Source organism: Aquarana catesbeiana, linkage group LG13 (assembly GCF_042186555.1).
Source record: "Aquarana catesbeiana isolate 2022-GZ linkage group LG13, ASM4218655v1, whole genome shotgun sequence".
NCBI classification, from domain to species: Eukaryota; Metazoa; Chordata; class Amphibia; order Anura; family Ranidae; genus Aquarana; species Aquarana catesbeiana.
Window position 1 is genome coordinate 96,688,134 of NC_133336.1, and position 137,298 is coordinate 96,825,431.

General features: G+C 44.2%; 2 protein-coding genes and 1 long non-coding RNA gene across 3 annotated transcripts; 1 reads left to right on the forward strand and 2 right to left on the reverse strand.

The window, feature by feature from the left end:
- Positions 1-24,969: 24,969 nt before the first annotated feature.
- PSMA6 (proteasome 20S subunit alpha 6) lies at positions 24,970-54,591 on the forward strand. The gene is made up of 7 exons (XM_073610207.1): positions 24,970-25,143; positions 36,351-36,445; positions 46,684-46,765; positions 49,637-49,792; positions 49,879-50,057; positions 51,564-51,658; positions 54,427-54,591. Exons 1-7 carry the CDS (start codon positions 25,068-25,070, stop codon positions 54,482-54,484), a joined length of 741 nt encoding a protein of 246 aa, XP_073466308.1. The 5' UTR covers positions 24,970-25,067; the 3' UTR covers positions 54,485-54,591.
- A 12,294-nt stretch (positions 54,592-66,885) lies between these two features.
- Positions 66,886-71,004, reverse strand: NFKBIA (NFKB inhibitor alpha). Its single transcript, XM_073610078.1, has 6 exons — positions 70,618-71,004; positions 69,267-69,375; positions 68,476-68,683; positions 68,266-68,354; positions 67,884-68,144; positions 66,886-67,450 (listed from the first exon to the last, which is right to left on the reverse strand). The coding sequence occupies exons 1-6, from the start codon at positions 70,860-70,862 to the stop codon at positions 67,406-67,408; spliced, it is 957 nt and encodes a 318-aa protein (XP_073466179.1). The 5' UTR covers positions 70,863-71,004; the 3' UTR covers positions 66,886-67,405.
- A 7,097-nt stretch (positions 71,005-78,101) lies between these two features.
- On the reverse strand, positions 78,102-121,180 carry LOC141116824 (uncharacterized). Its single transcript, XR_012237059.1, has 3 exons — positions 121,107-121,180; positions 78,416-78,597; positions 78,102-78,322 (listed from the first exon to the last, which is right to left on the reverse strand). It is a non-coding gene; the product is annotated as an uncharacterized lncRNA (long non-coding RNA).
- Positions 121,181-137,298: the final 16,118 nt, after the last annotated feature.

Genomic DNA, 137,298 nt, shown 5'->3' on the forward strand with positions numbered 1-137,298 from the left:
AGACATGCCTCTCAGCAAATAGCTTGGGGTGTCTACTTTCCAAAATGGGGTCATTTGGGGGGGTTTTGAACTGTCCTGGCATTTTATGCACAACATTTAGAAGCTTATGTCACACACTCTTCTAACCACTTGAAGACAAAGCCCTTTCTGACACTTTTTGTTTACATGAAAAAATTATTTTTTTTTGCAAGAAAATTACTTTGAACCCACAAACATTATATATATTTTTTAAAGCAAATGCCCTACAGATTAAAATGGTGGGTGTTTCATTTTTTTTTCACACAGTATTTGCGCAGCGATTTTTCAAACACATTTTTTGGGGAAAAAACACACTTTTTTAAATTTTAATGCACTAAAACACACTATATTGCCCAAATGTTTGATGAAATAAAAAAGATGATCTTAGGCCGAGTACATGGATACCAAACATGACATGCTTTAAAATTGCGCACAAACGTGCAGTGGCGACAAACTAAATACATTTTTAAAAGCCTTTAAAAGCCATTACAGGTTACCACTTTAGATTTACAGAGGAGGTCTACAGCAAAAATTACTGCCCTCGATCTGACCTTCGCAGTGATACCTCACATGCATGGTGCAATTGCTGTTTACATTTGACGCCAGACCGACGCTTGCGTTCGCCTTTGCGCGAGAGCAGGGGGGGACAGGGGTGCTTTTTTTTTCTTTATTTTTTTTCAATTTTTTATCATATTTTTAAACTGTTCCTTTCATTTTTATTTTTTTTAAATCATTTTTATTGTTATCTCAGGGAATGTAAATATCCCCTATGATAGCAATAGGTAGTGACAGGTACTCTTTCTTGAAAAAATTGGGGTCTATTAGACCCTAGATCTCTCCTCTGCCCTCAAAGCATCTGACCACACCAAGATCGGTGTGATAAAATGCTTTCCCAATTTCCCAATGGCGCTGTTTACATCCGGCGAAATCTAAGTCATGAAATGCACGTAGCTTCCGGCTTCTTAGGCCATAGAGATGTTTGGAGCCATTCTGGTCTCTGATCAGCTCTATGGTCAGCTGGCCGAAACACCGGCTGCATTCTCAGGTTCCCTGTTGGGACAGGAGAGCCAGAGAAAAACATGGAAGACGGTGGGGGGAGGGGGGCATTCCCTCGCACTGCTTGTAAAAGCAGTCTAGAGGCTAATTAGCTGCTAGGATTGCTTTTACATGAAAGCAGACTGCTGGCTGAAAAGAATGATACCAAGATGATACCTAAACCTGCAGGCATCATTCTGGTATAACCACTCAAAGTCCAGCAACATACCAGTACGTTGCTGGTCATTGTTGGGCATATATTGTAAACTTTTTTTTCATGCAGCCTGTGGGCTGAACGAAAAAAAGATATTGATCGTTGGGTATGCCCACCATTAGAATACCTCCCTTCATCCACCCACTTCTAATGATGGGCATACATGCACCGTATATATATGCCGAAGCATGGGGGCATCCTCCCGCAAAAGTTAGGAGCAAATCGCTCCTCCGCCCTCTGCTGCCCCCACGCTTCAGCATATATGCTGAAGTATGTAACTGTGGTGGTGAAATCACCTCCGACAGCGCTGGAGTCACGGCTTTATGTATCGTGGGAGCAAACGCTGTTGCTGTCAAGATAAATAAATCCGCGCTGCAACTGAATGGCGTACCTGCTAAGCAAATGATGGTTAACAAAAAAACAAAGTAGCATTACAGTATAACAGTAATACTTACCATACCTGCAAAGCAAATACAAAAAAAAACATAGTAAAAAATAAAAAATTTAACGCAACCTGTGCCTACCTAAAATATATATATATGCCGAAGCATGGGGGCATCCTCCCGCAAAAGGCAGGAGCAAATCGCTCCTCCACCCACTACTGCCCCCGCGCTTCGGCATATATGCTGAAGTATGTAACTGTGGTGGTGAAATCACCTCCGACAGCACTGGAGTCACGGCTTTATGTATCGTGGGAGCAAACGCTGTTGCTGTCAAGATAAATAAATCCGCGCTGCAGCTAAATGGCGTACCTGAAAACAAAAAAGTGGTTAAGTATAAAAAAATTGCATACCTATAAAGCAAACATGATAAAAACATAACAATAAAACATTGCAGTATAGAATGCAGAACAATAGAGAGAGAACAATAAAACAACAACTATTTTTGTTTTTTTTATTTTATATATTTTTGTGTTTTTTTCTTTTTTTTTTACTTTTTTTTGTTTTTTGTTTTTTTTTACACTTTTTTTTGTAACTTTAACTTTTTTAACTGGTACCAGGTTTGGGTCTCTCAAAATGCGATGGCATCTTGGGAGACCCTGTGAAAGTGTGTCCTAGTCTGTGCAGTGCTGTACCCTACGCTAATACTCAACTAGTGTATGGTAGCATTCAAAACATTCACCAATGCAAAGACCAGGATTGTCAGGACAGAAGGGACAATAATACCGGGTGTCACGCCTAAATCCACGCTTGCTGCAGACACGACATCTTTTTTGGGGGGCTCGTTGGGTAGGGGTACTCGGGAGGACATATTGAAAATGCCTCTCATGCAGCCAGCTTACTGCATTTGGTTGGGGAAGGTGAGGTGGAGCACCGTCTGGATACAGAAGGGCTCTGACGATCTCTTCCTGGAATTTAAGGAAGGATCCAGTCCGTCCTGAAGCTCTGTATAGCACATAAGCATTCAGCAAAGCCAATTGAAATAAATAAACAGACACTTTTTTGTACCAGCGTCTGGCCTTACGGGCAACTAGGTACGGCGCCAACAACTGGTTATATTCGTGGACACAGAGGGGTTTCTCCACAACACCAGTCGCCTTAGTAATTTGGACCGTCGTGTCTGCATGAAGGGAGGTAAGAACAAAAACATTCTTATTGTCCCTCCACTTCATAGCGAGCAAGTTATTACACTGCAAGCAGGCTCTCTCCCCCAGCCTAAGACGGGAGTCTACAAGCCGCTGGGGAAAGCCCCGGCGATTAGGTCGCACGGTGCCACATGCTCCAATCTGATGATCAAAAAGGTGGCTAAAAAGTGGCACGCTCGTGTAATAATTGTCCACGTACAAGTGGTACCCCTTTCCGAATAAGGGTGACACCAAGTCCAACACTATCTTGCCAGCGCTTCCTATGTAGTCAGGGCAGTTTGTCGGCTCTATGTGACTATCTTTGCCCTCGTAAACCAAAAAACTACATGTATAGCCTGTGGCCCTGTCACAGAGCTTGTACATCTTGACCCTGTATCTGGCACGCTTGCTGGGAAGGTACTGTTTGAATGACAAGCGGACAGAAAATTTAATCAGGGACTCATCAACACAGACAACTTGATGGGGAGTAAACAAGTCTGCAAAACGTTGGTTGAAGTGGTTTAGGAGGGGCCGAATTTTGTAGAGCCGATCGTATCCAGGGTCTCCACGAGAACGACAGAGTTCATTGTCGTTGAAGTGCATGAACAGCAAAATCTGCTCGTATCGTGCCCTGGCCATGGTGGCAGAGAACACGGGTATATGGTAAATTGGGTCAGTGGACCAATATGACCGCAACTCACTCTTTTTATTTATGCCCATGTTGAGGGAAAGGCCCAGAAAGAGCTTAAACTCGGAAACGGTAATTGGTTTCCAATATCTGGCAAGGGAGGACTGGGGAATAGTGGCGATGTGTTGACCAGCGTACAAATTGCTTCAGTCCACAATAGATCTATAGAGATCTTCGGTGAAAAACAGCGAATAAAAATCCAGTGGCGTAAAATCAACTGTTTCCACCTGAATTCCGGTTTGGCCAGTGAATGGGGGAAGTACGGGTGCTGCAGAAGTGGTGAGTACCCAATTCGGATTGGCGAATGCAGCAGAAGGGCACTATGGGCACGACAGGCCTGTGTTCGTCTTCTTGATGGCAGCGGGACACTACTTGTGCTTGCCACCTCGCCAGCTTGAACTGCACTTATGGGACTCGCCACATCACCAAGTGTTACTGCAGTGCTGGATGTACGACCAGGGTGTACTAGGCCGCTGGTGCTTGCCAGTTCACCAGAAGGAATAGCGGCGCTAGTACTTCTCTGCTCCATACGAGGGACCTGCGTTTCTTGCACTTCAAGGACAGAAGAAGAAGATTGGGGTCTGGTACGCCTGACCTTAGCAGGGACCACAACTCCGTCGTCAGAGCTATCTGTCATGGAGCCGCTGTCCTCTACAGGATCGTATTCTGAGCCTGAATCTGACAGATGAGTGACTTCCTCTTCACTATCTGTCATGCTCAGAAACGTGTAGGCCTCTTCACTAGTGTACCTTCGATTTGCCATTTTGGGCTCTAAATTTAGGGGTACACTAGTGAGACTCACAGGCAAAAAAAGCTCCTGACTGTTAGCGACTGATTCAAAACGCTACCAAAAAACTGTTAGCGATCGCAGGGATCAGGCCTGACTCTGCGAACGCTGCAGTTATGTGTGCTTAGTGTTTTGTAAGTGTCAGTGATCGATCGATACTGCACTTGGGTGGGCTGGGCTGGGCTGGGCCGGGCCAAGGGGCAAAACGCAGGTGCTATCAGGTATCTGGGCTGATCCCGCTAACACTGCGTTTTTTTGGGGGACCCTAAACTGCTGGGGAGTATAGATCTGATCGGATCAGATATCGATCCGTTCAGATACTATAGCACTAAGGGAGGTGTATGCTGCGTGCGTGGGTTTTAGCGGTACTGGCGCTAACCTGACGCTTCCTGGGGCGACGTAGACCTTATCTGATCCTAAAAACGTAACTTATATCACTGCCGGGCAATTAGGGGGTTAAACCTTTATAAGGTAATAAACGGCGGGTGCCCTAAAACTATAATAAACTATAATAAACAAACCAACTAACCAGCGTCACCCGTAACAATTATATGGTGATCACTGGTGAAAGGGTTAACTAAGGGGCAATCAGGGGGTTAAAAATTTTAGTAGGTAGTATATGGGGGTCCCTGTCGCTATAAAACACTGACAGCGAACCTATATACTTACCTCCCTAACTAGCGTCACCTGTGTCACTAATACAGCGATCAGAGAAACGATCGCTTAGCGACACTGGCGACGGGGGGTGATCAAGGGTTTAACCTTTATAAGGGGGGTTAGGGGGGTACTCTAGACCTAAAGGGGGCTACCCCAGACCTAAAGGGGGCTAACCTAACTGCCCTAACACTTATAACTGACACCAATGCAAAAAAAAAAAAAAACTGCTATTGGTGTCAGTGTGTCAGGGGGTACAGGGGGGTGAAAAGTGTGCCTGGCGTGTTCTACTGAACGTGTAGTGTTGGTGAACGAAAAAGACCGGCTCGAGGAGGGATGACATCACTTCCTCTCCCTCTGTTTACATTACAGTGGGAGAGGAAGCATTTTCATTCGCCGGGAGCGATCGGGAGGGGGTGGCCACGAATGGATGGCCTCCCCCTCACCTCACATCGCCTGCGAACTAAAGCCGACCGCCTCTGGCACCGGGGGGGGTCCTATCGGCCCCCCCGCCCGCGGAAAGGCAATCACGTACCAGGTACGTGATTTTGCCTGCCCGTGCCATTCTGCCGACGTATATCGCCGTTAGGCGGTCGGCAAGTGGTTAAAAAAAACAAAGAAAAAACGATCAAGTTTTGAGGGTCGTGGCTCGGCGACCTGGGGTCCTACCCCACCACTGGTCAAAATTTGGGGCTGTTGCCACCTATAGTTTCGGAGATACAGGCTTCTTGTGCAGCCTGTCACAAGCTACATACAAAGCGGCCAGTTTAAATACAATCTGGCACACTCTGTTTGCAGCAGACTGAGAGGATGAGCCTCTCACTTCTTGTCAGAAGCACTGAGCTTAATGAACAGCTTGGAGCCTTGGACCAATGGTAAAACACCAATGGAACAAACTGTACAATAAAAATGCTGCAGTGAAGGCTCTTCTCTCACTGCAGTGTCATAGAAGGGGGAATCTGTCTAATAGACACATGCTCCCTACTAGACCAGCCCTCTTAAAGCGGGGGTTCACCCACACCGCCAAAAAAAAAAATATTAAAAGCCAGCAGCTACAAATACTGCAGCTGCTGACTTTTAATACATGGCCACTTACCTGCCCCAGGGTCCAGCGATGTCGGCAGGGGACGCTGAGAACCCGCTCGGTTCTCGGCAGCTGCCACCGCCATCCTAGGTGAGGGAATCAGGAAGTGAAGCGTTGCGGCTTCACTTCCCGGTTCCCTACTGCGCATGCGCAAGTCGCGTTGCGCGTCCCAAGTGGTCCCCTCTGGGAGCTGTGTGTTCCCAGCAGACAGCGCGGTGGGGACGGGAAGAGGCATAGACTCCCATGGGAGTCTATGCCGGAAGTGGGTGCAAATACCTGTCTTAGACAGATATCTGCACCCCCCTCCCCTCTGAAAGGTGCCAAATGTGACACCGGAGGGGGGGAGGGTTCCGAAAAGCGGAAGTTCCATTTTTGTGTGGAACTCCACTTTAACTAGAAGGAAAAAGCATGTGTTTATGTGTATAAGATTTACCCATAATCCCATGTTTTTCTCACACAGTTAAGAGGGAGAATGATAATCTGCTGCCTGCTAAAAAGGTACTCTTTTAATCAAGCTAAATCATATATTATTATGCTATATGTCATAACATAATAATTTATTATTTATCTATTTACTTTGAAATTACTGGTTTGAAGTTATAACTTCAAACTTCAGTAATATGTCTGTTAAGCCACCTGCTTGAGTACAATTTTTAAAAATATAATAAATTACCTTAAAAAACAATATATAATAATTATTTGTATATTACCTGCTGATTCTAAATCCATACACACAAAAAATCTCCAGGACCCTGGGGCATGTCCCTTCATATAAATCTCACTCCCATATTGCCACCCTCACCCTCCTACTTCACCTCTGGAGATATATCCCCAAACCCTGGGCCTCCATGATTTAACTATACCCCACGCACCCATCACCCTGCACCCTCTGGCAGCAGCCGCAATCAACACAATTTAGTTCCCATTTCTATTCTTACCATGACCAGACTCCCTTTCTCTTGTGCCCTTTGGAATTCCCGCTCTGTCTGCAACAAACTCACCTCTCTCCATTACCTCTTTAAAGTTAACTCATTTAAACTACTCGCCATTACCGAAACCTGGCTTCATGAATCAGACACTGTGTCTTCTGCTGCCCTATCCCAAGGTGGTCTTCCCTGGACTCACTCCCCCAGGTCCAGTGGGCGTAAGGGAGGAGGTGTCGGAATCCTAGCGCCATATAGCACCTTTCAGGTACTTCAACCACCTCCCTCTCTGTCACTCTTCTCTTTCATAGCACACTGCATTAGTCTTTTCACTCCAATTTCTCTAAGGCTTGCTGTGATCTGCAGGCCCCCTGGACCAATATCAACCTTTCTTGATGACTTATCTGCTTGGCTACCCTACTTTCTTTCTTCTGAAATCTCCACAATCATTCTGGGTGACTTCAATATATCTATTATTTAATAACACTCCTGCCACTTCCAAACTTCTCAGCCTAACCTCCTCTTTTGACCTGAAGCAGTGGATACACGCTCCTACTTACTCTGAAGGCAATACCCTTGACCTCGTTTTCTCTCACCTTTGCACTCCATGCAACCTCTCTAACTATCCATTCCCTCTCTCTGATCACTACCTTATTAGTTTCACTCTCTCCCTCTCCTCCACCTCCTCTCCCTCCAATCGCCTAAAAGTTACCCGCAGAAACCTACCTCATCTCAACCCTTCTCTTCTCTACTCTGCTACTGACAACCTCTACGACAAAATCTCGCCCCTATCCTGCACCAACCTAGCCACTTCTGTCTACAACGCTTCACTTCTAGCCTCACTGGACTCACTGGGCCTCGTCACTACACACAGAATCAGGCCCCGCCCCCTTCAACCTTGGCAAACAGATGATGCTAGAAGTCTGAAAAAACATAGTCGTGCTCATGAGCGCCTGTGGCGTAAGACTAAGTCTCAGAAAGATTTCAACCAATATAAATCTGACCTCCAAAAATACACTTCCAGCCTCCTCATTGCCAAGCAGACCTATTTTATCACTCTCATTAGCAACTTATCATCGTGTCCCCATCAACTCTTCTCTACCTTCAACTCTTTACTCCGTCCTCCACTGCCTCCACCTGCCAACTCACTCACTGCCCAGGAGATCGCCAATCACTTCAAACAGAAGTTTGATACAATTCATGAGGAGATCTCTACTGTTCAGATACCCTCTACGCTTTACACTTCATGCCTAAAAGTACAATCATTACTTCCCTCTTTCAACCCCACCACTATAGACGAGGTTGCTAAACTACTTGCTAACGTCCACCTGCCCTCTGGATCCTGTTCCCCCGCAAATGCTACATTCACCCTCTGGCTCTATGCTACACTGTCTAACCCACATCTTCAATTTCTCCCTCTGTTCTGGCACCTTCCCCAACTCTCTAAATCACGCACTTGTCAGACCCATACTTAAAAAGCCCTCACTGGACCCATCCAATCTTAACAACCTACGCCCCATCTCCTTGCTCCCCTTCTTATCCAAACTCCTTGAACGTCTGGTCTACAACCAACTGAGCATCCACCTTGCTGATAATAGCCTTCTTGATCCCCTTCAGTCTGGATTTCGTTCTCAACACTCCGCGGAAATTGCTCTCCTAAAACTAACAATCTACTAACAGCCAAAACCAATCGACACTATTCTTTACTCCTACTCCTGGACCTCTCTGCTGCCTTTGATATGGTTGACCATCCCCTCCTCCTCAAAAAACTCCACGCCTTTGGTCTCCGTGACTGTACTCTTCGCTGGTTCTCTTCCTACTTATCCAACCGCACCTTTAACGTTTCTTACAACTCTACTTCCTCCTCTCCTCTTCCTTTCTCTGTTGGGGTCCCCCAAGGTTCTGTTCTTGGACCTCTCCTAGTTTCAATTTACACCTCCTCCCTGGATCAGCTGATAGCCTCCCATGGCTTCCAATACCACCTCTACGCTGACGAGACCCAAATCTATTTCTCTACCCCTCAGCTCACTCCCTCTGTCTCCTCGTGTATCACTAATTTACTATCAGATATATCAGTCTGGATGTCACACCACTTCCTCAAACTCACTCTATCCAAAACCGAACTTATAATTTTTCCTCCCACATATGCTCCTTTCCCTTCCCCTGATCTCTCTGTCAAAATCAATGGCACAACTATAAACCAATCTCCGCATGCCCTCCTGTATTGATTTGTATTGTAAGTGTACTGTCTGCCCTCCTGTTGTAAAGCGCTGCGCAAACTGTTGGCGCTATATAAATCCTGTATAATAATAATACTTATGGTAATTAACCACTTGCCACCCAGGCCAATTCTGACACTTCTGTCCTACATGTAAAAATCATATTCTTTTGCCAGAAAATTACACAGAACCCCCAAACATTATATATTTTTGTTTAGCAGACACTCTAAGGAATAAAATGGTGGTCGTTACAACTTTTTATTTCATAAGGTAGTTGCGCAGCACTTTTTCAAACGCTTTTTTTGGGAAAAATGAATATAAAAAATGAATATAAAAAAAAAACACCACGCCAAGTAAATAGATACCGGATATGTCACGCTTTAAAATTGCGCACACTCGTATAATGGCGCCAAACTTCCGTACGTAAAAAATCTTCATAGGCAATGCTTTAAAAATTCTTACAGCTTACATGTTTAGAGTTACAGAGAAGGTCTAGTGCTAGAATTATTGCTCTTGCTTTAACATTTGTGGCATATTTAACCTGTGTGTATCTGGCTCTAATGCTAGCCAGTGCCTCACCAGCCACTGACCTCACTGCACGTCCATGATGTGTGGGTGGGAAGTATGAAGCACTGCCAGCCCTGCAGCCTGATCCATCCATCCATGCAGTCCCTCCTGCCTCCCAGTGAGTACTGTGATGTAAGGGGCATCCTTCCTTCCGCCCTTCTGCTCCCCCCCTGTACTGTGCCCACTTACCCTTTCCCTGTGCAGTGCCCTCCTGCTCCCCTTGTACTGTGCCCGCTGTACTGTGTCCACTTACCCTCCCCCTGTGATATACCCCCCTGCCCCCTGTACTGTGCCCACTTACCCTCCTCCTGTGCTGTGCCTGCCTGCTCTCCCCTGTACCGTGCCCTCCTGCTCCCCCCCTCTACTGTATCCCCCTGTCCTCTGTACTGTGCCCACTTACCCTCCCTCTGTGTTGTGCCCTCCTGCTCCCCATGCCCCCTGTACTGTGCCCACTTACCCTCCCCCTGTACTGTGTCCACTTACCCACCCCCTGTGCTGTACCTTCCTGCCCCCTGTACTGTGCCCACTTACCCTCCCCCTGTGCTTTGCCCTCCTGTCCTTAACCCTCCTACCCCCTGTACTGAGTCCACTTACCCACCCCCTGTGCTGTGTCCTGCTCCCCCCTGTACTGTACCCTCCTGCCCCCTGTACTGTGCCCACTTACCCTCCCCTTTGCTCTGCCCTCCTGCTCCTCCCTGTGCTGTACCCCTCTACCCCCTGTACTGTGCCCACTTACTCTCCCCCTGTGCTGTACCCCCCTGCTTCCTCCTTTACTGTACCCTCCTGCCTCCTGTGCTGTGCCTTCTGTGACGGGAGTTACTTTTGGCAGGGGGCTTGTGGAACCCATCTTACGATGGAAAGCTCTGGAATCTCCTTGTCCAGCTCCCCTACCCCCCCCCCCCCCCCACGTGTAACTCACCCTGTGTTCATTAGGGGCACAGGGTGACCGAGAACCCCAGTCTGATCTGCACTAGTCAGACTCACCGTCCAACTGTACAACCACACTGGAATATATATATATATATATATATATATATATATACAGTATATCACAAAAGTGAGTACATCCCTCACATTTTTGTAAATATTTTATTATATCTTTTCATGTGACAACACTGAAGAAATTACACTTTGCTACAATGTAAAATAGTGAGTGTACATTTGCTGTCCCCCCAAAATAACTCATCACACAGCCATTAAAGTGGATGTAAACCCAAAAATTTTTTTTTATGTCATAATGTAGAATATAAGTTTTCCTATAATTTGAGCCCAGTCTTGCCACAAAGAGTTAATCCAGCTCTGAGCAATCCTCTTTTATTGTTCAGTGAGATAAAACTTGACAAACAGAGAAAAACTTTGTCAAATCCCCCCCCCCTGCTGTGAGTGACAGGTGATTTACATATCTCGTGCACTAGCCTAAGACATGCATTATTTTTTAATTCCCGCCCCCACTCCTTTCTTCAGCAGCTCTGCAAGGATTGGCTGTTCCACACCTCAGCATGATTTGGCATGCTGAAGTCATGTGGTTACTTTCCTGTCTTTTCACTGGATGTTAGAGATCATAGCAGAAGTTCAGTGTTAGAAATACACAGGAGAAAATGCATATTGACAAGGGGAGTGTAGAGGTGGGCGGGGAGTCTACTGACATCACGACTCCACCCACCGAGCTCCAGACAACAGACCCACCCACAGAATCTGCAGTTTTTCGGGTCTCATAACAGACAGAGGGGAGACATTTGACAGGTAAAGATACATGCAGGAGGCATGTATATCCTTATAGATAACCCCTATGACAGTAGTTTAGAAAGGATGACATTGGGTTTACATCCACTTTAATGTCTAAACCGCTGGCAACAAAAGTGAGTACACACCTAAGTGAAAATGTCCAAACTGGGACCAATTAGCCATTTTCCCTCCCCAGTGTCATGTGACTCGTTAGTGATACAAGGTCTTAGGTGTGAATGGGGAGCAGGTGTGTTAAATTTGGTGTTATCGCTCTCACTCTCTCATACTGATCACTGGAAGTTCAACATGGCAAAGAATCTCTGAGGATCTGAAAAAAAGAATTGTTGCACTACATAAAGATGGTCTAGGCCAGTGATGGCTAACCTTGGCACCCCAGATGTTTTGGAACTACATTTCCCATGATGCTCTGTAGTGTAGTTGAGCATCATGGGAAATGTAGTTCCAAAACATCTGGAGTGCCAAGGTTCGCCATCACTGGCCTAAGCTATAAGAAGATTGCCAAGATCCTGAAACTGAGCTGCAGCATGGTGGCCAAGACCATACAGCGGTTTAACAGGAGAGGTTCCACTCAGAACAGGCCTCACCATGGTTGATCAAAGAAGTTGGGTGCACGTGCGTAGCGTCATATCTAGAGGTTGTCTTTGGGAAATAGACGTATGAGTGCTGCCAGCATTGCTACAGAGGTTGAAGAGATGGGGGGTCAACCTGTCAGTGCTCAGACCATACGCCACACACTTTCAATTTGGTCTGCATTGCTGTCGTCCCAGAAGGAAGTCTCTTCTAAAGATGATGCACAAGAAAGCCAGCAAACAGTTTGCTAAAGACAAGCAGACTAAGGACATGGATTACTGGAACTATGTCCTGTGGTCTGATGAGACCAAGATAAACTTATTTGGTTCAGATGGTGACCAGGTGAGGAGTACAAAGACAAGTGTGTCTTGCCTACAGTGAAGCATGGTGGTGGGAGTGTCATGGTCTGGGGCTGCTTGAGTGCTGCCGACACTGGGGAGCTACAGTTCATTGAGTGAACCAGGAATGAATGAAAAATTTATAAAGCGCTGCAAATGCGAACTGAATCGCCACAAGGCGCTAAATGCGTTTGGTGTTGTCAGCTTCTAGAAGAGGAAGGTCTTGAGTTTTTTCCTGAAAGCCAGGTGGTTTTCTTCCACGCGGATGTGGGGCGGAAGTGCGTTCCATAGCCGAGGTCCTTGGACTGCGAATCTTCGTTCTCCCTCTGCTTTGTAGCAGTATTTGGGAATGAGAAGGAGGTTTTGGTTATATGATCGAAGATTGCGATAGGGTGTGTAGTGTTTTATTTTCTCTCGAAGGTATTGAGGCGCGTTTCCTTGTATGCATTTGTGGGTGAGGCAGAGGGTCTTGAATGTGATCCGATTCTTTACGGTTAGCCAATGTAGGTTCCTGAGGGATGGGGAAATTGACTCCCAGGGTTTTCTTCCTGTTAACAGTCTTGCCGCCGCGTTTTGGATGACCTGTAGGCGCGAAAGCTGATATTGGGGTAATCTTATGTAGAGCGAGTTAGCATAATCGAGTCGGGAATTGATGATTGTTCCAACTACTGCTGCTTTGTCCTCTTCTGGGATGAAGGGGATAAGTCTACGTAACAGGCGGAGGAGATGGTGGGATCCGCTAACTACCGATCCTATTAGTGCATCCATTGTCATTTCAGAGTCAAAGATAACTCCGAGGCTTTTGGCTTTGGTGCTCGGAGAGATGGTTTGTCCTAAGATGGTGGGAGGTGTCCACGGAGTCTTGTTTTTGGCATTCTGGTTAGCATGTAGGAGAAGAAGTTCTGTTTTTGAACCGTTGAGTTTGAGGGAGCTAATGGTCATTCAGTCATCTATCAGAGTGAGGCATTTCTCTAATTGTTGATAGTGGTCTTTTTGTCCGGTGATGCGAAGGTACAGTTGGGTGTCATCAGCTTATGAGTGGAAGCAGAGGTCCGATTTTCTGATTATTTTGAGGAGTGATGTGGGAATGATGTGGGAATGATGTCATTTAGTGATGTGCTGTCTCGAAGGCTTCTCATAATGTTTCTAGTCATGTCAGTGGAGATTGGGGTCAAAGAGAAATCTGGTGGTTTTGTGGTGTTCGTGTCGATATCCTCTTCTTGCTTTGGGTGAGTTGTTTTTTTCTCATGAATTGATTTCCGAATATTGTCAATTTTGTCGATGAAGAGATTTGATAACTCATTGCAGAATTCTTGAGTATCATTTGCTGGGGGCTCTAAGCAGGTAGGGTTCATCGATTGGGTGACTATTTTGAAAAGTTCCCGCGGTCGGTTCAAAGCAGTTGAGATGGTGTTCGAAAAATGTTCTTTTTTGGCTTTGAAGATTGCTTTGTGGTATTTCACAGAGAGTACTTTGAATGCCAACATGTACTGAAGCAGAGCATGATACCCTTCTTTCAGAGATTGGGCCGCAGGGCAGTATTCCAACATAACGACCCCAACACACACCCCCAAGACGACCACTGCCTTGCTAAAGAAGCTGAGGGTAAAGGCTGGCCAAGCATGTCTATAGACCTAAACCCTATTGAGCATCTGTGGGGCATCCTCAAACGAAAGGTGGAGGAGCGCAAGGTCTCTAACATCCACCAGCTCCGTGGTGTCGTCATGGAGGAGTGGAAGAGGACTCCAGTGGCAACCTGTGAAGCTCTGGTGAACTCCATACCCAAGAGGAAGGCAGTGCTGGAAAATAATGGTGGCCACACAAAATATTGACACTTTGGGCCCAATTTGGACATTTTTATTTAGGGGTGTCCTTACTTTTGCTGCCAGCGGTTTAGCTAATAATGGCTGTATGTTAAGTTATTTTGAGGGAACAGCGAATTTACACTGTTATAGAAGCTGTGCACTCACTACTTTACATTGTAGCAAAGTGTAATTTCTTCAGTGTTGTCACAGGAAAAGATATAATAAAATATTTACGAAAATGTGAGGGGTGTACTCACTTTTGTGAGACACTGTATATATTGTATATGGTCTCATATACTGTTGTAGACTCTTTACTAGAACGTTTGAGGTGTGGCTGTATCCCATTGTTCTGTTGTTTGTGTCTGCCTTGGGAGCACCCTATTATGGGATGTATTTGTCTCTGTAGATTAGCTGTGAGAGGGGAGGGGGGCGGGGGATTTCTCCAGCAGCCCCTCCCAAAGATAGTCCACTGATGAGAAGTTTGAATACACCTGTGTCATGCCACTGGTAGTGGTAAAGTCTACCGCGCCCTGTTTCATTATGCAAAGAAGCCAGGGTTGTCCTCTAAGTGTATTTCTCTGTGTGCCTCTGTTCAAGTAAACATTTCATGTTCCAGTTCAGCAGCCAAAACGAGTCCTGCCTAGTTCTTGGTTGTAATATGCAGCTATAATATTTAATATCTACAGTTGTGTGAAAAAGTATTTGCCTCCTTTCTGATTTTTAATTTTTTTTATTTTTAACATATTTGTCACACTTAAATTACTCAGATCATCAAACAAATTTTATTATTACACAAAGATAACCCGAGTAAATACAAAATGCAGTTTTTAAATTATGGTTTCATTTATTAAGGCAAAAAAGCTGTTCAAAGCTGTTCAAACCTGCCTGGCTTTATGTGAAAAAGTAATTGCCCCCTAAACCTAAAAACCGGTTGTGCCACCCTTGGCGGCAACAACTGCAATCAAGTGTTTGCGATAACTAGCAATGAGTCTTTTACATTGCTGTGGAGCAATTTTGGCCCACTCTTCCTTGCAGAATTGTTTTAATTCAGCCACATTGGAGGTTTTTCAGCATGAACGGCCTGTGTAATGTCATGATACAGCATCTCAATTGGATTTAAGACCGGCTTTGACTAGGTAGGCCACTCCAAAACCTAAATTTTGCTTTGTTTGAACCATTTGGAGGTGGACTTGCTGTTGTGTTTCGGATCATTGTCCTGCTGCATAACCCAAGTGCACTTGAGCTTGAAGTCACGAACTGATGGCTGGACATTCTTCTTTAGGATTTTCTGATAGAGGTCAGAATTCATGGTTCCATCAAGTATGGTAAGTCGTCCAGGTCCTAAAGCTGCACAGCAGCCCCAGACCATCACACTGCCACCACCATGTCTGACTGTTGGTATGATGTTCTTGTTATGAAATGCTGTATTTGTTTTATGCCAGATGTAACGGGACACACACCTTCCAAAACGTTACATTTTTGTCTCATCAGTCCACAGAATATTTGCCTAAAAGTCTTGGGGATGATCAAGATGTTTTTTGGTAAATGTGAGAAGAGCCTTTGTGCTCTTTTTGGTCAGCAGTGCCTTTGGCCTTAGAACTCTCCCATGGATGCCATTTTTGTCTCTTTCTTATTGTTGAATCATGAACATTGATCTTACCTGAGGCAAGTTAGGCCTGCAGTTCTTTAGATTATGTTCTGGGTTCTTTTATGACCTTCTGGTTGTCGTCATGCTCTTGGAGTAATTTTTGTAGGCCAGCCACTCCTGGGAAGGTTCACTACTGTTCCAAGTTATCTCCATTTGTGGATAATGGCTCTCCCCGTGGTTTACTGGAGTTCCAAAGCCTTAGAAATGGCTTTGAAACCCTTTGTAGGCCAATACATGTACATTACTTTGTTTCTAATCTGTTGTTAATTTTTTTTAGATTGTGGCATGATGTGTGGCTGTTTGTGATCTGTTAGCGTGCTTCACTTTGTCAGGCAGCTTCTATTTATGTGATTTATTGATTCAACAGGTCTGGCAGTAATCAGGCCTGGGTGTGGCAAGTGAAATTTAACTCTGCTTTCCAAAAAATTGTAGTTAATTACAGTTCATTTATGATTCAGCATGGGAGGGGGCAATTACTTTTTCACATAGGGCCAGGCAGGTTTGAACAGCTTTTTTCCCTTAATAAATGAAATAATAATTTAAAAACTACATCTTGGATTTACTTGGGTTATCTTTGTGTAATATTAAAATTTGTTTGTTGATCTGAATCATTTAAGTGTGAGAAATATGCAAAGAAATAAAAAATCAGGAAGGGGGCAAACACTTTTTCACACAACTGTATATTCAGACTGGAGGAAGCGGTATATGACGGAAGCACTCAAGCGGAGTGTGGGAGGTTCCGTTACACCTTCCTGCTCCCCTTGTACTGTACCGTCCTGCCCCCTGTACTGTGTCAACTTTCCCACCTCCTGTGGGGTACCCTCCTGCTCCCCCATGTACTGTACCCTCCGGCCCCCTGTACTGTGCCCACTTACCCTCCCCCTGTGCTGTACCCTCCTGTACTGTCCTGTCCTCTGTACTGTGCCCACTTACCCTTCCCCTGTGTTGTGCCCTCCTGCTCCCCTTGTACTGTACCCCCTTGCCCCCTGTACTGTGTCCACTTACCCCCCCATGTGATATACCTCCCTGCACTGTGTCCACTTACCCTCCCACTGTGCTGTGCCTGCCTGCTCCCCCCTGTACTGTGCCCTCCTGCTCCCCCTCTACTGTATCCCCCTGTCCCCTGTACTGTGCCCACTTACCCTCCCTCTGTGCTGTGCCCTCCTGCTCCCCCTGCCCACTGTACTGTACCCACTTACCCACCCCCTGTACTGTGTCCACTTACCCACCCCCTGTGCTGTACCCTCCTGCCCCCTGTACTGTGCCCACTTACTCTCCCCCTGTGCTTTGCCCTCCTGTCCTTAACCCTCCTGCCCCCTGTACTGTGTCCACTTACTCACTCTTTGTGCTGTGTCCTCCTGCTCCCCCTGTACTGTACCCTCCTGCCCCCTGTACTGTGTCCACTTACCCTCCCCCTGTGCTGTACCCTCCTGCCCACTGTGCTGTGCCCACTTCCCCTTCCCCTGTGCTGTACCCTCCTGCCCTCTGTACTGTGTCCACTTACCCTCCCCCTGTGCTGTACCCTCCTGCCCCCTGTGCTGTGCCCACGTACCCTACCCCTGTGCTGGGCCCTCCTGCTTCCCCCCTGTACTGTACCCTCCTGCCCCCTGTACTGTGTCCACTTACCCTCCCCATGTGCATGTGCTGTAACCTTCTTATACAGTTAATTGTTATCGCTTGAATTATTATTCCCATTATGGGTTTAAGTGGGGCCTCGTGCCTAAGTTTTGCCTAAGGCCTCACAAAACCTAGAGTGGCCTCTGACAAGGAGTGTCTCATAATATATCACATACCCCAGTAGTCCAGTGACAATATGATATAGATCATACATCAATATCCCTAGATACAGGAGAGATCCAGCCAGACCAGATTTTCAAAAAAATTTGGGACAACCTCTAGAAGTATAGGTTCATTTATACAAAGGTAGTGATTTATTACATCCACTACATGGTTAGCTAAATATTCATAATCATAAAAACAACGCAGAACATCTTTTAGTGATTTTGTTACAGGTACTGTAGTACATCAAAAAAAGGAAAAAAACCGTGCTATAAAATGATATAAACAATAGTCCAATTGTAAAGTCTCAAAAAAATTTAATAAATGGTCCCAGTTACAGTCCAGACAAAAAGGATAAGTATGTGATGTAAAATTCTTCCAAGGGAAACAGTAATGGCGGACACAGTTAGCAGAACACACCAATATATAATGCGCTTACCAGAAGTAAGCCGTAAAAGGGCGAGTGGCTTAAACCCAGCCTGGGCCTTTATACATACGCTCCAGATGAAACAGGAAGGGCGCCCTCGTCCCGTAGATCCACAAATTATGGTCCGAAAAAATAACAAAAATATATAGCGTAATATTGTTTACATAAAAACCACGCCAAACCAAAAAAGAAGTGACACTCAATTGACCTTAAATCATGTGTAATCATATAAAATCCTATGCTGGATAGCTAGGACAATGTGGTGAGTATCATGCAAACATGCAAAAATAGAATCAAAGAGTCAAATATGGGTTACAAATTATAAGTGGGTAAAAGATGCAACGACTCCCAAAATCTGCTTACCAGATATAATTGGGCAGTCGGCGTGTATAAATCACCTCAAAATTTTATGAAAGATTGTGAGGAAAGAAACTCTCACCAGGTGCTGAGAAAACTAATAGTACGAGCTGCTTACCAGAAGACAGACCCTCATATGCAGATCTAGTGAAATCAGGAACCCAACACCAAAAGAAGCAGACACTAAACGGACCTTAGGGAATGTCCCCTTACCAGACAAGTAAAGCAGACAGGCAGATATATTGCGGTCTCAGCCAGACTCCCGAGCGGAACGGTGTAACCACGTCTTGCCCTCTCAGTCCGGACTCAGCAGCACATATGTAATGAAGAGCCAATAGTATAATACTGCGTATAGTAGGTTTATTATAAAAAATAACAACACTTACATAAATACGAGATTTAAAAGCGAAAGTAAAATCGAAGCCGGCCGGCCTCCGGACACACTCCCGTCCTCAATCGAACAACGTGGTGACGTCAGCACGCCCCTCCCAGACGCGTTTCGTCATACGTTTGACGTTCTCATATCTTACCACTTGGATGCTACTGTTATCAAAGCAGTAAGCTTGCATGATGGATTGAAGATTGTATAAATGGGAACTCATTTATCTCAATACTGTAGAAATAAGAACCATAAGCGCTGCTCAAACTGTTGGCGCGTTAAATCCTGTATAATAATAATAATAATTTGGTGAATAATAGGTTACCACAAACAATTTATTAAAGCATTGTTCAAAGAATGTGCATTCAGCTGTCCACATCCTTTCTATATACACTTGCGTATTAAACAATAATGTATGCCAATATCTCTCAGGCTATCATTACCATGGCCACACATTAATCATTTATTTTCGTTCAACCAGCAAGTTAAAAAAAAAAAATGAGCAAATTCCCCTCATCCATACATTCGATGTGGAAATCCTCCTAGCTAAGCTTTTGTATTCTGACGGCAGGGAGACTTCCCTGCTGTCAGAACACACTGATTAGTGCTGCCGGCTATAGCCAGCAGCACTGATCAGTTCAGAAAAACTCAATAGGGTGGTTGCACAGAAGTCGATCAGTAGATTTCTGTGCAACCATCCTGCCTATACATGGATCAAAGTTCAGCTGATTTCCTACTGCTCCCGGCCAAATTGTGATTCATGCATGGTCACTGTTATGGGAACAGTCTTTGCTGGCTTGTTTTTGTAGATGCAAGTCCCAGTGCTGTCATCCTTCCTTTACATCTTGGTGAATCTCAGGACAAGCATATTTATACTAGGTGTCTGACATGCATATACAGTGGGTATAGAAGAGAATCACCCCCTTTATAATAATAACATTTTTGTTGCTTTGCAGCCTGAAATGAAGACATAGACACAGTTTTTGTTTTATCCAGCTGTATTTACTAGTTTATAAAGTTTGGAGACCCCTGTACAAAGTTGTATCGCCCTCTCATCTCCCTGGTCTCCCTTAAGTCTTATGCCCTGTACACACGATCGGACATTGATCGGATATTCCGATAACAAAATCCATGGATTTTTTCCAACGGATGTTGGCTCAAACTTGTTTTGCATACACACGGTCGCACAAAATTGTCGGAAAATCCGATTGTTCTAAACGCGGTGACGTAAAACACGTACATCGGGACTATAAACGAGGCAGTAGCCAATAGCTTTCGTCTCTTAATTTACTCTGAGCATGCGTGGCACTTTGTGCGTCGGAATTGTCCACACACAGTCGGAATTTACGCGAACAGATTTTGTTGTTGGAAAATTTTATAGCCTGCTCTCAAACTTTGTGTGTCAGAAATTCCGATGTAAAAAGTCCGATGGAGCCCACACACGGTCGGAATTTCTGACAACAAGCTCCGATCGCACATATTCCGTCGGAAAGTCCGACCATGTGTACAGGGCATTATACTTAACATGGGTCACAATTGTCAATATTAGAAAGCCTGACCAGAGAAATGCCATGCAGCCATCGCTGGACTGCATGAAGAGATAAAGTGGCTGCAAATAGGCAGCAGGAGATGAGCAGCTCTGAGACGCAACAGTAGATGAAAACAATATTTCATTAAACAAATTTTCACGCGCTTGATCTCTGAAGAACATTTGAATCGCTCTTCAGAGAGCATTTTACATGCTGTGAGGAGGATTTTTTTGCCTCTTCACTATTTGTTTTAACCCTTTGAACTCCATACTAGCAAGGCACAACCATGTGCATTGCAGAGTGGCCCCATTCGCTTAAAAGCAACAGGGGCAATAATTCCTGCTGTGGCCATGAAGCAAAGCATTGCAGCATGTGTACACCCCCCACCACTGCCTCTGCAGCTGAAGAGGGGTGGTTGAGGGGCAATATAACCCCCTCCCCAGTTGGCCCCTCAACCGCTCCCCTTTAGCTGGAAGAATGGGCCTGCCTTGCAAGCAAGCGCCCTGCGACTGCATAGCTGTGGTGCAGTGTTTAAAGGGTTAAAGCAGGCGCTGAGGATGAAATACAACACCTCCTTACTGCCTGTCAAATGCTCCCTGAAGAGCAATTCAAATGTGAAATGCTCTTCAGAGATCAAAGCACATTTGAATGAGCCTTTAGGTGTAAATTCACACCTAATAATCACTAAATGAAATGTGTTTGGTTGTTCTGGACACCCTTCAGACATCTTTTAACCGCTTGCCGACCATCCGCCACAGTTGTACTGCGGCAGAATGGCACAGGCAGGCGAATCGCTGTTATGCTCCGTTATACGTCGGGCACGCGGCCGGCAGAGGGGCGCGCGTGCCCCCCCCCCCGCCGGCCGCGACGATAGGATTCGATCAGGAACCGATCAATTCCCAAGCCCAGGCCAATGAAATTTGGCCTGGACCTGGTGATCGCTCCGGACGAATGATATCCTTCCCCTGTCTGTGTAACTGTAAACACTGACAGGGGAAGTGATGTCATTTCTACTCCTTTCGGTCTTTTTGTTCCAGACCAAGAGGAGAGAGCATCAAACAGTGAGTTGCACAACACTACACTGACACCAGGTCACGTAGGCACACAATTCACCCCCCGATCAGTTAACAATTCACCCCCCCCCTGTTAACCCCTTCACCACCTGTCACTGTGTCACCCAGTACAGCAATCAGACTTTTTTTGATCGCTGTACTAGTGTCATTAGTGACAAAAATCAGTGTTAGGGTAATTAGTCTAGGTTTAACCCCCTGATCACCCGGCGGGTGAAGAGGCCTACACGTTAGAGGCCCATAGTGCCCTTCCTGCTGCATTCGGAATTCCCAATTGGGAACCCACCACTTCTGCAGCACCCGTACTTCCCCAATTCACTGGCCAACCCGGAATTCAGGTGGAAACAGTTGATTTTACGTCACTTGATTTTTATTCGCTGTTTTTTACCGAAGATCTCTATAGATCTATTGTGGACCAAAGCAATTTATACACTGGTCAGTTCATTGTCGCTAATCCCCAGCTGACCCTTGCCAGAGATTGGAGATAAATTACGGTCTCTGAATTTAAGACCTTCCTGGGCCTATCCCTCCTCATTGGCATAACTAAAAAGAGTGAGTTGCGGTCATGTTGGTCCACTGACCCAATTCACCATACGCCCTTGTTCTCTGCCTCCATGACAAGGACACGATACGAGCAGATCTTGTGGTTGATGCATTTCAACGATAATGAACTCTGTCATCCTTGGGGTGACCGTGAATTTGATCGGCTCTACAAAATTCGGCCCTTCGTAAACCACTTCAACCAACGTTTTGCAGACTTGTTTACTCCCCATCAAGTTGTCTGTGTTGATGAGTCCCTGATTAGGTTTTCTGGCCGCTTGTCATTCAAACAGTACCTTCCCAGCAAGCGTGCCAGATACGGGGTCAAGATGTATAAGCTCTGTGACAGGGCAACAGGCTATACATGTAGTTTTATGGTTTACGAGGGAAGAGATAGTTACGTAGAGCTGGAAAACTGCCCTGACTACATAGGGAACGCTGGTAAGATTGTGTGGGACTTGGTGTCACCCTTATTCGGAAAGAGGTACCACTTGTATGCTGACAATTATTACACAAGCGTGCCACTTTTTAGTCACTTGTTTGATCATCAAATTGGTGCATGTGGCACCGTGCGATCTAATCGCCGGGGCTTACCCCAGCGGCCTGTAGATTCCCGTCTTAGGCTGGGGGAGAGAGCCTGCTTGAGATGTAATAACTTGCTCGCTATGAAGTGGAGGGATAATAAGAATGTTTTTGTTCTGTCCTCCCTTCATGCAGACACGACTGTCCAAATTACTACGGTGACTGGTGTTGTGGAGAAACCCCTCTGTGTCCACGAATATAACCTTAATATGGGAGGGGTGGACCTCAACGACCAGTTGTTGGCGCCGTACCTAATTGGCCGTAAGGCCAGACTCTGGTACAAAAAAGTGTCTGTATACTTATTTCAATTGGCTTTGCTGAACGCTCATGTGCTATACAGAGCTTCAGGACGAACGTGATCCTTTCTTAAATTCCAGGAAGAGATTCTGTTTCCAGACGGTGCTCTGGCCCAACTTCCCATTGCAAATGCAGTAAGCCAGCTGCATAGCTTGGGGTGTCTACTTTCCAAAATGGGGTCATTTGGGGGGGTTTTGTGCCATCTTGGCATTTTATGGCCTTCAAACTGTGATAGGTAGTGAGGAGTGAAATCAAAAATTGACTCCCTTAGAAAGCCTGAAGGCGGTGATTGGTTTTCGGGGTCCCGTACGCGGCTAGGCTCCCAAAAAGTCCCACACATGTGGTATCCCCATACTCAGGAGAAGCAGCTAAATGTATTTTGGGGTGCAATTCCACATATGCCCATGGCCTGTGTGAGCAATATATCATTTAGTGACAACTTTGTGCAAAAAAAAAAAAAGTTTGTCATTTTCCCTCAACTTGTGGCAAAATATAAAATATTCCATGGACTCGACATGCCTCTCAGCAAATAGCTTGGGGTGGCTACTTTCCAAAATGGGGTCATTTGGGGGGGGGGGGTTTGTTCCAATCCATGCATTTTATGGCCTTCAAAACTGTGATAGGTAGTAAGGAGTGAAATCAAAAGTTTACGCCCTTAGAAAGCCTGAAGGCGGTGATTGGTTTTCGGGGTCCCGTAGGCAGCTCGGCTCCCAAAAAGTCCCACACATGTGGTATCCCCATACTCAGGAGAAGCAGCAGAATGTATTTTGGGGTGAAATTCCACATATAACCATGGCATGTGTGAGCAATATATCATTTAGTGACAACTTTTTGTAAAATTTTTTTTTTTTTGTTGTCATCATTCAATCACTTGGAACAAAAAAAAAAAAATATTTAATAGGCTCAACATGCCTCTCAGCAAATTCCTTGGGGTGTCTACTTTCCAAAATGGGGTCATTTGGGGGGGGGGGGGTTGTACTGCCCTGCCATTTTAGCACCTCAAGAAATGAGATAGGCAGTCATAAACTAAAAGCTGTGTAAATTTTGTTTTGTGTTTGTAGACACTATAACTTTTGCGCAAACCAGTAAATATATGCTTACTGACATTTTTTTACCAAAGACATGTGGCTGAATACATTTTGGCATAAATGTATGACTAAAAATGAGTTTATTGGATTTTTCTTATAACGAAAAGTAGAAAATGTCATTTTTTTTTCAAAATTTTCAGTCTTTTTCCGTTTATATCGCAAAAAATAAAAATCGCAGAGGCAATCAAATACCATAAAAAGAAAGCTCTATGTGTGGGAAAAAAGGACGCAAATTTTGTTTGGGTACAGCATTGCATGACCTCTGGTCTTTAGGCAGCCAAATGGTCCGGGTCTTAAGTGGTTAAAGGAACACTAAAGCTTTTTTTTTTTTCTTTAAATAACAAACATGTTATACTTACCTCCACTGTGCAGCTCGTTTTGCACAGAGTGGCCCCGAACCTGGTCTTCTGGGGTCCCCCGGCGGCTGTCTCGGCTCCCCCCCGCAAGGACTCAACACCATGCGAGCTCCCTCGCATGGTGTTGAATGCTTGCGGGCGCGCTCCTGTGATACAGCCGGCGGCCATAGCCTCTCACTGTATCACTCAGCCCCTCCCCCCACGCGCTGCGTCATTGGATGTGATTGACAGCAGCGCAGGCCAATGGCTGCGCTGCTTTCAATCTATCCACTCTAGCCAATCAACGGCTAGGCTGAGCGGCGAAGAGGATGTCAGGAGTGAGCGCGGGACTTTCGAGGGGTCAGGTAAGTGAAACGGGAGAGCTGGGGGGGTGTTATTGTCAGATGTTTTTTCACCTTAGTGCATAGGATGCATTAAGGTGAAAAAACTTTTAGCTTTACAACCCCTTTAAAGTATCTGGTGAACGAGGAGGGCCATGTTTGTTTCTGCAGAGTTCATATATTAAGATCAAAGTTGTTTTGTTTAAGCAAAACCAACCCTACATACTGCTGCATTCATCATCCTGTGAGAATTACTATCATATATGTAGACTGCATGAATAAGCAAAAGCAGGCACTTGTCACTGAGGGCAAGCTTCCAGAGTCAATCATGGCTGCCGTGTGATACCTAGCTCCTCACGTGACGGCCGTCCTTGCTCCCGGTTGGTGCTTTTGTGGCTCAGGCTGATGACGGTGTGTCTGTGGTGACTAGCCGGCGCCGTTGTATCCAGTGAGGACAGGGAAGCGGAGCAGCTTTGTCTAGTCATGTCTCGGGGCTCTAGCGCAGGGTTTGACCGGCACATCACCATCTTCTCACCTGAAGGGAGGCTCTACCAAGTTGGTGAGTGAGCACATCATCCTCCTTCTCCTCTCTGGTACTCACATCCCTAGTGCTGTGTCACTGCGGGCCTGCAGAAGCATGGAGGAGCCCAGTCATGTCACCTCATCTGTATGTATGGAGCAGGCACACCATCTCCATGCCCTTCATGTGCTAGCTTTCATTAAACGTAGAATTGGAGGCAAAACTTTTCACATTTTCAATAAAGTAACCCCTGTTATTTCTATGTGTGCCTCATTGTGCAGATTCCCCTTCACTTCCTGTCCCACAACAAAAACCGGAAATGAGGAGGAATCTTTGGTTGTCACCAGAACTAGTGTCCCTGTTGGGGGATATTCTTCTTCTGGGGGGCAAACCCAACATTTTTGGAGTTTTCTTTCACTTTCACTCTCAGTCATAATGGTAAATGGGACACATAGAGAGAGGAAATCTGCCCAATAGGGACATGGACAGCAAGTTATGTCATCTTTATGTGTGTGTGTGTGTGTGTATATATATATATATATATATATATATGTGTATATATATATATATATATATATATATATATATATATATAATTATATACTAATATACAGGCAGTCCCCGAGTTATGAACGACTCCTACTTACGAACGGCCTCGAATACCGGCCACTTGTGCTCCACGCTGGTCCTGGATACTTCCGGACACATCCCATAGTGCAGTACTACATGTACTACATGGCCAGAAGAGCCCCAGATAACATGCAAAGGTATACGGTATTGTATGCCTGTGTGGATGAGGCCTTCAGTAGCAACTGGCCTAAATTCAAACCATGTATGGGCAGGCTGACTGAACCAAATTGAACTCTCAACTTGGGTACAACCAGCCTGCCAGATTTTACGTGCGATTATCACTAACAGCTGGTATAGCCGCTAGCAATAATCACTGTCTTCTCTCGGCGGGAAAGCTGTCCCTGCTGGGAGAAGACAATGGCTCGGCAGGAGGTATTCCCCTGTCGGCACTGTCTGTATTGATGGGGGAATCAAGTAAATTTATTTCCTGCGACCCAAGGTTGCAAGAAAGAAATTTGCTCCATCAATGGCCTGCCTTGGGCTTGCTTTTGCTTAGTTACCTTTAGAAATCTTGTTAGTGTCTTTTATTTTCAGCGCCAATATTTGCCTTGTGTATAAGCTGCACACAGGTTAGCTTCCTCACCGACTGCCTGTCTGTAGATATGTATAAAGCCATGTTCATCCAATGACTGCATCAAAGTCTAAAGCTGGGCTTACAATCCTCGAATGTCATCTGATCCATGCTAAATCGTAGAATGTTGAGCAACCTTGCTCACCAAAAATCAATTAAAAAATTGTCTAAGCCAGGTGGAGAATTATCAGCCAAGCAACTGAGTGGGCTCTATGAGATGCAGTCACTGTTCAGGTATTCAGACAGCCTTGGGAGCAATGGCTTTCAGAATACAATTGCTGCCATGCAGATTCCTCCAGCATGGATGGGGATTTCTCTTGTTCAGCCTGGAATTAATCTGTTTTGTTTGTCTTTAGTTTTGGATAGAGTTGGGAAGAGTCAGGTGTTTAATTCTATGATCCCAATGGGGGATTTTCCTTTTTTTACTCCCCCAGTGACACCCATACAGGAAATGGGGGGGCAGCAGTCACTGGGAAAGCACAATAACAACAATAAAAACATTACCAGAATTTCTAACTCTTCCTCACTGTACTAAAATGTGTTTTTATGTCTGTGTCCCCATTGGAGAGGATTCCCATCACTCCGTCATGACCAGAAGTGCTGGGATATATCCCCAGTAGGGACACATACTGTACAGACAAATTATGAGGTTCAGAAAATTCCATGTGGTTTCCCTATGAAGTGAGAGGAAAGAGCCAGGGAAAATAATGGTAGCGGAGTTCTTCAACTTGTAACCTCAAACATAAAAACATCAAAGTTTCCATCTTCACACCACAGTGCTCCACAACACATGGCATTGTGCTCTACTGTGCAGGGCACAGAACACTTTGAAACACTTTGGCACTATGGCATTTGCACGCTTACATTGGTCCAAGCTAGACTAATATTACTATGCAAAAAAAAAGTGTTTATAAAGGCAATTTTTTAAATTAAAATACCAAATACCTTTTGCTCACCTGCTCTGTGCAATCGTATTGCACAGAGCGGCCCTGAACCTCCTCTTCTGTCCCAGATCGGCAATCTCAGCTCCTCTTCTGTGTCTGCCCCATAGCAAGCTGCTTACTTGCTGTGGCAAGTGGCAAAACCATTTATTATCTTAAAGTGGTTGTAAACCCTCAGTGAAGTGACTGGCCTCAGGTGATACAGAGATGAAACCAATCCTCCTACATAAGTTGTATCTGTTTATCTGCACTCTTCTCTACGTCCATTCAAATCACTAAATATTTAAAGCCTGTCAGAGTACTGAAAAAAGCGGACGGAGAGCTGAAGTCACACTGTGCAGAGCTCAGTAAGGAGAGCTCTGAGAGCTGATTGGAGGGAAGGGACAACACCCCCTTCACACAAGAGCTGAGGCCGTCAATCAGCTGGAATTCCCTCCCCTGTCACCATTTTTCACTTGGTGTCAGGAAAACTTGTCAGAAGTAAGGATGAGCTCAGGCGTGTTTGCAACTCCACGTGCCCGCGCCTGCCAGGAAGCTGACACTCTGCAGCGCTAATCACAGGTAGTGTGGAGCTGCGAACTACACCTAAACTCATCCTTAGTTAGGGCTGGGAGATTTTCCACAAAAAAAAAAAAAAAAAAATCTGCGATTTTCTTAAAATTCGAATCGAGTTTTTTTTTTTTTTGGACACCGCGCCGGTCCTGAAGAGCTGCGGGCAGGAGTTTTTAGGCAAGGCCGCGGCGTCCGGCCTCGTGGACTAGGCCGAAGCTGCAGCCTCACCTAAAAACTCCTGCCCGCAGCTCATTAGGAGCGGCGCGGTGAAAAAAAAAATCGAAAAAAATTGATTTGCTTAAATTTTGAATCGATTTGACCTCTCAACTCGATTCAAGATTTAAATCGATTTTTTACCCAGCCCTATCCTTAGTCAAAAGTGACTCGTGCTGATAGCTGAGCGAACAAAGCAGAGGACAGAAATGACAGTGCTCTGGATTGACGCTATAGAGGGATATGCTTTGTTCATATTTCATGTCTGAGGTTTACAACCACTTTAATGCAGAGAATGCATTAAGGTAAAAAAACATTTTATCTTTAGAACCACTTTAAGTTGCAGAAGAGCTGATATCTACTGAATATTTGTAACCAGGATGTATTATCATGTTTGTTGGTGTAATCAGTGGAGCTATTGCTGTTTTGAATAAATTATCTTTCTTCACCTTAAAAATGCTTATGCCAAAATGTGGTGTACATAAACATTATTTATGTCCTGTATGTGTATTACAGAGTTTTTCCGAATACATATTTCGAACAACTGCTCATGTCAGACTCGTTCCCATCCAGGGCCCACAGTTTATATCCCCATCCCACATAAATGCAATGGTTCATTTCTGTAGAATCCTGTTAATTTTGCAAGATCTTCTGTCTGTAAATAATGACATTAGAAATGTGTACATAATTGTGCAGGTATTCTTTGTTGGTGGTTATGCTTCCTTCACACAAAGGCATTCAGTGAAGGAACAGGACATCGGGAAGAAAGTGTGAAAGGGCTGTTTTTATTAAATTGTATGTGCAAGTATCACATGGTCACTTGTCAAAAAGAATTAATAGTCCTTGATCAGAATTCAAATCGTAAATACATTTAAAGTATAAGGTACATTTTACATTAAACAGGCCAGGCTTTCATTTCTTTTGCATCACATACTAAAAGAGAAAGTGAAAGGATCAGCAACATTAGAAAGGCCGCACACACCCGGTGAACTCAGCAGTTTTCTGACAAAGGACATGAAGCCATCTTAGGGCCCATTCACACTACAACACACATAAAAATAAGCCTGCAGTGCGATCCATTTTTGATGCATTTCCATTTGTGTTTTTATGCGTGTTTATAAAAACAGATTGCCTAGCCTGCACTGAGCTAGGACAGTGTTTCAGGATCCTGTCCCATCCAGTGCACCTTTGTAGCCTAGCACACTCACTAGGTGTTGCCATACAGAATAATGACCATCTTTATCTGTCGCTCAGTTCCAACCTGCGTGTTTTTAGAGACATTTTTCTGAATTTTGGTCATTTTAGAGCCGTGTTTCTTAACCTTTTTTTCAATCAAGGCACCCTTTAAAATTATGCATTATCTTAAAGGGGTTGTAAAATCTGTTACACCACTTTTACCTGCAGGTAAGCCTATAACAAGGCTTATCTGTAGGTACCATGAATATCTCCTAAACTTGCACAGTTTAGGAGATATTCAGTATATGTGCTGCTGCCAACGCCATCAGCGCATGCACACTGAAGAAACGGGCCGCTGGTGCCATTTCTTCAGGACTCATGCCGTGACCAATGGCTCCCATGCACGTGCGCAGTAGTGACGTCATCATGGCTCCGGGCCAATCACAGCATCAGAGCCACAAACCCAGGAGTAACTTCGGTGGAAGATGTCTGCCGTGTACTCGGAGTGCCGACGCTGATTCAGGGTATCGTTCTAAGGTAAGTATTTCATAATGAGCTAGTATGCGATGCATACTAGCTCATTATGCATTTGTCTTGCAGGGTTTGTTTTTTTTCTGAGGTTTACAACATCTTTAGGGCACCCCATTCTAATATGTGAAAAAAATATTGTTAAAATTACATATCGTAGGACACCCAACGTTAGAGGTGATTAATTCTTTCAGTGCAAATACACCTTTGCACACTGGTACTGACTAGTATTCCAATGTTTCTTTTCTCCCTCAGTTTCTCTTCCTCATTCAGCTAATGTGACCCCAGTACTGATGGAGAGGGCAAACAAGGATGCTGCACAGGCGTCTGACCATCTCCTTATCAACCAATGCCATGATTGGTTGCTAAGATGCCAGCAGCTAGAAGGTTGTAATGGTGAACAGTGAACACCTTTGTGTAACTAAAAGGCAGACTTGATCCACCCACTGGCTTAAATAGCATTTTTGGGCAATGTTTTTATTTTATTTATTTCAGGTACTTGTATAGCGCCGTCAATTTACGCAGCGCTTTACATTGTAGCAGCGCTTTATACATTGTACATTCACATCAGTCCCTACCCTCAAGGAGCTTACAATCTAAGGTCCCTAACTCACATTCATACATACTAGGGACAATTTAGACATGATCTAATTAACCTACCAGCATGTCTTTGGAGTGTGGGAGGAAACCGGAGTACCCGGAGGAAACCCACGCAGGCACAGAGAGAACATGCAAACTCCAGGCAGGTGGTGTCGTGGTTGGGATTCAAACCAGTGGCCCTTCTTACTGCTAGGTGAAAGTGCTACCCACTACACCACTGCGCTGCCCAATTTTATCATTTTGCCAAGGCACCCCTGAAGAAACTTGAAAGCACCCTGGTTGAAAAAAGGCTGATTTAGAGCAATAGTTGGCAAGCATCTTGGTGTGACTTGTTTAGACCACATTGGCACTAAAAAGGTGTCAGCGTTTTTTTTTTGTTTTGTTTTTTTTTTTTTTTGCCTCACTGGAATCAGATCGCATAGGTGTTCATACCCATGCGATCTGATTCTAGCAAACATACTGCGTTCTTTTAATTGACACCCACAGCAGATCATATGAACACAGTGTGATTGCTATGCAATGCGGGAAACGCAGCGATTCCTGTGCGTTTCCCACATCGCATCAGTGTGAACAAGAATGATATGAGCTCAAACACTGCTGTAAGCATAAGCTGTCAGAGATCACACAGTGGTACGCATTGTTGCTTAGTCAGAGGTGAAATGGCTCTGATTTACTGAGTGTCACTGGACCTCTGGATTCAGATAATAATTCAGTGAAAGGCCACCATCCATAGAAAGTCCCAGCTGCATTCATTAACTCGTTTCTGTTATTGGACTAGGAAAGTCCCTGCTAATTTGCCAAAACCAACTGGTTTGAAGAACAAAAGCCCCCAAAAACCATGATTTGGACACAGCATTTTGTAATGCTCTTTTGTGGGAATAGATAAGCAGGCTGGTAAAAGTAGAATCCCACACTCTTGTTTAAGCTTTGTATAGAATGGTAAAGCTTTCAAACTTATTTCAGGCCTGGTTCACACTAGTGCGATGTGAGAAGCCTGCGAATCCATTGCGGGTTCCCGCATAGCACAGTGGTTCACACTGAGATCTGTGAACCGCTGCGGGTGTCAATGTAAAGTTAACGACAACCCCAGATCAGATCGCAGTGCGAACTGTAAAATGGTACAGGAATCGGATCGTATAGGTGTGAACACCCATGCGATCCGATTCCAGTGCGGACTAAAAAAAGGGTACGGATGCGATTTCAGCCACACAGTTTGTATGGCTGAAATCGCATCGCATATGATGTGCACAGCAATGCGGTGCGAATCACACAATGTCTGGCATCGCACTAGTGTGAACCGGGCCTAAGGTTTATATTACTGTCTTTGTCCTCACCAAGGAGATTGATTCTTCTTGTGGTGGTAACAATTGGAAATCTAATTGGGACATCTGTTCAGGAGACAGGGATGGAGTTTGTCTCATTCCCTGCTATATTGCTGGAATTTTATACATTGAGACATTTCATTGATAGGACACAAAAAAATAAAACATCCGCACACTATCCACAAAAAGTTTTTTGGTTGGAGTTCCGATCTAATGGTATTTTTTTTTATCTAAATCACCTTAGAAATGTATTATTGGTAGTATTTGATCAAGAAGTGTTGGGTATCGACCTAAGACAGCAGCAGAAGCAACAGTACAGAACTGGCGTTCGCTCTTCAGGTACCAGTAGGGTACAGTCAGTTGACAAGGGCTTTATGGTGGTGCTGTATTTCCTCTGCATGTGACATCAGAGTATGAGGCTTTCCTTTACTAATACTATGGATCTTTGTGGATTATGCTGGTTAGATGAGGAGACTCATTTGATTTCACCCTAGAATTAGGTGCAAATCTATACTCCCATTTATGCTCTTCCCCATTGTCAAATAATATCGAGGGATCATTGTCTGTCATCCAAAAGTAAACATAACCTGGCTGATAGATGCTCCTGCTAATAACTCCCAGGCAGCACTGATCAGTGCTCCATTATACTAAAACTTGCAGGAGTGACTGATAATGTTATATCTTTAAATGCCTTTTATGTAGAAAGTCTGACCTGTCAGGAGATCTTCTCTATCATTTACTTTCCAATGCAAAAAAATACAAAATAATTCTTTGGGAAACTTTGTAAGCTGGATTGCTATCTCTTTCTGTCTCTGTCATACATTTTCATTAGGATGTTATTAAAGCACAGTATTCTGATTTATTACAAAATGCCCTAACTCAGTAGATCAAAAGGTTGAAATAGAAGTCATCATTGCACTCTACTGAAATATTGGCATTTTAAAATGTATTCTCCACTGCAAAGTGTGGTGAATTTAATCCAATAATCTGACCTCCAGATATTAGCAGGCACCTGGCTGCGCAGACTATAGTTTATCTGCAGGTGCTCCTTATCTTCTGTAACAGTTTACAGGATGGGCCACTTTCTGTGCATTGCTGTGGATTAGTGAGCTGCCCATCACAACTAGTGGCCAGTAATTAAGCATGGATGGAGCCAGTTTCTGCATGTCATCAATATGTGCTTTTAGATCACTAGAGCCAATAAAGTGAAGCTAGGTAATTTATTTTTTTTAAATAATGAACATGTTATACTTATGCCCACTTTCTCTCCTCATTGGCTCACAGGCTGTGATTAACAGCTCCTGCTGCTCTCTCAGCCAATAAGGAGGGAGAGTCCCCAGGGAGGCTGAGGCTTTCGTGCACATCGGGGCTCAGGTAAGTATAAGGCTGGAGGGGGGGGGGCTGCTGCACAGAGAAAGTGTTTTTTTTATTTTTTTTTTTTTTTTTTTTTTTTTGTACCTTCATGCATAGAATGCATGAAGGTACAAAAAAAACCTTGAGCCTTTAGAACCACTTTAAGCTCTATAGGATAGCTGTGGAAGCTTGCAGGTGCCCATTGGACTGCCAGAAAGTCAGATTATTAGAATTAGGCCTGGTTCACATGGACGTACTTAAAAGAGCTACATTTTCCCCCCACAGGGATGTTCAAGTGTTTGTGCATCCCCGTGCAGGCAGTACCATTTATTCCGATTGGGAAGCAGAGACTGCATGGACACTGCCGCTGCTCCCATTTAGGCAAACGTGTGCGCAGGTGCGGGTTCCGGAACACACAGTATGCATTCTGAGACCTGCATAGATGTCAAATTGAGAGCAGCTGCTTTGTCTGTGCAGCCGCTGTATCCCAATTGACATCAACCGAGCTGCCTGCACTTGGGAAGCGTGGAACACTTGAAGTTCCATACAGGCAATGCTTAAAGTGGTTGTTAAGCCAACAGTATAAAAAACCCCCATCCCCTCTGTAACATAACATAACATTATGTGTCCCTGTGTTGGTTTTATATAAAAAAAAAAGCTGCCGATCTGTACCTATATCAGAGCGTCTCCCGGCGCTCACGTGACTCCTTGGCTCGCTCCTCTGCCTGGCTGACAGCTTCAGCGGGCTGGGCTGAGCACTCCCGCTGATGTCGGCCAGAGAGGAGAGAGAGCCGAGGAGTCAGATGAGCGCCGGGAGACACTCTGATATAGGTACAGATCGGCAGCTTTTTTTTATATAAAACCAACACAGGGACACATAATGTTATGGTACAGAGGGGATGGGAGGTTTTTATTTTAGTTCTGATAGCAGCAGGAGGGGAGGGGGTGGGCACTGACACAGAACAGACAGACAGACAGACAGACAGGCAGGGAGGGAGGAAGAAGAGGAGGACAGAGCAGGGCTGTGGATGACGGAGGCACGTAAACTGACCACAGTGTCAGGGCTCAGCAGCCATGATAAACCGTGGTCAGTTTACACGGGGGGGGGGTGTAGCCAGGCAGGATCAGCCAGGTTTTTTAGGTGATGGAAGGGGCCAAATGACACAGCACAAGCACAGTGCTGTATAACATGCTTTAAGGGAACAGGATCTGTTATGTTTTTTTGTTTTTTTTTTTTTTTTAGGTAACAAATGCTTTAAAGAGAAGGTCCGCCTAATTTATTTATTTATTTTTTTTTCAATTTTTTTACAAATACTGCAGCTGCTGACTTTTAAAATGTGGACACTTACCTGTCCAGGGAGCCTGCGATGTCCTCACTCGAAGCCGATCTGTCCCTCAGCTCTCGGATGGAGGCGCCGCCATCTTCGGTACTAGAGTCAGAAAGTGAAGCCTTTTGGCAAAGGTGCCAAATGTGACACCGGAGGGGGGGAGGAATCTGAAAAGCGGAAGTTCCATTTTTGGGTGGAACTCCGCTTTAAGAATGCCCATGTAAACAAGGCCTTAGATTCTCATCAGGTTTTTCAGATTTATGCAAGAAGGCGACCAGTCTTTAATCTGGGACTCTTTTGCTTGTTTATAATTCATGAGACATATTCCCGGACCCCCTGGGGTTTTTTTTAACCACTTCAGCTCTTTCACCTATATACCCCCTATGGACCAGAGCAGTTTTTACATTTCTGCTTTTGGCCTGTGTATTCGGCAATAACTCTGTCATTACATAAAGGATATGTACACTTACCTTTTGCCCTTCTGCTGTGACTGATCCCACCCACATATAGATACTTGCTGAGAGCTGATGGCCAAGGCCTCAAGTGATTGTACATCCCTCGCCACATTCTGTCTCCTGGCCTTGCCTGCGTATTAAAGCTCCATTGATTTTTCTTTTTTTATTATTTATTTATTTTATATAGTTTTTTTATTACAAAATAAAGGGTGTACAAGCCAAAGTGTACATACCATGCAAACACCAGTTGTCAGATGTACAAACACTGATATATGGAACATTCTTTGAAACATACATAACACAGTTCAAGTATGTGACTGTAAAATTTCCACGGGTGGCATGGGGGATTCCGAGTAAGGTCTTGCAATTAATGGGCAATAACTCCCTTCAACCTTTTACCTAAACAACTATATAGGTGGAAGACTAGCAATAACCATACACCCAAAAAAGAGAAAAACAGCATAGAAAGAAGATGGGGGGGGGGGGGGGGGTGCAATGACTGGGCCTGAGAAGAAAGGGGGAAAAAAGTGGTGCGGAATGGCATTCCCTCCACTCAGTGTCCCAGAAGAAGTCCTGGAGCACCATTGATTTCTAAGGGGCTTGTTTACCTTTGTCTCCAGCCTCAGGGCCTTCCACCACCCGATTGACATACTTGTTTTAGGTTATTGACTCAGAATATGAGACCCAGAAGCTAGGCGTAACAGGCTTTGTTTGAAAATGGGGTTAGCAGTAGTAACCCCTGCATGTCTTACATGGCACAAAGAGGGATCTACCCAAAGTGATTCTGTCTGAGAGGACTACCAGATTTTAAGGTGTCAATGACCCCAGCCTGATTGCTTAGGACGTTTAAAAGCGCTGGACATATTTGAAGATTAAAATAGATGGTAATTTTCTATTCTACTGTACAACTTACAGGAATACAGGCAAATATGGAACAAAAACTGCTGTAATCATTAGGAGAAATGTGACTTTGTGTTATATTAAAGTTGAACTCCGGACACATTACCTTCATTTAAACATAAACCTCAATAGCCAAAAAAAATCCAAATCCTTTTTGTGTGCAGTACATCTTGCAAACACAGATAGCAGTGACATTACTGCGCTGTACATAGCCTGTGCAGAGAGCAGAATGTGGGAGGGCCCTGGCAGACCCACCCACTACATGCTGCCTGTAGAAAACTACAGAAGGGGGCGGAGACCAGACCAGTCATTCTGTACAACAAGAGACACACCAGTGATCAGTCTTTTTTACAGGAAGCTCCTGCACAAAGGCAAAGTTTCACGCTCCCATTACTGCACAGACCTGGAAGAAATACATAAAGCACAGCAAGATTTCAGTAAGAATACACATGCCTGTTGCATTTAAACAATATTCATCTTTTAAAAAAATAATAAAATGCCATATTCACATTAAGCTGCTATTATTGGAGTCTCCCTCCTATAATTGGAATGTAGTCATAAATTACATTAGTTTTAAATGACGCGCTAACGCACACCTAATTTGTGTTGTTATATTAGTATAAGTATTCTTTCTGTACAATGACCTTATTACGTTTTCATATATTTTATGTTTTCAGAATATGCTTTTAAAGCAATTAACCAAGGTGGCCTCACATCGGTGGCAGTGCGGGGAAAAGACTGCGCAATTGTTGTTACACAGAAGAAAGTCCCAGTAAGTTGTATTTATTTGAAATTTTCTTGAAATGGACATTCCACCCAAAACTGGAAATGTGACTCTAGAGGGAGGCTGGGGAGTAACACTAAACTGTAGTATTTAGTAGGGTTGCACCGATACCACTTTTGTAAGACTGAGTACAAGTATTAATACTTTTTTTTTTTTTTAAATATCATGTGACAGTGGCATTGATAGGCAGCACTGATGAGGCGTGGACTGTGTCAGTAGTTTATTTTTTACAATTGATTTTTCGGGGGGTGGGGGGGCGGACGGTGTCAGTGGTGTGTTGTGTGTGTTTGTTTTTTTGGGGTTTTTTTTACAATTTTAACCCTTTAAATATTTTTTATTACAATTCTTTATTTTTTGATCAGCCATGTTGGGGAGCTTTGGTGAGATATCGGGGGTCTAAGCAAACCCCTGACAATCTCCCCTTTGAAAAAGTGAAAGGGACTGAGAACACAGATTTCTCAGTCCCTTTCTCCGCAGCCTCAGCTGCACTGAAGATGAATGGACAGGAGACATAGGCTTCTCTCTATTCATAAACTGAGACATAGTAAGCACAGTTTACAATGCTCAGCTATGAATGGACAGTCAGTGATCACTGCCTCTGTTCATTCAGAAAAGGAAGGAGCCGGTAACTTACATATTTACTGGCTGCTTCTTGCGCTTTCCATCCTGACAGATCCAGGGACAAGGGGGGCACCAGAGGAGCACAGAGGGGGACTGGAGGAGCACAGAGAAGGACACGGAGGGGGACCTGAGGAGCGCGGACGAGGACCAGAGCAGATTCGGGGAGCCGGAGGAGGACCCAGGGAGCTGCAGGAGGACACGGGACAGTCAGGAGGATCGGTGCGGGCAGTTAAAAGCACCAATCTCCCTGTATACCTTTTAATAAAGCAGCTGAAAGCCGCGGGAGGGAGAGGAGGTGAAGCGGCTGTTAGGTGCTTTATTTAAAGGTATACAGGGAGATTAGTGCTTGTAACTGCCCGCACCGATCCTCCCGACTGTCACGTGTCCTCCTCCGGCTCCCTGAATCTGCTCTGGTCCTCGTCCGTGCTCCTCAGGTCCCCCTCCGTGTCCTCACGGAGTTCCTACGGACTTGCCTACACACGATCACACCAAAGTCCGACTGATTCGAACATGATGACGTTTGACCAGACTAGAATAGGGAAGTTCAGGGCGTGGTCAAGATGGCGACCTAGCAGGACGTGAGGGACGAGAGCTCCGCACCTGATCGGCTCTATCACCCGGTTTTACGGGGTATACAGATACCCTACTGGTCCTGCTGAGCTGCGGCTGTTCCCGGGCTCCCCTGAGAGGTAATCTGGGACATAGTACCATCGGCATCGGGCAAAGAAAACGCCGCCGCCGGCTGGACCGCGTGGAGCATACTGGTGTGCAGGGAGAGACAGGAGCTCCGCGCTGCACAGGCCTCACGCTCCGGTCCCCTGCTGTATAAGCATAGACTGCTCTGGCTGGCACACTGACCCTCCCATCTGACATTTAAAGGCTTGTAGTCACCCTCCTTACCCCACTGCACGGTGATTCACCACGGGCTCGAGCGGGAGATATTTTGGGGCACACAGACAGCGGCATCTTGCATTACAAACCCCGCCACAGCCAGGCAGACACAAGTGGAGCGTCCTGGGGAGAAGTGAGAGACAGGAGCTTCACGCTATACAGCCATCCCCTACGGTATCAGCATACACTGCTCTGCCTGATATACTGACGCTGCCATCTGCCTTTAAGGGCTTATAGTCACCCTCCTTACCCCACTGCACAGTGACTTACTGCGGGAGCTACTCTGGGGCACAAAGACAGCGGCATCCGGCATTGCAAAACGCCGCCACTGCAGGATATACACACGTGGAGCACCCTGGTGTGAAGCAAGGGACAGGAGTTCCACGCTGCACGGCTACCTTAATCTGGCCCCTTGAGGTACATAACCACACTGTCCTAGCTGCCGGGCTAAGCCTGAGACTGGGCATGCGTAAGAGGACCTCCGGTGCACAGAAGAAAAGGCAGTCAGCCCAAAAAACTCCACCGGCCAGAGACACACGTGCAGCGGTGCGACTAAACATGGCGTCCCAAATGGAGCACACAGAACCATGTGCAGAAACGTCTCAGCTGGCCACAGACCAATTCCAAGCACTAATGCAGGCGATAACAGGCTGCCAAACTACCCTCTCCACGAAAATAGAACAGATGCAATCCGAAATGGGCTTCATAAGACGTGATATGGACAAATACCGCGATAGGCTGACGGAGGCAGAACGAAGGGTAGGAGACAATGAGGATGTCATCCGGGATCACAGTGCCTCACTTCGTACACTGCAAGTTAAGATGAAACCGCTGGAATCCCGTGCTGAGGACCAGGAAAACAGAAATCGCAGAAACAACCTGCGACTGGTGGGACTTCCGGAAGGAGTGGAGGGAAGAGATCCGGAGGCTTATACGAAGCACCTGCTCCGCACTCTTCTTCCACAGGCTCCATTTTCTACCCATTTTGCGGTGGAACACGCCCATAGGATGCCATCGGTCCGGGGTCCGCCGGGAGCACCGCCACGAACCTTCGTATTCCGCATGCTAAACTTCAGAGACCGTGATTTAATCCTTAGAGAAGCCAGAAAAGCTGGGGAACTGAGATCCGAAAATGTGAAGATCATGCTGTTCCCTGATTATTCGGTCGAAACGCAGAGACAGCTTAGGAAATTTGACCAAGTCAAAGCCCAAATGCGCACCAGGGGGCTCAAATACAACATGCTATTCCCAGCGCGGCTTAGAGTGGTGGACGTTGAGACTACAAAATTCTTCACTTCCCCGGAGGAGGCGTCCAGATGGCTTGAGTCCTTGCCACGCAATCATTAATCTTTAAGTCAGAGACCACCAAGAATACCCCTTTACTTTACCCGGGATGTTTGGCGGTAAGAAACGCAGTTCTTTATTTTTGCAACCCGCTTTGTATTTGAATCCTGCAGACCACAGAGAGTAGTGCATCTATCTTTCTTGGGGACAGGATCTAGAATGTGAAATTGATGCACTGCCTGGTGTTGCTATGAGAGGTGACCGATATTCTGCTGAGCAGTTTTGTACTCGGGGTCGGGAGGGGTCTGACACCTTTGACTCCCTTGCGGCATCTGACTTTTTTTGCTGTTGGTTTCCCCCCCCCCTCCCGTGGCCCCCCCCCCCCTGGATGCCGGATGTACTGGAATCCCTACTCTCTATAATTATCACCCCCTTTTCCAGTGCTAAAGAGTGAGGGATAGATCTTATATTTATGCTGCTGAGGTGGGGGGGGGGCGGATGTTGCTTATCCGGGCCTCTTACTGTCAGCGACGTGATTACAAGTAACATTGGTATCTTTACTAGAACTGTGATCCACCTATGGACCTACCGATCAGATGGAGGGGTTAGGGGTGAAACATCTTCCCCCTTGGTTCAGTCTCAATGGTGAAGCATAATTGTTTGATACGTACTGACTAACCTTGTTTATTTCCTACAGGCTGAATGGATAGCTCGTGTAACCCTTGTACCCTTAGAGTGATCTAAGTGTGAGTGGCTGTGTAAATGCTGAAGAGTTTCTCTGTTCCCCTACCATGTTTTTCCTTTTTATCAGCAATGGCCTACAGGTAATGCGTGTAGTGGAGTCCCTGCACTCCATTAGGTCCTAGGTGTGTCGATTTCTACACACTGCCCCCATAGGAGCTTTCTCCTACATTTAAGTTGGTTTATGGTTGTTATGGGTACTCGAACACCCCAAGGTTCAATTAAAGGGGTGTGGGGTGGGTTGGGAGGGAAGTTCGTTTTTTTTCTTTTTTTGTTTTGTTCTATTTCTGTTCTTGGTTTTCTCGTACATACATGCTTGAATGCATTTCAATACAAATGGTTCTATAACATCAGAGGATTAGGTTACGCTAGGAAATCTCCTGTCCTATTCCCTTCCTGCGGGTTCCTTGCTTGCCCACTGATGGGGGTGGGGTGGGGGGTGGGGCTCCCGTAAGTTCCCGAGGTATGTGGTTCCACGTTGAATTTCTGTCCTCCCGGGATATGGCTCCATTAAAGATCTTGTCCTGGAACGTCAGAGGCCTTAACCATAAAATCAAGCGCTCTCTAGTTTTTGATTACCTTAAAAAATATACTCCACATATCTGCATTCTCCAGGAGACACACTTGGTAGGAGGTAGAGTACTGGGACTGAAGAGATCGTGGGTGGGACATCATTACCATGCTACGCACACTAGTTATGCCAGGGGGGTTAGTATCTTGGTTCATAGATCTCTCAACTTTGAACCCCTAGATGTACTTATAGATCCAGAAGGCAGGTATGTGCTGTTACACGCTGTTATTGACACAATAGCCATGGTTATGGTGGGTTTCTATCTGCCGCCTCCGGCTAATATTTCCCTCTTACAGAAAATGGTTACCCTGATTGCTCAGTTCCCCACGGATAACGTTATTCTTGCGGGAGATTTTAATATCCCTCCGAACCCCTCTCTAGATAAACTGTCCCCAGACCCCGCCACTGATTCGGCATTGTTCCGTCGGTCCCAGACAATGGGATTGGAGGACGTGTGGTGATGGAAACACCCATCGGATCGTATGTACACATGTCACTCCTCCTCATATAATACATTATCTCGTATTGACCTGTTATACGCCAGTCTACCCATGCTTCCCAAAATTATAGATACTGAGATACTCCCAAGGGGGATATCTGACCACTCCCCGCTGCTGTGTACATTGCAAACTGCTACCCCACAGGAAGATAGAATTTGGCGGCTGTCTCGGTTCTGGATTGAACATCCTACTATAGAAGTGGAGATGGTCAAAGAGATTAAACAATTCTGGTTATCTAATGCCAATTCCGCCACACCAGGGACTGTATGGGACATCTTTTAAAGCCTACATTAGAGGTTGCTACATGTCATCCATAGCCAAGGAATGTAGAAACGACACGATGTTATTGGAGGAAGCGGAAGCTAAGGCCTGAGATTTAGAGACTAGGTTTGCCCTTACCTCTAACCCTATTATAGCACAAGATATGAGGGTGGCCTATCGGGAGGTTATGCTGCTCAGAGTGGCCAAGGCAAATAAACGCCAACTGGCCCAGATACAGAGAATCTTCGAGCAAGGGGACAAAACAGACAGACTTTTAGCCTGGCTGGCCAAGGAACAATCCTTGATCTCCACCATAGCCCGTATCCGAAAGAGTGATGGGACTCTAGTATCCGACCCGGTAAATATTAATGCTTGCTTTGCTGACTACTACTCGACTCTGTACTCTTCTAGGACACACTACTCTCCTGACGAGCTCTTACTTTCTAGACAGGGTAACGCTTCCGGTCCTTACAGATGCAGCGAGGGAGAGCTTAGATGCCCCAATAGCTTTGGAAGAGGTTCAGCAGGCCTTGGGTTCTATGCAGACGGGGAAGACCCCGGGAATAGATGGTCTCCCTCACGAATTTTATAAACTATACATTGGTGAGGTAGCCCATAGGATGCATGCAATGCTCACGGAGACTCTACAAACTGGGGAGCTCCCACTGTCTATGGCACAAGCCATTATAGTGGTTATACCCAAACCAGGGAAGGACCCCCAACTATGCCCCTCATACTAACCCATATCCCTGTTTAATGCTGATGCAAAAGTACTGACCAAAATTCTCGCCAGATGCCTGAACGAAGTAATACTTACCCTTATTCACGAAGACCAGTCAGGCTTTATGCCGGGGAAGGGCACTGATATAAACATCCTTAGGTTGTATGCGGTCCTGGCCTCCAGGGAGGAGAATGTGGAGGACGAAATTGTGGCCTCTCTCGGTGCGGAGAAGGCCTTCGATTCTGTAGAATGGGGCTATCTCTGGGAAGTACTCCGCAGATTCGGGTTCGGTCCAGTCTTCCTCTCCTGGGTCAGGATGGTGTACAAGGCCCTGACGGCCAGGGTGGGTACGGGTACGGTACTCTCTCCGGCATTCCCCCTTAGTAGGGGGACCAGGCAGGGGTGCCCTCTTCTGCCGGGACTTTTCGCCCTGGCGATTGAGCCCATGGCTGCCCTCCTCCGTGCTACACCGGAGATTCGGGGGATCACAAGGGGTCCAATACAGGAAAAGGTGTCGTTATACGCTGACGACACCTTATTGTATCTTAGGGACGATGGTGCTTCCCTACGGGCAGCCCTCTCGGTAATTAATAACTTTGGAAAATTCTCTGGCCTATGCATAAATTGGGGGAAGTCAGTCCTGTTCCCTCTCCATGCTGGCTCCGCCTCCTCGCAGGCAGATGGGCAGCTTAGTAGAGTCTCTCAGTTTAAATATTTGGGTGTAGAAATACATCGGGACTTAAAAAAAATATATAACCCTCAACTTAAACCCAGTGGTCAATCACCTTTCCCAAAGATGCGCCACATGGAAATCCCTACCTCTAACACCAGTTGGCCGCGTTAACTTAATCAAGATGTCGGTATTACCCAAATTTACTTATTTATTCTGTCAGACCCCAATCTCTATACTGATAACCTTCTTTAAACACTTGGACAGTATTGTTACCTCATTTATTTCGAATGGGAAGGCTCCTAGAATAGTTAGATCAACTTTACAACTGCCAAGTGTGTTGGGGGGACTGGCCTTGCCCTGCTTTCTGAAATATTATTGGGCGGCGGTCCTGGTGACTGTTAAGTGGTGGTTCTCGGAGGACCCGACCAATCCCGCTTCCAATACGGAGGCGGCGTTGGTTGGTTCATTTGCGGAATTGGGGAATTTGGTTCATAGAGGCCCCAGATCCAATCTTCATGTGACTCTTCCCATGAAAACGACTCTTAAGGTTTGGGATACGGTCCAAAAACCGCTCATGGGACCCAATGACTGGTCCCCTGTGACTCCCTTATGGGGCAACCCTCTTCTGCCTCACTTTCGTTCTATTCCTGACCCGGTCGTGTGGGCTAGATATGAGGTCAAAACTTTGGGGATATAGTATCACAGGGCCGACTGGTCTCTTTCGATGCCTTAAAAAGAGATAAGGATCTCCCGAATCATTTGTTCTTCAGATTCCTTCAGTTGTGCCATGCATTCCGGTCCCAATTCCCTGGCCCGCTGAATCTGGAGGGGTCGCCTGTGGAAAATACACTTAAATCCCCGGATAGAGGGAAAACGCTGTCCACATTGTATAATGTCTTTGCGTCCCATGACACATCTAGAGTGTCCCAGTTGTGTGAGTTATGGCGGAGGGATATTCCGGAGCTGACGGATGAAGACTGGGAGGAGGGGATTCAGCAATAGTTACCCCTTACAATCTCGGCTAGAGATAGGTTCATGCAACTGAAGTTTCTCCATCGTGCATATTACTCTCCAGTACGTTTAGCAAGAATCTACCCTGATAGGTCGGCGAGATGCGCTAGGTGTGGCTCGGATGACGCTGACTTCTTCCATACAGTCTGGTCCTGCCCTGGTGTGAAGGAATTCTGGGAAAATATACTTGCTGATATTAACTCTATTGGGAGAATGATGATCCCATACAGCCCGATCCCTCTTTTGTTAGGTATTTGCGACTTCCTAGAGGTCTCATGGGGGAAGAAACTATTTATCTTCTACGCCACACTATGTGCTAGAAAGGCAATCCTATTACATTGGAATCAGTCCCAGCCACCCACCAGACAGCTTTGGCAGTCCTTGATAAATAAGGCATTACCATTATATAAACTGACATATATGGGAAGAAATTGCCCTAAAAAATTTGAGAAGATTTGGGCAGCATGGGTGAAGGCAAAACATCTTAACTATTGACTGAGGCTCACGGGTCATGGCACACAATAATTGATATAAACTATTCCTCACCAATAAATTTCTGTGTCTTCCTATGAGAATGTGGGATTAAAGTGTACGAACTAAAGGTAATCAGTGTGACCCCTTATACCTCCACCCGGGATGGGTGCAATGTTCTTGTTAACATATTGTTGCTTTGACTGCTACACCTTGTTAAGAAATGTAAGAAAACTTTGTAAGATGTTTGTATCTATGTCTAATCCGCTATAAATTGTTTGTTTTTGGAAAACCTTAATAAACTTTTTTGTTAAAAAAAAAAAAAGAATAGGGAAGTTCATAGCCAGTAGCCAATAGCTGCCCCTGTTGTTCGTCCGTCAGACTAGCATACAGACGAACGGATTTTTGGACCAGACTCGAGTACGTCAGAAAGATTTGAAACATGTTCTGTTTCTAAAGTCCTTCTTATTTTTCGACAGCAAAGGTCCGATGAAGCCCACACACGATCAAATTGTCCGGCGGCTTTGCTGTCAAAGTCCGGTCGTGTGTACACGGCATAAGAGTGTAAAGTGAGGGAGATATCTGTAGAGTGGAGAAGATCTCAAGACAAATTGTCTTATTTTTGAAGTGATTAGCAAACTCCCAGGCGTTGAGTACGTTAGTGGGTGGAGGTAATGGGGGACGAAGTAGAGTGTTAAAGGTAGTAAAGAGTTGACGGGGACTGCGTGAGAGGATGTTAATGAGAGTGATAAAGTAAGTCTGTTTGGCAGTGTGGAGACAGGAATCGTATTTTGGAGGGTAGATTTACACTGGCTGAAATCTTGCTGTGACTTTGTCTTACGCCACAGACGCTCAAGAGCATGGCTCTGTTTTTTTTAGGCTTTTGGTAATGCCTGTCTGCCAGGGTTAAAGCGTTCAGGGCCTGATTCCGTGCGTAGTGAGGGGGTCAAGGTATCCAGGATGGATGACTGTGAACTGTTGTAGATAGAAGTGGCCAGGTTGGGGCAGGACAAGGATGAGATTTTGGCATAGAGACAATCTGTAGCAGAAAAAAGAAGAGAAGGATTAAGATGGCAAAGGTTTCTACGGGTAATTGTTTGGTAGTTGGAAGGCAAGGAGGAGGAATACAAGGAGAGAGTGAAACTAATAAGGTGGTGATCAGAGAGAGGAAAAGGAATGTTGGAGAGGTTGTGTGGAGTGCATAGGTAGGAGAATATGAAATCCAAGCGGTTGCCAACAGAGTGAGTAGAAGCTTTATGCCCATTGTCTCAGGTCAAAAGAGGAGGTTAGGCTCAGAAATTTAGAAGTAGCGGGAGTGTTAAGATTGACGAATGACAGATACAGCGCGGAACTACTTTGCCGGGAGAACGTCAATAGACGTCCTCCCGTGCCCGAGTGGCCTGCGCGCCCCCGGCTCACTCTGTGATCAGCGAGTCTATGAGATTCGGCTGATCTCAGATCGGAGTAAGGGGTGGATCCCGACCCCTTACCACGTGATCAGCTGTCAGCTGATCATTTGATGTAAACAGAGCTGGTAATCGGCTATTTTTTTTCTCCTCGCGCTGATAGCGTGAGGAGAAAAAGAAAAGTCGATCATGGGCGGCTCTCAGAGGGACATAGGTCCAGATCAAAGAGAGCTATCGCCAGCTCATCTGTGCCACCTGTCGGTACCGCCTACCAGTGCCACCCATCAGTGCCCAGAGTGCCACCTATCAGTGTCACTAATCAGTTCCTCATCAACAGTGCTGCCCATCAGGGCCACCTTATCTGTGCCTATCAGTGCCCACCAGTGCCGCCTCATCAGCACATATCAATGAAGGAGAAAAATTACCTGTTTGCAAAATTTTAAACTATAAAACTTTTTTTTTTTTTCCAAATTTTCCATCCTTTTTTTTTTCAGCTGTGATTAAATACCACCAAAAGAAAGCTCTATTTGTGTGAAAAAAATGATAAACCTTTCATTTGGGTATAATGTTGTATGACCGCGCAATTGTCATTCAAAGTGCGTCAGCGCTGAAAGCTGAAAATTGGTTTGGGCAGGAGGGGGGGTATAAGTGCCCAGTAAGCAAGTGGTTAATATAAATTATTCATTTCATTGTTTTTTTTTGTTTGTTTGTTTTTTTTTTTTTAAAGCGTCCTTGCATTATATTACTTACACGGGTGCCTAAAACTTTTAAAATGTTTAAAAACACAGTGCTGTACAGTATATTTGTTTAAAGGCACTATAAACCTTCCTCATTAGTGGATGCACTGCTAGTGGTTAAAGCAAATCTGCAACAAAAAATAATATTTTTTTACACCACCCTACATTGTACAAAGCATGAAAAAAGTTTTGTCTTTATATACACTTCAGTATTGTATGCTCTGCTTGTCAAAACCTGATTACCTTGTGCAGCTTTGCAAGTGGTCACCGCTCTGACTTCTGCCTAAATATTAGATTATATTTGAAATATTCTCTGATGAGTTTATTCTTCTTCTCAGGACAAGTTGCTAGACAATAGCACAGTGAGCCACTTATTCCGGATAACTGAGAACATTGGCTGTGTGATGACAGGAATGACAGGTAATCTGATATAGGGTTGTATATAGTACTGTGTGTTTTTTATTGTGCTCTTCTTTAAGAATAGATTTAGACATGCGTCAGGAGGCCACATTACCCCTCCATGAGTCTGCATTCCCATTAGTACATCACTGGTGTCTGCGTCCCCACATAGAATCTCTGCTAGTGTCTGGTATGTCATAAGCAGAACAAATGTTAGTTTTTCATCTCCATATTTTAATCAAAAAGTCCCAGAGATGTAAGTCATGTGCCACAGCAACAAGGTAGAACAGGAGCTAGAACTCTGCAATTTTTATATATAGTGTTCTAGAATTATCCAAATTTAATGCTGAATGCCAGTCAAACAGCCAAATACGTACAGTAGTTGAAATGCACAAAAGGAAACCGTGTTCCTGCCGAGGATTTTTATTTCAGTCCCTTCATTTCTAAGAGTTACAGAGCCTTGCCAGATGACAGGGAGGCCTGACTTTTTTTTTTTTTTCTCCACTATAGTTTAGTAATGTCACCAGATCTTGTCCCTCCCCTAGTGTGTGATTGGACAGTGAAGGAGAAGCAGGAGACTGATGAGCTCATCTTTTATTTTGCCATTTCTTCTTATAAGCATGTTCTCTGTTAGCCCATGAGCATGACAACACAACTGATTGACCCTTATACTGCCTATATCTCCCTCCCCTAGTCTGAGTTCTGCAGCACAAGGGATTCTGAAAGGCTGGTACCAAGTCATATTCTGGCACTTACACTAGTTTTTTCTTCATAAAAAAAACACACAATTATTTTTTTTATCAGTTTTATCCATGCTGTAGATTAGATAGTGGATGGTTGTGTTTTTTAGATGTGTGTAAAGCCATTTCCCAACCAGTGCCCTGCATGTCATTTCCAGCTGCTTGTTCTGCAGCACCACAAAAAATAGAAGTTATATCCAGCATTCTGTTCAGCCTTGTTTCATTAGCACTGTCCCTCAGAATGTAGATCTACTGTAATAATTTACTGGGGTTCAAATATTTAAAATGCTGTTTTCCCCAATAACCAATCAGGCATTACCCTTTGTTTTAAACAAGGTGGATTTTTTTAAAATCAAGTCAGTTTAAATCATGATTTAAATCAATAGAAAAAAGGCTTGATTTAAATCATAATTTTTAAAGAGCAACTGTCATCTCTGTCCCTCATCGGCTCCTCCTCTGACCCACTGTTGACTCACCAACGGTTCCATTTACTTTGATGGGACGGCTGGTGATGCGGCAGTGACACAACAAGGTGAGGGACGTGGCGGCAGCAGGTGAGTGGATGCCCGCTAACAGGCACCTCCGTCATGGATCTAAAATGACAAGTGCTCTTTAACCGCTTGCCGACCAGCGCACGACGATGTACGTCACCGGGACAATGGCACGGCTGGGTAAATGGGGCTTAGTGGGCGCACGCCGCGTACTCCGTGAGCATGCCCACGGGTGCCACGGACTCTATGTCCACCAGGGGCCAGCGATCTTGACACTGAGCAGCAGAAAGGGGAGATGCCTATGTAAACAAGGCTTTTCCCTGTTCTGCCTAGCAACCTGGCAGATCTACTGCTCTCTGTCATGTTGTAGTGAGCCCACCCCCCACAGTTAGAATCACTCCCTAGGACACACTTAACCCCTTGATCGCCCCTAGTGTTAAACCCCTTCCCTGCCAGTGTCATTTACACAGTAATCAGTGCCTTTTTATAGCACTGATCGCTGTATAAATGTGACTGGTCCCAAAATAGTGTCAAAAGTGTCTGATGCTTCCGCTGCAATGTCGCAGTCACGATAAAAATCGTAGATCGCCGCCATTACTAATAAAATCTAATAATAAAAATGCCATAAATCTATCCCTTATTTTATAGGCGCTATAAGTTTTGCGCAAACCAATCAATATACGCTTATTGCATTTTTTTTTTTTTTTCTTTTTACCAAAAATATGTAGAAGAATACATATCGGCCTAAACTGAGAAAGAAATTTGTTTTTTTTATATATATATTTTTGGGGATATTTATTATAGCAAAAAGTAAAAAATATTGCTTTTTTTTTTTCAAAATTGTCGCTCTTTTGTTTATAGCGCAAAAAATAAAATCTGCAGAGGTGATCAAATAACACCAAAAGAAAGCTCTATTTGTGGGAAAAAAAAGGACGTCAATTTTGTTTGGGTGCAACATCGCACGGCCACGTAATTGTCAGTTAAAACGACGCAGTGCTGTATCGCAAAAATTGCTCTGGTTAGGAAGGGGGTAAATTTTTCTGGGGCTGAAGTGGTTAAATGTATGGACTCATTCTTGCTGGCAGTTAGGAAACCATCATTTCCTTTGCAGATATTAAAGATTCTATTTAGAATAATAAGCTGTCAGGTTAGTAAAACAGCGATATCAAAACCGATTCAATCATATAGTTTGTAGTGTACATAGATTTGCAAAACAATGGGATAAAGGAATATTCCTGAACTTTGTTTTATCTCATGGTTATTATGAAATTGTGTGACTGCATCAATGCAGTGCATGTTATCTTTGCTTGCATTCATTGAATAAGTTTAACTAAAATGTAAATATTGCAGAATATACAGCCTTGTGCTACATAACTAAGCTCCATTTCATGCTGAATTAAAAAAAAAATATTAATGTATCTTCAGTAGAAAACTATCTTTAGATAGCTTTTTACTCCAAAAGCATTTTATTAAAATCTGATAATCAAAAAAATGAGATTTAAAAAAAAAAAAAAAAAAAAAATCATAGATTTTTATCCACCCTGATTTTAAATATGAGCTGGAACTGGATTGGTTACTGTTGGCCGCACCCCAGAGATGTTTCTAGTGTTTTCACTGCTTCCCCCATCTGATTTGTTCCCTTTTCTTTTTCATTGACCAAGCTGACAGCAGGTCGCAGGTGCAGCGAGCACGCTATGAAGCTGCAAACTGGAAGTACAAATATGGCTATGAGATTCCTGTGGATATGCTTTGCAAGCGAATTGCCGATATCTCTCAGGTGTACACACAGAATGCAGAAATGAGGCCTTTAGGTTGCTGTAAGTAGCTTCCCAGCCATAACCTAAAGAACATATACTTTATAGTTTGCTTCCTTCCCCTTAGACATTTCTCTGTTTTGTTTCAGGTATGATACTTATTGGAGTTGATGAGGAGACTGGTCCTCAGGTTTATAAATGTGATCCTGCTGGATACTACTGTGGCTTTAAGGCCACCACAGCTGGGGTGAAACAGACAGAGGCCACCAGCTTTCTGGAAAAGAAAGTGAAGAAGAAATTTGATTGGACATTTGAGCAAAGTGTGGAGGTAATAACTTCTACAGCACTAAGTGCAGCTTTCAGGCCTTCTGTTACTATGTCATTGCTTGGCCCCGGAAAGTTTATTGTCCACATGTAATAAAATAAATGTTCTGTGAGTGGCACATCAGAGCAGACCCGCTGTAATGTAGTTATGTGGCAACCTCAGCCTGGACTCCAGCCAGGCCATGCCCCCAGTGCATTGCACTCCGCCCCTCTGAGCTTGATCATGGCCATGATTCCCATGATTAAGCGCTGAGGGGTGGAGCAAAACACATTGGGGGCATGGCCTGGTTGGAGTCCAGGCTGAGGTTGCCGTATACTACATTACAGCAGGTTTGCTCTGATGTGTCGCTCACGAGACATTTCTTTCAATACATGTGGACAATGGAGCAGAGACAAGCTCCTTCCCCGGTGGGCACTAGATTAGAACCCCTCAAAGGCTGACCAGCTCACACATTTTTTCATTTGGTTCACAAAGTTTATTGTCCCCTATAATTAACACAAGCTGCTTTTTTAGAGTATATTTTATTGTGTCCCGGTCATGGCAGAGATCTGTCCTATGACATCCACCCACATCACTCATTCTGTTAGAGGACCTGTTCTAACAGAAATATGAAGGTAGCCATTACTGAGCTTTCCTTCTGAAAATGCTAATTAGTCATGATGATTACATTTAATTCACTTAAATACTTGTCCCTGATGTGGAACTGTGGCAAAACTGCCTAACTTTATATTGACTTCACGTGCTGCATGTCTGTTCCAGTTAAAGCAGAGTTCCACCCATCTAAAAATCGGCAGCTACAAAAAGTGTAGCTGCTGACTTTTAATAAACAGACACTCGCCTGTCTCACGTTCCAGCGATGCGGCCGTCCGAAGCCTCGCTTCTCTTCCCCTCCTTTCTGTGGCACCGACATTGCAAGTGTGGGCGCTCGGCTGTGGCTTCCCGAGCAGCGCTGCTCGTTGTGAATAGCCGGGTAATCTTCTGGGACCTGTGACATGTCCCAGAAGATTGCAGGGAGGGAGGGGGGAGAGGTGAACTTCCGCTCGGCGGCGCCGGAAGTGGGAGCTGGGTACTTGTGAAAACTTGATACCCGCTCTCCCCCCCATTTTTGGGTGGAACTCTGCTTTAAGTGACTCCTAAAATACTGAAGCCAGAGATAGCCAGTCAAATAATATTGTCAGACTATGTAACTTTTTTGTATTTAGCTTCGTTCTTTAATTTTTTTATGCATGATAAAAATAACGCCTGACATTTCATTGTAACAGACAGCATAGAAATTTTTCTCTTTTCTATAGTTTTATAAACACGATGGCCAGCGAGGTAGAGGCAGCTTCCTGCATCTGCTGAGCTTGACTCATGCAGGTTGTGTCTTCACCAAGGTTCTGCTATAAATCCATGATTTCCTAAACAGGCTATTCCAGCAACAGTGGGGAAACAATATTAGCTGCAGGCACAGATGGGTTGTAAATTGCTGATCCATTCCTTTTTTTTATACTTTCTCTTCTCTCTTAGACGGCCATCTCTTGTCTGTCCACGGTACTTTCTATTGATTTCAAACCATCTGAGCTTGAGGTTGGTGTGGTGACTGTTCAGGATCCAAAATTCAGGTTTGTATTTTTTCTCATGGGGTCTTTTCTGTCCCATGTGGGGGGCCAGAACTCATATTTTTCCCAGTTTGCATCTTTTCATATTTGGGCCTCACCAGCCTCCCTGGTCTCCTGGGACTGCTTGGGTACTCCCTTGTTTTATTACTGATTGTAAGCACTGTTCTGAGTACTATATGGTACAGACTCTACCAGTGATGTGTAGCCTTATTTCTGATCTTTAATACAGATTATTATATTATTATGTTCTTATGCTGTGGCCGGGGCTCTGACCTTTGTTCTTTTTGGTATTCTGTACTATTTTCAATAAAAAAAGATTCAGGTCTTTATATATCAAGTAATATTTTAAGGACTGTTCCATTTCACTAGTGTTTTATGAGCTTCATAAACATCACAGTGTTCTGAGAACAAATACGTGAAAAAAGACAGATTAATGGGTCTGGGAAACAAAGCAACTCTCAAGTGCCCTTGGGAAATGGACCCCAATCATTCATGACTGTCCCACCAGAGGGATGTTTTTGGATTAGAGAGATATGTCCTTAAATAACGTATAATGAAAACTGTACATGCCTTGACTTAAAAAAAAAAAAAAAAAAAGGCACACGGTATACCTTTAGAAACAAAGGGATGTAGAATCTTTTGTTCACCAGCAGGTTGAACAAAAGAAAATTAACTCAATTCCCTGATCTATACACTCCATGTGGATGAGGGAATCGCTCCTGCTGAGTTATTGTATTCTGACAGCAGGGAAACCTCTCCACCATCAGAATACACTGATCAACACTTCTGCCTAAGCCAGCAGTGCTGATAGAGGGAAAATTTTACAACAGGCTGGTTGTATGGAAGTCGTTCTACTGTAGATCCTAGATCGACTTCTGTACAACCAGCCTTGCGCATACATGGATCAAAATTCGTCTGGTCCCTGCTGAACCAGACAAATTTTTGATCCATGTATGGCCGGCTTAAAGTGATTGTAAAGTCTCGGGTTTTGTGCCTTTAAAATACCAAACCTGTTATACTCCCCTGCTCTGTATAGTGGTTTTGCACACGGCAGCCAAGATCCTCCTCTTCTCGGGTCCATCTTCGGCTCTCCTGGCCCCTCCCCCCTGAAGAGTGCCCCCACAGCAAGCAGCTTGCTATGGAGGCATCCGAGCTGAGCCACAGCTCAGTGTGTCCATTCAGACACGGAGCCCCGGCTAGGCCCCGCCCCCTCTCTACTCGCTTTGGCTCGCTTACTTTGATAGACAGCAGCGGGAGCCAATGGCGCTCCGCTGCCGTCTCAGCCAATGAGGTTAGCCGAGTCTCTCCTGCAACATCGCTGCATAGAGATGGGCTCAGGTAAGTATTAGGGGGGCTGAGGAGGGCTGCTGCACAGAGGTTTTTTTTATCTTAATGCATAAAATGCATTAAGATAAAAAACCTTCTGTCTTTACAACCACTTTTTTTTACTTTCTGGCAGTCTAATGGACACCTGCAAGCTTCTACAGCTACCCTATGGAGCTTAAAGTGGTTCTAAAGGCTCAAGTATTTTTTACCTTCATGCATTCTTAATGATCATTGATTTTGTAGAACCTATGTTTGCTATATTTTGATGTTCTATAAAAAGAGTTACATAGCGAGACATCCAGATAGTCTTTACATAAAATAATAAAATAATTGAACATCAGTATTCAGTACAGAGTGGTCATTAATTATGAAGAGAAAATCTTCTTAGGTTTATACACAAACCTGGGAATCACTGGGTACAAGGGAGGGGGTGCTCTGTGGTCTATCCTTAATTTACCTGTCTTATAGAATTTGAAAGAACATGCAGTTTGGTTACCCTATTAAGTTAGATGGTCTGAAAAATGGGAATTAGAAATGTGGTTAATTTGTTGTAAACCTAAGCAACCAATCTAATTTTCTTTGTTCTGAATAGTCAGGACCGATGAGAAGATAGATCTCTTCCCTGCTGATTACTGTATGGATTACTGCACTTTGTACAAAGTTGCTTTGTGCACTAATTAGAGAAGTATAGCTAAAGCTATTTTGGCTATACTTCTCCTATGGATCACAGGAGTGCATCTGCTGGAAAGCTCGCTGACGGCTGATGTCAGAGCCGGTCCTGGCTCTGAAAAGATCTCAACCATATGATCGGGATCCACCCAGAAGCCTGGAACAACTTTTTTTTTTTCTAAATTTCATGCTTCTCTTTTAAACAGACCCTAATATGGTTGCAACTTTACAAATATACAGGAATATAATAAAAAACGTACCTACCTTCTATCTTTTTAGGACAATAAAAATTAGGAAGAACTTTGTGTTGCTATTAGGCTTCATGCACACAGTGCTTAAACGTCTGTTCTCTTGGCAGTAAAAAAATGCTCATATAGAGCATTTCTTTTACAAAGTTTAGACAAGTTTAGGAGCCTTACGTTTTTTCTGCCAGTGAGCTCCAATCAGAAGTGCGAACCAGAAGGGTTTATTTTTTTTTCCTGCCTCTAAACGTTGAGCTCAGAATATGCCTGTAATCGTCCTAATGTGTATGGACACATAGGATAACATTGAGCTGCTTCTACAGGCAAAACACAAAACTGTAAAAGCAATGTTTTTTAAGCCAGTGTGCACGGAGCCTTAAAGTTCTTCACAGAATGCTCCTGATATTCTTAGAATATATTGCTTGTAAAGTTGTGTTTATCTTGTGTACATTTCTTCTACCTTTAACAAGTGCCATGAATTTTGGAAAAATGGTGTGCCATTGACATGTGACTAAAAAATATTTTTTGTTTCAGAATCCTCACAGAAGCAGAGATTGACGTTCACCTTGTTGCACTTGCAGAGCGTGATTAGCATATTGTCAGTTCTGACAAGATCGTTAGCCTGCTGTTATATCCTCCATTTTCACTTCATCTGTATATCGTTTTCTCTGTACCAATAAAAAAAATGATGTTTTTGAACATTTGACGTATTTGTGTTACAGTGGGATATTTAGAAACAAGCCTTTGACTTCATATCATCCTGTGGTTTTTTTTTTTGTTTGTTTTGTTTTTTTTTTGTTGTTTAAGATAATACATGCACGGAATTTTGTAGGAAAAGAATATGTATTTCTTTTATTTTTTACAGGAGCCTGCAAAGCATTGCAGCTGCAATCGGCGTCTGTTTCCAGTAAAATGTGTGTTTTTAAAGCAGATGGTTAAATTTATAGTTGAAGGACATATGAGTGAACTATTATTATTATTATTATTATTATACAGGATTTATATAGCGGCAACAATATGCAAAGCCATTTACAACATGAGGGCAAACAGTACAGTTACAATACAATTCAATACAGGAGGAATCAGAGGGCCCTGCTCATTAGAGCTTACAATCTAGGAGAGGATTTTTAATTTTACAAAGGTTTATAATTCAGTTCTGCACAGCCAAGTCTCCAGACCTCCCCCCTTTTTTTTTTTTTTTTTTTTTTAAACCTATAGAGCTTGGTCCTGAGGCTGTCGCACCTGTGCTGTGTCTGATCAGTGAAGAAGCAGTAGTTTACATCTGAGGTCATCCCTGTGATTTCTTATTTGGTCAGCACTTTCAGTGTTCACCGACAATGACATTTTGTGCAGTGTGGTAGAACATAATTGCTTACCATGGTCGAAAACCTTTATCCCAAGAGAAAAAATACTGTTGCTATAACTGCTTGTGTAACTGTAGTATGAGCTGGAGTTTGGCTTCAATTAGTGTATCTAAATCTGCTAGTTCATCTAAATCCCCCCTGGCAATCCTGCTTTTTAAAGGTGTCCATGTTGCTCCTTTATTCAGATTGGGGGCACTCTAATACAGATTGTGTGTTACTAGACATATCGCCAAATAAAAACGGGGGGGGGGGGGGGAGCCTAAAAAGAAAAAACGAATGCAGCCACTACATCTAATGATTGGTAATTTGCAATACATTACATTTTGGTTTGGAGTTTAATACTGCTTTAAAACGTATATGGTGTTTGGGAATACATACCTGAACTAATTGGGGCCATTTATTGTATAAAAGGTTACAGTTACTGTACATCATTGAGATGATGCTATGCAGGTGCTGGGACCCTGGTAATGATATTTAGGAGTTTTGGAGTTTTTTTTTTTTTTTTTTTTTTTTTTTTTTTCTAGATAAGCCCAGTTATCATTTGAGTCTGCAAACTACTCCTGGCTGGCATTCGATGCATTGGTCATTAATGGAATCCAGTCAGGAGAGCACTGTGGGGGGTAGTTCTTGGCTGTTAAGCTGACCCTCTTTCCTCAATACACGGGGCCTGTGTAATGGCCTGGTCCTGCCCGGACATTTGCAATATAAGAACTTCTGACTTTCCTGAGCTGTCCTATTTGTTCCAGTTCAGTAACTTAGAAATTGATTAGGCTGGTGGTTCAAAATGGTAACCAATCAACTAGTGTTTTTAGAAGGTTGTGAGCAGCAGCCCTTGTTCTCCTTACATGCCTGACACCTACATTCCCTACTTCTTACATACTATTCAACATATTAAAGTGGTGTTCCAGCCGAAATTATACTTTTTAAATAAAAATACCCCTATAATACACAAGCTTATGGTATTCTAGTAAAGTTAGTCTGTGAAGTAAGGTCTGTTTTGTTTAGTTTATAGCAGTAGTTTGTTATTTTATAAACTTACAGCAGGCCGTGGCCATCTTAAGTGTGGGCATCTGAAGCCAGACTGTTTTTCTTCCTGGATCTCATCCTTGCAGATCTCGCACATGCTCAGTGCAGCACAAGCAGTGTAATAGGTTTCAGGTCAGGTTTCCATAGCAACGGCAGTGTCAGAGGAAGTTGCCGCCCCTTCCCAGAAGGCATTGCAAACAGGAAATGATGCGATGGGCCACGACCAGGGAGGAGGAAATGAAAAATGAATACAGCAGATATACAGTAGGTGCTGAGAAAAAAAAATTAAAAATATCCAATTCGTTTACAGTGCACAGTTTAGTGAGGGATGATGAATAGTTGTAAAAGTGGGTGGAACTCCACTTTAAGCTTGATTTTGGACCTAGTTTCTGAAATTTCATACTCTTATTTTTTTTTTTTTTTTTACCTCCATGGTTTACCTGATTTAGGATTTCCTGCCATGGGTTGAATGAATTCAGGTTAGTATTGGTCACTGGGGAGGCTGTTTTTGTAAAACCGGCCGCTACAAGAAGTAGGACATGTTTTGCGCAAAGTGGCCACTACACTGGAATTGCTGTTAGATGTAAACTTTAAACTCAAAGGTGATGGCGCATTGGCAGTTGTGTCTGCTCGGGCTACCTTGTTCAGTGGACTATATACTAAGGTTTACAAGGTGGCTTCTCAGCTCCGTGTGAAGAGGGAGAAAAATATGTTTTTAAAGTGGAAGTCTAGGCACCAGAATAAAGACTAAGCAGGTAGCATTATACCAAAAGATGTGACCTAGGGGGTGGGGTTTGCTGCAGAGGGTAGGTTGGTCACATGATGCAGCAGCATGGCACTTGGAGGACATTTGCTCTGCAAAACAGGGATGAGACAAAGTGGTACTATGCTGTCAGTCAGCACCCATGGGCAGAGGAAGATGTGCAAATATGACTGAGGTTGCATCTTCCATGTAAACTTTAAGCTGCAGCAGCAAAAAAAGTGGCAGAATTGCTTCACTTTGACAGTCCCACCACTACTGTTACCCAGTTTGGAACAAAGACTAAGTCTGGGTTCACACTGGTGCGATGGACATTGCATGTGATTCACACCGCACTACTGTGCATATCACATGCGATATCTGTGTGATGCAAACTCAGCCATACAGATTGTATGGCTGAATTTGCATTGCTTTCACACCAAAATGGTGCAGGACCCTTTTTTGGTCCGCACTGGAATCAGATCGCATGGGTGTTCACACCTATGCAATCCGATTCCTGCTCCATTTGGCATTTCGCACTGCGATCTGCAAATCGATCTGGGGGTGTCATTAACTTTGCATTGACACCCGCAGCAGTTTGCAGATATTGGTGTGAACCGCTGGCAGGTGACATGTGATGTGGGAACCCACACTGGAATCGCACTGGTTCCCGATCACATATATGTGAACCGGGACAGGGAAAATGCTGGTTGAATACTTGGGAAGGTTTTTTGATTAAAAGATAGGAATTTAGTCGAATTACCCAGCAGGGACACAATGCTTCTAAAAATAGTGCTTTTATTGCCACATTTTTTTTATTTGGTAACCACACAAGAAATAAGGGGAAGTATATTGCACAGGAACACTGACCGTAATAAAACAAAAATCATGATCTTTCCCCACTGCATTGAAAACCCGACAGCTGAAGTTTCCCATTAAACACCAGATACATGTACTAGTATGCTGACACTCCGCATCTAGGTCTGCACAAATTCTGATAGACATCCCAAAAGACCAGACCAGTCGTCGGCAACTTAGGACCGGCGTGCCAGTAAAACCTTGGTTTGAGAGCGTTTTTCAAGACCAGCAACATTTATGTAATACATATTGACTTGATATACACGTAGCATCATGTCACAACTGAGTATAAGAGAAGTGTAGTATTATGGTTACATTTAATGAAGGTACAACATTAAGCAACATATTGCTACACTTAGAGGAGCCTCTCTTCTCTTTTATACTCTGGAGCTCCTGCTAGATTTTGCTTCTAATCCCCTTGTGGAGGCTTCCATTTGTGGATGGACATTTTATGGTTACACAACCTTAGGCGCATTGCTATAATCTTTTTATATGGACTATAAACTGAAGCACTTATGAATAAATGGTTGTGGAACGAATCATTTGAGTTTCCATTATTTCTTATGGGGAAATTCGCTTTGATATACAAGTGCTTTGGATTACAAGCATGTTTCTGGAACGAATTATGCTCTCAATCCAAGCTTTTACTGTAATTTCAAAATAATTCCTTCAAAAGCACAACACATCGGCAATGTATGTCTACACATGAAAGCATGCTGTGTCTGGTGTGAACCAGCCATAAGGGGCCATTTAGACCTTCGTGTACATTAATGCACACTATTTTATGTATTCAGGTATATCGCACTACAGCAATGTTCTTTACTTTGCATCATCTATTAAGGCAGGCCATAGACGGTGCAAATTTCTTTCCTGCAAAAGAAATTGGCACGATTCCCCCATCAAAACAAACAGTGTTGACAGGGGAATCACCCCTGCCGAGACATTGTCTTCTCCCGGTGAAACGGGTGGGGGAAGCTGCCCCTGCTGGGAGAAGACAGTGATTATCGCTAGCTGCTATAGCAGTCGCTTGCAATAATCGCAAGCGATTCCAGCAAGCTGGTTGCACCCAAGTTAATCGATCAACTTGGTACATTTAGCCTGCCCATTAGTGATTCGAACTGTGATCGGCTGACCTAAATCTCACTAAGCTCAATACATCAGGCTATAGTGATTGTTTTCTGTTATGACCATTGGGAGGTCACTATTTTTAACCCATTGTCCTAAATATAGCTTGATGTCCTCTGAAGATACAATACTTTAGGAACGTTGTGTAAAGTACTAATTACTGGGGATTTCCAGTCCTATATACAGCAGGTCAGGTTTCCAAAATAACAGCCTCGCCCATCTCTATCCACCTCACACAAACTCTGTTCTGCGTTTGTTTTGCGTGCTTCTGAGTTTTTTTCTTGATATGTTTAAACAGACTAAACTATGAATACTTTATTATTACATTGTGACCACACAGATATTTTATCATAAAAAGAATTGGTTCTCTAAACGATTTGCTATATCTGGCTATCCCTTTTCTTCCTCTAAATATGAGGATTACATCACAGCTCCAGGTATGTTGGTGCATAGCTGAATACTGATCACTCACGTGTTTGTGTCACAAGTATATCTTCTGTGGTGCACTAATCAGGACATTTATGGGTAGGAATTTGTACGGTCATAAAGACTCAACCTTGGATATCTGGATATGTTTGTTAGGGACACACCCCTGAACTGCACTTGTTTGCTTAAATTATTTTGTTAAGGAATTTCCAGAATGTTTAGGGGTTAAAGTGATAAGAAAAGCAATTATTAAAGAAAAAAGTCATATTTACAGTACCTGCTCTGTGCAGTGGTTTTGCACAGAGCAGCCTTGATCCTCTTCACTGCGCTCCTGGCCCCTCTCTCCTGCCAAGTGCCCCCAGAGCTGCTTGCTCTCTGTGGGGGCACCCAAGCAGGCTCGCTCCCGAGCCCCTACTCTGTGTGTCCATTCACACACATAACCATATCTTGGCCCTGCTCCCCCTCTCTTCTAGTTGGCTCACTAGTTGTGATTGACAGCAGCGGGAACCAATGGCTCTCACTGCTGTCTTAGCCAATGAGGAGGGAGAGCCGAGGCTCTTGTGCACATCGCTGGATCGTGATGGGGCGCAGGTAAAGATTAGAGGAGGCTGGGGGCTGCTGCACAGAGAATGTTTTTTATTTTTATTTTTTTTTAGAATGCATGAAGGTAAAAAACCTTGAGCGTTTACAACCACTTTAAAGCTGGCAATACACTAGTAAAGTTTTGTTTGCAATTTTTCAAATAGATGTTTGTTTTTGATCAGTGATAAGAAAATTCTAAGGAGCATGCTGGAATTTTTTTCTCAAACAAATTTCTAACCGTGTATGCGTTTTTTTTTAAGGAAGGTCAATTTATTGCAAGATCGAATGTTAAAAGCAAATGACATTTTGAAGTACTTTTAAACTACATTCGTCAAGTCAACAAATGTACTGAGAGTTTTTGTATGAATGTTGTTAAATCTTCTAGTGTATGGCCAGCTTAAGTCATACCTTTTATTGGCCAACATGTTAGTAAAGATGTAAGCTTTCAGGATAACTTAAAGTGGACCTTCAGTCATTTTTTCAATTTTCCATTAAATCTTCTGCCCTTGTTGTTTTAACTTTGGATAGTAAAACTTTTTTTCTGCCAGTAAATACATTATACAGCCCACTTCATTTTTCTTGTCTGGTAATTAGCCTAGGCTTATGACATCATGCACAGCTCTCTCTCTAACTCTCCTGATAGTTTGCCAGGAAGGGAGGGGGGATAAGTCATGAGGGCCAATGAAAGCTGCAGAGCTGGAGGTGTGCCTCTGTAAATCCAGGAAGTGAACGGGCAGCAGCTTCAGCTGCCCACAGTTAAAATGGATGCAGCCAGACTCCGTGGAGGGAGATTTCTGCAGCATATTTGGCAAGTACAGAATCACAGTATATATAAAATAATATGCAAAGTGGTTGGAGGGAAGCTTCAGGATGGCAAAGATGTTTTTATTACAAATTATGTGAGCAGACTGCAGTTCCTCTTTAAGAAAAATTTAGCAGGTGCAAAATTTGCAAGATTCCGCCATCAACACAGACAGAGGAATCCCTCCTGCCAAGCAATTGTCTGCTCACAGCGGGGGAGGGAAGCCGTCCCTCGCTGGAAGAAGACAGTGATTTTTGCTAGCAGCTATAGCAGCCGCTAGCGATAATCACAAGTGAATCAGGCAGGCTGGTTGTACCCAAGTTGATCGATCGATCAACTTGGTACATTCAGCCTGCAAACACATGGTTCTAATGTCGGCCAGTTCCTGGTAAACCAGCTGAGATTCAAACAGTCTATGGCCAGCCTTAGATCCCTATTCAGGTTTAATACCCTGTTTCCCCGAACATAAGACCTAGCGTGATTGTCGGTGATGGCTGCAATATAAGCCCTACCCCCCAAATAAGCCCTAGCTAAAGTCCTTGTAGGTCTTATTTTCAGGGTAGGGTTTATTTTCGGGGAAACAGGGTAGGGGTAATTTGGGGGGTAGGGCTTATATTGCAGCCATCACTGACAATCACGCTAGGTCTTATTTTCGGGGAAACGGTATGTTATTAGTTAATAAAGAATATCACTTAAACTCCAAACTTTCCCTAATAATCGATGGCTAGCATGCTACAATACCCTACTGGAAAATCACAGTCACATTAGGATTCAAACTGGATCAGGCAAAACCATAGCAAGTGGATGTTGTCGACAGATCATAGATTTGCTCAAAGTAATCCAATCAACTATTTATTGAATTAGAAAGGTGGTCATTTGGATCCACTTCCTGGTGTCTTCTGTTTGGGAAGCCCATATGTTACCTGCTACCTTCTCATTGACCAGAGGGAATTTCCCAAGCCTTGTGATGGAATAGGCTAATAAGGAACAGGTGTATTTCCTTCTTAGGTACTGCGTCCATACTTCCTCCTTGGCCTGTTACCACAAAATTCTTGGTGTGCTGCCTCTAATTAAAAATGCTATCTCCACTGGTTTCTGCTCACAGTGATCCATTAGCTGGCGCTGAAGTCTCATACTCCCTTTTTGAGCTAGTAAGCGGTCCAAAGAACCAACCCCATTACTACTTAGCAACACACATTCATGCCTGCAAATATTAGCCCAACAGAGCGAAATTCAGGGTCCAGTCAGTTAAATTACTGGTGGGATCATTTTCTAAATTGTGATTATAATTAACCTGCTACTGGTTATAGAGATGGCTGCCTTCAGGCTAATTTAATAAGGCTGCAAAAAACAACAAGTACAATAATACATATTAACCAAAAGCACAATGTAATATATTGCAGTTTACCAATCCATTGATATGGTGGCTGCATTAATTTACTTTTTTAACCACTTAACCTCTCTGGACGATTTACCCCCCTTCATGACCAGGCCATTTTTTGCGATACGGCACTGCGTTGCTTTAACTGACAATTGCACTGTCATGCAAAAACCCAGTGGTGATCAAATACCACCAAAAAAAATAAAGATTTCATTTGTGTACTGCATCGCATGACCACGCAATTGTCAGTTAAAGTAACGCAGTGCCAAAAAGCAGAAAATGGCCTGGAAGGGGGTGTAAATCTTCTGGAGGTCACGTGGTCAGTCATAGACAGTTTGAATCTCGGCCTGTTCAGCTGGACAAGATTCGAACCGTGTATTGGCAGGGGCTTACTGTACCCAGTTGTCGGATTTTTTATGCGATCTTTGCCAGCAGCTATAGCCGCTAGCAATATTCACTGTGGGTCTCCCAGCTGGGATGACTCCCCTGCCAGGAGAACGTAATAGATCCACAGGAGGGATTCCTCTATCAACACTGACTGTGTTCATGGGGAATCTAATGATTTTCTTTCCTACAACCTATGGTTGCAGGAAAGAAAATCGCTTCATCTATGGTGGGCCCTAGGAGGGGGTTTCTGCTTTGTGACCAATCAACTTCTGTTATCCCACTTACAGCCCAGACCTTGCTTCAAGTGATTTGCACCTGTTTGGACCCCTATAAAAGAGTTCCTCGGAGGTCAGCATTTCAGCCCTGATGAGGAAGTGAAGCAGGCTGTCCTAGGATGGTTCAGGCGTACTGACAAATCTTCCTATGCTGAAGCTTTCCAGGCATTAGTTAAACGCTGGGATCAGTGTATAAATGTAGCAGGGGAGTACAGTAGAACCTTGGTTTGAGAGCGTTTTGCAAGACAAGCTACATTTTTAAATAAATTTTGACTTAATATACAAGCGATGTCTTGATATACAATTAGCGTCATGTCACAACTGAGTATAAAACAGAACAGAGGCACCTCCAAGTGTAGCAATATGGTTACATTTAATGAATGTACAACATTTAGCAAGTTACATGGTTGATGATTAAAACAGGCACATCTAAGTATGCAGGCATCCGGGTAAAGCTGTCCATATGTCATAGACCATCCTCCGCACCGCCATCAACGTCATCCCTTCCACGAGCACTTCAAGCCTCGCTTTCAAAACGCTCTACTGCAGGGTAGTCTTCCCGGTCACAATTGCAGACTGACATCAGTGAAGGCCGGCGGTGCGGAGGACGGTCTATGTGGACAGCTTTACCCCGAATGCCTGCATACATAGATGTACCTCTTTTAATTATCAACCATGCGAGTTTCTAAATGTTGTACCTTCAATAAATGTAACCATATTGCTACACTTATAGGCGCCTCTCTTCTCTTTTATACTCTGTAGCTCCTGCTGGATTTTGCTTCTAATCCCCTTTTAGGGGCTGCCGATTGTGGATGGACATTTCATGGTTATACAACCTATCACATTGCTATAATCTTTTTATATGGACTATAAACTGAAGGACTTATGAATAAATGGTTGTGGAACGAATCATCTGAGTTTCCATTATTTCTTATGGGGAAATTCACTTTGATCAACAAGTGCTTTGGCTTACAAGCATGTTTCCAGAATGAATTATGCTCACAATCCAAGGTTTTACTGTACGTTTAAAAAATAAATGCAGTTTCCACTCGTTGAAATTTGCTCTTTTATTATAGAGTGGCGTTCAAGTCCCGGTTTGACTTGCCACTCTTATTAAGAAGCAATGCGCCCTTTAACACAGCATGCCATCAATTAAAAGACAGGCCTAGGAGAATAAACATAAAACCATGCCCAGGGATGCCATATTTTATATAATTTCTATTATATAGGAAGGGAATTAATTTAATAAGCAGAGAGGGGAAGATTTGGGAAATCCTACCTACAAACTGCTGCAAGTGTGATGCACCTGAATTTTGGCAGCTATAAAAATGACTGGCTTCAGAAGAAAAAAGGTAAAACCCCTTTTCTGCAACTGGATTTCTAGGTACATATCATAGTATCCTTGGTTATATGTTTCATTCCTGACTGCTATGTGCGTATAGGATTGTGTATATGGAGGTTTTCTGTGTGTGTGTGTTTTTTCTAATGGTTGAACTAGATAGACTTGGGGTTTTTTTTCAACCAGGAGCACGCTATACCTTCAAAGCCCAGTTTCCTCTGTCCCATCCCCTGCACTGCAAATACCACTGCTATCATATTCCCAGCTTTAAACCACAGTACTCCTAGAAAATATTCATGTTGTCCCATATATGGCTTAGCAGAAAACTATACCTAGACACTCCAGTTTCCTCTCTTTGCATTTGTACCAATGCCACAGCAACCCCATTTCCTTCCCCTTTTGCCAGCTGTACCCTCAGGAAGGTTCATATTCTTCCATTCTTGACTCAGCAGCAAACTATACTATGACACTCCAGTGTTCTCCATCCCTTGGCTAGACAGAAAGATGTACCTGAATATAGTGTTACTCCTTCCCATCATTGAGCAGTTCCTATGCAAAGACTATCCCCAACTCAATGGGATTGTCCCTAGAAATATCAATCTCCCCAGCTGAACTAAGCTGCTCAGTGATACAAGGGGTTCCTGTACTTCTCTTATGGCCATTATGAGGGTTCCCATACTTCTTGTTAAAACACAAAATGCAGCGCTCTGAAAGAATGGTCAAATTAATTCCAACATAGTACTGTATGCATAAACAGTGCTGTTCATTCCATAAAATTTAAAAATGGTTGAACAGTCAAAGTTTAAAATAAATGGTAGTGAACATTACCAGTGACCTCAGAGTGGATAAGGGGGAAACAATCATCCGGGAGGCTTGCCTTAAGATGGTTTGAACATCAATCACCATCCAAGGAAATGGAGGGGAGAAAATTCAGTTCCCAGAGGGGGAGCGTATTGGCTGCTGGCAAAACCTGCCAGCTCCAGGTGGATGCCACGGCTGGATGGTGGTCAGCAGGATGGAGATGAGGGGGAAAGGTTTCCTGAAGTCAGTTGTGTAAGTGTCCACTGTTCTGTTACCGTGACTTACATGTTTCGTACGCATGCACTTTGTCAAAGTCCTGAGCACTGCATTTTATGTGTTTTCTTTGACTGTTACATCTCTTTCCATGCTGCACTGGGTCTGATCCACTGATCTAATTACTCCTCATCAGAGCACTCTACTTGGCCCCTAGACTCGCAATGCTCCAGGTGTTCTGTGTTTTTTTTTTTTTGTTATCCCATACTTCTTTTTTTTTTTTTTAATATTAGGGACAATTCAACTGGAAAGCTGGACAGAGACAACCAAAATTCCCATGTGGACAAGAATAGTTAGAAATGATTGCACAGAGCACTCACCGCAGAGTATCCTTTAATAAACGTTCCAAAACCCAGTTATGTCTTTAATAAACTAGGCCTAGATACAAGCGGTCCTGGGTTACAAACAAGATCAGGACTGTAGGTTTGTTCTTAAGTTGAATCTGTTTGTAAGTCGGAACAGGTACATTTTTTAAGTGTAGCTCCAGCCAAAAAAACAATTTTTATTTTTTTTTGGATAGCACAGGGAAGGGTTATCACCCCTGTAACATTTGTTTTGCTGTCTGTGACCCTGTTCAGAAGATTTCACTTCACTTTAAGTCCCTGACAATTGGATTTTGAAAATTTTGGGTTGTTGTGGAAACAAGCCTTGGTGATAAAGCATCAGTGGAGGTACATTTTTCCCATAATGACCCTTTCAGAAGTGAATTTCCCTTCCTAGTAGATTTCCTCTCACTTCCTGTTGTCTCCCTCTGTAATTAGGAGTCGGATGTTTGTAACTAGGGGACCGCCTGTACTTCGCTGGTTGGGAAAGTAAATACTTTTAAAGTCAATTACATTTGAGAACCCATGGCGGAACAATGAACCAGTATTTTCTATATGCTAGGCAGGTGGAGGTTCAGTAGCGTCTCTAACTTTATAAACAAAAGGTGGATTATGTACACTAAATAGCTGGAACTCAGATACTTCAGGAAGACCCATTTGCATACAGTGCAGCCTCAAAGCAAAATTTTCCCAATGAAATATGTGACTTCTATACTGTCCTCCATTTAGAAAAGCTTCTTAAAAGTAGAATCATTCCTTTCATAGCAACCAGATTTGGTTTTATTTAATGCATTATAATCAATATCATAAACATGAACCATTCACCCCTAAGTCTAATATAGTGTTAGCAATTCCCACCCATAATGATGCAGACAGGTCATCATCCTGTAATCTGGTGCTCTAGAGTCTAGACCAAGGGCCTCCAAACTTTTCAGTATAAAAGGCCATTAGTATATTTGCAAATATCTGGGGGGGGAGGAAGAGAAAAAAAAATTAAAAAGTTTTGTAAATGAGTCCCTCTTTACATCAGGGTGCCTATTACATCAGGGTCCCCATCCTGGCCTCTGTTGACCTGAATCCTCAATCTGTGCACACTGATGAAATTCCACTCACCCTAGCCACAGACCACATAAGTCTTGTGGCAGGCCATAGTTTGGAGACCCCTGCTCTAGACTCATCAATGATTAGAAACCCAGAGTAGCCAATGAGGTTTTTTTTGCCCTCATGCATTACCTTTTTTTTTAACAATAGAATTAAGAGTATATCAGAAGGAAAAAAACACATATATAAAATAGTTTTCACTTTTTTTAATAAATATATTGTTTTTATATAAAAATAAATGTACATTTGAAATATATACATTGTGCAGTTTATTTTTCTGATCACATCCCTCCTATACTGAGATTAGTAATCAAATTCTCATCAGAAGATTTTCAGCAATATGTTTATGCATTTGCCAGTTCTGGTGTCAGACTGCTTCACCCATACATGTTAAAAGGAATCAGTATCTTGTTTTCTCCAGTATTTTAGCTCCAATGCACATCATAACCTCATTGAGAAACGACTCAGGTCACAGGTCTTTAACCTCAAAGTTCATTGTTTGTTCTCTAGACTCTCCTCCACATCATGGCTCTTCTCATGTGATGGTCTTGGGACAGCACAAGCACCTTATCAGGCTCTAGAACTTTACAGTGGATCGGTCGCATCCTTTGAGGTCTAGGTAAAGGATTCACTGGTCCTAGTGCTGGACTCCCTTGTACAAGACAAGATTTGCCCTGGTACATCTCTAAAGTCCTCTTATGCTACATCATTCTAATTCAGACCTTGGCACATCAACTTGCAGTCGTCGTACATATACTGGAAAAGAGAAAAAAAAAAAAACATTAGATTACACAAAAGAATACAAAAAAAGTCTTAATCAATGTGTGTCAAGAAGGCCTACACTGGCATAAGGCCATGACTATGTGTGATGGAGCACTATAGCAAAACAGGGACCTCCTTGGCTCACTAATCTCCAACTGAAATGCAATTTACCTAGTGACAAGGGATACTAGTGCTATAGTTTCCAAACAATACATACAATGGTTTAACCCTGGGCATCTGGGTCCTCAATGTCCACTGATAAAAGTTTCTATCCCCAAATCTTTGCTACAGCAGCACTATACTGCAATAAGTATTTACCCAAGCCAAAGCAAACCCACAAATGCCTAATGTCCCGAGCCATCATGGCAGTGTTCAGTGTGCAGCACAGGAAGTATAATCTATAAAATAATCAGATTCCAATAATCACCTCGTCATCTGAATGTTCTGATTCGGAGTCCGAACTGTCCTCATCCTCACTCTCTGGAAGGTACTGTAAGCTCTTCTCTGTCACAGACAGTAGGTGCTGCTGGATTTCACGGTTATTCCTTCCCCAGGTAAGTTGGCATGGTGAGTAGCCTTGGTATGTAACTTTGTTCACATCGGCTCCTTTCTGGAGCAACAGAAACATCAATTCTGGGTTCTGTTTATCCACAGCCATATGGAGAGCTGTGCGCCCATTACAAGGCTCCTGCAATGATAAATAAATGCAATGCTTAATTAAAAAGCCCAATCAACCCCTACAGGTCACTGTGACATTACTTCTCCAACCAACAGGGAAGTTGCCAAAAAAAAAAAAAAAAGCACCTTACCTGAGCATTAATATCTGCTCCCAGACTGATCAAGTGTTCCACGATGGCCAGAAAACCTTTACTGGATGCCAAGTGTAGACATGTATGACCTGTGGAAAAAGCAAGTAATGATTAAGATTTTCAAATACCCATAAAAAAAAATAAATAACATTCTAATCTCTCTCTTTTTGCTGGCTAGTTATATTGGCAATACTGAAATGTGATACATACCATCATAATTGGAGCACTGCAGAAGAGAGGGAAGCTGGAATTTGCTGTATTGCACTATGACGCCAACTCCACGTAGGGATCCCCGCTCACAGGCAATGTGTAAGGCGGTATTTCCACGGTAATCTCTGACTTCCGGGTCACATCCAGCTTGGAGGAGCTTCTCAGCTATTTCAGCTTGCTCTGTGATTATAGACACATGAAGTGGTGTCTGCAAACAAACAAAAAACAACATTAATGACCATATTCCAAATATATTATGTGCCAAAATCAAAAAGACGACAAAAAGTTTGGCCTAGCCTAAGTATATAGTACTCGGAGTAATATGGAGGCTTCCCATGCTGACCTTTCCCATCACTGGTCCAGTGGCTTCAAACAAATGTTGGAGTCACAGTACCATCAGATCAGGAGTTCTGGATTTTCAGCCTCCATGTTGGTCCCAGATCAACAAATCAGAAAGAACTAAAGCCAGGGACAGCCAGGTAACTAGCATTTGTTACTGATGGTCAGCAATGGCAGCCTTCATGTGCCTTCCAATACAAGTTTGCTAGTTTTTGATATATCAGATAGAAGTCAGATACATATTAGAAATATGAAAGGTATAGGTGCTGCCAACAGCAACCAATCACATCCCTGCTATCATTTTCCAAACAAAGCAGGGAAAAACGACAGCTGCAATCTGATTGGCTGTAATAGTAACACACTCTCCTTCTCTTGAATATTTCTGAATAAAAGCGGCACATCCTATAAGACTGGAATCGCTCATTAGGAGAAACGGATCCAACTGTATTTACCTGGTGAAGGTTATTCTGGCAGTTCAGGTAAAATCCATCTCTATATGATCTCTTGATTGCTTCTTCTGCAAGATCTTTAGCCCCATGAATAATTGCCAGATGGAGAAGCCTGTAATATAAAGAAAAGAAAGGGGTTAAAGTGACGGATAAAATGAATGGGAGAGATTACACAAACATTCCAATGTACACAATCAATCGTCACATCCAGACAATACATTGTAACAATAGAAAAATGTTTCAGGTTAACTTGAAACTGACTTTTTTTTTTCTTCTTCTCTTTTAAATGCTTTTTATGTAAAACTAATAAAGGAAATGTTGTGTCACCCATTTCCTGATCCTCCATTTGTCAATACCTATGTAGTCATTTCAGTGTCAGCTCGCAGTTATTTTCCCCTCCCCCAGTGCAGTCCAGGATTGTGTAAGCTGGGTTTTTTTTTCTTCTTGTGTGTCTCTAGATATGCCTGTTGTTTTCCGCTCTCATGTATGCAGTTGTGTTCCTGGCCACCAGCCAGGGACTTTCCGAATAGCTGAGCTCTGCCCTGAATGGCTGCCCCACCTCTGACAGCCAGCCAATCGCAGGAGGGTACACCAAGAGCCTGCCCCTCCCCCCCTCCAGCTTACAAAGAGAGGAAGGGAAAACCCAGACAAATATGGCATCAGCACAAAAAACCCCACAAAATGTAATCTCTAAATAAACACTTTTTTTTTTTAAGATGCAGCGTTAACACCCAGATAATTGGTACCACTTTAAAAGTTAAATGCAAATATATATAATTATTTTTTATAATATATATATATATATATATATAAAATAATAATAATAATAATAGTTTCCTTATGACAGATTGAGAACTAACTGCTACAGGATTTCTATAATAAAATGCACCATGTTCTAATATCCTCTATACAGCAGGTTCCATCAACATTTTGCAGTAGATGCCATATATGAGTTATATGAGTGCACAATATGAGATGACATCATATAAATGCAATAATAGACACCTAAAGTCCTGCAATGCCTTACAAGGGCAATCCTTGCTGCATTTTGTATCATCTTGATATACTAAGAGAAAATATTAGATTGCATTTAAATCCCCTGTATGCTGGAAGACTCTGCAGATCAGATGTCACTCCCTGCACAGTCCCCTCTATGCTGCACCACCTATAGATCAGATCTGACTCTCTGCACCACCTATAGATCAGATCGGGCACTCAGCACCACCTATAGATCAGATCGGACTCTCTGCACCACCTATAGATCAGATCGGGCACTCTGCACCACCTATAGATCAGATCTCTCAGCACTCAGCACACACACACACACACATACAATCCAGGCAGGGTGACTTACGTGTCTCCATCCTCGTTGGCCTGAAGCTTCCACGGCTCGGGCTCGTAGTCCTGTGGCTCGGCCGATCTCGGAATACACATGTTCTGGACACCACTGACAATGCTGTCATACTCCTCATCTTTCAGGGAGTCCAGACCGCTGTCGGTGCGATCCTCGGTGTTCTGGAAGTGCTTGTCCTTGCCGAGTATCCTGAGATCTCCATCCACCCCCATATTCCCAGAGTAATCCACAAAGCGAGCAGACATGGTGATCCTTCTCCAACGATTCAAGAACAATCCAAAAAATAAAACTGACGATGTGAGTGTGTGTAGATGAGTGAGCCGGTAGGTGCTCCCTGCTCGGTGTTTATAGAGAGAAGTGAGTGCCGAGGGCTGAGCGCTCCGCTTTTCTCATAGAAGGGAGCGGGGAATTTTGGGGGTGGGCGGAGCTCTGTGCTCTGCACTCATCTATGTACTTTGTGTACAGATCAGGCTGGGAAATTCCACATTCACCATACAGAGAACCAGAGCCAGCCTGTTCTAAGGAAAACTTCCACCTCTATACAGCCCAGAAATTCCCTTCTCTGCGGAATGTTCAGCATTTCTTAAATCTTCTGCACAATCCCTTCCTTGATTAGCTAGATATGAGATATATAGATATAGATAAAAAAAATATATATATATATATATATATATATAGATCGAATAGATCGATAAATATTTCTTTTTTTTTAACTCAACTATAGCCCAACCCTGTAATCTCTATGTAGATCTATGGATGTGCAGTGTTCCCCTGCAGAGTGTCCCCCCCCCACCCCCACCTGGAGCTTTAGGACCCTTTCACACCAAACACAGTTGGATGTATTTTGAACCACACACCAACTGCATAGACAGCCCATAAACAAGGTAATCCTATGGGAATAGTTCGCATCATTGCAGTACTGTTCAGCGCAGTTTAAAAAAAAAACGGAGCATGCTGCATTTTTCTGCACTGCAAATGCATTGAATGCGCTACAAAAGCACTTCAAATGCACCTCCCCCCTTTAAGCCAAGAAAGCAAAGCCAAAAAAACATAGAAAAACGCAGTCAAGCCCACTTCCAACGCGATTCAAATGCATGTAAAGATGCAGTGAAAAACGCAGTTGTGTGCAGTTTCTGGTGTGGATGGGCCCTTAGTGACCCTGGGACAGACCGATGCAGCGCGCAGTGTCCAGTCTGTCAAAGTCTACGAGGGACGGGACTGAATGCTGTACCAAGTTGAACCTCGTCCCTGAACAGACAGGGCCTTAATAGTGATTGTAAACCCACTTTTTGGACTTTTACCTATAGGTAAGCCTAGAATAAGAATAGAAACGTGCGCCGTTTAGGAGATATTTCACTTGTAGTCCGCCGGAAATTCCAACGGCACATGCGCGGGGAAGAAACGAAACTAAGTTCCGTTTCTTCCCTAGCCTATACCATTAGTGGCGGCTCCCATGCGCATGTGCGGAAGTGACGTCACGCGGCTCCAGCGAATCACAGAGCCGGAGTCCGCGGAAGCGTGCCAGAAGATGGACGCTACCCACACAGGGGACATCGCTGGATTCTTTTACAGGTAAGTGGCACATAATGGGCTAGAATGCGATGCATACTAGCCCATTATGCTTTTCATTTGCAGGCTGCAGCAGCGAGAAAAAGAGGACGTAAAACCCATCAGAGTTTTCTTCCTCTTAAACACTCAGTACAGCGTTCAGCCCTCTGCCTAGACGTTGACAGGTTGCCTGCAATGGGGCCGGGTGCTGCATCTGTCCTTCCTGGGTGCACTACAGAAGTGGTTCTCAACCTCAGTCCTCAAGTACCCCCAACGGGCCATGTTTTCAGGTTTTCCTTTACTTTGAACAGCGGCTTTAAATCAATATCTATGACATGGTATTGATAAGAGCTGTTTTATCTAAGGGAAGTTCCCAAAACATGGCCCATTGGGGGTACTTGAGGACTGGAGTTGAGAACCCCTGCATTACAGCACCAGGAGGGACACTCTGCAGCGGAACCACCCAGTGTGCAAGGGGCCTTAGGTTAGGTTCACATTACTGCAGCTGCGTTTCGCGTGTAGTGCAGCTCATTCATTTCAGCAGGCTGTCTTAGCTCTGGGCCAGCAGAGCACAGGATGGTGTACAAGAGTCATTAGGGCAGTGCACAGGGGGTCAGCAGGGAAGAGGACAGGGGACAGCGAAGCAGAGATCAGGGGTTAGCAGGGCAGAGGACAAAGGTTTGCAGAACAGATGACAGGGGTCAGCAGGGCGGAGAACATGGGTTATCACGGCAGAGGACAGGGGTCCATAGGGCAGAAGACAAGGTCAGCAGAGCAGGGGACGAGGTCAGCTAGGCAGAGAACAGGAATCCCAAGGGCCGAGGACAGGGGTTAGCAGGGCCATGTACAGGGGTTAGCAGAGCAGGGTACAGGGGGGCAGAAGACAGTGATCAGCAGGGAAGAGGATAGAGTCACCGCTGGTAGGGCACTCAGCAGAGCTCTACCTCCCATCCCTGCAGTGCACACAATCTGGTAACTCAGCAGATCTCCTTCTCCCCGCACAGCACATAGGTGAGATTGGATTCCTATACAGATACAGCCTTGGCTATGACTAAAACCTGTAAGGACCAGAGGCGGCTGGTGCTCAAAATTTTTTGGGGAGTGCACACAAACTGAAAAATTCTGAAAAATACTGAAGAAAAAAAAATCAGTTGCAGCCTCACTGTGCCCATCAAATGCAGCCACTGTGCCCATCAAATGCAGCCACTGTGCCATCAAATGCCGCCATTGTGCCCATAAAATGCTGCCACTGTGCCAATCAAATGCCGCCACTGTGCCATCAAACGCAGCCACTGTGCCATCAAAAGCAGCCACTGTGCCCATCAATTGCAGCCACTGTGCCCATCAAATGCAGCCGCTGTGCCATCAAATGCCACCATTGTGCCCATAAAATGCCGCCACTGTGCCCATCAAATGCCGCCACTGTGCCATCAAACGCAGCCACTGTGCCATCAATTGCAGACACTGTGCCCATCAAATGCAGCCGCTGTGCCATCAAATGCTGCCATTGTGCCCATCAAATGCCGCCACTGTGCCATCAAACGCAGCTACTGTGCCATCAATTGCAGCCACTGTGCCCATCAAATGCAGCCGCTGTGCCACCAAATGCCGCCATTGTGTCCATCAAATGCCGCCACTGTGACCCTCGCCCGCCTGCTGTCTGACCGGCACTTACCCCATCTTGGTGGTGGGTTAGGTAGTGGTGAGCTGTGTCCTCTGTATGTCTAGTCTCCCTGCTAAGTGTCCAATAGCAGTGACTGTCCTTTCAGCCAATCAGGTGACGGGTATCAGACCCACGCTGCCTGATTGGTGGAGAGGCGGTTCAGTATTAGAAAAGCAAATATTCATTTGCTTTTCTAACACACCTGGGTGGGCTCAGAGCGTAATGCTCTGCGCTCTGAGTCCACCTTTTTTAAAGCCTTTTAGAGCCTATGGCTCTAATCAGGAGTTTATAAAAAACACCCCCCGCCACTGTAATTCACGCGCCCGGCGTCTGAAAAGGGGCTGGAAGCCTGAATAGGGGGTGGCGGCAGCCATGGATAGATGCATGCAATGCATGCATCTATCCATTCTACATAAAGGGGGTGGCTGGAGAGAGGGGGCGGCGCCCGTGCGCCCTTAAGGGCTGAAACACATCAGTACTTTTGTGTGGATTAGATTCCTTTTTATTCCTGATGGATTTATAATAAAGATTTTATGATACCAGACACCATGGTTCCAACCTTTTCATGGTAGACACAGCCTTGATCTGCGGTGTGTAGCTGGCTACTATAGCTGCGCTGCAATTCCAGTCTGGGAATTTCAGTTTAGAACTGCAAAATAGCAGCCAGCTACACACTGAGCAGATGGAGGCTGTGTGTAAGGGAATCTGATCTCAGCTATTTGCTGTGTGGGAAGGAGGAGATCTGCTGAATGCCCTGTGTACAGTGTGGGAAAAAATGCTGCACTGGATGGCACTCTGTGTCACCACACAGCAACGCAGGGCGCTGCTATTTAGTGACATGAATATAGTCTCATTATGTGACAAAAATGTGAAAAAAAAACAAGCAGTGCGTTGTGCTAAAACGCATTAACATATAGTGAGTTGATGTGCATAACTGTGTGCATCAATGTTGTAGTAAGTTATGGGGTATTGGTATGACTGGAAGTAGGTTGTCAGATATATTTAAGCGGCCCATAGATGGATCGAAATTCAGCCGGTTCAGCAATTTTGATCCATCTATGGCCATTCCCACTTGACACAAGTTGATCTAACAATCGACTTCTGTTGAATGGGAATGTTGGAAAAGTTTTTTTTAACAGACTAATGCCCTGTACACACGGTCGGATTTTCCAACGAAAAATGTGTGATAGGACCTTGTTGTCGGAAATTCCGACCGTGTGTAGGCTCCATCACACATTTTCCATAGGAATTTCCGACACACAAAATTTGAGAGCAGGCTATAAAATTTTCCGACAACAAAATCTGTTGTCGGAAATTCCGATCGTGTGTAAACAAATCCGACGCATAAAGGGCCACGCATGCTCAGAATAAATTCAAAGATGAAAGCTATTGGCTACTGCCCTGTTTATAGTCCCGATGTACGTGTTTTACGTCACCACGTTCAGAACGATCGGATTTTCCGACAACTTTGTGTGACCGTGTGTATGCAAGACAAGTTTGAGCCAACATCCGTCGGAAAAAATCCATGGATTTTGTTGTCGGAATGTCCGATCAATGTCCGACCGTGTCTACAGGACATTAGACTGGACATACACTGTTTTTTTTTTCCTATTCGGCCAGCGAGGATATTGTATTCTGACAAGGGACGCTTATTTTCCTGATAAACTCATCAGTGGTTTTCCAACATGTCCCTTCAACAGAAGTTGATCAAACAATGAACTGTTGAGCAGGGACTGCCACACACTGATCGAATCGATTGAATTTCAAACAGTGTATGGCCAGATTTAGGTGCATATATAGACTGGGCATAGATGCTGGATGTGTGGAGTGCCTATAACCTTGATTATGTTTTATGAATAGGTTGAGCTGTAGTGGAACTGGTCATTGAGCCCAACAAACACTGCATGAGAGGTCATCTCACCAATGGGAGAGCATGCAAAAAAAACTTTACAGAGCTTCACAACAAATAAATATATATTATGGTATAAGCAGTTTCTTAGCTCCAGCTCAGATAACGTTGCAGTGAGCTTTGTGGGGACAGAACGACCCTCTGAAATTAGGTTATTTTATTTAAGACTACAAATATCCAAATCAGTTTTGTATCACTTTAACTGGATTTCCTTTCCTTTCCCTCTTTCTGTCTCTCATTTTCACTCTCCTTATCTAAGTTTTCTTTTATCAGTCATGCAGCAACAGAGTGCTTACACACCAATGAGCGATCATTTATGATTAAAATATATTAATACTTGCATCCCATTGTTATTTGCACATTATTGAGGGTAAACTCCACTCGAAATAAAAAAAAAAATCACTACTGCAGTCAAAATATTTTTTATAGAATAGAGGAGGGTTAGAACATCTGTCAGGTTTTCAGTGCTGGTCTTTATTCCCATTCTTTCTGTTCTTTAAAGCTATTGTCGCTAACGCTAGATAAAGCCGGCCATACATGGGTTGAACATTGGCTGGATCAGCAGGGACTTACCGAATTTTGATCCGTGTATGGGCAGGCTGAATGTACAGAAGTTGATATACCGATCGACCTCTGTACAAACAGCCTGTTTGAAAATTTTCACACAATCAGAGCAGCCAATTCTGGCTGGCTGGGGGGGAAGTCTCTCACCGTCAGAACACAACAGCTCAGTGTCAGTGATTCCCCCATCCACATCAAATAATTGACTTCTGTTCAACTGCCCGATTGGTATTTTTCCACTCGATCGGTGCCGCAGGCAATAGTTTGCAGTGCTAATCAGTGTATTCTGATGGCAGGGAAGTGTCATCGCTGCCAGAATACAAAGACACAGCGGGGAGGATTCCCCCATCTACACATTCGAGGTGTTGAACAAAAAAAAAAAGGACCCATCTATGGCTAGTATAATGCCCCGTACACACAGTCAGACTTTGTTCGGACATTCCGACAACAAAATCCTAGGGTTTTTTCCGACGGATGTTGGCTCAAACTTGTCTTGCATACACACGGTCACACAAAGTTGTTGGAAAATCTGATCGTTCTAAACGCGGTGGCGTAAAACACGTAAGTCGGGACTATAAACGGGGCAGTAGCCAATAGCTTTCATCTCTTTATTTATTCTGAGCATGCGTGGCCCTTTGTGCGTCGGATTTGTGCACACACGATCGGAATTTCCGACAACGGATTTTGTTGTCGGAAAATTTTATATCCTGCTCTCAAACTTTGTGTGTCGGAAAATCCGATGGAAAATGTGTGATGGAGTCCACACACGGTCGGAATTTCCGACAACAAGGTCCTATCACACATTTTCCATCGGAAAATCCGTCCGTGTGTACGGGGCATTAGACTAGCAGATTTATATGAAATTCACTAACAAAATAAAGCAGAACTGAAGGCATTTAAAAAAAGAAGAGACACGCAATGGCTCTTTTGCAATAAAATTTACCTCCCTGTTCACAGTCTTCTTTGGCATGCAAACTGAGCTGCGCATGCGCACAGTCCTTGTGTGTGGGGATGATTACTCCTGTGCATGCGCACAGTCCTTGTGTGTTGGGATGATTACTCCTGTGCATGTGCAAGAGTTGCATTATCCTGCACATGCCAATGAAATTGCCTGTAGACTAATGCCACGTACACACGGTCGGAATTTCCGACAACAAATGTTCGATGTGAGCTTGTTGTCAGAAAATCCGACCGTGTGTAGGCTCCATCGGACATTTGCTGTCGGAATTTCTGATAACAATGGTTTGAGAGCTGGTTCCCAAATTTTCCGATAACAAAACTTGTTGTTGGAAATTTCGAGTGTGTGTAGACAATTCCGCCGCACAAAATTCCATGCATGTCCGGAATCAAGCAGAAGAGCCGCACTGGCTATTGAACTTCATTTTTCTCGGCTCATCGTACGTGTTGTACGTCACCGCAGTCTTGACGTTCGGAATTTCCGACAAGATTTGTGTGACCGTGTGTATTCAAGACAAGTTTGTGCCAACATCCGTCAGAAAAAAATCCAGGATTTTGTTGTCGGAATGTCCGATCGTGTGTATGCGGCATTGCACCTGGAAAGAGCCAAGGAGAAGATGCTGGTGCTAGTAAGGAACCCTTCACAGACTTCAGACCATTAAGGAGGGGGTAAGTATAGTGACTTTAGTTCTGCTTTAACACTTTTGTAGGCAGGTACAGCATTTTTTTTATGTTGCGATAAGGGTTTCAATGATAAATGAATAAAAGCTGATCATTGTAAGCACCCCAAATAATACAGGAAATCGCCTCGGCACTTTAAATGAGGTTAATGCGGTGAGCCAACAATTGAGTAAATGCAGTCTTAAAATTTATTAAAATTGTCATGCAAACATAAAAAAACATGAATCATAGCCCAGCCACTGAAATGATACATACAGTAAAAAAATGTCATTACACGTATCATGGTAGAAAATGTAAATTGCAAAGTACACAGGCATGAAAAGTAACCCAACGCGTTTCTCAAAACCATGCTTGCTTCATCAGGGGTAGATGCGTGTGTAGTAAATCTGTAGGGGGCATAATGAACCAAATAAGCATCAACACAGATGGTATTGTGACAATTAGTCAAGAGGGTCCAAAACGCATGGCCCTATACTCACCAAAAGCTGGATCAGACTACCAAATGCTTAATACCCAGAGGTGGCAGTAATGAGCATCCAGCTCGGGAGCTGAGGAAGCAGAGGAAGAACCAACCCAACAGAGCACAAAGGGGGGGGGCAGACATGGCCAGGATGGGGGTCTGTGTCACCAAAGGTCTCCCAGTATCCATTAATAATGTCAACTGAAATATAAATGCATATGTATCAATAAATACTGTCATAACAGCATAAAAGTAAAGTAGTATATAATATAAGTATGTATATGCATGAACCAATCTGGTTCAATAATGATATGGGCTTGGAATCTAGGGGACAATAAAAAAAAAGCACTGTTAGTGGTAAGTGTTTTTTTTTTTTTTTTTTGCTGGACAGCTTGGTCTGTTATAGAAAAAATACCAGACTTACTGGCAGGATCACCAGGGGAAAATAAAAGGGAAAAAAAGCCTACAAAAATGGCAAGCTGCAATATAATACTTTTTATTTTGGCTTCATTGCACATTTATGTGTTTGCTGGTATTTTGTGAATCATTAAAGCTCTTTGGACTTCTTAGCAATTTTGGTTTTGCAATCCTGTTTTTTTTTATGTTTTGAGTGACATCCTGGGTACTCATTGTTTACATGTGAGCCACCTAACTAGAGCCAGTGAGCTCTCTGAATTATTGTTTTTTCCCCCTTAACTGCTATGTATATAAAGGTATTGAAGTCCCAGTCCTTCTTGGATGTATCCCTTTGGAAATCATTCTTGTTGCGTCACTTTGTTATTTTATTAAAATAAAAAAACAAAATAACAATTTGGCTCTATAAATGTTTTCAATTATTATTGTACAGGATTTATACAGCGCCAACAGTTTGTGCAGTGCTTTACAAAATAAAGGGGCACAGTACAGTTACAATACAATTCATTAGAGCATACGATCTTCAATAATGCCCTAAAAGTTTTTGTCTAATCATCAATAATGCCCTAAAAAAATGATAGAAAGTGCAAATAGTTCAGGATTTGCATCTCTTGCCGTGTCCCCCCTTTTTATCTTCCTGTATAACTGGTGATACAGTGACAATCTGTTTTTGGGGCTGCCCCTTTAAGAAGGAGGCGCACATGGGCAACCAGGAAAAGCCCACATGATGGAAACTGTGAAATATTGCTTCAAGGTCCTCCTACACCCGCCCAATGAATATAAATCTCATTCATACCAATCTCGTGTACATTTTTTGGTAAAATACTGTTCATGTTATTATATTTAAAAATATCCTTTCTTCTGTAAGTGTCCTGTACTGTGAATTTACTGCTCTAGGGACAGTATGACTAAAGCTTTAGAACTCTGGTATGTGCAATGATAAGAAAAATGATGTCTTTTCCTGGGGAAAAAAAATACTCATCACACATTACCAGGAAATACCCTTAATTTCTAGGCTAAAATTCTTCCTGCACCCACATTCAAGAAGTTCCCAAATGTGTATATAGGGATGAAGTTTACCGATACCATGGGCTCAAAGTGAATCCTGCAGGTTTGAGTTTCATGTTCTTGGCAAATTTATGTGTGGATTCCCTCAAGAGAATTTTTGTTAAAACATAATGTACAGCATAGCCTTGGGACTATGACCAGCAGGCCTATGCCCTGTACACACAACCGGTTTTCCCGTCAGAATAAACTCTGAAGGTTTTTCCGACACAGTTCAGACGGAATTCCGCTCAAGCTGTCTTGCATACAGACGGTCACACCAAATTCCGACTGTCCAGAACGCGGTGACGTACAACACGTACGACGGGACTAGAAAATGGAAGTTCAATAGCCAGTAGCCAATAGCTTCCGTCTCGTACTTGCTTCAGAGCATGCGTCGTTTTTGGTACGTCGGAATAGCATACAGACGAGCGGTTTTCCTGATAGGAATTGGTTCCATCGGAAAAATTTAGAACATGTCCGTCAGAATTTTTGATGTAAAAAGTCCGATGGGGCATACACACGATCGGAATATACGATGAAATGCTTCCGTCTGACTTTTTCTATCGGACATTCTGCTTGTGTGTACACGGCATTAGAAGGGTCAATAAGGGCACTTTTGGATAAGCCAGCAACCTCACTATAACAGGGGGAGCACAGAGCAGCCATAGTGTCTGTTGTAGGGAAAACTGACAAACTGCATGGGGAGAGATTAGAATTCCTTCAAAATGTACTGTATTGTTTATATCAGGTATTTATATAGCGCTAACAATTTGTGCAGCACTTTATATACTGTATATATTGTACATTCTCATTAGTCTCACTATATACATGTATGTATTTATTTATTTTATTTCGATGTGCATGGCTTCATGGCTTTGGATTGACCAAATTTGAAACAATTCGATGAACCTTTGGCAAATCAAATACAGGCAGACAAAACATCAGGTTAGCAACTTCTTTTCTGAGGACACCGCTTAGCTTGTTTAAACATACTGAAGAATAGATTAAAAGGAAAACACCCAGAACTAAAAACCCCACCTTGCACTTCTTGCTATTTTCAGTTCCCTGTGTCAATTTCCGGGTGTCATGTCTCCAAGTAGATAAACAAGGACACACAGTAACTCCAGGAGAAACTGACTTTATGTTATAAGACTACTCACAGCCCCTGTTTGGGGATGCTGGACTCTGGAACACCCGTCTTGTAGGTATGGGCCTCATCTCCTGTTTGCATTCTCTCTGAACTCTACTCAAATCTTGCAATGGACTGTTTGCAACCTTAAGATGTGTGCCATCATCCCTCATGAGAGGCTGACTTGCACTTTATGTTTGTTAACTTGGTAAACTCTTGAAAAGGCACTTCCTTGTGTGGACTGCCCTCTAATCCAGGGGTCCCCAACCACCGGGCTGTGGCCCACTACCGGGCCGTGGCTTCTCTGCAGCTGGGCCGCGGGTGCGGCGGGGTGCAGGCGGCATGAGAGAGCCAGGCAGGCAGGTGGATGAGAGAAGCAGGTGGGCGGATTGGAGAAGTGAGCGGGCAGGTGTGCAGAGATGACATCATCTCTCTCCCCGCATCACCGCTCTTCCACCCTCACAGCCAGGCCTCTTCAATGTCGGAGGTGCAGCAGGGAGCAGAGAGATGACATCATCTCTCACTGCCTGTCCCGCATCACCGCTCACCTGCCCTCACTTAGAATCGACCACTAAATGGACCTGTGCTTCCACCAATGCAGCAACAATCCACATCTGGTGGCACTGGCAGGTGACAAACCACATCTGGTAGCAAGTGGCAATCCGCATCTGGTGGCAGGTGACTTTCCACATCTGGTGGCAGGTGACGTGGCAAGTGACAATCTGCATCTAGTGGCAGGCGACGTGGCAGGTGACATTCTGCATCTGGTGGCAGGCAACGTGACAAGTGACAATCCATATCTGGTGGCAGGCAACGTGGCAAGTGACAAGCTGCATCTGGAGGCAGGTGACGTGACAAGTGACAATCCACATCTGGTGGCAGGCGACATGACAAGTGACAAGCTGCATCTGATGGCAGGCGACATGACAAGTGACAATCCACATCTGGTGGCAGGCGACATGACAAGTGACAATCCACATCTGGTGGCAGGCGACATGACAAGTGACAATCTGCATCTGGTGGCAGGCGACGTGGCAAGTGGCAGTCCACATCTGGTGGCAGGCGACGTGACAAGTGACAAGCTGCATCTGGTGGCAGGCGACAATGGCAAGTGACATGCTCAGGGCTCCCACTGATTCTGCATTATGATGAGTTGAACTATTTCATTTTACAATGTAATAATAGAAATATTGCACTTCAATCACCCTGACACCATATCAACCATGTTGCTGGGATGATTGAAGCGCTAACACCAGCCATTGCCCTGACGAATTGCCCGCAAAAAATCGCTTACCCCCCACGGGCCTTGGCACAATTGTCTTCTACGCAGCTGGTCCACCGTGCCAAAAAGGTTGAGGACCACTGTTCTAACCTATATGGGAAAATCTCCTGAAAATGGTTCTCTGCATTGGGGCTTAGCTGGTAGGCAAGGCCAGTAACGGGTTGGAATAGGACACTAGGGTCCCAGTCATGCCGGGCTGGGTTGCCCTCATGGTGTCTCCAGCCACGTGAAGCTTTTGGAACCCTGGGAGCCCCTAGCTAGGGGACTCCATTGTGGCATGTGAATCACTTAGATGGGCCTCTTGAATGTGATGTCAGCAGCCCAGAGCTGTCACTCATGTATTCTCCTTTGCTCCTCTGCTGACAGCTACATAACAGGCTTTGTAGGGAGGTAAAGACAGGGGTGGAGTAGCTGAGCTAGCACAGAGTGTAATTACACATTCATATAAGAGGAGAGGTCTATAATTTGGGCGGAGGCTGTGCTAGGGAATTGATTCTTCAGAAGTAGTCAAATCTTCTAGCATGTTCAAAGGTGCAATTCAAGTTAATAAAAATAGTTTATGGAAGGGAAAAACTCTGCAAGTAAGAATTTTAAATACTTAGTTTTTTCCTGTTTCCTGCAAATTTTCAAGCTGATAACAGAGCTCTTTTGTGTATTTATAGCCAAAATTGTTCTTTATTGTTTTTTAGGCTGGGTTCACACTATAGAATGCAGTGGCTCAAAGTAGGAGTACGTTGCGTCTCCATTCACCGTTTCAGGTCCGATTTCAGCCTGTATTTTGGGCTTGAATTCGGACCTAAAATGAATCAAAAGACACACAGGGCTCCTGTACAATTTGCACTGGAACTGCTGCAGAGATGTGTGAACCAGCTCCATTGAGAGCTGGTCACAACCTCCCGCTATACGAATTGGATGTGGGGAAACTCTCATCCAATTCGCAAAGGTGTGAAGCCAGCCTCATACTTATAGACTTCTTTATACTAAAGGACTAATAGAGTACGAGGACCCAGATTGCAATAAACACCCGAAAAATGTAAATAAAATGTAATTTGCTGCCCACAGTAGTTGTACTGTGAGCGGACGGCAGCTCCAGGTCAGGCAACGTACCTATACATTGCGGCCTTTGTTCCGGGTTCGCCTGTGCGCCCCCTGCCAACCCGTGCTGTGTCCAGAGTTTGGCAGCTGATTTCAGCCAATGATTTTGGCTAAAGTCAGTGTTACAAAACCACAGAACCATACCTCCCAACTTTTTGAGATGGAAACGAGGGACACCTGTTGCACATACAGTATGTGTAGGTGGACATAAAGGGGTGGCTCTAAATGAAGGTGAGCTGCAGTATTTGCACCACACATGTGAGGTATCCCCACGAACGTTAGAGCAAAAGCACTAATTCTAGCATTAGACCTCTAACTATAAGCGCGTAACCTGTAAAGGCGTTTTGAAGCCTATGGAGATTTTTAAGTACCGTAGTTTGTCGCCATTCCACAAGCATGCACAATTTTCAAGCGTTACATGTTAGGTATCTATTTACTCAGGGTAACATCATCTTTCACGTTATACAAAAAAATTGGGTTATATATTGTTTTTTTTTTTTTAAAGTGTATTTTTTCCCAAAAAATTGCATTTGCAAAACCGCTGTGCAAATACAGCGTGACATAAAAAAATTGCAACAATCGTCATTTTATTTTCTAGGGTCTCTGCTAGTAAGTAATTAGCACATTTGATAGATCGATCAACTTGGGTACAATCAGCATGTCAGATTTTTCATTTGATTATTGCCAGCGGCTATAGCCATTAGCATAAATCACTGCGTGTTCTCCCGGCAGGGATGGCTCCCTGCGCCCCCCCTGCCAGGAGAACACAATAGCTCCGTGGAAGAGATTAACAGTCAACGTTGATGGGGGAAACTGAGCGATTTTATTTCTTGCAACCACGGGTTGCAGGAAAGAAAATCTCACCATCTAAGTCCAGCCTGAGCTCGTTTGGCTGGTCTTCTCCTGTGGGACACAGGAGTGCAATACGTTTTGCACTCCCGTGACCTGTTTTCAGCAGTCTGCTCTCTGCTGACGTCATCAATATCAGTCCAGGCACCGCATCATCCTGACTCTGGGAGTCTGGATCTGCCAGGTGCCTGGACTGATAGCCATCTCAGCCTCTCAGCGAGCCGGTGAGAGTCTGAGACGGCCGCTCCCCGCCCCACCACAGCTCAGCGAGCAAAGAGGAGCAGAGCAGGAGAGCTGCTGATTGACAGGCAGCAGCTCTCTGCTCAGGGAGACGAGAGAACCGAGCCATCGACGATGTTCGATCGCTCTGTTATCAGTGCAGTGATGCTGGGGGACAGATGCAGCATCGGACCGATGCTGCACCCACCTAGGCAAGTATAAAACTGCAATATCCCCCAAATCCATACTTCTCTTTTAAAGGAGCTGTGATAGGCTCTCATTAAAAATGCCTGACTATGCCACCCCCTTCCTACCCAGCTCTGCCATAAAATACAGCTTCAATGAGTGAAAAAAGATCTATGAATGGAGGATGGGGTGATGAATGAAAGCTCCGCCCCCTCCATTTATAGATCCATAGAAGTTGTAGGAATGCTTCTGTGAATGGCAGAGCTGGGCAAAAAGGGTGGGCATCATCAGGCAATCTTGATGAGTACCTATCACAACTCCCACAGTTCTGTTAACCCCTGATGGACCAGGCGGTTATGGCAGCAGGCGTGGGGATGGCATCAATGGAGGAAGATTTTACCTAATACGCTGTTTCCCCGAAAATAAGACCTAGCGTGATTGTTGGTGATGGCTGCAATATAAGCCCTACCCCACAAATAAGCCCTACCCTGTTTCCCCGAAAATAAGCCCTACCCTTAAAATAAGACCTACAAGGACTTTAACTAGGACTTATTTGGGGGGTAGGGCTTATATTGCAGCCATCACCGCCAATCACGCTAGGTCTTATTTTCGGGGAAACAGGGTAGAAGAGGCATCAACACAAAGGACGCACCCTTTGCTGGTTTTTGTGTTTTTTATTTTGACTGCACTTAGGTTTTAAAACCTGGAGTTGAGCTTTAAATAAGCTGTACATTGTGCATTAATATTCCTACTGAACCATTGCTGGGGAAATTCTGAAAGTCCAGTTCCCTTATTTACACCACGTTCCTCTGAATTTTGCAGCGTCTTTGAGACACAGCCGTTACGACCAGTTCATCTTTCAGAAATAACCTGTTCTGCCCACAGATCAGCCTATTCCAAGTGATTCACGCATTCACCTCTGATGAGGAAAAAGATGGGAATGTCAGAGTAATGGATCCTGTGTAAAAATCCTGGAGATAACCTAGAGATTTGTTGTAGATGGAGTTCCCCTCCTGTAATATCCCCGTTCAAAACTCCCTTCCGGACGCATATAGAATGACTGAGGTCAATGTGACACACGTTACCAGACCAAACAAATGACTTTGTCTCATTTCCTGTGCTTTCTATTGACGTCTGAAAGGCAATATTTAAGATGAAATGACCCTTATCCCATTTCAAAAAGCCATGCACAGTACTTTATGTGTAAAATAGAACAAGTGTATTATTAGGTAAAGGATTTTTTTTTTTCCAAGTAAGCAGCCATTAAACATTAAATTAGTTTATACCAAAAAGATTTTATCAACATTTATGGAAAAGTATGTAAATGTTTCTTCTGCTGAATAATACATTTTCAAAGGTCTTGATTGAAGTATATATAAAGCCAAACATTTGCTTTTAAAATGGTTCTAAAGGCTGACGGTTTAATGCATAAAGGTAAAAAAACCTTCAGTGTACTACTCCCCCCCCCCCCCCCCCCCCCCCATATACTCACTTGAGCCCAAGCCCAATAATAATCCAGCGATGTGCACAAGAGCAGAAGCTTTCCCGGGTTTCTGCCTACTTACTGGCCATTGGCACTCGCAGCTGTCAATCACAGACAGTGGGGCGGGGCCATGCCACACTCCGTGTGTCTTACAAAGACGCGTCTTGGGAGCGAGCACGCACAAGTGCCCCCGGAGCAAGCAGAATGTTATGGGGACACTCAGCAGGGCGGAGGGGCCAGGAGCGCCAGCGGGGGACCCAAGAAGAGGATGATCCGAGAGTCTCTCTCTCACACCCAAAATATACAAGGGTACTGGAAAAATCTGTTTTTTAACCACTTGAGCCCCGGACCATTATGCTGCCTAAGGACCAGAGGTCTTTTTCCAATTTGGCACTGCGTCGTTTAAACTTTTAATTGCGCGGTCATGCAATGCTGTACCCAAACGAAATTTGCGTCCTTTTCTTCCCACAAATAGAGCTTTCTTTTGATGGCATTTGATCACCTCTGCGGTTTTTATTTTTTGCGCTATAAACGGAAAAAGACCGAAAATTTTGAAAAAAATGATATTTTCTACTTTTTGTTATAAAAAAAATCCAATAAACTCAATTTTAGTCATACATTTAGGCCAAAATTTATTCGGCCACATGTCTTTGGTAAAAAAAATGTCAATGAGCGTATATTTATTGGTTTGCGCAAAAGTTATAGCGTCTACAAACTAGGGTACATTTTCTGGAATTTACACAGCTTTTAGTTTATGACTGCCTATGTCATTTCTTGAGGTGCTAAAATGGCAGGGCAGTACAAAACCCCCCCAAATGACCCCATTTTGGAAAGTAGACACCCCAAGGAAATTGCTGAGAGGCATGTTGAACCCATTGAATATTTATTTTTTTTGTCCCAAGTGATTGAATAATGACAAAAAAAAAAAAAATATTTACAAAAAGTTGTCACTAAATGATATATTGCTCACACAGGCCATGGGCCTATGTGGAATTGCACCCCAAAATACATTCAGCTGCTTCTCCTGAGTATGGGGATACCACATGTGTGGGACTTTTTGGGAGCCTAGCCGCGTACGGGGCCCCGAAAACCAATCACCGCCTTCAGGATTTCTAAGGGCATACATTTTTGATTTCACTCCTCACTACCTATCACAGTTTTGAAGCCCATAAAATGCCCAGATGGCACAAAACCCCCCCAAATGACCCCATTTTGGAAAGTAGACACCCCAAGCTATTTGCTGAGAGGCATGTTGAGTCCATGGAATACTTTCTTTTTTGACACAAGTTGCGGGAAAGTGACAATTTTTTTTTTTTTTGCACAAAGTTGTCACTAAATGATATATTTCTCACACAGGCCATGGGCATATGTGGAATTGCACCCCAAAATACATTTAGCTGCTTCTCCTGAGTATGGGGATACCACATGTGTGGGACTTTTTGGGAGCCTAACCGCATACGGGGCCCCGAAAACCAAGCACCGCGTTCAGGATTTCTAAGGGCGTAATGTTGTGATTTCACTCCTCACTACCTATCACAGTTTTGAAGGCCATAAAATGCCAAGATGGCACAAAACCCCCCCAAATGACCCCATTTTGGAAAGTAGACACCCCAAACTATTTGCTGAGAGGCATGTTGAGTCCATGGAATATTTTATATTTTGACACAAGTTGCGGGAAAGTAACACTTTTTTTTTTTTTTTTTTTTTTTGCACAAAGTTGTCACTAAATGATATATTGCTCAAACATGCCATGGGCATATGTGGAATTACACCCCAAAATACATTCTGCTGCTTCTCCTGAGTACGGGGATACCACATGTTTAGGACTTTTTGGGAGCCTAGCAACGTACGGGGCCCTGAAAACCAAGCACCGCCTTCAGGATTTCTAAGGGCATAAATTTTTGATTTCACTCCTCACTTCCTATCACAGTTTTGAAGGCCATAAAATGCCAAGATGGCACAAACCCCCCCCAAATGACCCCATTTTGGAAAGTAGACACCCCAAGCTATTTGCTGAGAGGCATGTTGAGTCCATGGAATATTTTATTTTTTGACACAAGTTGCGGGAAAGTGACAATTGTTTTTTTTTTTTGCACAAAGTTGTCACTAAATGATATATTTCTCACACAGGCCATGGGCATATGTGGAATTGCACCCCAAAATACATTCAGCTGCTTCTCCTGAGTATGGGGATACCACATGTGTGGGACTTTTTGGGAGCCTAGCTGCATACGGGGCCCCGAAAACCAAGCACCGGCTTCAGGATTTCTAAGGGCGTTAAGTTGTGATTCCACTCCTCACTACCTATCACAGTTTTGAAGGCCATAAAATGCCAAGATGGCACAAAACCCCCCCAAATGACCCCATTTTGGAAAGTAGACACCCCAAGCTATTTGCTGAGAGGCATGGTGAGTATTTTGCAGCTCTCATTTGTTTTTGAAAATGAAGAAAGACAAGAAAAATGTATTTTTTTTTTTCTTTTTTCAATTTTCGAAAGTTTGTGACAAAAAGTGAGGTCTGCAAAATACTCACTATACCTCTCAGCAAGTAGCTTGGGGTGTCTATTTTCCAAAATGGGGTCATTTGGGGGGGGGGGGGTTGTGCCATCTGGGCATTCCATGGCCTCCGAAACTGTGCTAGGCAGTGAAGAGTGAAATCAAAAATTTACGCCCTTAGAAAGCCTGAAGGCGGTGCTTGGTTTTCGGGGTCCTGTGTGCGGCTAGGCTCCCAAAAAGTCCCACACATGTGGTATCCCCATACTTAGGAGAAGCAACAGAATGTATTTTGGGGTGTAATTTCACATATTCCCATGGCATGTTTGAGCAATATATCATTTAGTGACAACTTTGTGCAAAAAAAAAAAAAAAAAAAAGATTTGTCTCTTTCCCGCAACTTGTGTCACAATATAAAATATTCCATGGACTCGACATGCCTCTCAGCAAATAGCTTGGGGTGTCTACTTTCCAAAATGGGGTCATTTGGGGGGGTTTTGAACTGTCCTGGCATTTTATGCACAACATTTAGAAGCTTATGTCACACATCACCCACTCTTCTAACCACTTGAAGACAAAGCCCTTTCTGACACTTTTTGATTACATGAAAAAATATTTTTTTTTTTGCAAGAAAATTACTTTAAACCCCCAAACATTATATATTTTTTTAAAGCAAATGCCCTACAGATTGAAATGGTGGGTGTTTCATATTTTTTTTTCAAACAATATTTGCGCAGCGATTTTTCAAACGCATTTTTTGGGGAAAAAACACACTTTTTTAAATTTTAATGCACTAAAACACACTATATTGCCCAAATGTTTGATGAAATAAAAAAGATGATCTTAGGCCGAGTACATGGATACCAAACATGACATGCTTTAAAATTGCGCACAAACGCGCAGCGGCGACAAAATAAATACATTTTTAAAAGCCTTTAAAAGCCTTTACAGGTTACCACTTTAGATTTACAGAGGAGGTCTACTGCTAAAATTACTGCCCTCGTTTTGTCCTTCGCGGTGATACCTCACATGCATGGTGCAATTGCTGTTTACATTTGACGCCAGACCGACGCTTGCGTTCGCCTTTGCACGAGAGCAGGGGGGGACAGGGGTGCTTTTTTTTAAAAAATTGGGCTCTATTAGACCCTAGATCTCTCCTCTGCCCTCAAAGCATCTGACCACACCAAGATCGGTGTGATAAAATGCTTTCCCAATTTCCCAATGGCGCTGTTTACATTCGGCGAAATCTAAGTCATGAAATGCTCGTAGCTTCCGGTTTCTTAGGCCATAGAGATGTTTGGAGCCATTCTGGTCTCTGATCAGCTCTATGGTCAGCTGGCTGAATCACCGGCTGCATTTTCAGGTTCCCTGTTGGGACAGGAAAGCTAGAGAAAAACATGGAAGACGGTGGGGGGGGGGGCATTCCCTCCCACTGCTTGCAAAAGCAGTCTAGAGGCTAATTAGCCGCTAGGATTGCTTTTACATGAAAGCCGACCGCTGGCTGAAAAGAATGATACCAAGATGATACCTAAACCTGCAGGCATCTTTCTGGTATAACCACTCAAAGTCCATAAACATACCAGTACGTTGCTGGTCCTTGTTAGGCATATATTGTAAACTTTTTTTTCATGCAGCCTGTGGGCTGAACGAAAAAAAGATATTGATCGGTGGGTATGCCCACCATTAGAATACCTCCCTTCATCCACCCACTTCTAATGATGGGCATACATGCACCATTTATATATGCCGAAGCATGGGGGCATCCTCCCGCAAAAGGCAGGAGCAAATTGCTCCTCCACCCACTGCTGCCCCCAGGCTTCGGCATATATGCTGAAGTATGTAACTGTGGTGGTGAAATCACCTCCGACAGCGCTGGAGTCACGGCTTTATATATCGTGGGAGCAAACGCTGTTGCTGTCAAGATAAATAAATCCGCGCTGCAACTGAATGGCGTACCTGCTAAGCAAATGATGGTTAACAATAAAACAAAGTAACATTACAGTATAACAGTAAGACTTACCATACCTGCAAAGCAAATACAAAAAAAAAAACATAGTAAAAAATAAAACATTTAACGCAACCTGTGCCTAAAATATATATATGCCGAAGCATGGGGGCATCCTCCCGCAAAAGGCAGGAGCAAATTGCTCCTCCACCCACTGCTGCCCCCACGCTTCGGCATATATGCTGAAGTATGTAACTGTGGTGGTGAAATCACCTCCGACAGCGCTGGAGTCACAGCTTTATATATCGTGGGAGCAAACACTGTTGCTGTCAAGATAAATAAATCCGCGCTGCAACTGAATGGCGTACCTGAAAACAATAAAATGGTTACCAACACAGTAAACGGTAAAGTATAAAAAATCTGAAAAGCAAACATGGTAAAACATAATAACAATAAAACATTGCAGAATAGAATAGAGTAAAAAAGAGCAGAACAATAGAGAGAGAATAGAGAGAGAGAGAACAATAAAACAACAACTATTTTTGGTTTTTTTCTTTTATATTTTTTTTTGTGTTTTTATTTTTTTTAATTTTTTTTTAATTTTTTTTTTTACACTTTTTTTTAGTAACTTTTAACTTTTGTAACTCGTTCCAGGTTTGGGTCTCTCAAAATGCAATGGCATCTTGGGAGACCCTGTGTTAGTGTGCCTAGTCTGTGCAGTGCTGAACCCTACGCTAATACTCAACTAATGTATGGTAGCGTTCAAAGCATTCACCCATGCAAAGACCAGGATTGCCAGGACAGGAGGGACAATAAGACCGGGTGTCACGCCTAAATCCGCGCTTGCTGCAGACACGACATCTTTTTTGGGGGGCTTTTTGGGTAGGGGTACTCGGGATGGCATAAAGAAAATGCCGCTCATGCAGCCGGCTTACTGCATTTGGTTGGGGAAGGTGAGGTAGAGCACCGTCTGGAAACAGAAGGGCTCTGACGATCTCTTCCTGGAATTTAAGGAAGGATCCAGTCTGTCCTGAAGCTCTGTATAGCACATGAGCGTTCAGCAAAGCCAATTGAAATAAATAAACAGACACTTTTTTGTACCAGCGTCTGGCCTTACGGGCAACTAGGTACGGCGCCAACAACTGGTCGTTGAGGTCCACCCCTCCCATATTAAGGTTGTATTCGTGGACACAGAGGGGTTTCTCCACAACACCAGTCGCCGTAGGAATTTGGGTCGTCGTGTCTGCATGAAGGGAGGTGAGAACGAAAACATTCTTCTTATCCCTCCACTTCATAGCGAGCAAATTATTATACTTCAAGCAGGCTCTCTCCCCCAGCCTAAGACGGGAATCTACAAGCCGCTGGGGAAAGCCCCGGCGATTAGGTCGCACGGTGCCACATGCTCCAATCTGCTGATCAAACAAGTGACTAAAAAGTGGCACGCTCGTATAATAATTGTCCACGTACAAGTGGTACCCCTTTCCGAATAAGGGTGACACCAAGTCCCACACTATCTTGCCAGCGCTTCCTATGTAGTCAGGGCAGTTTGTCGGCTCTACGTGACTATCTTTGCCCTCGTAAACCATAAAACTATATGTATAGCCTGTGGCCCTGTCACAGAGCTTATACATCTTGACCCCGTATCTGCCACGCTTGCTGGGAAGGTACTGTTTGAATGACAAGCGGCCAGAAAATTTAATCAGGGACTCATCAATGCAGACAACTTGATGGGGGGTAAACAAGTCTGCAAAACGTTGGTTGAAGTGGTTTACGAGGGGCCGAATTTTGTAGAGCCGATCGTATGCAGGGTCTCCACGAGGACGACAGAGTTCATTGTCGTTGAAGTGCATGAACCGCAAAATCTGCTCGTATCGTGCCCTGGCCATGGAAGCAGAGAACAAGGGTGAATGGTAAATTGGGTCAGTGGACCAATATGACCGCAACTTACTCTTTTTATTCAACCCCATGAGGAGGGAAAGGCCCAGAAAGGTCTTAAATTCGGAGACCGTAATTGGTCTCCAATCTCTGGCAAGGGAGGACTGGGGATTAGCGGCGATGTGTTGACCAGCGTATAAATTGCTTTGGTCCACAATAGATCTATAGAGATCTTCGGTGAAAAACAGTGAATAAAAATCCAGTGGCGTAAAGTCAACTGTTTCCACCTGAATTCCGGGTTGGCCAGTGAAAGGGGGAAGTACGGGTGCTGCAGAAGTGGAGGGTTCCCAATTCGGATTGGCCAATGCAGCAGGAAGGGCACTATGGGCACGACGGGCCTGTCTTTGTCTTCTTGGTGGCAGCGGGACACTACTAGTGCTTGCCACCTCGCCAGCTTGAACTGCACTTATGGGACTCGCCACGTCACCACGTGATACTGCAGTGCTGGATGTACGACCAGGGTGTACTAGGCCGCTGGTGCTTGCCAGTTCACCAGAAGGAATAGCGGCGCTAGTACTTCTCTGCTCCATACGAGAGCCCTGCAGTTCTTGCACTTCAAGGACAGAAGAAGAAGATTGGGGTCTGGTACGCCTGACCTTAGCAGGGACCACAACTCTGTCGTCAGAGCTATCTGTCATGGAGCCGCTGTCCTCTACAGGTTCGTATTCTGAGCCTGAACTTGACAGATGAGTGACTTCCTCTTCACTATCTGTCATACTCAGAAACGTGTAGGCCTCTTCACTAGTGTGCCTTCGATTTGCCATTTTGGGCTCTAAATTTAGGGGTACACTAGTGAGACTCACAGGCAAAAAAGCTCCTGACTGTCAGCGACTGTATAAAAACGCTACCAAAAAACTGTTAGTCGCAGGGATCAGGCCTGACTCTGCGAACGCTGCAGTTATGTGTGCTTAGTGTTTTGTAAGTGTCAGTTATCGATCGATACTGCACTTGGGTGGGCTGGGCCGAGGAGCAAAACGCAGGTGCTAGCAGGTATCTGGGCTGATCCCGCTAACACTGCGTTTCAGGGAACCCTAAACTGCTGGGGAGTATAGATCTGATCGGATCAGATATCGATCCGCTCAGATACTATAGCACTAAGGGAGGTGTATGCTGCGTGCGTGGGTTTTAGCGGTACTGGCGCTAACCTGACGCTGCCTGGGGCGACGCAGACCTAAGCTGACCCTAAAAATGTAATTTATATCACCGCCGGGCAATTAGGGGGTTAAACCTTTATAGGGTAATAAACGGCGGGTGCCCTAAAACTATAATAAACTGTAATAAACTACAAAAAACAAACTAGCTAACCAGCTTCACCCGTAACACTTATACGGTGATCGCTGGTGAAAGGGTTAACTAGGGGGCAATCAGGGGGTTAAAACCTTTAGCAGGTAGTATATGGGGGTCCCTGTCGCTATAAAACACTGACAGCGAACCTATATACTTACCTCCCTAACTAGCGTCACCTGTGTCACTAATACAGCGATCAGAAAAACGATCGCTTAGCGACACTGGTGACGGGGGGTAATCAAGGGGTTAACTTTTATTAGGGGGGGTTAGGGGGGTACCCTGGACCTAAGGGGGGGTACCCTAGACCTAAAGGGGGCTAACCTAACTGCCCTAACACTTGTAACTGACACAAACTGACACCAATGCAAAAAAAAAAAAAAATGCTATTGGTGTCAGAGTGACAGGGGGTACAGGGGGGTGATCGGGGGGTGATCGGGGGGTGATGGGGGGTGACAAGTGTGCCTGGCGTGTTCTACTGTTAGTGTAGTGTTGTGCAGACTTACTTGATGTCTTCTCTCCTCGGCGCCGGATCAAAAAGATCAAAGATCAAAAAGACCGACTCGAGGAGGGATGACATCACTTCCTTTCCCTCTGTTTACCTTACAGAGGGAAAGGAAGCATTCTCATTCGCCGGGAGCGATCGGGAGGGGGTGGCCAACAATGGATGGCCTCCCCCTGACCTCTCAACGCCCGGGAACAAATGGCGACCGCCTCGGGCACCGGGGGGGGGACCGATCGGACCCCCCACCCGCGGAAGGCAAATCACGTATATATACGTGATTTTGCCTGTCCGTGCCACCTTGCCGACGTAAATCGTCGTGAGGCGGTCGTCAAGTGGTTAACATTGCAAATGGTAAAAATGCCTATAAACGAAAACGCTTATAAACACGAGTTATCGCATTTAGACGCGTTCACAAGCATTCAAATCCCCCTGAACTTCCGTCCCAAATGCAAATTTTTGCTTAAAAAAAATGCTAACCTCAACTGCTTCTAGATGCTGTGTGTGTGAATGCGCTGCTCCCATCTAAATACGCTTATATCCTATCCATAAAGTGCAAACTTATTCCATATACAACATGAATCCATATAGAATCATTACATTAAAAAATAAATTATATCAAAATTTATATCAAAAAAATCCAAAAATTCAATAGTTCAATGATGTGTGTCACATGTGTGGCAAAGTCTCCCAGTGATGTATTCAAATCTTCTATCAATTGCCGTGATTGGCGTGCTCTTGTGCTAATTCAATGTACTAGTGACTTAGTGCTCCACCACCACCTGTGAGATTGGCCACTCACCAGATGTTTCTTTAAAACTACACCTTTGGTTCATTCATAGGGATAACCACTCCTCTCAAAGGGAACTTCTTCAACAGTTATGATTGGACCTTAGTGTTCCTCATAAAACATGAATAAAACGATCATCGCGCAATACCGTTTAAACTGTTTATTGTAAAAAACAAATAAAAACTGTGCACTCACATTTATATGTGCCCTTGAGCCGGCACCAAGCTATTCCAACAGTTAGGGACGGGTAGGTATAGCAGTCTAGTTCGCCTATTGTGTGCTGTGCGACCTCCGTTCCTCCCCTCGTACCCGTTCGCGTCCTCACAAGCTTCCTGATGACGCAAATTGCGAAACGCGTAGAGGCTGCTGGGAGATATACACCCACGTGATCAAGTACGAACGTGGTTGGTGAGGACGCGAACGGGTACGAGGGGAGGAACGGAGGTCGCACAGCACACAATAGGCGAACTAGACTGCTATACCTACCCGTCCCTAACTGTTGGAATAGCTTGGTGCCGGCTCAAGGGCACATATAAATGTGAGTGCACAGTTTTTATTTGTTTTTTACAATAAACAGTTTAAACGGTATTGCGCGATGATCGTTTTATTCATGTTTTATGAGGAACACTAAGGTCCAATCATAACTGTTGAAGAAGTTCCCTTTGAGAGGAGTGGTTATCCCTATGAATGAACCAAAGGTGTAGTTTTAAAGAAACATCTGGTGAGTGGCCAATCTCACAGGTGGTGGTGGAGCACTAAGTCACTAGTACATTGAATTAGCACAAGAGCACGCCAATCACGGCAATTGATAGAAGATTTGAATACATCACTGGGAGACTTTGCCACACATGTGACACACATCATTGAACTATTGAATTTTTGGATTTTTTTTATATAAATTTTGATATAATTTATTTTTTAATGTAATGATTCTATATGGATTCATGTTGTATATGGAATAAGTTTGCACTTTATGGATAGGATATAAGCGTATTTAGATGGGAGCAGCGCATTCACACACACAGCATCTGTAATCTATTTCTATGAGAAGTTTTTTGGATGCAGCAGCTAAGGCAATCACTATTAAAGTAATCGGTAGATATTGGTTTTGCGCCGGTGACACACACATACTCAACTGCTTCTAAACTACTATAAACGCCTGAGTGTACATGTACCCATAGGATAACATAGAGGAGAGTTTGGGGGCTGCTGAAAAAAAACATCCAAATGCTCCTAAATGTCCTTTACCAGCTGCAGTGTACATGAGGTCTTATGCCCCGTACACACGGTCGGATTTTCCGACGGGAAAATGTGCGATTGGAGCGTGTTGTCGGAAATTCCGACCGTGTGTGGGCTCCATCACACATTTTCCATCGGAATTTCCGACACACAAAGTTTGAGAGCAGGCTATAAAATTTTCCGACAACAAAATCCGTTGTCGGAATTTCCGATTGTGTGTACACAAATCCGACGCACAAAGTGCCACGCATGCTCAGAATAAATAAAGAGATGAAAGCTATTGGCCACTGCCCCGTTTATAGTTCCTACGTACGTGTTTTACGTCACCGCGTTCAGAATGATCGGATTTTCCGACAACTTTGTGTGACCATGTGTATGCAAGACAAGTTTGAGCCAACATCTGTCGGAAAAAATCCTGGGATTTTGTTGTCGGAATGTCCGATCAATGTCCGACCGTGTGTACGGGGCATTAAGGTGAAGTAAAACAACCCATTCATTTTAAAATATAAATGAAAGGTAAAACATTTGTGTATAGATATAAAAAAACATAATAAAAAACTTTTTTCCTCTTTTTGATAATGCCGTCGGAATAAACTCCAAAGCTTTCTCTGACGGAATTCCATTCAAGCGGTCTTGCCTACACACGGTCAAACCAAAGTCCGACCAAAGTCCGACCAAAGTCCGACCGTCCGGAACGCGGTGACGTACAACACTTACAACGGGACTAGAAAAAGAAAGTTCAATAGCCAGTAGCCAATAGCTTCCGTCTCGTACTTGCTTCAGAGCATGCGTCATTTTTGGTCCGTCGGAACAGCATACAGACGATCGGTTTTCCTGAAAAGAATTGGTTCCGTCGGAAATATTTAGAACATGTTCCATTTCTAGGTCCGTCAGAATTTTGGGGGGAGGGGAAGCAGCAAGACACTGATCTTCCCAGTGAAAGGCTGTGCGGGGGGGTGTCAGGACAGGTCTGATCATTGGAGGAGAGCACACTGTTTCCAACATAGCTAGAGAACTGACCAAGGTGTGCTCTCCTACTTAGTGTGGTGTGCTCTCTTACTTAGTGTGGTCAGTTTTTAATAGGAAAGCAGAGGGGCTGGCAGTGACACCAGGGATTTCACACAAAGGAAGCAGTACAAAGAGAATAGGATACTTTCTTATAAGTACATGGTACAGCAAGCAAATATCAGGAATATGAAGTGTTGGAGTAACAAACACTTCAAGGACAAGTACTGTAATACCTCCCTCCTCATTGGCCCCTCTCTAACCCCCTTAAAAGACCTTTCAGCAGGCCATTTTTTCAACAAAAATCTTCCCATAAGATTATATTTGTGCTGCCATCGTGGACGTGATGTCAGCAGCACCAGCAGACTCATAAAACATTTTGTAGGGAGGTGAAAGGAAGGGTAGAGGAGCCAGGCCAGCACAGACAGTAATTAGACACTCTCAAGAGAGGAGATAGCTATGACATGCATGGGGGAGGGGCCTGTACTAGGGAATCGACTCTTCCTGGGGTAGTCAGATTTTCTAACAAAGGTGCATTGCAAGTGAAAAAAATTAATGGAAAGAAAAATGCCGCAAATAAGCATTTAAAATACCTATTTTATCTATGCTTTTACCTGCAATTTTTTTAATTGGCGACCAGATCTCTTTACCTAGACTAAGCTGACTGTCCTCCCCACCCCCAAAGAGTTCATACTTACCTCCTATGGAGATGACAGCCTCCTGCACTGTCTGCATACTTACTGGTAAAAATCAAGTGATGGGCTGAGCACTATCAACCTCCAGATTTGAATGGGACATTTCTTGTACAGTACACATGCATCCAAATAAAGTCTATGGGGTATTACTGCATGTTTGTGGCTAGCCTGGCACTAGATTTTTATTGACCAGGCTGTAGGCAACATGGAAGTACACCACCCTCAGAGGAAGTATATACAGTATCTCACAAAACTGAGTACACCCCTCACTCTTTGCAAATATTTTATTGTATCTTTCCATGTGACAACACCGAAGAATTGACACATTGCTACAATGTAAAGTAGTGAATGTACAGCTTGTATAACAGTGTAAATTTGTTGTCCCCTCAAAATAACTCAACACACAGCCATTAATGTCTAAACATCTGGCAACAAAAGTGAGTACCGCCCTAAGTGAAAATGTCCAAATTGGGCCCAGTTAGCCATATTCCCTCCCCGGTGTCATGTGACTTGTTAGTGTTACAAGGTCTCAGGTGTGAATGGGGAGCAGGTGTGTTATCGCTCTCACTCTTTCATACTGGTCACTGGAAGTTCAACATGGCACCTCATGGCAAAGATCTCTGAGGATCTTAAAAAAAGAATTGTTGCTCTACATAAAGATGGCCTAGGCTATAAGAAGATTGCCAAGACCCTGAAACTGAGCTGTAGCACGTGGCCAAGACTATACAGTGGTTAAACAGGACAGGTTCCACTCGGAACAGGCCTCATCGTGGTGGACCAAAGAAGTTGAGTGCACGTGCTCAGTGTCATATCCAGAGGTTGTCTTTGGGAAATAGACATATCAGTGCTGCCAGCATTGCTGCAGAGGTTGAAGGGGTGGGGGGGGTCAGCCTGTCAGTGCTCAGACCATACGCCGCATGCATCAAATTGGTCTGCATGGCAGTGGTACCAGAAGGAAACCTCTTCTAAAGATGATGCATAAGAAAGCCGGCAAACAGTTTGCTGAAGACAAGCGGACTAAGCACATGGATTACTGGAACCATGTCCTGTGGTCTGATGAGACCAAGATTTATTTGGTTCAGATGGTGTCAAGTGTGTATGGCGGCAACCAGGTGAGGAGTACAAAGATAAGTGTGTCTTGCCTACAGTCAAGCATGGTGGTAGAGGTGTTAAGGGCGGCACAGTGGTGTAGTGGTTAGCACTCTCGCCTAGCAGTAAAAAGGGTCGCTGGTTCGAATCCCAACCACGACACTACCTACCTGGAGTTTGCATGTTCTCCCTGTGCCTGCGTGGGTTTCCTCCGGGTACTCCGGTTTCCTCCCACACTCCAAAGACATGCTGGTAGGTTAATTGGCTTCTGTCCAAAATTGGCCCTAGTATATGAATGGGGACCTTGGATTGAGGGTAGGGACTGATGTGAGTGTGCGATGTACAGGGTTAGGGACAAGGGTCAGGGTTGTAGACACACACTCACTCGGGTTGAACTGGATGGACTGGTGTCTTTATTCAACCTTACTAACTATGTAACTATGTCTGGGGTTGCATGAGTGCAGCACTGGGGAGCTACAGTTTATTGTGGAAACCATGAATGCCAACATGTACTGTGACATACTGAAGCAGAGCATGATCCCCTCCCTTCAGAGACTGGGCCACAGGGCAGTATTCCAACATAACAACCCCAAACACACCTCCAAGATGACCACTGTCTTGCTAAAGAAGCTAAGGGTAAAGGTGATGGACTGGCCAAGCATGTCTCCAGACCCAGGGGCGGATCCAGGGGGGGGCAACAGGGCAATTGCCACCCCCGAGAAATTTGTTGCTGGCCAGGCGGGTGACATAGCGGGTGGCTCCATGGGCGGGTGACATAGCGGGGGGCTCCATGGGCGGGCGACATAGCGGGGGGCTCCGCGGGCGACATAGCGGGCAGGTCTGCGGGCGGGTGACATAGCGGGCGGGCGGCGCGGTTTGTGGGTGGGCCTGGCTGCCAGGTGGCTCAGTGTGTTGGCAGCTGGCCAATCAGTTAGCCAGAGGTGGGGGAGCAGAGAGATGAGATCATCTCTTACCGCCAGCCCTGCATCCCTGCAGTAATTTCCGCCCTCACTGGGCAGGCAGCAGAGAGATTACATTATCTCTCTGCTGCCTGACTCAGTCTGGGAGTCTGGAACACAGCAAGAGACAACCAAAACACCACCTCAACAGGCAAGTGACAATCCACAAGGTGTGGCAGGTGACGTGGCAAGTGACAATTCGCAATGTGTGGCAGGTGAAGTGGCAATCCACAAGGTGTGGCAGGTGACGTGGCAAGTGACAATCCACAAGGTGTGGCAGGTGACATGGCAAGTGACAATTCGCAATGTGTGGCAGGTGATGAGGCAAGTGGCAATCCACAAGGTGTGGCAGATGACGTGGCAAGTGACAATCCACAAGGTGTGGCAGGTGACGTGGCAAGTGGCAATCCATAAGGTGTGGCAGGCGACGTGGCAAGTGACAATTCGCAATGTGTGGCAGGTGATGTGGCAAGTGGCAATCCGCAAAGTGTGGCAAGTGACAATCCACAAGGTGTGGCAGGTGACGTGGCAAGTGACCATCCACAAGGTGTGGCAGGTGATGTGGCAAGTGGCAATCCACAAGGTGTGGCAGGCGACATGGCAAGTGGCAATCCACAAGGTGTGGCAGGTGATGTGGCAAGTGACAATCCACAAGGTGTGGCAGGTGACGTGGCAAGTGGCAATCCACAAGGTGTGGCAGGCGACGTGGCAAGTGATAATTTGCAATGTGTGGCAGGTGACGTGGCAAGTGATAATCCACAAGGTGTGGCAGGCGACGTGCAAACTGACAATCCGCAACATGTGGCAGGTGACGTGGCACACTCAGGGCTCCCACTGATTCTGCATTATGGTGAGTTGAACTATTTCATTTTATATTACAATGTAATTATAGAAATAATGCACTTCAATCATCCTAACACTGTAACAACCATGGTGCCGGGATGATTGAAGCGCCAACACCAGCCGTTTCCCCGATAAATTGGCCACAAAAAAAAAAAAAAAAAAAACGGATTTTCTGGCAGTGCCCCTCCCGAGACTAGACTCTGGATCTGCCCATGTCCAGACCGAAACCCTATTGAGCATCTGTGGGGCATCCTCAAATGGAAGGTGGAGGAGCACAAGGTCTCTAACATCCACCAGCTCCGTGATGTCATCATGGAGGAGTGGAGGAGGACTCCAGTGGCAACCTGTGAAGCTCTGATGAACTCCATGCCCGAGAAGGTTAAGGCAGTGCTGGAAAACAATGGTGGCCACACAAAATATTGACACTTTGGGCCCAAGTTGGACATTTTTACTTAGGGGTGTACTTAATTACTGTGTGTTGAGTTATTTTGAGTGGACAGCAAATTTACACTGTTATACAAGCTGTACACTCACTGCTTTTCATTGTAGCAAAGTTTCTTTAGTGTTGTCACATGAAAAGATATAATAAAATATTTACAAAAATGTGAGGGGTGTACTCACTTTTGTGAGATACTGTATGTACCATGGAGGAGATATCAACTTAGCCTAGTTAAAGTGGAACTTCAATCTCCCAATTGACTTTTATTATTTGTAATCCTTATGCTATCTAGTTGTACAAGACCCCAATACCAAAGCCATGAAAAACCACACTTTGACTTTATAGCCAAATTCCATGTATTAAATTTGTTGCAAAGAAAGCAGCAAGGGGTAGGTGGTAGGACAGTTGATGATTTAACAGGTAGTGCATATTGGGCAATAAGGTACTAGATAATAAGGATCTATAGTATAGACATCCGAGTGACTCAGCTTAAAAAAATCATATCTACACGGTGATTTCACATACCGTATGTACTTTCACACAGGCACATTTGTCTATTTAAGTTATTTCCCTGTCTAAAGGGGAAATAGAGCCTATTTATAACCAGCATTTGCACTTTATCTTCCTGGATTTTGCATTGGTTACTATGTGAAAGCATACAACAGGAAGAAATGGGACTTTTTGACTATTTGCCTATTTCTTAATTATCTTTTCCTAGAGAAATCACCTGCTTTGCCCATAAATGTAAAGGAATAACGATAGTATGAATTTCTAATAATCTATTCTGTTAACTCAGGAAAGGTTATCTGAGTATGAGCACTGATCATGCAATGGCCTGTTTGTCTAAGGGCTAGCCCATCCAAAAATAATATTTTCAGTATAGGCGGTGGTTTAACACCCAACTTTGGGCTATTTTTCTTTTTTCTTTTTGTAGGCCTCCAGTTGTCATAAAAATAAAAAACATATTTGCCATATTCCCCTTCCAGCTAGAGTTATTCTTTTCCACCACAAGATTTCTTCAGTCTTCTGGTTTGAATGACGCCCTGTGTTACTTAACCCAGAAGACTGCGGACAATACTCTAAATGCAGAGCGTCATAGGTCTGCCCCCTGAGGGGTATCAGCATGGCCCCCTTTAGACCCCTTTCACACTGGAGCATTTTGCAGGCACTATAGCGTTAAAAATAGCGCCTGCAAACCGCCCTAAAACAGCTGCTCCATTCACACCAGTGTGAAAGCCTGAGGGCTTTCACAGTGGAGCGGTGCGCTGGCAGGGCCTCAGAAAAAGTCCTGCCAGCAGCTTCTTTGGAGCGGTGAAGGAGCAATGAACTCACCGCTCCTCCACCGCTGCTCCCCATTGAAATCAATGGGGCAGCGCTGCGATACCGCCGGCAAAACGCCGCTCCGGCAGCATTTTGCGGGCGGATTTAACCCCTTTTCGGCCGCTAGTGGGGCGGTTTTAAAGGTAAGACCCCTTTAACACTGCCGGCGCCCGGGCGTCAGCAGTAAAGCGGCACTATTTTTAGCGCCGCTTTACCGTAGTTTTAGCGGCGCTATTCGGCCGCTAGCGGGGCGGTTTTGACTCCCGCTAGCGGCCGAAAAGGGGTTAAATCCACCCACAAAACGTTGCCGCAGTGGCATTTTGCCGGCGGTATGACAGTGCTGCCCCATTGATTTCAATGGGAAGGAGCGTTGGAGGAGCGGTGAGTTCACCACTCCTTCACCGCTCCAAGGAAGCTGCTGGCAGGACTTTTTCTGACGCCCTGCCAGTGCAACGCTCCAGTGTGAAAGCCCTCGGGCTTTCACACTGGAGTGAATGGAGCAGCTGTTTTAGGGCGGTTTGCAGGCGCTATTTTTAACGCTATAGCGCCTGCAAAACGTCCCAGTGTGAAAGGGGTCTAAAGCGACACTAAAAATAGCGCCGCTTTACCACTGACGCCCGGGCGCGGGCAGTGTGAAAGGGGTCTAACTGAGGATGTATTGATGCAGATGTGATCATGCCAGTGCTGTTCTCTGTATCTGGAAGGCTGCCACTGCCATGAGAAAAATGAAGAGAAAGAGGACCCAGCAGGCCACAGGACTGGACTAAAGACTCTGGAAAAGGTCAGAGTATTTTAAAAACATCATAACATACAGCAGAGGGTGTTTTAGGGTTTTAATCGGAAGATGAGGGGCTAAGGTTGGAGTTACACTTAAAGTTTTTGACATCTACCAAAAACTGAAATATGAGCTTCAACATGAAGCAAGTTCAAGGCTTTATCACAGGCAAACTTGTTCAGTGGAGCTCTTATAGTGCTAAATCCTTAGTCTTAAGTGCAGTGACCTATAGCCAGCGGCGGCATTAATCGCATGTAAAAAATCTGACAGGGTGGTTGTATCCAAGTGGATTGATGGATCGACTTGGGTACAATCAGCCTGACCATACATGGATCGAATCTCGGCTGGTTGCTGCTGAACAAGCCGATTTTTGATCCATATATGGTCAGCTTTAGGATGGCAAAAGATGGATTGTTTTGTTTTTTTTTATCAGTCAGCAGGCACATCCACACAAGCGAGGTGAATGGGGGAATCCACTCTGTGCTATTGTATTCTGACAGTGGGAACTTCACCGCTATTAGAATACACTGATACCCTGATCAAATGAAAATTTTCCAACATTCCTGTTCGAGAGAAGATGATCATTAGATCGACTTCTCTTGAGCAAGAATGGCCAGAGATGAATGTAAATCTATCCATCTTGTTATCTATGATCAGCTTTAGAGATGACACTTTTTGCAATTTTCTACGGATAAAAGAACACCAACTGTGTAAATAACGTTTAGATCAAGTTCAAATATATTTATTGCTATCACTAGTTAGGAAAAACAGATAACTTGTTTGAGGGTTTCAAGGGTCCCCCTTTATCAGGACTTAAAGAGAGTCTGTCAAACAAGAGACTGGAAGCAGGCTTGTTATCCAGCAACATTTTGTCTGGAGCATTACACCAATCAACAAACCAAGTTGTCTTTAATTTCAATTCCAATGAAGGGGGCACTTGAAATCCCCCAAAATGCATTGTATTTTATATTTTAATATAACTGTAGCACCCTGTAGTGTGTGCTAGATAATAGTGTAGGTAAAACATAGTTTAGTTCAAGGCTAAGCCTGAGCTATGGAATCTGGGTCAGGGTTTACTAAGGTTTAGGGCTGGATGACTCTTCCTGGCAGCTATCTGGAGCCTCCCCCTGGTCTAGAAGGTTGGAGAATCTTCTAGATTTAAAGGGTGGAGGTAAATAGGAGCTGCCATGCTAATTTTTGAGGCCTCAGACAATCCCCAGTGGTGGGTGGCAGGGGATTGAAACCACCTTATAAAGAGACATGGGCCATGCCAGCAGGGTTGTCGGGTAGAAGATGGAGATACAGTGTTGAGGAGGCTGTCGGTGGCCCTCAGGGGTGCCCCCTACTCTGGGGGGTGTCCTACCTTGGGCTGAGGCTCAGGTGCTGGAAGGATCCTGCCATAACACACAGAAGGAGTCTTTCCTGGAGGTATGGGAGAAAGAGAGGACAGTATGAGTAGAGCAACACTGTGGAGACTAACAAAGGGGTGAGACTGCTACATTTAGCCAGTTTCCCTGAAGACAATGGTGTGTTTAAGTCGTCATCCTTCCCTAGAGAGCTCCTGGGAGTAAGCCGGATAGGCTGGTGAAGAGTGAACCCGGGTAGGCTGGTGAAAAATCAATCAGGTGGACAAAAGTCCATCTAGTTCAACCAATTAAAAAAAAGAAATAAGTCATACAATCTCATATACACAATCCTATACCCACAGTTGATCCAACACTCAATCACAATTAAAGCCCACCCTAAAACTAATATCTCTGCATAGACACCTACGATCTAACACTAACCTATCTAGCCCTGTAAAGAAGAAATCAGTATACATACCTTTTTTGAAGCCGATCTGACCCGGTCTCCAGCAACGGAAGCTCTGCAGAGGACACAGCTGACAATGGATGTGAAATGAATGGGGGGAGTGACGTCACCCATAGACTTATTATGGGGCTTCCATTGTCAGACGTGTCCTCTGCACCCGCCTCCATAGCTCAGTATTGGATCGGGTCGGAATGACTTCAGAAAAGGTATGTATACTGATTTTTTTCCTTTACAGGGCTAGATAGGTGCGTGTTAGATCGTGGATGTCTAAAGATGTAGCGATTTTAGTTTTGGTGTGGACTTCTACTTTAAACCAGGTAAACTAGCACTCATCATCCTCACTACTATATCAAAGTTTTAACTTCTGTCAGAATTTTGAATTCAGGTACTGAAATTCTGCAAATACTATTAGCAGGATTCATATGTGTGTACGTATTTGTTGGAAGACCTGGTAAGCTGTAAATTGTCGTGTCATTCTGCTAAGAAGGAAGTAATTGATATTTTTGAGAATCCAACCTCGGGGGTCATTCCGTTCTAGAACTGGAGGTCAAAGGTTAAACTGTGTATTTCTATTTTTGTCCAATATTGATGGAAACTTTTTGCTGGTACATCACATTTCATTTTTCTCTAATATATTTAAACTCTCTCCTATCATATCAAAATGTGAGAGGAAAAAACATGGCATTTTCATGTTTTGTCACACTAAGAATATTTTCAGCATTTTTGGGGGGTTGGTTCGATGATCTATCTATTATCATATTGTACAATTGAGGTTTAACGAGGATATATGTGTTATATACAGGGCCGTCTTTTATATTGATTGGACCCTGGGCAAACATTTTCTTGAGGGGGGGGTGAGAGAGAGGGAGAGTGAGAGAGAGAGAGTTGGGGGGGTGAAAGAAGGAGAGAGAGAGGTGGGGTGAGAGGGGGGCGAGAGAGAGGGCGGTGAGAGAGAGAAGAAGGTGAGAGGGGGGTATAAGAGAGAAGGGGGGAGAGGGGTGAGATGGAGAAAGGGGGAGATAGAAGGGCTCCGGGGCTCTCAATCCTAGCTGCCCTTGATGCTCGCCTTCCCCTTGCTCCTGCCACCACCAGACCGGGACCCTCCAAGACAAGGGGCAGCTGCTTTGGACCCCACAGCAATGACTGGGCTCAGGGCAGCTGCCCCTTTTGCCCCATCTTAAGGACAGCCCTGGTTATATATGTAACTTTTTGTTAGGGCAGACTCATTATGCATAATGTACTTTTTCACATTGGGTACACATTGTTTGCCAGTCATATGGGAAAAAGTAACACTGTAGGCCAGCCATTCTCAACCACGATGCTGTGGAACCCTAGGGTTCCCCCAGAAGTAGCTAGGGGTTCCTTGAGCTGCTACTGATTGACCTCCCATTCGATACTGCCTGCATAGTTCCAGAACCAACGCCATTTGGCAGATCCAGCTGCATAATGCCATTGATCTTTTTGGCTGTAAAAGTGGCATTCTGACCACCTATCAAGTTCCTACGTACCTGACTGATAAGCCCGAGTGCAGAGGATGGTCTCCCTTACGAATCTGACTCTACGCCCCTGGTAGAGCAGACAGGTGGCATGGGGTGCAGCATGGTATGGGTGCCTGGTGGGTCAGCTGTTAGAAAGGCTCTTCTGAAGGTTCCTGATGAGGACCAGCTGGGAGGAAGATCAGAACAGCAGACAGACTGGAGGCTAGAACAACTGATATCCGGACACACACATACACACACACACACACACACACACACAAACCCAGATGCTGGGTCTGGCAGATAGTAGAATAGTCCAGAAGGGTGTGGATACAGGCAAGAGCAGGCAGGCTGGGTTCAGCACAGACAGGGGATGCTGAAGCAGGTGCCAGAGGCAAACAGGTCAGGTCGCAGGCCGGGTCGGTAACTGGCGGGCAGCATAGTATCCAAAGGAGCAGGCAGGTTTAAGGTCAGAAGTGGTCACAGGAAGCTGCAGATCAGACAGCACTGTCTGCATATCCTGTTTAAATAGGCCGTTTGGCGCCGATTGCGCACCCGCACCGGCGCACACAGACGTGCACTAGCACAGCCAGCAATGTTTCTTCCACTGAGCACTTCCTGACACCACCATTCCTACTGTTCACCAATGTAAATAGCATTTTGCCTACTATCCTCTAATTAATTGGTTTTAGCCTGGTATATATTATTTTGTATTGGGGATTCATGAGCTCTTTATTCGTATTTGCAATGGGCTTACAGATCAGTCCTCCCAGAACCAATATTTCAGTTATGGGTGGGCTGAGTCAACCAAGGGCTTTTTCTGTCTCCAGGGACAAGTAAGACTTTTCTGCTGGAGTCCCTCAACCACCATTGACACACAAAAATTATTAGACTTTGACAGAATTCTCTCTTGTAAAAAAACAAAACACAGCTGGTACACCTCAAAACCCAATTGCAGAGATTTCACAATGAGAATTAGAAGAAGTCAACCATTCAGCCTCCACCCAAAATAATGGTTAACATAATAAACTATGTCTGTACTGGGCTGGAAGATCTCATTATCAGTTATAAACTAGATTTGAAGAAGTTCCGCCTGGGCGTAATGCTTATAGGGGTGGCCCCCAAAGACATCACCATGCTAGGGGGACTCACATGGGAGTGGTTCTGTGGTAAGCGATCGCTGAGTGATGCTACTTCCCGAGGAGGTGTGTTTAGATGGAATGCTTTGATGCGCTATGTACTCATTGTTTTGTAAGTGTTTTTAACCCTTGGTTGTTCAAATAAAATACATTCAGTGAACACTATATAGTTTCTTCTCTCTTCTCACTTATGGTATGCCACACATGAGGATTTGAATGGAATTGGAGTCTGAATTGCGTAACGGTCCTGAGGTGTGCCTGATATTATTAACCCCACGAGGGGAAAGAGACATGTCGACCTCAAATTCACCAAGGGGGTCAGACCATTAAGATGAGCAGATTTGAATGTCGCCCTGGTACAGAGTGCACTGCACTGGAGGGAAGAATCAAAAACATCTATCTTCATTCACTTGAAAGGGGAATTCATCATGACATGGACTCTGTTGCATTTATTTATAGATTTTTTAGTTATTTATTTCTTGACATTTTTCTTTCATAATATTTCATAATAAAATATTTACTTGATATACAAGCGATGTCTTGATATACAAGTAGCGTCATGTCACAACTGAATATAAAACAGAACAGAGGCGCCTCTAAGTGAAGCAATATGGTTACATTTAATAAAGGTACAACATTTAGCAAATCACATGGTTGATGATTAAAACAGGCACATCTAAGTATGCAGGCATCTGGGGTAAAGTTGTCCACATAGACCATCCTCCACAACACCATCAATGTTGTCCCTTCCACGCTGCGCGCCACACTTTCAAACCCCTCTACTGCAGGGTAGTCTTCCTGGTCACAATTGCAGACTGACAGTGGTGAGAGTCGGCGGTGCAGAGGGCGGCCTATGTAGACAGCTTTACTCCGGATACTTGCATACTTAGATGCGCCTCTTTTACTCATCAACCATGTGAGTTGCTAAATGTTGGACCTTCATTAAATGTAACCATATTGTTACACTTAGAGGCGACTCTCTTCTCTTTTATACTCTGTAGCTCCTGCTGGATTTTGCTTCTAATCCTCTTGTGGAGGCTGCTATTTGTGGATGGACATTTTATGGTTACACAACTTATCACATTGCTATAATCTTTTTATATGGACTATAAACTGAAGCACTTATGAATAAATGGTTGTGGAACGAATTATCTGAGTTTCCATTATTTCTTATGGGGAAATTCACTTTGATATACAAGTGCTTTGGATTACAAGCATGCTTCCAGAACGAATTATACTCTCAATCCAAGGTTTTACTGTATATGTATTTTTAGATTATGCACTACTAAAGTTAATTCCAGTAGGAGTGGAATAATTTTAATGTTGGTATGAGGATTTGCAATTGACACATTTTATTTACTGATGTACTTTATTTTACCAAGCTTATTATTTTTTGCATTATTGTTATTTAAAATTTGTTTCCAGTACAGGGGTACATTTTTTTGAAGACAGATAGTTTTGTTGATTAAGGGGAGCGCTGCACTATTTTTGGTGTGAGATTTCTGTAAAAGTGATATAAAAACACTTGGATGCTGGCTCGCTTTCCAAGATATTCACATTTGGTTGCACAGATTTAATGTTGGTTTATTATTTACTGAACATTCACTAGATGTGAATCTTCCTGGCCAATGTGATTTAATATACAGTGTATGATTCACAACTAGTGAATGGAAATTTAGATGAGCGATGGCAGAAAAGACCAAGTAGTACATCAACTTTGCCCTATTTTGTCTGAGTATAGGTCTATCTATCTAAGCCTGTCCCAAGCATGTTTGAATCCTTTCACTGTTGACTTATTCACAACCTCTGCTGAAAGTCTATTCCAAGCATCACCTACTCTTTTGGCAAAATAATGCTTTATAACTAGGAACAAAGCATTACTAGACCTACTGATTACCAACAATACAGACCTGATCACGGATGTGGAAATACAGGGCAATTTAGGAAACAGCGATCACAGGTCAATTAGCTTCAGTATAAATCACACAAATAGGAAACATAAAGGGAATACAAAGACACTGAATTTCAAAAGAGCCAACTTCCCAAAACAGCGAACTTTGCTAGAAGATATTAATTGGGATAAAATCTTAGGAACAAAGAACACGGAGGAGAGATGATGGGTTTGCTTTAAGAACATATTAAATAAGAGCATTAGCCAGTGCACCCCATTGGGAAATAAATTTAAAAGAGCGAACAAAAGTCCTGGGTGGCCTAACTCCAATGTAAAAATGCATAAACAGTGCCTTGCAAAAGTATTCCCCCCCTTGGCATTTTACGTGCTTTGTTGCCTCACAACCTGGAATTAACATGGATTGTTTGAGGATTTGCATCATTTAATTTACAGAGCATGCCCACAACTTTGAAAATGTGTTTTGTTTTTTTTTTTATTGTTAACAACAAATAGGACAAAATAACAGAAAAAGTCAATGTGCATAACTATTCACCCCCCTAAAGTCAATACTTTGTAGAGCCACCTTTTGCGGCTATCACAGCTCCTTCAAGTCGCTTTGGATAAGTCTCTATGAGCTTTCCGCATCTAACCTCTGGGATTTTTGCCCATTCCGCCTTGCAAAACTGCTCCAGCTCCTTCAAGTTGGATGGTTTGCGCTTGTGAACAGCAATCTTTAAGTCTGACCACAGATTTTCTATTGGATTGAGGTCTGGGCTTTAACTAGGACATTCCAACACATTTACATGTTTCCCCTTAAACCACTCAAGTGTTGCTTTAGCAGTGTGTTTGGGTCATTGTCCTGCTGGAAGGTGAACCTCCATCCTAGCCTCAAATCTCACACAGAGTGGTACAGGTTTTGCTCAAGAATATCCCTGTATTTAGCACCATCCATTTTTCCTTTAACTCTGACCAGTTTCCCAGTCCTGACTGCTGAAAAACATCCCCACAGCATGATGCTGCCACCACTATGTTTCACTGTGGGGATGGTGTTCTTTGGGTGATGTGATGTAGTGTTTTCTTTGATGGCCAACAAGATAAATTTTAGTCTCATCAGACCAGCGCACCTTCCTCCATACATTTTGGGAGTCTCCCACATGCCTTTTCGCAAACTCAAAACGTGCCAATTTGTTTTTTGCTGAAAGTAATGGCTTTCTTCTGGCCACTCTGCTATAAAGCCCAACTCTATGGAGCGTACAGCTTATTGTCATCCTATGTACAGATACTGCAGTCTCTTCTGTGGAACTCTGCAGCTCCTCCATGGTTACCTTAGGTCTCTGTGCTGCCTCTCTGATTAATGCCCTCCTTGCCCGGTCCGTGAGTTTTGGTGTGCGGCCGTCTCTTGGCAGGTTTGCTGTCCTGCCATGTTCTTTGCATTTGGTTATGATAGATTTGATGGTGCTCTTAGGGATCATCAAAAATTTGGATTTTTTTTTTATAACCTAACCCCGACTTGGAGACTTCCTTGGTCTTCATGGCAGTGTTTGGTCAGTGGTGCCTCTTGCTTAGGTGTTGCAGCCTCTGGGGCCTTTCAAACTCTCTAGACTAGAGTCATAAGTGAAAGGAAAGGAGCAGCAAAATAATAAAATACCATGGCTGCTTTTTATGTAGAAACATATGGCATTACTATTAAAAGACTTATTGTGAGCCAGGATGCCTGTGTATTTGTTTTATGTTCATGTTTGTATTGTAACATGTACAGTACATACCTACAGCATATGTGTAAAATGATGTTCTTTTTGGTAAAATACAATAAAAACAAAGGTTATAATGGCAATAATCATGGAAAACATAATGTTTGTATCCTTCTAACTGAAAAGTAATTTATATGCCATGAAATATCAGAAAATCTAACATGTTAGTGCAGTTTCCAGCTCTAAAGGTGGCCATAGACGGATCGAAATTCGACCAATTCAGCAGGAACCGGATGCATTTTGATCTGTTTGTTGGCATTCTTGTTCAAAAAGAGTTGATTGTTAGATTGACTTCTGTTGAACAGACAGGCTGGAATACTTTTTGATCAGCCAATTGGCTGCAGGTGCTGATCAGTGTATTCTGGCAGCGGAGAGTCCCGCTGTCAGAATACAATGTCCTGGTGGGGAAAAAATTCTTACATCCATCTCATTTGTGTGGATGGAGGAATCTGTTCTTAAAGAGGAGCTCCAGTCTCCCCCCCAAAAAAATTAAGAGTCAACAGCTACAAATGCTGTAGCTGCTGACTTTTAATATAAGGACACTTACTTGTCCAGGGATCCAGCGATGTCCTCACCCGAGACGGTTGTTCAATTGGCTTTGGGTGCAGGTGCCAGCATCTTAGGTAAGGGAAACCGGCAGTGAAGCCTTCTAGCTTCATAGCTGGTTTCCTACTGCACATCCATGAGCCGCGCTGTGCTTTGCGAACGATCCAGCAGTCTACTGGGACCTGTGATGTGTCCCAGAAGGCTGGGGGGGGGGGGGTGGACCGAATCTCCGCACAGATCACCACGGCAATTTGATCGGAAGTGGGAACGAGTACCTGTCAAAACCAGGTCCCTGCCCCCCCTCCAAAAAGTGCCAAATGTTGAGGCGCGGGGGGAATGGAAACAAGCGGATTGTCCCCTTTTGGGTGAAGTTCCTCTTTAAGAGGGAAGGGAAGTGATGAGTTTTTATCAGGTATAGAGAAAACAAAAAGCCCAAAGGCTGAAGCTGCGCTAGAAATAAAAATAAAAGTAACAAGTATTGAATAAGTGTCAAAATAAATAAATAAAAGCAGCCAGCACCTGAAAGTCTAGTATCAAACTTCAAAAGTACATATATAAAACACAAAAGATGCAGAGCTAAAATTATGTGAAAAAATTGTGACTGAAGAAAACTAAAGCAGAGTCTCATAAGCATATCAGCATATAGGAGGAAGTGAGTTTGGCAGCAGCTGTCAGCACAGTACTATGTCTACAGATTGCTTTGCTGTATCGCATGGATAGGAGAGACGACGTCCTATAATGACGAAACGCGTAGGGAGGAGACTGCGACTGTGACGTCATTACGTTTTCGGATGGGCTAACAAACGAACGTAGGAAGTGAAGTTCAAGAGACGGAGACACCGCTATTTGTTCTTATGCCATACTCCACTGCTCTTAATTAACTGCAACATTGTAAATGTGATTCTTTTTAACCTTAATAAATCACTTTATTTGTACATACTACACTATAGAAGTTTTTTTATTTCATATTCCTGAGAATTATCCACCGCTAGCTGCTGTATTGTGCCTTTGGTTTTGGGGAGACTGATTTCCCTGAGCTGGGCGAGACTGCCGTAACAGCAGTCATCGCCATCTGGTAAACGGATTATAATACTCACCTAGGGTGTGAAACTACATAGAAGATTTCCCTTTTTCTGGTTCCTTGCATTTTCACCGATGGGTGTTTTTTCCTTGTTCATTCATGGACTAATACTTTGATGGGACTTTTCCTCTTGCAATTTTCACATGTTAAGTTTTATATATGTTTTTTTTATCATTGTTTACTAGATTATGCCTCATATGAATTTTTCACCATTGATCACATGCTGATATGCTTATGAGACTCAGCCTTAGTTTTCTTCAGTCACAATTTTTTCACATAATTTTAGCGCTGCATCTTTTGTGTTTATATATGAGTTTTTATCACATTAGCACTCCCACACTTGTGATGCAACATAGAGAAATGGCAAGCCATGGATTGGACCCTGTTGAACCGGAAGAGGAAGTTGCCCATCCCTTTGGCAAACAGGGGCAAACTAGGTAAATGAATACATGAACATGAGACAAGAGGAATTAATTAGCCATGAAACTACAGCCACAACATGTGAGCCCATCATTACAAGGTAAAGCAAGCAAGCAACATATTGAATATCATTTCATTTATACTAATACCTAGTTAAAACAATGACATCATTTGAAAATGTACATTGCCTTTAAAATGTGAAATTACACTGCTCTCAGTTACTTGAATGTGTAAAGCTCATGCAGTAAAAAGCGATCCTTTAGTAAAAAGCCAGCCCCTCATTTACCTCGGCAAGAAGGATCACCTACAATAGTGTTCTACTACTGGCTGTTAGTAGCTATCTAAGCATTGAAAATTGAGTTACAGTAATAAGTAATAATGACATCACAGCACTTCTCCTTTAAACACAATGCAGAAGTAATGTGTTATACTGTGCTTCTACGGAGCACTCTTACGGTGGTCTCTGTAGCAGAAACCCAAGCCCAAAAGTTGATTGATTCTACACCTTGATTACTGTTGAAACATGGTTGGACTATGCCAGGTATAGCAATAAGTTTTATTTAATCCCCCTACTCTGCAGGTTCTCATCTTCCCTTCGCTCCTGCACAGTACCATTCAGCAAAAAAAGAAAACTCAGTGCTTTCTTGGAAGGGCACTCTTACTCTCCTTGCTCTACTTGATGATTGGTCTAGAACTGTCACATGGGGATGGGGAGAGAGTCATTACCCCTATATAAGCTTTAAAGCCCAACTCTGGGAATAGAGCTGGCCATACTTAGATCGAAAAAGTATCCAGCGTGTTTCAGGGGGCCAGCCATTGGCCTGTGCTTGTAATTCAACTGGAAAATGACCATTGTAGGTCCAGTTCCCTTCTGGTTTTGTTAACATTGTTGTCAATCACACCCTGATGAAGCTTTCTTGGACCTCCGAAACGTGTTTGATACTTTTTAATCTGTACTGACTTTTATTGAAACAAAGTTGTATCTGGACCCAGTGGCAGGATGTTCATAAGGGGCGCACAGGCGCCACCCCCCCTATCCATGCGTTCGACCCCATAATCTACATGCATGGCGCCGGATGCATGGATGCCAGTGGGGGGGGGGGGGGGTTTAAGCACGTGATCAGAGCCAGAGGCTTTAATAGGCTTCAAAAAAGGGTGGGCTCATGGTGCAGAGCACTGCACCCGAAGCCCACCCAGTTGTGTGACAATAGTGAATGAATATTGGCTATTGTAACACTGATTCTGCCTCCCAGCCAGTCAGGAAGTGGGTCCGATTGGTTGAAAGGAGAAGCTACCCTATTGGTCAAGGGAGGAGGAGGGAGGAGACGCACGGTAAGGACGGCGCCATGATGCCGAGAACACAGGGGAAGCTGGCCACCCGTCGCCCAGAGGGAAGTGCTGCCCGGGATAGGTGTTGCGGGTGACCGACCCCGACCGGGGCGGGTGGTTTGCGGGTGATCCGACTGGGGAGGATGGGGCTGGCTGGTTGTGCACTGTTTTCCGCCACCCCAAGAAAATATACCACCCACCGTCACTGTCTGGACCTCTTAGTAGTGGTGTGGCACTTCAATTTCAGTTTTTGTTATACTACACTGCAAGCCAAGGAGACTGTAGCCATCCTCTGGGGCGTAGAAGCTGTCTGCCCGAGAGACAGATCATTTACATCAACATCAATACTTTACGATAATCATAGGCATGCGCACAGGGTGTGCCTGGGCACACCCTAATCACCCCGTGCAGTGCTGAGTCCTGCTTCCCGTCTCCCCCCTGCAGTGCTGCCAGCTTCCCTCCTCTCCTCTCAGGAGTGGGGAAGGGGCTGGTAAATATTTCATTAACCGGCTTTCCTTTTTTGAATGAAAATAGTGAGTGATCTGTACCAATCACTCCTGTCTTCATTCTTAACTGAAGCATACAGAAAGAACAGTGTAGCGCTGGACCAGTGAAGAAAAACACATATGTTGATATATGTGAATATGCCAAAACCCACAAAATGATCATAAATCAATAAATAATACTAAACTAATCAGTGTAACACTGGTTTAAAGTGATACAATACACATATATAATAAGGATGTGAATTATTCACCCAAAACTTATATCATCATAAATAATAAAATTCATATGAGTGATAATCTTTATAAACGTGAGTCCATACCCTAAAGGGTGTATACAAAGAAAAAAGTGAAGAATAGTAATTAAAGTTCATAGGTGTCTCAAACGAAAGTATAAATCCAAAAAAAATGTTCCCAAAAAAAAGGGCTATTGCAGGGCTCAGGATTGCATGATCCACCTTGAGTGCAGCCCACCACCAGATGGTAAAATTAAAGGCTTACCAGAAAGCCTGCGACCGCCCTTACTCAGGGGGGTCAATACAGGCTTAGTAGTGGAAAATATCCGAAGATGATGTATTCCCCTTTTTAGTCAATCTGCACTATTGTTTTTCTTTTGGGATCTGTGGCTTATTTATGCCTGGCCCCTCCGGGAAGGAGTATTGAAGGAATCCATGGGAGCACCTTTTCCATAGTGGAGTCCCCGTTGCTGAGGATCATTTGCTTGGTGATAAGAGCAGGAGAACAGTTCAGGGAATACATCATCTTCGGATATTTTCCACTACTAAGCCTGTATTGACCCCCCTGAGTAAGGGCGGTCGCAGGCTTTCTGGTAAGCCTTTAATTTTACCATCTGGTGGTGGGCTGCACTCAAGGTGGATCATGCAATCCTGAGCCCTGCAATAGCCCTTTTTTTTGGGGAACATTTTTTTGGGATTTATACTTTCGTTTGAGACACCTATGAACTTTAATTACTATTCTTCACTTTTTTCTTTGTATACACCCTTTAGGGTATGGACTCACATTTATAAAGATTATCACTCATATGAATTTTATTATTTATGATGATATAAGTTTTGGGTGAATAATTCACATCCTTATTATATATGTGTATTGTATCACTTTAAACCAGTGTTACACTGATTAGTTTAGTATTATTTATTGATTTATGATCATTTTGTGGGTTTTGGCATATTTACATATATCAACATATGTGTTTTTCTTCACTGGTCCAGCGCTACACTGTTCTTTCTGTATATTCTATCACGGTCCCCTTCTTCAGTTTTTATCATCATTTATACTTAGCACCTAGTGCAATTTCTTTATCTTTTTGGTTTTTAACTGAAGCATAGTAAACTATGTTTACTGCAAGCTGCAACAAAAGGGACTGGGGAATCTCTGACCTCAGTTTCTTTCTCTGTCTCAAAAATGAGACATCAGGGGTCTGTTTAGAGACTCTTGATATTTCACCAAAGCCCCATAACGGGGCTCCTAAAAAAAAATTGTAAACAATTAATAAAAAATATTGTAAAAAATAATAAAAAAATAACTACTGACACTGTCCACTGCCCTACTGACACCAATCTTTGTTTTACTAACTGCTCTGCCAATATACACACGTGTGTTTGTGATCTGGGGTGCACACCAATGACGATAATACCAATGAGATAATTTTTAATCCTTGGGATTAATAAAGTATTCTGAATCTGATAACCCTACAGGTCAGTGCTATTTTTCCACTCACCTAAACTAAGGTAAATATTTAACCCTTGCAGTGTGAGATGGCCCCACAACAAAGGTATATTTTTGTTGTGTCCAGGGTTGGGCTATAATTAGAGGGACTTGGAGCTTACTCCAAGTTTCCTCTTTTTGCTTTTAGCAGCTGAACGTTGTGGGGGGATGGAAACAAACGGAGAGCAAGTTCTGCTGGGGAAAATTACATTAGGCTTAACCTGTTGCATTATCCTGCTTGGAAAAAACACAGGTTCAAAAGGCAACTTGGGCACACTGTAGAAGTATTGCAAAGCAAACCCTAAAATAGCATATGGAACACAGGCTGTTAAGTCATTCACACTGCAAAAATGAGCATATAGAGAGAAATCCACAAAGATTACAGAGAAATGAAACTATGGCCTACATTTTCTAAATCAGCAGAATAATCATGGTTACGCTTGCTAAACCAACAATACTACTGTTTATGTGTTTGGAAGATTCTCTGGTTTCACATGCATGTCTTGTTTTAGTAATTGGAATTATTGATGGCAGCTGAGTTATGCCCATTTAGGTTACAGCCTAGAATGATTGTGACATCAGAGAAATGTAAAAAAAAACAAACAAAAAAAAACATGCCTAGGCGTTAATGAATACCTCAATCCTAAACATATATCGGCTCTCATTTTCTCAGGAGGGGTTAGAAAATGAATGTTAGCAACTGCTATGTGAGTTGCATAGAGAATCTTTTACTGATATACTAGTCTGCCTGCCGTTCTGCTCTACATTTAAGGCTAATAATTCCATGTTTACATGAAAAATAAATGTCTTCTGTGTTAGGCCCTATGCACTCGGATGTAAAAAAAAAAAAAAAAGCAGCCTCTCTCAACCTCTTTACACCAGAGGAACCCTAGAATTAATTTTCAGGTTTCGCGGAACCCCTTAGTCCATTGGGGGTCATTGGAAAAATGCCCCTCACATTGGTAATGGCCATTGGGAAAAATTCCCCCCTTACGGTGGTGGTGAGTACGCCACTTTTGCAGTCATGCCGCGGACTCTGTCAGGTTGCATTGGACCTGTAAATATTCAGGCACCATTGGATAGGAAGTCAGTTCACCAAATCTCAAGGAACCCCTAGCCACCTCTGGAAGAACCCTAGATGAGAATGGTTGGTCTATATGCTACAAAGTCTTCTGGAACAAAATCCTGTGCTCAGGGAGATGTAGGTGGCATGTACAGCTGCCCAATGGTTGTAAGTGGCCCCTGTTCATCGGCATTTACCCACTCATGTGCAGACACAAAAGTGGCACATTCAGGGAAATATGCACATGAATGAGTAAACACTGTTGCTTTTGTTTACATCTATGTGTACAGCCATTTACTTGTATGAGCTAGTATGCACCAACTGCAGCTTCCGGATGCAGAAAAGCATCAGGTATTTTACGTTAGAGGACTGTGTGGTCCCTAGATCTCCGTGTGTATGATGGTTCACTCTAGTTAACATTTAAAATTAAACTTTGAGATGCATACAGGGCGCACAGCCTACCTGCTGAGCACTGCAGCTCTTCATATAGTCATTGCTCTTGTGTGAATGTAAGTGCCGGTTCACACAGGGGCGACCTGTCAGGCGACTTGTCAGCCTGACAAGTCACGTTCCATTCAGTACAATGGAACCATTCTAATAGGAGTGTCAAGTCACTCCGACAAAGGTTCCTGTAATACTTTGGGGCGACTTTGGAGCAGCTTGCATTGACTTCTATTGTAGAAGTCGTTTGCAAGCCGCGCTGAGGTCGTGCTGTACGGCTTCAGAGTCGGACGACTTTGAAGCCACCCCAGTGTAAACTGGCACTAAAAGATGATGCCAGAATCAAGGAGACAGAAAGTTACAAAGCACAGGTGTCCAATAGTCCACTCCCTCCTACTATGGTCTGCTGAGATGTTCGTGCTTATTCTACACAGGGTTACATAAAGCTCAGATTAATTAAAACCGATTACATTCTCTGATTCAGGCCATTGTCACACAGGCAGATCGAATCGACAGCAATACATATCTATGGGTAAATCTTATACACATATAAACCCATGCTTTTTCCTTCTAGTTAAGAGGGCTGGGCTGGAAGGGAGCATGTGTCATTTAGACACATGCCCCTTCTATGACACTGCAGTGAGAGGAGAGCCTCCACAACGGCATTTTTATTAGACAGCATGTTCCAATGGTGCTTTACCATTAGTCCAAGCTATCCATTAAGCTCAGTGCTTCTGACAAGAAGAAAGAGGCACTGTGAGCTCATCCTCTCAGTCTGCTGCAAACAGTGTGCCAGTTTGTATTTAAACTGGCCACTCTGTATGTAGCTTCTGACAGGCTGCACAAGAAGCCCTGTATCCCTGGAACTATAGTTGGCAGGAGCCCCAAATTTCGACCTGTGGTGGGGAAGATCTTCAGCTACCTACCTCCAATCTCTGTGACCCCAGGTTACCGAGCTACCACCCTCAAAGCTCGATTGTTTTTTTTTTTAATGTTCATAGCAGGTGAGGCTCTGCCTCACCTGCCTCCTGTGACTGCACGTCCCTGACCTACACCAGGGAAGTGCAGTCAGGGGAGGCAGGTGAGGGAATAAATAAATAAAAATGATCGACTTCAAGGGTTGTAGCTCGGTGAACACTAGACACAGAAACACAAAATTTGGGGAGTAGGTAGCTGGGGCTTCTATCATCTATGGTTCTGGAGATACGGGGCTCCTTGTGCAGCCTATCAGAAGCTAAATACAGAGCAGTCAGTTTAAATGCAAGCTGGCACACTCTGTTTGCAGCAGACTGAGAGGATGAGCTCACAGTGCCTCTCCTCACTTCTTGGCACTGAGCTCAATGGACAGCTTGGAACCTTGGACCAATGGTAAAGTACCATTAGCCCAAGCTATCCAAGAAAAATGCTGCAGTGGAGGCTGGCCTCTCACTGCAGTGTCATAGAAGGGGGCATGTATCTAAAAGACAAATACTTCCTTCCAGCCCAGCCCTCTTAACTAGAAGGAAAAAACATGTGTTTATGGGTATAACATTTACCCACAATCCCATGTTTTTCTCACACGTTTAGGAGAGAGAATGAGAATCTGCTGCTGCTGAAAAGGTACAAGCTGAATCATATATTATTATGCTAATATGTTATAAGATAATAATGTATTATTTATCTATTTACTGTGAAACTACTGGTTTGAAGTTATAGCTTGTATAATAATAATATTAATAATAATCATAATAATAATAATAACTTCAGTAATTTGTCCGTTAAGCCACCTACTTGAGCACAGTTTTTGAAAATATAGTAAATTACATTAAAAACAATAAATTATTATAAGTATATTACTTACTTATGGTAATTAACCCCTTGCCACCCAGGCCAATTCTGACACTTCTCTCCCGCATATAAAAATCATAATTTTTTTGCTAGAAAATTACTCAGAACCCCCAAATATTATATACATTGTTTTAGCAGACACCCTAGGGAATAAAATGGTGGTCATTGAAACTTTTTATGTTACACGGTATTTGCGCAGCGATTTTTCAAACGCATTTTTTTTGGAAAGAAACTGTTTCATAAATAAAAAAGAAAACAAAAAACCACTAAAATTAGCCCGATTTTTTTGTATACTATGAAAGAGGAGGTTAGGCAGAGTAAATAGATACTCAACATGTCACGCTTTAAAATTGCGCATACTTGTGGAATGGCGCCAAACTTCAGTACTTAAAAATCTCCATAGGCGACACTTTAAAAATGACATGTTTAGAGTTACAGAGGTCTAGTACTAGAACTATTGCTCTCGCTCTAACGTTCGTGGCGTATGTAACTTGTGTGTATCTGGCTCTGATTCTAGACAGTGCCCCACCAGCCACTGACCTCATCGCACGTCCCTGGCCTACACCCACCTCCAGGTCCATTCAGGCTTACTGAACCAAAGTGAAAAAGTTTGCGTTCGGGTCTGATTTTACAGACTGGACCAGAGGTGGGCAGATATAGGCAGAAGAAAATGTAACATCCATACCGGTCTGATCTGTCTAGGATCCTCTGCAGAGACTGAATGGACACTGTCCAATGAAAGGGGTCTAAAGTTCAGTTGCTCTGTTTTTTGGATAGCATTAGTAGTTTATTAAATGCTTTTATTTGTTACCTGGAATTACTCCGCCCTAAAATACATTTCCTTTGCAGGATGATTTTCTGTACTCTGTTTGGAGAACATTCAATGTACACTACTGAAAACAGAATTTAAGATCTAGGAAATGAAAGGCTTGCAAACTAAGATTCATCGTCATATTTCTACCTCTGAGAGGAACTTTGTGGCTTGAGAAGGACTTTTTGTCCTTTAGGCTTACCAAAAAAAGGATATGGAAGATGCAGAAAGGGCTATAGAAAGTAACAACAGAAGAGTGCACATATTGGCCACTGTATCAGTGTTGTAAACCATCAGTATTTTTACTGGCAGTCAGTAAAAAAGGGCACTTTTCTCCTGCCAGTAAACGGCAGTGACAGGAAAAGGTTGCCAGTTAAAAATATACCTGTTACTTTCATCTGAGTGCCTACTACAGTGTGTTCAGGCGGTGCCAGGGGGGGCTGATCTGGTGCTGGTCTGCGGGACGGGAGCTAGGCAAGCCTGGAGCAGGACTATCACTGCTTTTTGGACTGTAGTGGACTGAAGGGACCACCTGGCGTGGAGAGAGACTGTCACTGTGATATGTTTTTTGCCTTAAAGTGGATGTAAACCCAATGTCATCCTGTCTAAACTACTGCCATAGGGGTTATCTATAAGGATATACATGCCTCCTGCATGTATCTTTACCTGTCAAATGTCTCCCCTCTGTCTGTTATTAGACCCAAAAAACTGCATATTCTGTGGGTGGGTCTGTTGTCTGGAGCTCGGTGGGTGGAGTCGTGATGTCAGTAGACTCCCCGCCCACCTCTACACTCCCCTTGTCAATACGCATTTTCTCCTGTGTATTTCTAACACTGAACTTCTGCTATGATCTCTAACATCCAGTGAAAAGACAGGAAAGTAACCACATGACTTCAGCATGACAAATCATGCTGAGGTGTGGAACAGCCAATCCTTGCAGAGCTGCTGAAGAAAGGAGGGGGGGAGGGAATTAAAAAATAATGCATGTGTCTTAGGCTGTCACTCACAGCAAGGGGGAGGATTTGACAAAGTTTTTCTCAGTTTTCAAGATTTTTCTCACTGAACAATAAAAGGGGATTGCTCAGAGATGGATTAACTTTGTGTGGCAAGACTGGGCTCAAATCATAGGAAATCTTACACTCCACAGTATGATATTAAAAAAAAAAAAAAAAAAATTTGGGTTTACATCCACTTTAATATCTACCTTAAATCACATTGCTGAAAGCATGGTGTACTTGTTTGTAGCCTAAATACTGAAATTGGCACCTAAAACTGTAATTTTTGTAACTTTTGGTAATGGCAGTAAAAACTGGAGATCATGGGGCCCCCTGTGTCCCTGTCCACACTCAAGCCACACCCACACAAAGCCCCCCCCCAGCTTGCACTGCGTGGATGCCTCAACTTGGGTCGAACCTGAGATAAACAGTGCACAGGGGGGAGCAGGGCAGAGCATGGGGGGGGGGGGGCGGTCAAGCAAGCACAGTACATAGGGGGCAGCAGGGCAGAGCATGGGGGAGGCATGGCAATGGAGGGCAGGAGGGCACACTACATGGGGAGCAGCAGGGTACATTATGGGACACATCAGGGCACACTACAGAATGTGGGGGGCACAGTAGGACACATTGCATGGGGAAGGGCAGCAGGGAACATTATAGGGCATATTATGGGGCATGGCAGGGCACATTACGTGGGCTAGCAGGACACATTACGGGATCTAGCAGGGCACATTATGGGGCACAGCAGAGAACATTACGGGCATATTACATGGGGGCAAGAGGGCACATAGTGTCACACAGCAGGGTATATTACATGGGGACATGGGGGCACATTATAGGGCAGAGCAGAGCACATTATGGGGTATATTATATGGTGGCAAGAGGGCACGTAATGGGACACAGCAGGGCATATTACATGGGGTCATGAGGGCACATTAAGGGGCACAGCAAAGCACATTAGGAGGGATAACTTGTCATATTATGGGGCACAGCAGGGCACATTATAAAGCATAGCAGGACATATTACATGGGGGCAAGAGGATACATTATGGGGCACAGGAGGGCATATTACATGGGGACAAGATGCACATTATGGGGCACAACATGGTGCACACAGCAGGGCACATTATGGGGCACAGAATGGTGCATCACAGGGCACACAGCAGGGCAAAGGGCACACAGTAAGGCACATCACATGGCGTACAGCATGGTAAAGGGCACATCATGAGGCATACAGTAGGGCTGAGGACACATCACACAGGAGGGAACTGGGCACACAGTGGGGCACATAGTAGGGCACGGGACACACAGTAGGTCACATCAAAGGGGCACACAGTAGGGCATATCACAGGGCACACAGTAGGTCATGGAACACATCACAGGGCACACAGCAGCGCACATCACAGGGTACACATTAAGGCACAGCAGGGCATGAGGCACACAGCAGGGCATGACACATGAGGGCATGGGGGCAGGCAGCCAGGCCTGGGGGCACACAGCAGGACATGGGGATACAGAGCAGGGCATAGGGCAGACAGCAGGGAATGGAGGCAAAGAGCAGGGCATGGGGCAGAAAGCAGGGCATGGGGGCATATATCAGAGCATGGGGCAGATAGCAGAGCATAGGGGCGGGCAGCTGGGCATGAGGGCACAGAGCAGGGAATGGGGCAGAGAGCAGGGCATAGGGGCACAGAGCAAGGCATGGGGCAGACATCAGGGCATTAGGGCACAGAGCAGGGCATGGGGCAGACATAAGGGCATAGAGGCACAGAGCAGGGCATGGGGCAGATAGCAGGGCATTGAGGCACAGAGCAGGGCATGGAGGCACAGAGCAGGGCACACAGGAGCGGTAGAGGGGTAGGCAGCTGGGCATGGGGGCACAGAGCAGGGCATGGGGCAGACATCAGGGCATGGGGCAGACATCAGGGCATAGGGCCACAGAGCAGGGCATGGGGACACAGAACAGGGCATGAGGCAGACAGCAGGGTATAGGGGCACAGAGCAGGACATGGGGGCAGACAGCAGGGCACATAGCAGGATGCTAAGGCACATAGAGGGACACAGGGCACACAGCAAGCATACAAGCAGCTGCTGCACATAGGTGTTGCATTAGGGTGTGCACCCCAAAACGCAAACACACATGCGTGTATAAATATATATATATATATATATATATATATATATATATATATATTGTATACACAAACACTTACATATATGTACATAAAACCACCCATGTATGTGCCTGTCTGACCCAAGTGCCTTCTCTGACATTTTTGTTCACAAAAAAAATTAATCCTTGCAGTAGGGCCCCCTATACTGCATGGGTTAATGCTCACTTAGTCTACGGGCAAAGGATTAACTTATAAATACCTAAAGGGTAGGTTCATCTTTTTATTAAAAAATAATAAATGCAGTTTTTTTGCCAGGGCATTTATTCTTTTTTAGAACTGGAGACTGCAAAGTATTGTGCCTGCAATCAGCAGAGTGCGGGTGAAGTGTCAGGCTCCTGCAGACACTGCCTACAGTTCTGTTGCCCGTACCTCTGTATGGCTGTCATTGCAGAGCTGCAGGCTGTGTGAATGAACTACAGGTGTGCTGATCAGTGTTCTGGCTGCAGTGGTGGATTGAACTTGTAGTTTATACATTCACAGCTTCCTATGAATTAATGATGAGGCTGTGTGGGTGGGGTGCAGAGGAGGGGAGGGGGCAACTAAAACATGTTAAACCCTGTATACACGTGTAACATGTAGCATGTTCTAAAAGGTGAACTCATCCTTTAGGCCTGGTTCACGCCCATGCAGGTTGCAGTTGATGCATATTTTAGGTGCATTTTGCATCTTTCAATACACATTTTTGATCCATTGAAGTCTATAGAACCAAAAACACAACCCGCTGGTTCCTGGCCCTTTTCATAAAATGCGCAGATGTGAACATGACCTATAGGAAACCATGTTAAATGGACTGTAGTGTGTTTCTGCAAAACTAAAAATGCACAAAAAAATGCATAGGTGTGAACAAGGCCTAAAAATGCTATACGTGCATGGGTTTTTTGTATAGATAACTAGCTGACAGATTCTTGCATCTACACCAGCGATGCTGGGACACTGTATTCTGACGGGGGGGACTGATTAGTGCTGTAGCCGATTGGCTTCAGTGCGCATGTGCTGATGAGGTCGGCACATGCTGATACAGGGGATATTTACAGGTAAGCTTACCTGTAGTCAAAAGTGGTTGTAAAGGGTTTACAACCACTTTAAGAGAATCAGGTGTGAGACCAAACTCGCAGAGTGCCCAAAGTTTTGGGGATCCCAGGGCACCCCGAATGTAACTAATGTAACTGAACAGGTGAGCAGTCACCAGTTGCTGTTTGCACCAAGATTGCACTGTTGCCACTTTAGTTTTTTTTTTATGTAACTATCAAATTGTTTACTAGTTACATTTGTCATCTATTTAAAAAATGTTGCACTGCACAAAAGAGCACTATTTTTACCTTTGTATCAGTTTATAAAGACCAGACTTTGCAAATCTTGTTAGGTCACAAACACTTCCAGTTTAATGATCTGGAGACAAGGATCAAGCCTTTAAGAGAATCCCAGAAGATGAAAATGAGCAATTCTGACATCCGAAGCACTAATTAGTACTTTTGGACATTTTCTAATTAGTTGAAAAGCCTCATTACAGGGAGCTGATCATTTCCTCTTCCCATCAGGCGAGGTGCACAATTATCCCAGATAGCAAGCAATTGAGCTGCAAGTTTGAAAATGACTTGCTAAGCTTCACAAATTTGTTGCAAAATTGCAGCAAGTCCGCATTGCATGACTCCAGATCAACTTTCTTTGCAAACATTTTGCAAGTCTGCTGCAGGTTCTAGTTCAGGTTTGTTGTACAATAGTCATCCCACCACAGAGGTCACTGTGACTGAATTTTCATGCTGTAGACTTGCAGAGCTCTTATTGTAGACTCACCACTGCAACTTTGCTCTTGCTAGAGATTTGCCACGCAAATTTGCTACAAATTGGAAAAGCGTCAACTAGAACTTGTGCTTCAAGTGCTCTGGATGTGTACAACTTGCCTGTGAAAATGTGCAGCAAGTTAACAGACCTACAATTCAACACTGCCACAAATTTGTGACGAGTTATCCTTGCTATTTGGGATAGTGACTAGTCTGAGTGCTACAACCACAGAGTCCACGTGTAATCTTTATAAAATAACAGGCGTACCTATTTCCAGTGGTTATATGGCACCATTCTCTCTAGCATTTAGGGTCTGCCCACTGTCAGAGGAGGAAGAGCGCACAGAGGACCTATGACATCACTGGATCAGACCTAGGATACCTGGAATTAAGGTATGGATAAGCATTTCTTTAAGGGGGGAGGGGTGCTCCAAGGAGGTAGAGGAGAGAATTCAGGGCCTCAAACAGGCTCAAGCAAATTGTTTTGGTGAATTTGCTGCTAAGTTTCTTACCCGGAAATCCTGGCAGTAACAACACTTCTTGCTGCTGACTGACGACACTAAGGCTTGGTTCACACTGTCACGGCCTGCAGTGCAACTTTGCCAGGAGACTTCAGTGTGACTTCAGTGCTACTTGATGCAACTTTGAATCAGCTTCAGGGAATGCCTGGGTAATCTTCCTGTAATGACAGATTCGAATCACATCAATTATGATGATGATCCGACTTGGAGGCGACTTCCATTAAAATCTTAGGCTCGGTTCACACTGCCGTGACTTGAGATCCAACTTGTGAGACCCCAAGTTGTGTGACATGTGAAATCCCATTTTAGTCAATGAGGGCTGTCTTAATTAGCACTACTGAAGTCACTCCCACTTTGAAAAGGTTCCTACTTCAAGGCGACTTCAATCCGACTTGTGCCCACAGACATTAAAGGAAGTAACCTCCAAGTCAGATCCTCATTTCAATCGATGTGATTTGGATCCAACATTACAGGAAGATTACCCAGGCATTCCCTGAAGTTGCTTCAAAGTTGCTTCGAGTCGCACTGAAGTTGCCTGGCAAAGTCGCACTGTAAGTCGCGCTACTTTCATGTCGCGGCAGTGTGAATCGAGCTTAAGGGCACAAATCGCCTTGAAGTAGTATAGGAACTGGAGAAACTTCAGTAGTGCTAATTAAGACAGCTCTCATTGACTAAAATGGGATTTCACATGTCACGTGACTTGGAGTCTCACAAGTCGGATCCCAAGTCGCGGAAGTGTGAACTGAGCCTAAGTCACTGCTTCGCAATTAGCAGCAATGTTGTCAGCCTACTGAGCTTATCCCTTCAGTTGCCCATTGGGTTGCTCAGGTATAGCAGAATAATCAATTTTAAATAAATCAGAACCAATGCCACCCCCCCCCCCCTCCACTGCAGGATTTCTAAGACTCCCTGGCCAATCGGGCCCCGATTCCTCATTGGCCGGGAGGAAAATCAGGAAGACAATAGTGAATAATAATTAGCTTTTGTCACACAACTGGGTGGGCTCAGGGCACAGTGCTCTGCGCCCCAAGCCCACACTTTTTTGAAGCCAATTAGAGCCTCGGGCTCTAATACAGCTGAAGTCCATGCGTCCGGCGCCCTGCATGTAGATTAGGGGTCGGGCGCATTGATTGGCGGGGGGGGGCGGGGCGGCGGCACCCCTGTGCCTCATATGGACAGGCCGCCACTGATTGTGACTAGCTGCTATAGACAACTTTTTCACCACAGCTCTATTTTTGGAAACTCCAGGTTTCTTGTGTCCGTACAAAGGAATGATGCAGGTAGATGTTTATAACAGACAGGCCTCGTTATTGACAATGAGCTAGGGTTAAGTAAAAACAAGTAAAACGAGAAGCTTACAGTACATTGCACAATTAGCTTCACTTCACAGAAAAATTCCCAGTAACAAATTGCTGACCCTAGAAAAACACAAAATTCTTAATTGCAGCATAGCACAAGGAAAAACATCCCTAAGCCCTAAGGCAGGGGTGTCAAACTCAATTTTATCGTGGGCCGCATGAGCATTATGATTGTCCTCAAAAGGGCCGGTTGTATCTGTAATATTAGATGTCCAGCGTATCCCCTCCCCTTACATTATATATCAAGAGCCACCCCACCATCAGAAGTTGAGTCCCCTACTCTCTCTAACATCACAGTGCACTCCCTTTCCTTATGCTTCTGCTGGGAAGAAGCTGGATGCACTGCTTGAAAGCAGAAAGTAGAGGTCTGGAGGAGGACCAGAGGAGGGCTGGAGCTCTCCTGCAGCTGCAGGAGAGGCACGAGGGCCACATAAAATGGCCTGGAGGGCTGGATTCGGCCCGCGGGCCTTGTGTTTGACACCTGCGCCCTAAGGTAAGCTCACAATATTATACAAGTCCCCTAGTAGACAGTACACTATTGCAACTCCCACCGTTGGCTTACCTTTACATAGGCTTTCCCACCTTCAAATGGTTATAAACCTCATTCCTGTACTTGTACATATAGGGAAGCCTATAAAAAGGCTTACCTATAGGTACTATAAATAGCTCATAAACATGCACCGTTTAGGAGATATTTACTATATATGCAGCTGATGACATCATCAGCGCATGTGCTCTGAAGGAACGGCCACTTGGAACTCGGAATCCTGTGCCATAAATGACAGCTCCCCCACTCATGCGCGGGAGTGATGTCATCGTGGCTCCGGGCAGTCACACAGCCGCAGTGTGCAGATCCGAAAGGAAGACCAGCTAAGGATGGAAGCGGCCTCTAACGATGAGATCGCATCGCTGGAATGCTTTGTTTTCAGGTAAGTTTCACATAATGTGCTAGTATGCAACTCAACCAATTAACAAAATTCTAAATACTAACAACCTTACAAAGCCATTTACAACTCTACCCCCAACTACATCACCAATCTTAGGTAGTTGCACTCACCCTTGTACTGTATGAATGTTCCACCAATTAGTTAAATCCAAGGTAATATCATCAGTATTAAACAGTGCATATAAATCATCAATTGCTATCTAATGCAATACTCCTTAAATCTGGTGAGACAAAAGTAAAAATTCCAAAAAAATCAGAAAAATAGAAAAAAAAAAAAAACACTTTTGCAAAATTGTGTGTTCTACAAGTCCAATCAATTGTATTCTTCATATATTTATCCACCATGATTGTGCATCCAAAAAAACTGTTGTGATCCGTGATTTACCAACACCTTCCAATTTAAACGCTTACTAGAAAGCAGAAATAAAAACGTCTGTGTATATTTCTTTAACACCCAGTATATCTTGGTTCTACCAGGTACAGAGTTTTATTCTTAATTTTCTCCAATGTGGCTTCTTATGTACTCATAAACAAAATGGCCATCATTGCGCAAAGTTCCACATTTAACTTTAATTTGTAAAAGGTTTAAAAGTTTACACTCACATGCATATGTGCCTTAGACCGGCACTGAGTCTGTCCAGCGTTCCAGTAATGGCCTGTACTGGCCACTCTATATGCAGGGAGCTGGCGTGCGGTTAAAGCCTCAATGTGAGTGTGGTTCATAGACTGGATGTAATGTCAGCGTCGCACAATTAGCCTCAGCGCGTTTTGAATAAGATATGCGTCATCAGGAAGCTAATCCTGCCGATGGCTTCCTGATGAAGCAGAAGGAAGTGTGCATGGAGTGGTACGCCTTTCCCACCCAAGAATATTTAAGACAGATCAGTGCTTCTGCAGTTAAGTGGGTCTCCTGGAAACATAGGATGAAATCATCATGCATTTAAGTAGGGAGCTTAGACCCCTAACGTTCCAAGATATTACCAGTATTTCAGCCATTGGGAACAGTTAGAAATGGTCACAAATAGGGACATATTGTCAGTATATTATCTGTAGAGCTCCTCCCGGGACATAGGTACGCAGGTCTGAATAGGTCTAGAGAGCCCCTAGAGGGCAGACTGGATGAGAACACTATCCACCGGCTTTTCCCCTGGCAAAGGGCTGCTAGCACAAACCATAAGCACCACGGCACTAGTGTGCCAAGTCTTGCGTAGTGACAGTTCCAGGGTCGAGTATCCTCCATAAAAAGCCTGCGGTGAGGGAAAGGGAAAAGGGGAAAAAAAACAAAACACCAGGCCGTCAACAGGACAGGCCACTGTAATCCAAATTTGATCAAAAACACATATAGCGCTTTTTCTCTACTTCTCACATAGATAAGGCACATTTGTTCTTGTCGATAGCTCAAAGTTCCCATAATAATGTTACTGTATGTCTCCAAGCAGAACAAAACGTGAGATTTTTCTTTCAAGAAATTATTATGTAAAAGAAGAAAACCAGTAAAGTGACAAAAAAGAAAAAATGAACAAAAGATGGACTTTCCTTACAAAGCTTGTAGAGCTCTGCGCAGACAGGAACCAGGTGCCTGATCTTGCAAGAGTGTAGCGCACATCAATCTCCTTCTTCGTCCTCTCTGCGGTGGCATAGGGCCTGCTCATTGCGTTCAAGCCACGAGGCCGCCTCTTGGGCTGATTCAAAGAAGTGCACCTGTCGGTTAGCAGTTACTCTCAGCTTAGTGGGGTACAGCATGGCATAGGGTAATTGCAGAGACCTCAGATGCCTCTTTACATCTGAGAACTTGGCCCGGTGTCTCTGCACTTCTGCAGAGAAGTCTGGATAAAAGGACACTCTGACACCATTGAACTGGACATTGGCCCGCTCCTGGGCATTTCTCAGCACTGCTTCACTGTCTCTGTAGTGTAGGAGATGGGCCAGGATGGGCCTCAGGGGGACGCCTGGTTGCGGCGGGCGACCTGGTGTACAATGAGCCCTCTCGACAGTAAAGAATGGGGAAAAGGCATGTTTTCCAAATATTTCAATAAGCCACCCTTCAACAAAAGAGGTTGGATTTCTCTCCTCGATTTTCTCTGGCAGCCCCACTATGCATATGTTGTTGCGTCTCAGATGGTTTTCCATGTCATCAGCTCTATTGTTGGTGTCTTTGGCGAGCTGATAGGCGACATGGGCTTCCCGAGCCACTGGCAATTAATGTTCAATGTCACTTACTCTGCTCTCCACTGCAGTCGTGCATTCCCGGATCTTTTGAAGACCCTGCCTCAGTAAGTATACGTCCTCTCTTAGGCCCCCAAATTGTTCCTTAAGTGTATTCACTGAAGCTGTACACACATGCACTGCTCTGAGTATTTCAGCCAGAGTCGGTTGCTCGGGTTCTTCAGTATCAGGATCTGTGGGAAGGGAGGGGAGCAGCTCTGCAGAGAACTCAGGCTCGGGGAACCATGCCACACTATGTCTCCTGCAGACTGCCCCAGTGTGTCATGTGCTGACAGGTGTGATGACTCTGCGCCCCCCCCACAATCTGGTCCTGATGTCCCCCAGCTTTTGGGTAAAATACAGCATATCCCTCGGTTACTCCTTACCCTGGTTCTTTTGTGTCTTTTTGCTGCTGCCCTCTTTAGCTTTCTCAGCACCCCTCGGCGTGCGCTGTGCCAGGGCCGCGTCGACGCCATCTTGGATTTTGGGACCCGAGAAATCCAGCTGGAAAGCCGCCTGTCACCGCTGTATTGCTGCTGGGAGAGGATCAATTGTCTGTGCTGGAGCGGAGCTGTGAGACACGCTTCCTCTCACATGCCAGTCCTCGCCACGCCCCACACATCGCTTCCTCACTACCTGTCAGTAGCCTCTTGAGTGCGATCCAAGCATGGATCAGGCTTCAGAGGCAAGGGAGATTTAGATGCAAGTCTAAATCTACCCTTGTTACCTCATCTCATTTTTGTCTTTAGGACTTCTCTAAAGCCTCTCCCATCCTCTGGAACTCCTTCCCCTAATTTATTCAACTATCTTCTACTCTGTCTGGCTTCAGGCAATCCCTGAAAATCCATCTTTTCAGGGAAGCCTATTTTTCCTCTAACTAATAAACTATACTTTTACTTTCTCTATCAGTTCATACCTATCACCAGGTCTGCTGATAAGTCAGTACAGCAGGCTCTCCTGTACCAGGCCTGAGCCCCATCAGTTCAAAAGGGGAGCCCAGGCATCTGTTGAGCAGGGGGACCGGTTGTACTGCCTTGTAACTTTTGTGGAGGGAGAAAGCCAGCAGCGTTGCAGGGGGATCGGCTCTAATATCTACACCTTCCACCTGCTGTCTGAGCCCCCCTGTGTGCCCCCCTTCGTCTGCAGCGCTGCCGGCTTCCCTCCACTCCTCTCCCACCGGCAGCTGCTGTGTGTACACAGGGATCGTTCCAAGGTGGAGAACGGGGGAAGGAGCTGGTCAATATGTAATTTATCTGCTCCTTCCAATCCTGAATGAACACAGTAAGTGATTGTACTGATCACTCTTGTGTCCATTCATCACTGGAACATAGTAAACTGTTTGTGGGGAGGTACAGCATGGTGTGGCAGCAATTAATACTTAGGGTCCAGTTGCAGAGGACAGAACTTTTATTAATGTAGAGTCCAATAATTCACAACAAACCTGGCGGGAAGGCCCCCCACTGGGAACACTCACAGAATATATCAGCAGTGTGTAGCAGAGGAGATTTCAGATGTGCCGACAGCTTCTGTCTTGAGAGCTGGAATGCAGCCTGGCTGGTACGTACCCAAATACCAAAATTGGGAGGTTTCCAGGAAGGATGGCGTGTTTCTTTCCTTTTCCTAGTCTTCTGGAAACTGTCCCTTTCAGACTGGTGACCTGCCCCCACACCACCTACATGCGAAATGCACACCAAGGCTGAAGGACAGGGCCTTAAATAGGCTCTGCCACACCCAGGATGGCTGTCAGAGTCACATGTGGCGGCAACCAATCAAATAGCTTCCTCAGTGATCCAGGAAACCATAAAGAAACCATGTTCCTTTTGAATTCCCCTCCAACTGCAAAGCCGCTGTTGTCGAGCACCACCTACAGTGGGGAAAATAGACTGCACCAGCCTACAAGTTTGTAAAACGAACATGAAGTCGCTCAGCACAGAGCACTTCCCATTCATTTACTGTCCAGTGCAGCTGAGGCTGCAGAGAAAGGGACTGGGGAATCTCTGTCCTCAGTCCCTTTCTCTGTCTCAAAAGTGAGACATCGGTGGTCTGTTTAGACCTCTGATATTTAACCAAAGCCCCCAACGAACATTTGTTGTCGGACTTTCTGCCAACAAATGTTGGCTAGCAGGTTCTCAAATTTTCCGCCAACAAAACTTTGTTGTCGGAATTTCCGATCGTGTGTACACAAGTCTGACGCACAAAAGTTCCACGCATGCTCGGAATCAAGCTGAAGGATCCGCACTGGCTATTGAACTTCCTTTTTCTCGGCTCGTCGTACACCTTGTACGTCACCACGTTCCCACGTTCGTGATTGTTGGCAAACATTTGTGTGTATGCAAGACGAGCTGGAGCCAACATCCTTCGAACAAAAAATCCACGGTTTTGTTGTCGGAAAGGCCGATCGTGTGTACGGGGCATTAGATTGTACGCTCTCACGACCAGGGCCCTCTGTTTCCCCTTGCTTAACTTGTATTGTAACTGTTCTGTCTCCCTCCATTTTGTAAAGCACTATGTTAACCCTTAATGCTATATAAATGCTGTAAAATAATAACAATAATAGTAATAAAAGCCCTTTCATGAAGGTTTTTCCCTGCAGAGGGTTGTCCCCCCCGGCTGGGACCTTAGCTCCATTTTTTGTATATCTGCTCCATTGCCACCACTGTTTTAAGAATCTACTGGCAATGGCACTTACATTCTTTTCATATACTTTAGCCTGCAATTCAAACAAATGCTGGAGAAATACTTCAAACCAAAACAATGGCAACCATATGTGCAGAGAGCCTGAAGCCGTTACTTGTAGTTGTGCACGTATGGAAGAAAAATGTGGGAAAATCCCAAGTCAGCATCAAGCAGCGGAGGAGGGGATGTAACCAAACTCCCAGCACGCACTGGGATTTCCCTACATTTCCAGTTGTGCCTCGATACATTTTCCTTTTAACTGTTCCGCGAGTACTCAAGGAATTTGTTAGTCGCTGATGTCTCTATATTGTTCTTCAAAGAAGGTTATTATTTGAATTGTTAAAACAGACCTATGCTTCCTCTTTGCAGCTAAAAAACAAGAAAGTGCTCTTATGGCAGCTGATAAGACTGTCCATTGTGGATCAGGAAGGGTAGGATAATAAACAACTGAACTGTGTGGCTTTGTAGACTGCTAGGCTGAACTGTCTTGGATGCCTCTTCCTACAGGAAAACCAATTGCATGGAAAACAAACATAACAGGTTTGCACTATACACACCTCCCAACTTTCTAAGATGGGAATGAGGGACACCGATTAGCAAAAGTATGTAGGCATAGGACACACCCCCTGCCACGCCCCCTTAAATGAGAAATGTACAAAAAAAATAATGGTTAAACCCACAAGTGCTTTTATTACCACTGCTATTCCTTTATATTGGCTTTTGGAATTTACAAATGCAGCGATTTAGAAGCTGGATGAAAGGTTTAGTACTGGGAAACACTTTGATAGAAAGAGGTGCATTTTATATACAACTATATAGATCAGACCAAAATCAGGGACAAATAAGGAGGAAAGAGGGACTTTGGGGGACAGTCCTTTGAAATCAGAGACAGTTGGGAGCTATACACTATGGCGTTGTTTTTCATGCACATTACTGCATAGGTTTATGCATTGTATTTTAAAAAATACATTATGGAAAGCTAGGTTAGGTTTAGAATTATGCTTGTGTTTTTCAGAAATGTTATATGACGCTTTCTCACTGCCTGTTTTAACACCGTAAATGCCACCCCCAATGCGTCACAAGGGGAGGGGGGTTATGGTGTGGGGTTGTTTTTCCAAGGGTTGGGCTTGGCCCCTTTGTTCCAGTGAAGGTTTAGGAGTGTGTCAATGGGAATGTTTGACCATTTTTCCAGAAGTCCATTGGTGAGGTCAGGCACTGATGTTTGGCGAGAAGGCCTGGCTTGGAGTCTCCACTCTTATTCATCCCAAAGGTGTTCTATCGGGTTGAGGTCAGGACTCTGTGCAGGCCAGTCAAGTTCCTCCACCCCAAACCCGCTCATCCACACTATATTGCCAAAAGTATTGGGCCATTCCTCCAAATCATTTATGATTTATCATTATGGTGTGGGGTTGGGCTTGGCCCCTTAGTTCCAGTGAAGGGAACTTTTAAGGCGTTAGCATACTAATGCCCCGTACACACGGTCAGACTTTGTTCGGACATTCCGACAACAAAATCCTAGGATTTTTTCCAACGGATGTTGGCTCAAACTTGTCTTGCATACACACGGTCACACAAAGTTGTCGGAAAATCCGATTGTTCTAAACGCGGTGACGTAAAACACGTACGTCGGGACTATAAACGGGGCAGTGGCCAATAGCTTTCATCTCTTTATTTATTCTGAGCATGCGTGGCACTTTGTCCGTCGGAATTTCCGACAACGGATTTTGTTGTCGGAAAATTTTATATCCTGCTCTCAAACTTTGTGTGTCGGAAAATCCGATGGAAAATGTGTGATGGAGCCCACACACGGTGGGAATTTCCGACAACAAGGTCCTATCACACATTTTCCGTCGGAAAATCCGACCGTGTGTACGGGGCATTAGACATTTTGGACAATTTAATGTTCCCAACTTGGTGGAAACACTTTGGGGATGGCCCCTTCCTGTTCCAACATCACTGCGCACCAGTGCACAAAGCAAGGTCCATAAAGACATGGATGAGCGAGTTTGGGGTGGAGGAACTTGACTGGCCTGCACTGAGTCTTGACCTCAACCCGATAGCACACCTTTGGGATGAATTAGAGTGTAAACTGCAAGCCGGGCCTTCTCGTCCAACATCAGTGCCTGACCTCACAAGTGCGCTTCTGGAGGAATGGCCAGACATTCCCATAGACACACTCCCAAACCTTGTGGACAGTCTTCCCAGAAGAGTTGAAGATGTTATAGCTGCAAAGGGTGGGCCAACTTAATATTAAACCCTATGGACTAAGACTGGCATGCCATTAAAGTTCATGTGCGTGTAAAGGCAGGCGTCCCAATATTTTTGGTGCGTGTGTATCTACACACAGTACGTGCATACCATAAGATCAACAAAGTAAACAAAACTGCAGAGGTCAGAACAACTATATCAAAATATGTGATTGTGTGGCGGTGGATCAGGATTGAGTTTTATATTGCATACATGATGTGTTCTGTGTGTGTGGAGCACTGAAGCTGCAGTTTCATTCATGCCAGCCTCGTACTCCAAGGATGTTGACCGATCACTAGATAAATAGGAACAGCTGTATGAGGTTTAAATGCATTTTGTGCTCAGGTTCAGTAAGTTATGAGTAAGGGCTGACAGCGTGAAATGTGCCAACCATCATCCCCCCCCCCCCCCGGATGTGTCTGTATTGTCATTTTGGTCTTTTATGCAATAAAGTGGATCACTTTGGAGTGACTTTTATATTGTAAAGGGGGCCTACATAAAAAATCATTTCAGATTTTTATCAGGCCAGCCAGTGTCCTGATGAATGTACTGATGACTGGTGTGTTACAGTCACTGTCATACAGTATGTCACCACCCAGCACAGTGCATTGTAAGGCAGGAAGAGTTTGTCATTGTGATAAACCATTCATTCCTAATTCCAGTCTTGTCTCCATTCATTGATAGTTCCCAAAAGCAGCGTGCCTATGAGTAAGCAGGGAAAAAAATTTGAAAGGATCAAAAATAACTGAATCCTAACCTAGAAAGCTAACAACCACAATCTTTTTCAAACTTATGCCGTGTACACACGATCGGAATTTCCGACAACAAAACCGTGGATTTTTTCCGAAGGATGTTGGCTCAAACTTGTCGGTCACACAAATGTTTTTGGAAATTCCGAACATAAGAACGCGGTGACGAACAAGACGTACGACAAGCCGAGAAAAAGGAAGTTCAATAGCCAGTGCGGCTCCTTCTGCTTGATTCCGAGCATGCGTGAGCTTTTGTGCAACGGACTTGTGTACACACGATCGGACTTTCCGACAACAAGTGAAGTTGTCGGAAAATTTAAGAACCTGCTCTCAAACATTTGTGTGCGGAAATTCAAATGTTCGATGGAGCATACACACGGTCGGACTTTCTGACAACAAGCTCACATCGAACAT

Excerpts from the sequence above, each read along its gene's own strand:
- NFKBIA (XM_073610078.1), bottom strand. The coding sequence starts at position 70,862 with ATGTCTGCTCGCTTTGTGGATTACTCTGGGAATATGGGGGTGGATGGA. Across the intron at positions 68,684-69,266 it reads GCCAGAATAACCTTCACCAG|ACACCACTTCATGTGTCTAT; the intron begins GTAAATACAGTT and ends GTTTGTTTGCAG. Across the intron at positions 68,355-68,475 it reads GCAGTGCTCCAATTATGATG|GTCATACATGTCTACACTTG; the intron begins GTATGTATCACA and ends CTTTTTCCACAG.
- PSMA6 (XM_073610207.1), top strand. The coding sequence starts at position 25,068 with ATGTCTCGGGGCTCTAGCGCAGGGTTTGACCGGCACATCACCATCTTC. Across the intron at positions 50,058-51,563 it reads CATTTGAGCAAAGTGTGGAG|ACGGCCATCTCTTGTCTGTC; the intron begins GTAATAACTTCT and ends CTTCTCTCTTAG. Across the intron at positions 51,659-54,426 it reads GTTCAGGATCCAAAATTCAG|AATCCTCACAGAAGCAGAGA; the intron begins GTTTGTATTTTT and ends TTTTTGTTTCAG.